This window comes from Oncorhynchus nerka, linkage group LG10 (genome assembly GCF_034236695.1).
Source record: "Oncorhynchus nerka isolate Pitt River linkage group LG10, Oner_Uvic_2.0, whole genome shotgun sequence".
NCBI lineage: Eukaryota > Metazoa > Chordata > Actinopteri > Salmoniformes > Salmonidae > Oncorhynchus > Oncorhynchus nerka.
Genome location: NC_088405.1, coordinates 58,759,078 through 58,903,256, shown reverse-complemented (window position 1 = coordinate 58,903,256; position 144,179 = coordinate 58,759,078). Strand labels below are relative to the sequence as shown.

Sequence of the window (144,179 nt, the reverse complement as noted above, 5' to 3'; positions counted from 1 at the left end):
GCAAAAGAGACTTGAAGAAGAAGGAAAGCTCAGCTGTGACTTTAAACCCATACTGGCAACATAGTATCATGGTGCTCTACAGTGTCACATTTACTTGCCTGTTCCTGGTAGTTTAATTGGCTGACATTTACATGGTAGCCGTTTACAAGATCCGAGTGGCCAAGCGGTCTGCAGAGGAGAATGGTTGGGATGGCGTGATGATTTAGCAGAGGATAACGGAGGGAGAAGAGCATGGTTATAGGCCTCCTGAGGAAACCTGTTCCTCCATCTATGTCAGTTCATCCTTTAATGGCCAATGAGTGTCTTTGAGGGGGACATGGGGTGGTGTTTCACTACTTAGCCTGCTGGAAGTGCAATGGAGCTTATTAAACCCGCTATTAGTCAATCATTTCAACGTAATGTGGTCTCGGAGCTCTGATCCAATAGAAATGCTGTTCTCACTTCCTACTTCCTTATTTCTGTCTTTCTCACTCAATCATAATTTATCTCAATCACACTCTTCACCTCATCAGACAGTTGGTCTAATATAACAGTGTTGTATTTTGAATGTTTGAATTGCCACTGCCACATATGGGTACTTTCTTTGTACTCTGTTGTATTCTACGTCGTAGATTCTTCCTGTTCATTTACTTCACTACCCAAGAGCACTTGTTACAGTATTTGGGTTGTAAATTGTGTCTGCTGACATTTGTGTCACATTTAAATGCCAACAGTACAGAACGTAATTTACTGAATATAGGGTCACTTGCTGGAGAAAATTAAATCAGCTTACTCATTGCTTTTGTCTCCAGGCCAGACTTCAGTTATTTCTCTGACAGGGGTAATATGTAATGAAGAGGTCTATTGATTCAAGAAAAACCAGGCTACCTCAGGTCACTATTCCTGGGTAAGCAGTTGGGGAAGTCAATATTATGTGATGTGTGAATGAATGTATATTGTATAGATGTCAGATTCAGTGTCTTTTTGTGTGATTAGTACTGTACAAAAAAATGTGAGTGTTTACTTCATAGAGCTAATTAATAGAGTTTTCAATGGATTGAGAAAACATCTGTATGAAACAGTATGGTATTTCAAATACTGTCTACAATTATAATCCACCTCACTTTATATAATTACAATGTAGTATACACTTCCTAAATGTTGTGAGTGTGTAATGGTGATATATACTGTGTGCGGTGGAGCCTAGAAGCCTCCTGTTCCCGACCCCTGCTTGTCCTTCACATAAAGCCAGGAGAGGGCCGTCGTCATCAGCCTGGCAGTTGGTGCTTTTATATCCCTTGAATTCACCAGGAAATATGGCCGCCGTCTGTGGCAAAGGCCACAGAGGAAGCAGCAGAATTATGGGCGCTTTTATATGACAGGCCAGAAAAGGGGGACGCATTTGTTTTTAGTGTTTTTGCTTTTCATGCCACACAACTGTCTGGAGAAACTGTACACCAGAAAAGGTCTATTGTTAGCTGTGTCCGTCAGGGCAGGTAGGCGCAAGCAATCCATCCTGTTGGATTGAATTCTATTCATCCACTGTCACTATTATTATTCAAGGCGAAAACCAAAGTCTAACATTACCACTTTCCCACATGAAATATTGTCTTTATGTGTCTCAGACTCACATGAACAGCCTTTGTGGGGAACCCCACCCAATGATTTACTGTGGTGGAGGTGCTGTCGTGGCCTACCCTGCACCGCTACCCATGAACCCCATTCCCCCATCCTCTGTCTGTGTGTGTAAGCACCATTAGCCTGACGACACCTCTCCTCGGTCAAGCACGGGCACTGTCATAAAGGTGCTTGAGTTTGGAATGAGCGTTTCCCAGTAATAGAGGTCCATAGGTCCACATCAACACCGTGGCACCTTCATCCATATGTGGCTTGGTGCAGCTTGTGCTGCAGCATGTTCTGTAGCTTCCTACCACTACGTAGGTGATCTTTGTTAGCGGCCCTGTTGTCGTCGAGCTCTACTGTCTATTCATTTTATTTTACTAACACCGTTTTCTACCGTGTCCTCCACCACGTCTTATTCCTCACTATGAGATGTCAATGCGGAGTAGATTATGGCTATTTAAATCAATTGGGTACAGGATAGTGTGACAGTTGTCCTTCTGCCACTCCTGACCTGCATAAGGAGCCATTCCCCTACAGTCTCATCATGATGGCTGTGATGTGAAGTGAGGCCAGCCATCAGCTGGAGAGTCAGTATTACAGCTACTTAGTGCTGAGTACCACTGCCTAGGCCTCCTATGTGTAATTGTTCTAATTGCAGTAAGTTAGAGAGCCGTCCCATCGCTGTGTCAATGAGACGCTCTTTACAGAAGGGCCCTTATTGTTAATTAGGCAGAATTGAATTCAATAGCCACTACACGTTTCCCATTGATACCGTATGTGTCCTTTAATCACAGGTGTTGTAAAGGAGGAAGCACCCCCCGCACACACACTAGGCTTCTCACATGTTGTTCTCTTGACCAAAAATGGAGACATCACTGTCACAGAGGTGCTGGGACTGAAATACATGTACCGGTAGCAGTAAAGTAGGTCATGCCTACAAAAAAATTGCATTTTTCGAGCAGCCCTTACTTTATTACAAAATTTATTAATCAAAACAATCATGTCAAATTGTGTTTTACAATGTCGACCAACAGGTAAATAGGTCCCGAAGCCCACTACAACTCCTAGTCATAAAAATGTATTTAACAATACAACAACAGTCAGCAAGAACAAACGTGTATCCAGATGAAATACAGGTAAGCCAGCAAACTGCCCGGAAATGACTTGGTGCTCCTAACCTGGAGTAAAATGGGATGCGAGCAGTTAGGTGTTGCTAAATGGAGAGGTGATTATGGCAGATTGCAGTGGCTAAAGCACAGCATAGTGCACAATTCTCTTCCGACTGCTCTCTCTCTCTCTCTCCATGCTACGCCGCAGAGCACAGAAAGCCTCTTCGGGCTGTAATGACAGTTTACAGAGCAATGAGGCACCACAAACATGTCATAATGTGCTCTAACAACCACAATTATGCCTCTTATTGATTCAGCCACATATTAAATGGGAGCAGCAACACGTATCGTGAGTGGTTAAAGTTGTTGAACGAAGGAAATCGTTGAATTGCCCTCTCTTCATTGGCACTGGATGTGTCCCTTATAGCATAATGTGTCTCCAATGTGGTGCAGGGTGAACAAAGAGGGGTGAAAAGTGCCACAACAAAAGCAACACAGACAGCTGGACAAAGGCAACCAACATAGAAGGAAAGAAGTGAGTTTTGTCAACAAATCCAAAGTGGGTAAATTATTTTCTTCCTCTTTTCATGGTTGAAGCGTTGGTTGTTTCTGAGAAACAGTCAGACCTTGCTGTCCTTTCCACCTCTCTCCTCAAGCAGAACCTTTGTGCTGTAGTACATTTGTAGGACAGAATTACCACTACATTTCACTGAGCGTAAACCATTACACTGCTACGGCAAACATTTAGTAGACAGAAATTCAGAGAGCATCATGGTGCTCTCAGCTACTCTCCGCACATTTGTAGGCATCATTTTGTCAGCTGTCTTGACTAATGATGAATGCTTTATGAATCAATGTGAATGCTCTGAGAGTACTAGCTATACAAATCATTGACATTCTGTTCGCGGCATCATTCTGATGTTGATAGAATTATTGTATGCACTTCCATTTGTTGGAACTCTATGTGGATCATTGACATTAACTTCATTGACTTATTGTGTATGCTTCCAGGTGTGCTCCTGTCACAGGTGTTAAGATTGGTTTATTGATTCATGGATTTTTGGAGATAAGTCATCGGTGCACCAGAGGATGAGGAATAATGTGTGTACAATATATATTGTCACACCTTAAACTACAGCTGTCTCCCTCAGTGAAGTAAGACCTGCTGCAGTGAGGGGGGTTAAAACTGCCCCAGTCTCCTTGTGCTTTAAAATGGTCCCTCTCAGGAGGAGTTGGTCACAGTGGAACAGCAGTCTGCTCCAGTACAGTAGCGTGGTGGAGTCACTGGAGGTAGACCTGTTTCTCATTCACAGCATGAAACCACTCGCTCTCTAATAATGGATAAACAAACAAGCGTGACGACTCTGATGTGTATCAGTTTATAATTTAATTACATTTTGATAGTTAGCACTGTGGGCGTTTGAATAACCGTGGGGGGTAGGTCTCTGTAGACCCCACGCTCTGCTGGATACTATGTTTAGCATACTGCACAAATAGCAATGGCTTTCCATGAAATAAATCATGTTTAATAATCGCACTGTGGCTGTTTCAAGCACCTGTACAGTGTTTTTGTGTTTGAGGTGGTTGTGTTTGAGGTGGTTGTGTTTGAGGTGGTTGTGTTTGAGGTGATTGTGTTTGAGGTTATTGTGTTTGAAGTGGTTGTGTTTGAGGTGGTTGTGTTTGAGGTGGTTGTGTTTGATGTGGTTGTGTTTGAGGTGGTTGTGTTTGATGTGGTTGTGTTTGAGGTGGTTGTGTTTGAGGTTATTGTGTTTAAGGTGGTTGTGTTTGAGGTGGTTGTGTTTAAGGTGGTTGTGTTTGAGGTTATTGTGTTTAAGGTGGTTGTGTTTGAGGTTATTGTGTTTGAGGTGGTTGTGTTTGAGGTGGTTGTGTTTGAAGTGGTTGTATAACAGTTCCAAATGACTTTTGTGTCTTGATTCTTCATTTGGCCAGAGGTGGTTTGTTACATATAAAGCATCCTACCACAAAATGATTTGTTTATCAAAAGTCAATATGATTACTCATTGACAATTGTGAAACAGAGAAACTGCGTAGCACAAATAGCAGTAGCCTTCCTTCCTGCCCTTTTTTGTATGCATTTTATGTCTGTGCTGTGTGTTGGGTGACCTTCGAGCTGTGAATAGGACTGCGGCTTGCTCCCTGTGCGCTCCCCAGTGTGAATGAACAATCCTCATGCGCTCTGGCAGACATGTTCCTGATAAACCACTGATCTCCCAGGGCACTTCAAATGAGCCTGACTTCATTTGCATGATACGATTTGGCACAATGTGTGTGAGCATGTTGGGGCTAGACAAGCTAGCTAGATCACTGTGGCATTAGATGGAAGCAAGTTACCATGGGGAGGGTGAGTGCAGACACCGAGGGATGCAGATAGTGTGGATTGGGTTCATGTTTCTTAGTCCTCTTATCTGAGAGAAGAAGATCGACATGCTGAAGGCTCAACCAGGGCGCCTTAAAGAGACAGAGTTCTGTCAGAGGTACAGTGCTGGGAGATGAACAGTAGATATGAGGGAATGCATGGTGTTAACATGAAACAAATCTCTCGTGGAAAGATTCTGTATGTAAACCGAGAGAATCTGTAGGGACTGAATGGGATGTAGGATAACAAGCAGCAGTAGTTCTGGTGTTTGTTCTTTTGTCACTGGTTATTTGGACAAATCACAATTTTGCAGGTGTTAGCATCTTTTGCATTTCGGAAGGGGAGGGATATTTGGCCCGTAACTTGCAAAGAGAGAGGGTGGAGCTCATTGTTCCGGTTCCGCTCCTCGTTTGAGTATTTCTTCATCTCTTCTCTTAACACGTATGGACCCAGAACTTCATCGAGCAGCTGACCAACTATGCGAGACATTGGTCCCGGGTTAACCGAGATTAACATGAAACTAGACTCTATAAAATATGTATGGTGATGATTTGTAGAAAAAGTGTATATTATGCATATACCTAAATGGCACATACAGTACCAGTCAATAGTTTGGACACACCTACTCATTCAAGGGTTTTTCTTTATTTTGACTATTTTCTACATTGTAGAATAATAGTGAAGATATCAAAACTATGAAAAAAAAACATATGGAGTAACCAAAAACCAAAAAACGCATAGGTAGTAACCAAAAATAGTGTTAAAAAATCTAAAAATGTGTTATATTTGAGATTCTTCAAAGTAGCCACCCTTTGCCTTGATGTCAGCTATGCACACACTTGGCATTCTCTCAACCAGCTTCATGAGGTAGCCACCTGGAATGCTTTTTAATTGACATGTGTGCCTTGTTAAAAGTTCATTTGTGGAATTTCTTTCCTTCTTAATGCATTTGAGCCAATCAGTTGTGTTGTGACAAGGTAGGAGTGATATACATAAGATAGTCAAAGTCCATATTATGGTAAATAAGCAAAGAGAAACGACAGTCTATCATTACTTTAAGACATGAAGGTCAGTCAAGCTGGAACATTTCAAGAACTTTTAAAGTTTCTTCAAGTCAAGTGGCAAAAACCATCAACCGTTATGATTAAACTGGCTCTCATGAGGACCGCCACAGAAAATGAAGACCCAGAGTTACCGCTGCTGTAGAGGATAAGTTCATTGGAGTTACCAGCCTCAGAAATGGCACCCCAAATAAATGCTTCAGAGTAACAGACACATCTCAACATCAACTATTCAGAGGAGAATCAGGTCTTCATGGTCGAATTGCATTAAAGAAACCACTACTAAAGGACACCAATAAGAAGAAGAGACTTGCTTGGGCCAAGAAACATGAGCAATAGACATTAGGCCATTGGAAATCTGTCCTTTGGTCTTTGTGAGATGCAGAGTAGGTGAACGGATGATCTCTGCATATGTGGTTCCCACCGTGACGCATGGAGGAGGTGTGATGGCGTGGGGCTGCTTTGCTGGTGACACTGTCTGTGATTTATTTAGAGGTCAAGGCACACTTAACCAGCATGGCTACCACTGCATTCTGCAGCGATACGCCATCCCTTCTGGTTTGCGCTTAGAGGGACTATCATTGGTTTTTCAACGGGACAATGACCCAACACACCTCCATGCTGTGTAAGGGCTATTTGAGCAATAAGGAGAGTGATGGAGTGCTGCATCAGATGACCTGGCCTCCACAATCAACCGACCTGGGATGAGTTGGACTGCAAAGTGAAGGAAAAGCAGTGTGTTCAGCATATGTGGGAACTCCTTCAAGACTGTTGGAAAAACCTTTCAGGTGAAGCTAGTTGAGAGAATGCCAAGAGTGTGCAAAGCTGTCATCAAGGCAAAGGGTGGCTACTTTGAAGAATCTCAAATATGACATATATTTAGATTTGTTTAACACCTCTTTGGTTACTACATGATTCCATAAGTGTTATTTCATCGTTTTGATGTCTCACTGTTATTCTATTATTCTTTCTATTGTAGAAAATAGTACAAATAAAGAAAAACCCTTAAATGAGTAACTGTGTCCAAACTTTTGACTGATACTGTACATGATTCAATACACACGTTTATGTACCACATAGAACCTGTACAGCATATAAAGTGATGAATTGATTGACCTACTACGGGTAGGTAATGTGTGGTTGGTTGCTTTCATGATGAAAGTGTAGGCTACTTTCGACTAGCCCACCACCTTACATCTCAGGTCTCTGTCAGAGCTCCCAGCAGGCAAGCCTGTACCACACTCTCCACCCTGTAATTTACAAGGGGACAAGAGGTGCTAATTTCTAGTTTACTGCTGGTGCTGCTGTTGAGACATGGCGAGGCGGACATTGGAGGAGCCAGCCCCAACAGTGATCCACATGGGGCTAACTGGCTGCCGGGGAGGGGGGGCGTTATGAGGGCAGCCAGGGAAGGGGGCAACACACACACACAGAGACACACACAGACACACACACACCGTCTGAGGGTTGAACTCAGGGCCAGATGGCCATCATCACTGAGGAGCAACAGTAGGGATGCACTTCCTGTCAAAGTGTAAACCATCATTAACACCCAGTCAGCACAGCAACACTGTGTGATGACAACAGCGTTTGGCAGTGTCTGCAACGTTGTATTAAACCACCCCTTCTCCTCTATGGAGAAATGGGTACTACTACTAACAGTAGAGGATGAATCATTGTGGGTCTGCCATAACTACAAGAAAGGGAATCGAAATGTAGATGTTTTAAATGACTTCATTAGATTCATATGGAGCATAACAATTTTAAGGTTCAGTTCATGCATCTGTTGTCTCCAAGCTGTACTGCAGGTGTGCATTGCCAGAGGCAAATTGGGTCTCCCACAATGAATCCCAATCATATACACTCACTGACTGTTAGACCATATGCTACAATCATAGACGTGACAATACAGAGGCTGATTGCTTACTCTATTTCACATCAAATGTATTTGTGTTGAAGAATACAATACAGCAAGGCCAATGTTTCCCAAATGGTGGGTAACCGTTACAGTCATGTATTTTCGCTCCTATCCTGATGGGCCAAAACAAAACTCAAAAGCTGTAAGTGGGTCCCAGTGCAGAAAAGTTTGTGAACCACTGCAGCAGGCTCATCGGTTCATCCACTGCCATACATCCCTCTCTCTTCTTCCGCACTCCCTCTCTCTCTCAGGCAGATGCCAAACTTCAGTGTGTGACACTCCCTGTATAGTGTTGGAGGAAGAGAGAAATCAGCTCTCAAATCATCTCCTCTCCACTGTACCTGGCAGTGCTTCCCCGTCCCATCCTAACGCGGTAGCACTTGGGCATGGTCAGGGCTGCTCTTCATTTTCACTCCCCCTAGGGAACAAAAAGAAAAGGAACACAAATGACCTTTAACAGTATTGTCTGGCTGCTCTGTAAATGTAGGTAATTATCACTTAGATAATGGGAGCCTCTTCCTTAACTCAGGGATTGGAGAGAAAAAAGTCCAATCTCCCAGCTTCATCTAAATGGAAATGGGATGAATTGCACTGTATTACTTGAACCACTGGGAGCAGCACAGTGCACCGAAACCATTGTGCTGTCTGTACTGGAGCAAGAGTGTGTCAGGGCTCTAATAGTTTGTAAATGGTAGTATTTAAAGCATTAACACAGTTCATTTTATGGACAGCCTCAGTCAGGTGCACATTGTGTTTCTCTGTAATAAATAATGTTGCTCTTGATCGGTGGAGAGAATAAAGAAGTCAAACATCCCTGTTTATTGTGAATAGATATTAGTTGGTATAAAAGAAATAGAGCCCACACACTCATAAGTTCCACCACGCACCATCACTAATAAACACAATGTTTGGATCAAGCAAGGATCTTCGTCAGGTCAACTGGGGAAATGACCTGACGAGATCCTTACAGGATGGAAACGTAGTGTGTTTTATACCGACTCTTTGGGGCTCTGCACCCCATTAAAGGATGTGCCTATTTGGTGCCTTGCTTCATTCTGCAGGACCAGTCAAGTTTCAGACCAACCCTCTGATAGAATATTGACCAAATGGATACTATGATGTCAGTCAACAGGCTAGTCACTAAGATCCCCAGCTCAGAAAGAGGAGCCGTTTAGTTTCCCTATTAATCCTTTGTGTCTAAACATTGATAGCCTGAAGGCATGTACATCATTCTCACCCTGGCGTGGCCCCACGAGCCAGGCTGTGTGTGTCTGGCTGGAGAGCAGAGAGTGCTGCCAAGCTGAGGAACAAAAGACTGCTGTACCTCAGGCCTGTCGCCAGGCAGCCAGCCCAGAGCCTGGGACTGGGAGACCCACTCTCCTTTCTCCAGAGACCTCCATGGAGAGGAGGGGGGTGACGGATGGACTCCCTCTGCCTCCTTTCTCTTTCCCCCAACTCCAGCCCCACCATGGGGGCAGGATTAACCCCCTAGCCCTACAATGGGGACACATGTCTCCCTAGCCTCTACCGGCCTATTCAGACCTGGTTACTCACAGTCTAATAAGGATTAAGCTTAATGAGCTGCAAGGAGTTAACAATGAATGAAGAAGTCCTTAAGCAGCCGCTAATTCTATTCTGCTCTGTGTCACTTTTCATCCCCTCCATTCAGCCCACTGTGTTTGAACACAAGGTGTAATCCTCTTGAATACAAAGGTGGGCAGATCAGATGAATTTAGACATCGCCACTACTGGTCTGTGGGCACATTATGTACCGCGAGGAGACCCCGACCTCGCCATCTGCTCCCCCTCTCTTCACCTGCCGCTGACATACCCCCCTTCTTCACCTCCACTCATTCTCTCTATTTCTCCATCTTTTACAAACTCCGTCACTCTCCTCCATTTAATCCTCTTTCTCCTTTTTCAGACCTTCCCTCGAGTTACTGTTTGAATCTATTCACAGAATATATGGGAAAGAACGTTTCAATCAATGAGATTCTGAGTTCCTCTGTGTGTGTCCTGGAGTTGAAACGAATGAAAGCTTTTTCTCATCTTTTAGGATTATGAGTGTAAGCAGCAGAGAGAGGACTGTAGTCTACTGTACTATGTTTAAATCATGATACTGCATTGCACTTGCACAAGCTCCAGTAACAACAAAAGCACTTTACTTTACTGGGATATACTTTATATCGGGGCCATAAACTAAAATGCCAGACGATCTTGATGTTAGTTGTTTTGTTTTTTTATGGAAAGCTAATGGTTCATCTGTCTTTCACTGTTTCTCTGCTGTATCAGGATGACCTTCTCCCCCATCATTTTCTACTTTGCTATTCACAGGTAACCTCTGAACTCGTACAACGGACAGTGATGCTTGTGCTTGTGGTGCAATGCCTCCTGCTTCTAACTCAGTATCTGTTTCTCCCAAAGATCTGGATGATGGCGTGTGCAAGACTAGACAGCCATCAGATAGCATCCAAGGCCGTACAGATATCATCTACCCATCTCACCTTCATCTCATCTCTCCTCCCTTCACATCTCTCTTTCACCTTTACTGTTCTTTTTTTCCCCCTTTATTTGCTTTTTTTTGTGCGACAGAATTTTAACAGACTCTTGTCAGGTTATTAAACTGTAATACGTTTTGTTGGATTATGTTCATAAAGTGCTGTGCCCTCCGAAGGCATAGTGAGTGACCGTGACTCCCTCACAGCAATGTACAGATCTTAGCATGTTTATCCAGCTTTTTAGGGAATGGAATCAGGACACCAGGACAATGGATAATGTTCCGCATTTGAAGTGTTTCCCTCTGTCTGCCAGAGCTATGGTACGTCTTCATGTAGAAATGAATTATCCAGTGAGTGGCAGCACTGTGTCCAAGGTGTTAAACAGCTAGCTGAAATGGGCTAGAGGGGAAAGATATTGTTGATTAAATCCACTGAAAGTCTTAAATTTACAATATTGCATTTCCCCTTTCAACCTATGGCCTACCCGGCGAGACAAATGGCAATTTATGGCACTTATTAAACTGAATATAGAAAGGTTATTAGAACAAGTCAGCTCACAGCTTTCCCTGAGACAATTCAATTACCTGACTAGCTAGAGGGAACCCGGCAAGAAAAATCTGACATTCTTCTTGAAAAACAAGTAATAACGTTTGCATGGTTTTAGGTGGAGACGACTGAGAAGTAGTGGAATGCGTACACATGGAAGAAGTAGGGAGTGCTGCCCTTTCAGATAGCAACTGTAAATGTCAAAATAAATCAATTTTATAGAAGCTACAGTACTATGTTGACTGTTTGGAATGTATTTATGTTTTACTGTGCTCACGTTCATAAAGTATTGTTTATATATATATTCAATAAATGCTTGGTATTGATTTATAATAGTTGGCAGATTTGTTTGTTTGAATTGCTACTGTCTATTATCAATCCTGTTGCCTAGTCACTTTACCCTTACCTATATGTACATCGCTATCTCAATTACCTCGTACCCCTGCACATCGACTCAATACTGGTACTTCCTGTATACTGTATACCCATGTTACTTGTACTCATTGCTGTTATTCGTTATTCGTGTGTATTTATTCCTCGTGTCACTGTTTATATTTTATCTTTAACTCTGCATTGTTGGAAAAGGACCCATAAGTTGCCATTTCATTGTTAGTCTAACATTTGATTTATATTTTGTATCAAGGCACAAGGTGAGACCCAGATGCAGAACCAGGAGGCAGATGGTTGGAGTCTTGCAATGTTTATTAATCAAAAGGGGTAGGCAAGAGAATGGTCATGGACAGGCAAAAAGGTCCAAACCAGATCAGAGTCCAGGAGGTACAGAGTGGCAGAGAGGCTTGTGGTCAAGGCAGGCAGAATGGTCAGGCAGGCGGGTGCAAAGTCCAGAAACGGGCAAGGGTCAAAACCGGGAGGACTAGAAAAAGGAGAACGCAAAAAGCAGGAGAACAGGAAAACTGCTGGTTGACTTGGAAACATACAAGACAAACTGGCACAGAGAGACAAGAAACACAGGGATAAATACACTGGGGAAAACAAGCGACACCTGGAGGGGGTGGAGACAATAACGAGGACAGGTGAAACTGATCAGGGTGTGACATTTTGTTATCGTCTGCATTACCAGAGAAGAAATTCTTATTCTTACAGTGTACTTTGGCTTCATGATGGCAATATTAAGATGCACGTCTTGCCTACTCTGGGTAGCAGTAGGGTTCACTCTGGGGGGGGGATGAGTGTTAGAGTGAGAGGCATTGTGGGATTGATGTGTGTTGTTTACCTGCCGGAGTTTTTGCTTTGTCCATCTTCATCTCCACACTGATAAATAGCTGTGGTCTGGGATGCACAAGCGTACTCCTCTAATGTGCTCCTAACTAAAGCAGCACAGACGAACGTTCAATGTAATAAAGGGAAGGACAAACCAAATGTTATGTTTTGATCTTTGACCTGTGACAATACTTTCAGTTGTTTGTGTCATGAGCTTTCCCCAAAGGCCTTGCCTCTTTGAGTTCAAACGCACACATTGTATAACCAACATTATCTCCATTGAACCTATACAGGGAAGGAAGGATACCTATCAATACAATCTCCAAATGATGTCAGGGATTGCTCAGGGAAGCTATAGAATGACAACAAACACAAACAAACCCACACATGCACGAACGCACACACATGTTCACACAATAGCCTTTTTCTAGACCAGGTGAATTGAGTTCTGAAACACTATTGATTTTTTCTTACCTTCATAAATAAAGGCTCAGACTACAAAGGGAGAAGCAGCAGATTTTTTTTTAGGGCAATAATGTGGCGAAACGCTTCCCAGTGTTGAAAAAGGATTGGAGAGGATATTACATCCAACGTGAGATCCAAGTAGAAGGACTGACACACTAAGATGCTGTGCCGGGTCACACCTCTCTCTCTCTGCAGCCTCTCTCTGTTATCTGCAGACAGAGGAGATGCCGGCCTGCATGGCCACTGTCAAGCCCAACTTTCTGTGGCTCCCAAACAAAGCCAGCTAGGCTCAAGGTGAGATGAGCTGAGGAGACTGATAAGGCCACTCCTATAGGCCTTTGTATAGTCCTCTCTTATTATTGTGCAATGCAGGAGAAAGAATCATGGCCAACATATGAATTCTCAACATGAATTCTCAAACATGGGTCTCTGCTCTAGTGCAAACCCAAATGTTGCTAAAGTTAACAAAGAAAAGACTAAATGAAAATGAATGAGGAGATGAGGGGAAGCTGACATGAGAGATAATTATACATTGAATTCAGAAAACATTAAGGACACAGGCTCTTTCCATGACATAGACTGACCAGATGAATCCATGTGATTATTGATATCACTTCAATCAGTGTAGATGAAGGGGAGGAGACAGGTTAAAGAAGGATTTTTAAGCCTTGAGACATTTGAGACATGGATTGTGTATGTGTTCCATTCAGACGGTGAACGGGGTATGGTAGTAGGTGCCAGACACACCAGTTTGTGTCAAGAACTGCAATGCTTCTGTGTTTTTCACGCTCAACAGTTTTCCGTGTGTATCAAGAATGGTCCACCACCAAAGAACATCCTGACAACTTGACACAACTGTGGGAAGCATTGGAGTCAACATGGGCCAGCATCCCTGTGGACACTTTGGACACCTTGTAGAGTACTATTTTATGGAATTTGGTGGAATTCTTGGTATTTTCTCTCCCTTTTTATACTGACTTTAGTTTCAGTGGAAAAAAGGATACCCCAACCAATGAGCATTCAATACCACAAACATAAGTTACCAAATCTACAAACATTTTGGCTTTTGAAAATAGGTATAATTGAGAAAAGAAGGAAGAGAGAGAGAGAGAGAGAGAGAGAGAGAGAGAGAGAGAGAGAGAGAGAGAGAGAGAGAGAGAGAGAGAGAGAGAGAGAGAGAGAGAGAGAGAGGGTTATAAAGTGTTTGAGGGCAAGGACGTGCACCAAGGTCAGAGGGATACACTGAGAGAGGAAGCGAGCACTAGGGAGACGAGCCCATTTCTCCTCACCATTGTTGTGCCTATCCTCTGGTGCATCCAACTTCATTTCCACTTCAATTTTATCAACCTTCTGCTGGCCTCTCAAGGAGATAGGATACACACTCTGACATGAATTAGCCCCAGATTGACTGATACTGCCCGGCCCAGGGGGATTCATGGCAAGAAGAGCCCCTGGCTTTTCTCCTCCTTTGCTCTCTTTTTTCCCCTCCCCTCCTCTTTTCACTCCTCTCCTTCTGTCTTGTTCCCCCCTGGCTCGTCCTTGTCACTCACCTGTCTGTGTGACATCACCCTTCCCTCTGGCGTGACGGACAGGCGCCGGCAGCATCTGACGGAGTAATTTGCCACGAATTTACAAAACACGTTGCATCAGAGAGATGTCAGCCGGGGTGGCGGGGAAGGCTGTAGCGCTGAGGAGGGAGCTGAGAGGTCCATTTCCATTCATCACCACCACTGACAGATGGTCCCACGACTCATTTTCCCTCTCCCTCCGTTTCTTTGACTCTCTCTGAATCACTGACTCTCCTGTTCTCAAGATCTCTCTTTCTTTCTTTCTTTGTCTCTTTCTCTCTTTCTCTCTTCCTCTCTCTCTCATGATGTGTTTTCAGACAGGAGGCACCACTAAACATTTTTCAGCCACTACTAGCTGCTCCTATCTTGCTGCTAGACCTGGAGAGTGGGCACACACCTTTGGGTCCTGAATGACATAATATGTATATAGAGGACTTGTCTTTTTACCTCCCTCCACGTCCTGTACAAACTTCGCCAATACTGTCATCATATCCACCCTGTGCACAAATCCTTGAATCAGAGCCAAATGCAGAGTTGAATCATGGCAGCGATTTGACATAATATCGTATTAATGAACACTCTAAATTCAAAGTCAGCTGCTCATTTCTCGCCCGGTCGCTGATTTAAAGGGGAAGAAAGTGACCTTCTTAAAAACATGCCCTGATGGATTTGGAGGGCCTGTGGCCCCAGGGCAAGCCACTTGTTTCATATTTTTTCAATCAATTTATTATATGATTCTGTGTTTTTGGGACAAGATGGTGGATTTACCTATTGGCTCGATGTGTTTCCTCCACTCTACCACTTTGGGGACAAAATAAAAAGGAAAGAAGAACATGTATCATTTGAAGTTGGTGAAACGTTTCCCTGGCCCACAGTGTCTGTGGACCTCATGTTGACCAGATCTGGTCCTAGGTCCAAGGCCACCAGGCGTGTTGATATAACCAGACAAACTAGACATTGGTATACCACTCGGCTAATAGAGTCTCATCATAGAGTCTGGTTGAAACACACCACTGGTTGCAACGAAGCATTGTGAAAACAGTACACATTAGACCCACATTACTGCAGAAATGTACTCCACCCGATTCATCATGTTTTAACGCTTTAGAGATGCTACTGTGACAAATACAAGCCATGTCATACCAATCGTGGATTATCTAGGCTTCAATCAACACGGGGAATTAAGAAAATAGTGAAAGAAAATGTCATGATGAAACAGTGTACTGAGTGTGGAGGCAAAGGTGTATCAAATTACAGGAGAGTAAACAACAAAATAGCAGAACAGATGCCTGTTAATCCTGGGACTGAAACACATTACTTAGAAACACCACTTTTGCTGTTGAAGGAGTAAACTGGAAAATAAAAGCCAGGTTTTACGTCTTATTCGTTCCCTACAGAGAGCCTCGTTACTGTCGATGTTTCTTTCATCTTATATCGAAGAAATGTGTAGATTATCGGTTGAATGGCAGCTTGGATCTGTTCCATGAATGCAGATTCAATTAAAAAGTATTGTGTTTATGTAGTCTTGTATTGATGTCAGAACCAAGGCCCTCTATGCTGTTTATGTTCATAGTTTATTCATCAATGTTGACGCCGTCTCTTCTATCTGCTCTGTCGATATTCATTTCCCATCCCCAATCATCTTTTCATGGCTTTGACAATTGCTTGTGGCGCGCCACAAGATTAACTTGGCCTGCATTTCACAGAACAAATCAGGAAATGGCGAGAATTCATCATCGGTCAAATGTTGAATTTGTCACCCCTGAAAACAATTTCATTAATTCATTAATTGGGTTGTTTGATACATTCAGTGTTTTATATTTTGTTGCATCTTCAGCGCAATAACAAATTATACACGCTTTGTGCACTTGATATGGGGCTCATTCTGGTCAAGCATTATTCTAAATGGCATTTTATTATTCATTTGTTATTATGATGACGGAGCATGTGGCCACTGCCTTGTTGAGGAAATGATAGACTGAATGCCACATGCATTTCAATTGCTACCGCTCTATCTGCTTGCTATCTCCCCCACCCTCCCCTCTGCCATGCGAACGCTGAAGCATCCATAGTGAAATCAGGGTTACATTTTGTCATCTCTCATACAACCTTGTTTGAGTAACTTTACTTATTCCCCACCAGTGTACAGTACAAATGGTACTGCTGCATGGCAGACATTCCACCACCACTTAATCAGTTCACCAATTACTGCTGTGAGGAATTATTTGCTAACTTATGGCTCTTGTGGCTGAGTTTAGGGGACTTTAATCAGGGATAAGGAATTAAGCTTTACAAAAACCCATTGTGATCTGTAGTGCATAACCTATTATTCCTCTGGATGCAATCAAGTGCTCCAACTTAATGTGTACAATATGACTCAGGCTAGTCTGGCACGGTCAATAAAACCATAGCTGTGTTCATCAAAGTCCTCACATTTATTTGTTAACATGCTATTGATTCTCTTCTTACATTGTAAATCACTGTACTATAACCACAACAGCACTAATAGCTACATGTTCTATTCATAGACTCATTTCTAGTTAAAATTCTAGTCTCTGTTTTTTTTTCTTTTTCTTTTTATAAACCTCAATTAATTAAGCACGTCACAGGTATTAAATTAGGAAAATTAGCAAGTCATGAAATTGCTTCGAGTCTCAGTATTATGTGAAGCCCGCAGGCAATTTCTTTAATTTGCAAAACTAAGGCGTCATTATAGTGCTTTACAATGCAGCCAATGGATTCTTCACTATTGTATTTTATTTCTACCTCCTGAAACACTTATGCACTGTGGCATTATATTCTTTCAGGGTAATTGAACTAGCGCCATGGCTCTGAAGCACTATGAAGATTTAGCAATTTACACTTATGTGCTTGTAAACATGAAGTGCTAAGAAAAGAGAGCCCTACCATTTAAGACCATGCACCATTCTTCAGCTCATAAAATTAACAGTGGTTCATTTATGAGTTGAAGCTTTATGGAAGTGGACAATATTGGCATAAGTAAGGGATAGACCGGCTTTTTGCCGTTGTATAATGTGATCCACCAAGAGAAGGCAGAGAGACTGAGAGGTCAAATGTATTTACTCCTCAAAGTCTCATCCACTCAACTAGTGACAGCAAGTGAGCATCCATGCGGTCCTGATTTGCCTCCTGTCTCTGTGTGTGAAAGAGCACAGCGATTCATGTACTCACCCAGGGTGAGAGAAATCAATAGCAGCCATAATACAGGAGGAGGTGTACAGCACAAGCACCTCATCTAAGGGCCCTCTCCCAAAGTCTCCTCTAACCCTGAAATGACCATATTCCATTATGTCCCTTCATCTCCATTGAGGGGATAAGACCCAAGCAGAATTGATTGTGTCTCCACAGATTGGAGATAGCCATTGATTTTCTCCCTTGCTCAAAAAAAAGGACACTTTGTTCAGCTGACAAAGATGTCTTTCTTTTCTACCCAGAAAGAGAAACAGGCATGAACATCCTGAGTAGAGAAGACATTGAATATTTTGTTTGATCAATCTGCACCTAGCAGCCAGGACAGGATTAGAGGGGGGAACACCACATCCGCATTCAGAGTAAAGGCCATCTTGTCGTCATGTTGTCAGGTCATCCGAGTTTACTCATTTCTGAGCATAGAGTGGACAGAGCCTATACAGAATCACCACTCACGTACCCCACCTGTACTCCCACACCATCCCAGCGGAACCCCTCTCCCCACCTGAACTGTGTTGCTGTGGGGCACCCTGGTCTCAGAGCCATACAAAGCATACTATACATATTTTTGTGAACCTCTAAAACATATGTACTAATGGTGTAGCTACTTTAGACAGAAACAAAAGTAGGGAGGCTGGTTGGGGAGGATGGGTGCGCGTATATCGCGACCATTTAACAATCCAAAGTTTTCCTGTTCGAGTTGCTTCGGGTTCAACTGTAGCATTTTAGCTAACCCTTCCCCTAACCCTTTTCCTAACCCTAACCTAATTTTACTAACCTTTTACGTCAATTCTCCTATCCTCCTCGTTAGTTCTCCTAACCACCAATATAAATTCTCCCCGTAAATTCTACGGCTTTCCATTCATAATGTAACCTAACGTAACATAATATATCATACGCAATGGTGCAAACAAATTTACGTACCAAATCCTACTAAATGCCCTGAGACCAGGTTGTGTGGGGATGGTCCCCTAGCTGCAGGCAGCTGAGTGGGGATGTCAGGTCAGACAGGCAGGGTCAGTGTTATCAGGCTCTATCTCCAGGGAGCAGCAGCAGTGCTGTATGGAGCAGGCCACGGAGAGACACAGGACTGGTTATCACAGGACCACTGATACTATCTGGGGTTGGCAAATCACTACCTCCTGCTTTCTCAGGAGCCCCCTGTGGGAACCAAGGGCCTGAGCTGATCAATGCTCTGCAACTAGCTTTATTGACATGACAAATGTTACATCTGCATTGACAGAGCTGTGTGGACAAACAGTGTGCAGAAAGACAGAAGAGCAGAGGGAGAAAAAAGGACTGTCAAAATACTAAAAGGAAGTCTGGCTTGCCATAGTGATACCTTATTATTTTGACCCTATGGTTAGACATCTGTGATCAATCCAACTCCCATCTTTACCTGATGAACCACACTTCATCATGGCCCTATAAACCAGCCAGATACTGTTAAGGACCTTGGAACCACATACATTTCAGTTATCAAATATGTGTCGTCATGTCTCACTTTCCAAAGGACTCTGATGACCTGGACTAATTTAATTAAGAGGACCATCTATATTTGATTAAGATTTTAATAATTGCCAGCCAGCACTACATAACGTTTGATAAGTACCATCCCATAAAAGATAATTTACTTTTAAAGTAATTATACTTTTCCCCTCCTTATATTTGATCTGCGATGGACTTCTACTACTCAAGCAATTTGTACAATATTTAATGTGAAGTTATTTAGTAATTTGGAGATTAACCTGCCACTCAAGCAGATGAATGGTCACTTAATTACGACACTAATCACTTCTAATATGTCAGTTCATGAATATATGAAGGAGTAGGGATGTCTATCTTGATACTTCTTCAAGAGTTGAATGGGAGTGGAAACTGGAGATTCTTCGATGCAGAGAGATTCACGGTGTTGCTTTAGATCTTTACACAACTGATATGTCAATGTAAAATAATCAGATTAAAAGGTTGGATTATTATGTTTTCTGTAGAAATACAGGTAGGACATATTTGTATCTTGAAAACAGAGAGAATTGCACTGTGTGCTCTTGTGTCCGATTTTGTGCTTGGCTCCATATCTCAGTGTTGTTGAAGGGGGGTGATCCATGCTGCACAGTACATACATGTGCCCTGCCCAGGCAGCCAGCCCCAGGCAACCCCAGGCAGGGTAGAGCTGCAAGGGGCTCAGGCCTGCCCTCTACTCCCACCCTGATGGGTGATGCATTGCCTGGGAGGTCTGCAGGCGTCTGCATGGGGGACGGGGGCAGGCAATAGGACTGCAGGAGGCTTGAATAGGGAGCAGAAAGGGCCCCAGAGCTGGATATGAGATGTGTTTTGTCATGAGCATCTGTCTTAGTCACAAGGCGTAGAACAACCCCAGAGCATCAGGGCAAGGCGAGGTGACGTTGACAGGGTCTCAGTGCTGTGATCAGCTGCTCTCCTGCTTAGCTCCATTAGCACTTACCAAACTCCCCCACTCTCTTCCCCGTTCTCTCTGTCTGTTTTTCTCTCTTTCTCTCTCAATTCAATTCAAAGGGACTTCATTGGCATGGCATATGTGTTTACATGAAATAAACAATATCAAAAATAAGAAGACACAAAACAAATCAACAACAGACTATTAGAATTTAAGAGTAAACATTGCACTCAAAAAAGTTTTAAAAAGATAAAGACATTTGAAGTGTTAAATCAGATATGTACAGTATTTTATCAATGTGCAAATAGTTGTAGTTCGAATAGTAGGGGAAGATAAACAAACAGATGAATGTTGGTGGTATTTACAGTGTTGTTTGTGCTCAACTGGTTGCCCTTTTCTCATGGCAACGGGCCACACATCTTGCTGCTGTGATTGCACACTGCGGTATTTCGCCTAACAGATAGGGGAGCTTATCAATGTTAGATTTGTTTTCAAATTCTTTGTGGGTCTGTGTGATCTGAGGGAAATATGTATCGCTAATGTGGTCATACAGGTTAGACTCTAACCGTTAGAGGTTAGAAAATGCAGTTCAGTTTCCACTTCATTTTGTGGGCAGTGTGCACATAGCCTGTCTTCTCTCGAGAGCCAGGTCTGCCTATGGCGGCCTCTCTCAATAGCAAGGCTATGCTCACTGAGTCTGTACATAGTCAAGGATTTTCTTCATTTTGGGTCAGTCACAGTGGTCAGGTATTCTGCCACTGTGTATTCTCTGTGTATGGCCAGATAGCATTCCAATTGGCTCTGTTTTTTGGTTGATTCTTTCCGGTGTGGCAGATACTCTTTTTGTTTTCTCATAATTTGGTTGGGTCTAATTGTGTTGCCGTCCTGGGGCTCTGTGGGGTCTGTTTGTGAACAGAGTCCAAGAACCAGCTGGCTGGTTCATCTCTCTGTAGGTGAGGGCTTTGTGGTGGAGAGCGTGGGCATCGCTTCCTTTTAGGTGGTTATAGAATTTAACAGCGCTTTTCTGGATTTTGATAACTGGGGGGTATAGTCCATATTCTGCTTCTGATTTTGCGTTGTACACTAAGTTTACTTTTGCAGAATTCTGCATGCAGAGTCTCAATTGAGTGTTTGTGCCATTTTGGGAATTTTTGGTTGGTGAGTGGACCCCAGACCTCACAACCATAGAGGGCAATGGGATCTATAACTGACTGAAGTATTTTTAGCCAGATCCTAATTGGGATGTCAAGTTTTATGTTCTTTTTGATGTTGTAGAAGGCCCTTATTGCCTTCCTTCTCTCTCTCTCTCTCTTTATCTATCTATTTATCTCTCTCTCAGCACCTGCACTCACCACGCTCTGCCTGTCACACACTGGCTCTCAGGGAGGGCGAAGAACCAACGATCAATGAATAATGCTCATCTGTCATGTTTGCTATGAGATTTTTCCTTGATATCCAGGAGTTATCCACAAAGACTCAAAGAAAAATCTGTTTTCATGTAGTGATACGGTATGCTGAAAGCAGAAGTATTATGTCTGTATTTTAATGAAGACCGAATTTATCCTTCATATCATCTTAGATGATAGTCTGCTAAATGGAGCAGGATACCTTGCATATCTACATGGTTGTGATGAAAGTGGACGTTGTCTATCGGGTTACTGTCCCTGTTCCGATAGTGTGACCAATTAACCCATTTCAGTAAAGGAGCATTTTGTAGGCCTCACACACGGCTATAGATAGCTGCGGGGCGTGCTGGAGAAAACAGATTAGCACATTAGCTTAGTGGGGGCTGAAGGAGGACCTCTGGCCTTGATGCCCCCAGGCTGTGCCGCCTCCAGGCTGAGGCTCTGCTGCCTGGGTATCAGAGAATCCGCCACTCACTGACATCAGTCTGCTCCATTATCCTCCGCTCTCTTCGCCTGTGGTAGAAGGGCTTTAGAGGCTTTAAAGAATCAACCGCTCCTCCTCCCTCTCTCTTTCCCTTTCTGTCTCCCTCTTCCTCTGCCGCTACATCCCCACCTCTCTGTTCATAACTGCGTGTTTTGTACCACAGATTGTTGCCTGCTAGCATACACAGGTTTTATTGTAATTTGTATTTCATTTTTTTACGAACGAACCATAGTCAAGTGTATAATATTTCCAGATATATTCAAAGTGAAATATCTACTTCCTCTCCGACTACACACAGAAAAGCTTTGGAACAGGTGAATGACTTCATTGACCTACACCTACATTCCCTAAACCCCATAGAATCTGCTGCCTAGTTCCCTTTCAGTCTGGGAGTGAGGGTTAACTTGAAGAGCTTCTCTCATTCTCTCCCTCTCCTCAAGCCCCTCTGGCCCTACATGCAGGCGCGAATGAGAACCTGCAAAATCTATACCGCGTCTTCAGAAGAAACAACCCTCTCCCTCCATGATGATATTGACCCTGTCAGTGAAGTTCTGGTTCAGTGGTCGGGTGCCTCACTGCTCGGCAGAGGTGTGGGACTGTGGGAGGAGAGATACGGCCCTGTCTGGAACCCAGGTGTGCTGAAGCAAGCTGTTAAATTTGGTCATTACTCCTGTAATAGTGCTTTTATGGTCAGCGCTGAGAGGTCGCTGGAGTCCCAGTGGCTCCAGGGAGAGCGGGGCTGGAGAGAGGGACCCAGGCATCACTTGTCAGACTGACGTGAGGAGGATATAAAAACAATGTCCAGCATAGTGTATAAGGCTGGTGATGGATTGCCGGACAGACATCCACACATCCAGCTGAAGGATTGAAGGATGAGAGATCACTGAGTATAATGAGTAAAAATGATCAACAGAAAGAGGAAAAAAAGGAGGTAGAAATGGGCTACTCCACTCATAGCACTTCTTTTCTATCTGGAACCTAAAAGGGTTCTTCGGCTGGCCGCATAGGACAGGGATCATCAACTAGATTCAGCCGCGGGCCGATTTTTATCCTGACCGGACGGGGGGTAGGAACATAATTACAAATAATTTGCAGACTGCAAATTTTTAAATGAAGCCCAAACAGATATAATATTTGATCATAATCATTTCAAACCTTGCTTACATTTGTATATGATCAAATGTGTCTCTATTATAAGTGGGAATACTTTGGAACAGATTTCTAATTAAAATAACTTTGTTTTTACTGTCTTATGTCCAAAAATGAAAAAATAAATTGTAAAAAAATGCAATCCACTTCAAATCAGCGTAGACGAAGGGGAGGAGATTTTAAAGCCTTGAGACAATTGAGACATGGATTGTGTATGTGTGTCATTCAGAGGGTGAATGGGCAAGACAAAAAAATTAAGTGCTTTTGAACAGGGTATGGTAGCAGATGCCAGGCACACCGATTTGTGTCAAGATCTGCAACACTGCTGTGTTTTTCACGCTCAACAGTTTTCCGTGTGTATCAAGAATGGTCCACCACCAAAGGACATCCAGTCAACTTGACACAACTGTGGGAAGCATTGGAGTCAACTTGGGCCAGTATCCCTGTGGAACACTTTCGGCACATTGTAGTCCATTCCCCGTCGAATGGAGGCTGTGCTAAGGGCAAAAGTTGGGAATTTTAGGAAGGTGTTCCTAGTGTTTTATAAATATATATTTTTTGGTGAGGTTGGACCCTGGTGCAGAGAAGAGACCAGGCGAGGAATCAGTGGTTAAGGATAAACATAAATACTTTACTGATAAATAGTAGCCACAGGATCACAGTACACTGGAGAAAAAAACCCACTAAGTCTCAAAAACTCACTCAGGAAACAAACAAGACTCACCGATGCCCCCAACAGGGAGCAGAAGGCCTTCCAATACCGTTCAACGAACTGGGGCCCACGATCTGAGACAATGTCCTGGGGAAGTCTGTGTAGTCGAAAGACATGGGTAATCATGTCTCCAAGGCATGGGTAAGCTGCCTTGGAGAACTGATCAACGACCACCAGGATAGAGGTAATGGAGATGGAGGTAACGCTTGGGATGGAGGTAACCCTGTGATAAAGTCTATGGACAGGTGGGACCAGGGCTGGGCTGGGGATGGGCAGAGGTTGGAGAGACCCAGCCGGTCGCTGTCGTGAGGAATTGCTTGGGCACAGGTGTAACAGGCAGCAACAAAGGATTTCACATCCTCAATCATGAATTTCCATCTCAGGAACTCTAGTGTCCGATTAACCCCTGGATGCCCAGTTAATTTAGAGGAGTGTCCCCATTGTAACACTCAAGAACGGGCTGATTGCGGAACATAAAGTCTGTTAGTGGGACCCTCGCCGGGGTCAGGTTCTTCGGTCTGGGCTTTTCGTACCATGGTCTCAATACTCCATATCATATGGACCACAATGCAGGAGCTGGAGATGATGGCCTCAGAGTCCCTCTACTCGTTAGAGACATTGTGTTGCCGGGACAGGGTGACTGCTTTCTGATTCTTGGATCCCGGACGATAGGCTAGTGTGAAATCGAAACGGTTAAAAAACAGAGCCCACCTAGACTGGCAAGCATTCAACCTCCTTGCTTCTTGAGTGGAGACCAAGTTATTATGATCCGTTCAGATCACAAAAGGATGAGGTGATCTCCACCCCTCAAGGGCCCACTTAACTGCTAAGAGCTCTCGATTGCCTATATCGTAGTTGCATTCTGCTGGCGAGAACCGCTTGTAGAGAAAGGCGCATGGGTGCAGTTTCTTATCCTCCTAGTTCCGCTGTGAAAGGACCGCCCCTGCTCCAGTGTCCGAGGCTTCCACCTCTACCACAAAGGCACGAGTAGGATCAGGATGAACGAGGATGGTCCGGAGGTGAAACATCCCTTGAGCTCCATGAATGCCCTATCAGCCTCGGGAGTCCAGCAAAAATGGGTCTAGGACTTGCGGGTTGGGACAGTGAGAGAGGCTGCCACCGCACCAAAGTTGCGTATAAAACGTCTGCAAAAATTGGCAAACCCGAGGAACAGCTGGACCTGCTTCAGTGAGGTGGGATGGGGCCAGTTGGATGCCGCCTCAACGGGGCCAGTTGGATGCCGCCTCAACCTTTACAGGGTCCATTTGGATGCCTGCGGTAGAGATAATGTGACCCAGGACGGAAACTTGAGATATGTGGAACTCACACTTCTCTATCTTGACATATAGTTGACTCTGCAGGAGACATCTCAGGACTTGGCGGACGTGCAGTATGTGTTCTGGAAGGGTTTTGGAGAAGATCAGAATGTTGTCGAGGTTAACAATGACGAACCAATTCAACCAATGCTTGAAAGACTGCCAGTGAGTTCGACAATCTGTAAGGCATGACTAAATGACTAAATGACCACTAGGGGGTGTTAAAGGCAGTTTTCCACTCAAATCCCTTTCTGATTCTCACCAGATTGTTAGCGTTGCAGAATTCCAGTTTGGTGAAAAATTGGGCCCCTTGGGCCAACTCCAAGGCGGCAGACCACAGGGGTAGGGGGAAATGGGGTTCAGCCCTCTGTAATCGATGCAAGGACGCAGGCTTCCATCCTTCTTAGCCATGAAGAAGAAGCAAATGAAACCTGCCTCCAGCAACTCCCGGATGTAATTGTACATGACTGCTGCTTCAGGGGTCGAGAGGGAGTACAGACGGCCCTGGGGAGGTGTGGAGCCAGGATAGGAGTTCTATGGCACAGTCGTATGGTTGATGGGAGGGAAGTGTGGTGGCCGTCATACCGCTTGGGGGCTGGGATCTTGGGTTCCCGGTGCAGGTTCCTTAGAGGAGCTACAGCTACACCTGTAGAACTGGGTGATGAAATTTGGGCATTGGCTCCTTGAAGTTGGACTGTGATTGGAGGGAATCGGTAAGTGCCCAGAGGGTCTCTGATATTTGGAAGAGTTGTTCCTTGCTGCCGCCCCAGCAGTGCACCTTGGTGGTTAACAACATTCTTGATCTGGGTGATCTCTGCTGGGTCTATGTTTGGGCAGAAGCTTGCTGTGACGTGGTTAGGTTGGACCCTGGTGCAGAGAAGAGACCTGGCGAGGAATCAGTGGTTAAGGATAAACATAAATGCTTTACTGTTAAAACCTTTTGTAACTAGGGGGCAGTATTTTCATTTTTGGATAAAAAACGTTCCCGTTTTAAACGGGATATTTTGTAACGACAAGATGCTCGACTATGCATATAATTGACAGCTTTGGATAGAAAACACTCTGACGTTTCCAAAACTGCAAAGATATTGTCTGTGAGTGCAACAGAACTGATGTTACAGGCGAAACCCAGATAAAAATCCAACCAGGAAGTGCCCCATATTTTGAAAGCCCCGCATGCCAATGACTCCTTAAATGGCTGTGAATGGGTTACGAATGAGCTTACACTTTCTACGTATTCCCCAAGGTGTCTACAGCATTGTGACGTCTTTTTACGCATTTATGTTGAAGAATAGCCGTAAGGGACCACATTGAGCAAGTGGTCACATGATGGCTCCCGCAGAAAATCTTGCATAAAGTACACAAGTAGCCATTTTTCCAATCGCTTCTTATGAGAAACCAATTGTCCCAGTAGATATTTTATCGAATAGATATGTGTAAAACACCTTGAGGATAGATTCTAAACAACGTTTGCCATGTTTCAATCGATATTATGGAGCTAATTTGGAAAAAAGTTTGGCGTTGTAGTGACTGCATTTTCCGGTCAATTTCTCAGCTAAACGTGAAGAACAAACGGAGCTATTTCGCCTACAAAAATAATATTTTTGGAAAAAAGGAACATTCGCTATCTAACTGGGAGTCTCTTGGGTGAAAACATTCAAAGTTCTTCAAAGGTAAATTATTTAATTTGATTGCTTTTCTTATTTTCGTGAAAATGTTGCCTGCTGGTAGCAGAGCCTAGCATAGCATTATGCCATGATAAACTTACACAAATGCCTGTCTAGCGTTCGCTGTAAAGCATATTTTGAAAATCTGAGATGACAGTGTGATTAACAAAAGGCTAAGCTGTGTCTCAATATATTTAATTTGTGATTTTCATGAATAGGAAAATTTTCTAGGGATATTTATGGCTGCTGCGTTTTGCTAATTGGTTTGAGGCTATGATTACGCTCCCGCATGCGGGGTGGGTAGTAATTAAACAGTAGCCGCAGTAGCATAATAAACACTAAGTCTCAAAAACTCACTCAGGAAACAAACACACACGGTAAACAATTCAAGTTTCTGCAAAGGAAACCAGAAAACACACCTCTTTTAACAGGAAAATCATAATGAGTATTAGGACACACCTGAGCGTCATAAATGTCTCTAGGACAGTCTATGCCGCCCTCTAGTGGCAGGTGGAATCATGACATCCACTAATGATGACCAACTTCTGGTAGCAGGCATTATAGAAAATTAACATCCCACTGGTTGAATCAACATCGTTTCCATGTCATTTCAATGAAATGATGTTGAACCAATGTGGAATAGATATTGAGTTGACAGGTCTCGTAAACAGGTCTCATAAACAATCTCTCAAGCACAAGCCTATGTGCTACTGAGCAGCCAGCTAATCTTTATATTTAAAATCTAGCCAACTTGGATCTATTTGCTTGCTAACAAGGTAGAACAGTTCAACTGTTAAGAATAAACCCTCCTGTCCGTTTCCAACTGTTTGAACAACACAGCTTGTTCACTTTGTTTAGGTGTTGAAATCAAGTGACCAACCTGGATAAGAAGATGTTTATTTCTCCGAATGAGAACGAGTTGCCAATTCCTTATATAAATGCATATTTTTATGATCATTGCACATTTATAAAACACAGACTAGACAACTAGCACATAACAGTATGTGGCTAAAATGCTGCTAGCGGTACGTGGTACCGGAATGCCGCACAAGACAGAAACTGAGCATAGATTTTCCACAATCATGTTTGTTGACACTCCCATTTAGTGGGGTCTGCTCTGTTCAACATTTTGGGAGTTCAGACATTAAAAAGGGTATCATTAGAAGGAGAATACACCGATTCAGTTGGACCAAACCTTAGCGAGTTGAAACAGCATAGAAGCAGATGATGATGAGACCAAAAATACATAAAGCTCATAAAATCGGAAGAAGAAAAAAACGTAATTCATGCGATACAGGCATTTGGAACATCACACTAAAACAAACATTTGAAATCAAATTAATTCAATACTTTGCAGAGCCCTACTTTGAAAAACCCTTTTCGGTTCCAGGTAGAAGCCTTTTGGTTCCAGGTAGAACCCTATTGAGTTCCATGTAGAACCCTTTCCCCAGAGGGTTCTACATGGAACCCAAAAGAGCTCTTCCTGGAACCAAATGGCATTCTCTTACTGGGTCAGCCGAAGAACCCGCTTGGAATCCTTTTTTCTGAGTGTAGGAAGGAGGATGGATGGTGGAAACGGATAAGACACATATACAGCGTTCTCAGACTTGTGTGTGCTTGTATTTGTGGTTGGAGCATCTGACTATGTGTGTGTTGTTTGTTCAAGTATGTCTGCATGCATCTATTTGTGTTTATGTGCATAAGTGTGTTTGCATACATATGTGTGAATGCATGTGTTGATTTGTATGTGTTGACAGGGCTGGAGGGAGGATCTGGGGGGAGGAGAGAGCAGTCCTAACGGCTTTTTGAATGAGATAAATGGCTTACAGATGGCCCACTCAATATATTCAAATGAGACATGCAAAACAGGGGCGGGGCGAGCCAAGGCTTGGACAGTCTCAGCTGTAGCCATGTCTCTCTGTGATCACAGACTCCTCACTCCCTACCAGCCTCGTGGCACTACACACCAATATGGCACATTACTGAGACAGATGATTACAGTAAACGAGTAGGTTTAAAGAACAGCAGTCATACAATCTCTCCTCAAGAGTGTTGTGTTATGCAGTTTTTTTTTTCCAACATCAAAACATTTCTTGGTAACGATTAAGTACCTTACTGTGCTTGTTTCTATTTAAAATTGTAAAAATAAAATAAAAAATAAAAAAAGCTTCTTAGCAAAGAAACATTTCTCAAGCAAGAATTTTGCTAGGACTGTCTGGGAGGGGTCTGAGTGGGGAATTAAAAATGAAAACTAGCTGTTATTGGCAGAGAGGTTTGGAACTCTTTCTTATTGGTCTATTAACTAATTTACCATCTGGTGATGTTCCCACCAAAACTTATTTTCAAACAGCTCTTACAATAAAGGGGCAATTTCATAATTTCACAATTTCACAGGATTATTCGAACCTCACAGTGTGGAAATATATACAGTTGAAGTTGGAAGTTTACATACACCTTAGACAAATACATTTAAACTCAGTTTTTCACAATTCCTGACATTTAAAAAAATTAATTCCCTGCCTTAGGTCAATTAGGATCACCACTTCATTTTAAGAATGTGAAATGTCAAAATAATAGTAGAGAGAATGATTTATGTCAGCTTTTGTTTCTTTCCTCACATTTCCAGTGGGTCAGAAGTATACATAGACTCAATTAGTATTTGGTAGCATTGCCTTTAAATTGTTTAACTTGGGTCAAACGTTTTGGGTAGCCTTCCACCAGCTTCCCACAATAAATTGGGTGAATGTTGGCTCATTCCTCCTGACAGAGCTGGTGTAACTGAGTCAGGTTTGTAAGCCTTCTTGCTCGCACACGCTTTTTCAGTTCCACCCACAATTTTTCTATGGGATTGAGGTCAGGGCTTTGTGATGGCCACTCCAATACCTTGACTTTGTTGTCCTTAAGACATTTAGCCACAACTTTGGAAGTATGCTTGGGGTCATTGTCCATTTGGAAGACCCATTTGCGACCAAGCTTTAACCTCCTGTCTGATGTCTTGAGATGTTGCGTCAATATATCCACATAATTTCCTCCCTCATGATGCCATCTATTTTGTGAAGTGTACCAATCCCTCCTGCAGCAAAGCACCCCCCCAACATGATGCTGCCACCCCCGTTCTTAACGGTCAGGATGATATTCTTCTGCTAGCAAGCCTCCCCCTTTTTCCTCCGAACATAACGATGGTCATTATGGCCAAACAATTCTATTTTTGTTTCATCAGACCAGGGGACATTTCTCCAAAAAGTACAATATATGTCCCCATGTGCAGTTGCAAACCATAGTCTGGCTTTTTTATGGCGGTTTTGGAGCAGTGGTTTCTTCCTTGCTGAGCGGCCTTTCAGGTTATGTCGATATAGGACTCGTTTTACTGTGGATATAGATACTTTTGTACCTGTTTCCTCCAGCATCTTCACAAGGTCCTTTGCTGTTGTTCTGGGATTGATTTGCACTTTTCACACCAAAGTACGTTCATCTCTAGGAGACAGAATGCATCTCCTTCCTGAGATGTATGACGGCTGCGTGGTCACATGGTGTTTATACTTGCATACTATTGTTTGTACAGATGAACATGGTACCTTCAGGCATTTGGAAATTGCTCCCAAGGATGAACCAGACTTGTGGAGTTCGGCAATTTTGTTTGCTGAGGTCTTGGCTGATATCTTTTGATTTTCCCATGATGTCAAGCAAAGAGGAACTGAGTTTGAAGGTATGCCTTGAAATATACCCACAGGTACACCTCCAATTGACTCAAATTATGTCAGTTAGCCTGTCAGAGGCTTCTAAAGCCATGACATAATTTTCGGGAATTTTCCAAGCTGTTTAAAGGCACAGTCAATTTAGTGTATGGAAACTTCTGACCCACTGGAATTGTGATACAGTGAATTATTAGTGAAATAATCTGTCTATAAACAATTGCTGGAATAATTACGTATCATGCACAAAGCAGATGTCCTAACTGACTTGCCAAAACTATAGTTTGTTAACAAGAAATTTGTGGAGTGGTTGAAAAACAAGTAAACATCCAACTTCAACTGTATGCATATAAAAGAAAACAGGAAATCCACGTTTTTGACTGCACTGGGACTTTAAATATAACTACACATTGTTGTTGGAGACTATGTATATTGGAGTTTGGAGTGTGTGTTTGTGTAAAAGCAGGACTTGGTGATCCTGTGACCAACGGTGAGTCTACGAGTCAGGGTGTGAGGTCAACATTCAGGGAGAGTGCAGCTCGTAAGAGGGCGATCAGTTGTTTGGGGAAGAAAGGAGTGAAGGGGGAGTGGAGGTGGGAACTCCAGCTGTTTTCACAGGGAAAGGGTAATGTCCATTGTTAATCCTAGCTGGGACACCCCTCTCCCCCACCCTGCCTGTCCTGGCCTTCCCTCCACCTGGCTCTCTAGCTACCCTGACTATGTGCATTGACCCTTTTTGTGCTATAACTATTTTTGACTCATCATGTACGCTGCTATTACTGTTTATCATCTCTCCTGTTGCCTAGTCACTTTACTCATACCTATATGTACGTATATACCCCAATGACTTTGTACCCCTGCACATGGACTCAGTACTGGTACCCTGTGTATACAGCCAAGTTAACGTTACTTAGTGTATTGCTTGTGTTATTATCTATTATCTATTATTTCTTTATTTTCTTTCTCTCTGCATTGTTGGGAAGGGCCCATAACTAAGCATTTCACTGTTGTTTACGAAGCATGTGACAAATACAATTTGGTTTTGATTTGATTTGATTTGATTATAGGAACTACAGGGAACACTGGCTGCTCGATAAACAACTCACACACATCTGGTACAAACAAGGATAGATGGTGTTTCTCCACAATTTACTCCAAGCTTACCTCAATCAAACTTTACTTCATTTGGTTTCACCTGTTAAAGTAAATTAAGAACAGTCTTCCTATAATGAAGCCGTTCAAAGCCTTTTCTCACTGATCATTGGTAGTTAATTAAGGGTTATTGCTCTGACATCTACATTCCAGAGGGTAGAACCATATCTAACCATCAGAATACACTTTACAAGCGTATGTTATACTTTCCCTCCTCTCTCTATCTAATACTTTACTTTGGTAATGATTTAGGAATGTTCCACTTGGTAACATATATACTCTGGGCTGCATAGTTTGTGGAAATCAATACTCCATTTTTTTAGATCTCTCTCTACAGACAGCTAGCGTCCTGAAGCCAAGATTTGTCAACACAGTATGTGGCTGATATTCAATCAATGATAGCTTGTATTTACCCGTGGCTCACCTTTCACATTGGGAGAGGGAAAAAACCCAATGCGATTATGCACATGAAGAATTAATCCGGAGATGAGCACAGGGTAATGTATGGTAATTATCCGACAGGATATTCTTACACAACGATTAGCATATCTTGAAGCCCAGACAGGGGCGGGGGGGGGTGGCAGTGAGGGAGGAATAAAAGGACAGTGGCTGCTGATAAGAGCCCGGCTTGTTTTTTATGTAGATGAAAAATGTGGATATGATGGCTAAAGGCGCTGTTTTGACACATACACACACACAGGCATGAACATGTGCACGCTTACAGATACACACGCACACATGCACGCGCACACACACAGAAGACACCCCATCAGGGATCATGGAGAAAGATGGGGAAAGGGAGGCACGTGAAAACCTGAACACAGCAGAAAACACAAACGTGCATTGTGGATAAGAATTCTGTAGGTAGACAGATGTTTCTAGTCATGCAGCTGCATGTGCAGTGAATATCCACGAACCATGGCTAAATATGATATATTTCCATTTCTATTCTATTATAATGTACTGGCAAAGAGCTGTGATAAATTGTGACCAATGCCGTGTTACTGCCTTTTAGTATATTCTCTCACTCCCCCCGTCTCTCCCCGTCTCTCTCTCTCTCTCTCTCACTCTCTCTCTCTCTCTCTCTCTCTCTCTCTCTCTCTCTCTCTCTCTCTCTCTCTCTCCCTCTCTCTTTCTCTCTCTCTCTATGTTTCTGTGTGTATCTCTCTCTCCTTCTCTCTCTCTGTTTCTCTGCCTCTCTCTTTCTCCTACATCTACACACACTTCATGGTTTATTTTGCCTGTATCTGCCTCCTCCCTGTCAATATCCACTATCACTTAATGCACGCTTGGCTGGTGTTTACAGCATTGTAGATACAATCACTATATTGACTGAGTACTACCGAATGCTGGAGGTGCAGAAGCAACACTGAAGGGTGGAGGTGGGGTGGCCCTTCATACGAAACTGAATTTTATACTATTACTTTATACTATTACTTTATACTATTACTTTATACTATTACTTTATAGCTGGGGTCAACTAGATTCAGCCTTAGGCCGTTTTTTTCTTGAGCGGATGGTCGGTGAGCCGGAACATAATTACATTTAATTTGTCGACTGCAAACTGACCGCAAGAAGATATAATATTTGATCATAATCATTTAAAACCTTGCTTACATTTGTATACGATCACGTGTCTCTCTATCATGCGTGAGCATACTTAGGAAAATATATCCTACATCTAAATCACTTGTAACTGATTTCCTGGTGTTTTTACAGTAAATTTCTTATATTCTTTTGCTCAGAAACTTGGGGGGCCAAATAAAACCACCCGTGGTCCAAATTCGGCCCTCATGCCGCCAGTTGGTGAACACTGCTTTATAGCAATGGATTTAAAGTTCATACATTTCCTAATACCAAAGATACAACCATTTATTTATGTAACCTTATCCGCTGCCCTATCTCACTATATCTATTCCCACCTAAAATGTTGAACTGTGGTGTTGAGAGGAAACAAAGGTATTGCTGGATACAGTTGGATAAGGATACATTTATTATATCTTCATTGATTTAGTATGATTCATGTTGTTCATTCTCATTCATTTTTTATTGAACTGGATGTCTCACAGTAAATCAGCATTTTCTTTTCTCCTCAGTGATATTCTCCTTCTCATAAAAGGAAAGTCTCCCTCCTTCGAATTCTCCATGGTCGGCTGGCAGCACATAAATCCATGGAGTGCATATGAATGTGTCTGCTGTCACACCTAACCTGAACACTGCCTCCAAACGCAGCCCTAGAGAACGGGACACAGGTTCACCAGAGCATCATTTTCCTCCTCCACCGTGCAGCGCTGTAATGACGGAAAGGAAAATGGCTTTCTAACTACCTCTTGCTTTTTTGTTCTCCGTGCCCTACGCCCTACGCACATGCATAAACAAAGTCCCCACGAGCCACTGTATCAATTCTAACTTTGGTATTGAGGTGTAATCGGGCATGTAGGACACCAGCTTGCTGAAGCGCGGGGGCCTTTGTGAGGCGCCCATCTGTTTGGTGCACGGGATCGGGCTGGGTCCCACTGAGAGGACTGGATGAAAGGGCGAGTGTAAGAGGGGCCAGCTGAAAACACAAGGGTGGGCGGCTGCCTCGGGACGCCAGTCTGTGGAGCTCCTTCCTCCCCGTGTGTCACGGTGCTCTCTTATTCTAATGGAGCATCCTGGACTACCCCTCACGCATACAACTCAGAGATCAGACACTGCTGCTAGACACACACAGGGAATCACACACAAGCCATGTGTGTGTGTGTGTGTGTGTGTGTGTGTGTGTGTGTGTGTGTGTGTGTGTGTGCGTGCGTGCGTGCGTGCGTGCGTGCGTGCGTGCGTGCGTGTGTGAATACGTGTATGCTTGTACTACAAGCCTAGACGTGTGCATGCATGTGTGCACACCAAGATTGTGTCTGTATTTTTCCCACATATTTTCCTTCTCCAGGCACAACAGTTTGGCTAATATTTTCCTATTGACTTGACAATGTACATATTACCCAAACTCAGTGACCCCTGAGAAGCACATTTCTGTGTGAGCACAGATCGATTGATACAGTGTTCTATCCTCTCTGTTGTCTGTAGTGAGAAGATGGAGTAGCATGGGTGCGGATGATAAGCTGAAGCAGGCCAGTCATATTACCCAGCAAGGAGCCGTGGTCACAGGCCTGATTACAGCTCCAACATGGATCACCCATGGTTACTGGCCCTCCTCATAAGCAGGACTCCGCTCTCTATGACATCATATAGTCCTTCACAACATACCCTCACACCAACAACCTAGAGGAACCTGATAACTTGGTAGAAACCACTAAGGTCACACATTACGTTAGCGTAAGGGAAGCTGCTAAGTGTTTGTGATTTTAATTTAATTGTCATACTCATCCCCCATCAGATCATTGAATGTAAATTATCATTTTATGTCATCTGTTAAAATAGCTATGTGTTTTGCTTGACGCTATGGTTATGGAGAGAAATCATAGTTGGTAGTGAGGCTATAGCCATAACTTCCAGCGGAATATTTTTTTCCATATCAGAACCCTAACTAAATCATGAATAAAAATCCAACAATATAAAAGATTGAAAACAATGATTGGATATGGAATTGGTGCAATTAGCAATGAACGCCTAAATATTAGCAACATTTTAAATGACCTAATGAAGATGATACTTTGAGTGATATTTTCCATGATATGTGTGTAACTGGTCTGAAAGGAGCATTAAACACGGACAGGTTGGGGATATGGGGCAGGTGATTGGCTTGTGTGAGAGTTGGCATGTGTTCTGGACAGGGACACACCACAGGTCTCTCTTACCCTCAAGTCTTTTCGGCCAGGCACCATATGCCCTCCAGCTTCATCAAGCCCCAATACACCCCTCCTCTCCCCCATTAACCCCTCCAAAAGCCCCACCCCAACCCACCTCCCATGCACCCCCGGTATCTGGCCATGGCTGCTTAAATGAGTACAAAGCATGGGGCAGGGCAGCTCAGCTGGCCTCCACGCCCCACTTGACATAGGTTTGACCTCTGCTGTGTGTTTCCTCCCTGTAGGCTGCACCTCCACCCCGACACAGGCTGTCTCTCTATCTCCTCTCCCCACACACGCTGTTCCCAGCCAGGGCTGCCATCCAGGGCCCGGGTGCATCCTCAGGTCATACGGGTCAATTATATTCAAATTGAAGAGAAATGATCTACAAATAAGAGAGTAATGCGAGGGAAGTTCCTCTTTTATGGTTTACAGACGCTGAGCCTCAATGTTGTCTGGGTTATTGTATATGGAACTGAAAGTCAATTCATATGTCTGACTGATATTGGCATATTTGCTGTGTATACGGATGAGATAGGATTATATCTCAAAACATGGTAGAATTCTAATTAGCTAAATGTATTGCTGTTTTATTGAGTGTCATCCTACTATAATGTTGTACAGATTTGGAATACTTCATCAACCTCTCTCTCTCGCTTGCGCTCTCTCACGCTCTCTTTCTCTTTCTCTCTCTCTCTCTCTCTCTTTCTCTCTCTCTCTCACACACACACACACACACACATACACACATACATACATACATACATACATACATACATACATACATACATACATACATACATACATACATACATACATACATACATACATACATACATACATACATACATACATACATACATACATACATACATACATACATACATACATACATACATACATACATACATACATACATACATACAGACGTACGTACGTACATACAGCACACACACACAGAGCGAAGCAGCATGGCCTCACAGACGTGGCCAGTGTGAGTGAAAGGCATATAACAGCTCCTATCCCTGAGGGGTTGATGACACTAAAGAGACCAAACAGAAGCTGCAGCGTGAGCGTGACAGAGTGGGGAGGAGAGGAGAGGAGGGGGAAAGGGGGCACATCAGCCCCTCTGACATTCTGCTCTTTACAACTTTACAAAATAGCCTTTTAATTTTCCTGACCGTCTGGGGTGTCTGAGTTGTGCCTGCATCAATCACCATCATCACTGGGCTTCAGGCACACTGTCCCCAGGGCCCTCTCACTGCAAGGCCCCCAGGCTTCCTCTCCTCCTGGGGGAGCCTCTCTCCTCCTCTCCCCTGTCCTCTACCTAACCCTCTCTCCTCCTCTCTCTCTCATCATCACTCACACAACCCCTGTCACACTGCCTGGGTCCTCCCTCATGTTATCATTCTCATCTAGCCTCTCTTTTCCCTAACATTAATATATTTATCAAATTGCTTTATGTTTTACCATTTTAAAAAATGCATGCATTTACCATCGAACAAGATAAAACATATCTTAGTTGAAATGTCAAATGACTTTGCCTGTCTTAAACAAATTATTGATATAAATGTAGCCTCATGGCTTAATGTAGACTAATATTGTACAGTATTGTATGAACTGACAATGCCTCATAGCCCAAACCCTCAGGTCTTGTTGGCCTGACATCTTGTGCCCTCCAGCTTCATCAAGCCAACAGTTGCTCAAGTCATCTTGAGGGTCAGCTAAGAAATCCCTCGTGATTGTTCAATGTATATTCCGTGGCAAAACTGTACCGGGATCTGTCTGATTGATTCACCAACATACTGAGCAGAGCTGTTTGATTAGAGACACTGAAGCCAGCTTCATTAACCTAATGTACTGTACTCTCCCTGGGTGGCTTTGGTATGTAAATGTTTATTTGTCTGCACCATTCCTTCTCCCTTTGTGGTAGTTCTGGTAGAGCCCTGAATGATGATGGTAGAATTGAAGACTATCAATGGTATGGACTAACAGGGTGTGTCTTGATGAATACACATCATTGAGCGAGACAAATCCATGATATGAATTGGCAGACGAGGGGAGAGGTGGTCGATACGGATTACAGCTAAGCCTCTTCTCTTTGTGGCTGTTGGCTGTGGTGTTGATGGGCTCTCCCAGAAGCCGTGTGGGGCTGGAGGTGGTTCATAGCTGGCAGGCTGGAGAAGACTTATACCTGAGAGCTCTACCTCTCCAATCCCTACCCTCCGCAGTCACACTGTACTGGCACACACAGACCAACCACTGCCAGCAGGGCAAGCACTTGGCAAGTACACAATAACAAGTCAACTGGATGAGAGGAACACATTTGGTAAATGATAGGAAAACACAGTAAAATCCCATGCATATATATTCACTTCTAGCTGTCCAGTTACATATACACCACCAGTCAAAAGTTGGACACACCTACTCATTCCAGGGTTTTTCTTTATTTTTTATTATTTTGTACATTGTAGAATAATAGTGAAGACATCAAAACTATGAAATAACACATATGGAATCATGTAAGCATCAGTTGTCAGAGCAGCTTACCGATCATTGCACCTGTACACAGCCCATCTGTAAATAGCCCACCCAACTACCTCATCCCCATATTGTTTTTGTTTTTTTTGCACTTTTGCACCACCATATCTCTACTTGCACATCATCATCTGCACATCTATCACTCCAGTGTTAATGCTAAATTGTAATTATTTTGCCACTATGGCCTATTTATTGCCTTACCTCCCTAATCTTACTACATTTGCACAAACTGTATTTAGATTTTTCTATTGTGTCATTGACTGTACGTTTGTTTATCCCATGTGTAACTCTGTGTTGTTTTTGTCTCACTGCTTTACTTTATCTTGGACAGGTCGCAGTTGTAAATGAGAACGTGTTCTCAACTGGCCTACCTGGTTAAATAAAGGTGGAATTAAAAATAAAATAAATAAAATAACATGCAGTAACCAAAAAAGTGTTAAACAAACGTTAAACAAGCCATTCTTTGCCTTGATGACAGCTTTGCACACTCTTGGCATTCTCTCAACCAGCTTCATGAGGTAGTCACCTGGAGTGCATTTCAATTAACAGGTGTGCCTTCTTAAAAGTTCACTTGTGGAATTTCTTGTGTTTGTGCCAATCAGTTGTGTTGTGATAAGATAGCGGTGGTATACAGAAGATAGCCCTATTTGGTAAAAGACCAAATCAATATTATATCAAGAACAGTTCAAATAAGCAAATAGAAACGACATTCCATCATTACCTTAAGACATGAAGTCAGTCAATACGGAACATTTCAAGGACTTTGAAAGTTTCTTCAAGTGCAGTGGCAAAATCCATCAAGCACTATGATGAAACTGGCTCTCATGAAGACCACCACAGGAAAGGAAGACCCAGGGTTACCTCTGCTGCAGAGGATAAGTTCATTAGAGTTACCAGCCTCAGAAATTGCAGCCCAAATAAATGCTTCACAGAGTTCAAATAACAGACACATCTCGACATCAACTGTTCAGAGGAGATTGCATGAATTAGGCCTTCGTGGTCAAATTGCTGCGAAGAAACCACTACTAAAAAACTGGGGAGGCAAGTAGCCTAGTGGTTAGAGCGGACTAGGAACTGAGAGGTTGCAAGATTGAATCCCTGAGCTGACAAGGTAAAGATCTGTCGTTCTTCCCCTGAACAAGGCAGTTAACCCATTGTTCCTAGGCCGTCATTGAGAATAATTTGTTCTTAGCTGACTTGCCTAGTTAAATAAATACATAAAAAAGAAGAAGAGACTTGCTTGGGCCAAGAAACACGAGCAACAGACATTAGACCGGTGGAAATCTGTTTGATGACTTTAGATTTTTGGTTCCTACCGCCATGTCTTTGTGAGACGCGGAGTAGGTGAACGGATGATTTCTGCATGTTTCGTTCCTACCGTGAAGCATGTAGGAGGAGGTGTGATGGTGTGGGGCTGCTTTGCTGGTGACACTGTCTGTAATTTATTTAGAATTCAAGGCCGCCTAACCAGCATGGCTACCACAGCATTCTGCAGTGATACGCCATCCCATCTGGTCTGCGCTTAGTGGGACTATGATTTGTTTTTCAACAGGACAATGACTGAACACACCTCCAGGCTGTGTAAAGGCTATTTGACCAATAAGGTGAGTGATGGAGTGCTGCATCAGATGACCTGGCGTCCTCAATTACCCAACTTCAACACAACAGCATTCCAGGTGAAGCTGGTTGAGAGAATGCCAAGAGTGTGCAAAGCTGTCATCAAGGCAAAGGGTGGCCTCTTTGAAGAATCTCAAATATCAAATATATTTTGATTTGTTTAACACTTTTTTGGTTACCACATGATTCCATATTTGTTATTTCATAGTTTTGATGTCTTCACTATAATCATATAATGTAGAAAATAGTAAAAAAATAAGAAAAACCCTTGAATGAGTAGGCGTGTCCAAACTTTTGACTGGTATTGTGCATACACAGTATATTGGGGTGTTCAAGGACTGTTGTGGTGTGCTTTGGTTTTTTCTGAGCACTCTATGTGCTGTGTGCTGCACTGAGGGGGCTAGTGCTGCCCCACTTCTTGCTGCCCTGAAAAATTGCTGAAGTGTGTCATTTCTCAATGGCCTTCGGGGCTGCTTGCTGAGAGGACAGGAGGTGCAGGTGTTGTGTGTGTCAGGATGCTTAAACCTTGCTTAACACTCTCAAGGTAGCCTTCTGGTGCCTCTTGTGTTATTTACCCTGCTTCCTCTCCAACTAAACATCACGCAAAGGTGTCAAAAGGTGAAACTATCACTGCAAAATATACATTACAGTACCAAGAATGTTGAGATAATTAAATGAAAAAAATATCAGATTATCTTACTTTTATGCGGTTCAATGATTTCAATGATTCAATTAATAGCATTCGTACTTTTTGTATTTTGAACCACTTTGAGTCTAAATTAGTCAGAACCGAGCCCTCTCACAACATACACTACATGCCCCCCCCCCCCTTTCCACTAGATGTTGTTGGAACATTCAGCCACAGGGGCATTAGTGAGGTCGGGCACTGATATTGGGCGATTAGGCCTGATTCGCAGTCGGGTTCCAATTCATCCCAAAGGTGTTCGATGGGGTTGAGGTCAGGGCTCTGTGCAGGACAGTAAAGTTCTTCCACACGGATCTTGACAAACCATTTCTGTATGGACCTCGCTTTGTTCACTGGGGTATTGTCATGCTGAAACAGGAAAGCGCCTTCACCAAACTGTTGCCACAAAGTTGGAAGCACAGAATGGTCTAGAATGTCATTGTATGCTGTAGCATTAAGATTTCCCTTTACAGGAACAAAGAGGCCTAGCCCGAACCATGAAAAACAAACCCAGTCCATTATTCCTCCTCCACCAAACTTTACAGTTGGCACTATGCTTTCGGCCAGGTAGTGTGCTCCTGGCATCCGCCAAACACAGATTTGTCCGTCGGAATGCCAGGGAACACATTTCCACTGCTCCAGAATCCAATGTTGGCGAGCTTCACACCACTCCAGCCGACGCTTGGCATTGCGCATGGTGATCTTAGGCTTGTGTACGGCTGCTTGACCATGGAAACCCATTTCATGAAGCTTCCGACAAAGTTCTTGTTCTGACGTTGCTTCCGGGGGCAGTTTAGAACTTGGTAGTGATTTTTTACCCGCTACGCACTTCAGCACTCAGCTGTCCCGCTCTGTGAGCTTGTGTGGCCTCCCACTTCACGGCTGAGCTGTTGTTTCTCCTAGATGTTTCCACTTCAGAATAACATCACTTACAGTTGACAGGAGCAGCCCTAGCAGGGCAGAAATTTGACGAACTGACTTGTTGGAAAGGTGGCATCCAATGATGGTGCCACGTTGAAAGTCACTGAGCTCTTCAGTAAGGCCATTCTACTACCAATACTACCAATGTTTGTCTATGGAGATTGCATGGCTACGTGCTCAATTTTAAACACCAGTAAGCAACGGGTGTAGCCGAATCCACTCATTTGAAGGGCTTTCCACATACTTTGTATATATAGTGGAGGATACTGTATGTACTGTATATATAGTGTAAATACTGTATGTACTGTATATAAAGTGTATGTACTGTATGTACTGTATATATAGTGTAGGATACTGTATGTACTGTATATATAGTGTAAGTACTGTATGTAATGTATATATAGTGTATGTAATGTATTTATACTGTATGTACTGTATATACAGTGAAGTGTATGTACTGTATGTACTGTATATATAGTGCATGTACTGTATTTACTGTATATATAGTGTATGTACTGTATGTACTGTATATATAGTGTAGGATACACTAATGAGCTGTCCAGAAAGAGGTGATGCGGATTTCAAATCCTGTCTCAGTAGAGCCTGACAGCTATCTCATGTTCATAGAACTAACTACCTCTATGAATACATGTTATACACGCAATACGATTGGCTTGTCTTAGTTTTATTAAGTGTTCCAAACCTTTATTTGTCACCTCTTTGGGACTAGCAGGGCAGCTGAGCCACAAGCCCATATCTGAGAGCCAGTTGCCATGGGATTCCTGCTACCACGACAATCACCATTAACAAAGGGCCACAACAAAGACAAAACCATCTGCTCTTTCACCCAGCCCTGTTTCTGCAACAAGTGTGAACATACAATCTCACTCTCTCTCTCCACCATCACTCTCCATCGTTTGAGGTGAGGCCCTTAGTTTTGCGGTGTTTACAGTGAAGCCATTATGAATTCCAGAACAGAGTGGTGGTTGATTAGCGGATCCAGCTCTGGCGAAGTGTGATTGACAATATAGGAGAGTCTCCGATTAATCAGCTGAGAGAGCAACATGAGTTATTGCGTTGTTTGTTAGATCAACAACAGCGGGTGAAGGGCTGTACATGTAGGTGAAGATCAACTTACTTCAGAGGGTTCGTGAGCCCTAGACGTGTTAATATGTTGCTGTTGTTTTATGCTGTTTATTTCCAGATTTTTTTCTATTTACTGTTTTTATCTATCACTTCCCCATATCGTAACCAGCATTGCTTAATCAGTGTTAATTGGCTTTAATTAGCATCTAGTAATTAATTTAGTTTTCTACAAATTATTTGTATGAATGATCCCACCGGGTTGTCTGTTCGTCTCGTTAGAGCCAATTAGCTGCAATTAACATGCACTAATGAGATGCTTTCTGACTCCAAAACAAACAGTGTGCACCCTGCCTGATTCCAGAGCTGTTCAGACCTCTTGTGTGTTGGAGTGGTGCTGGGGGCCAGTATACTGAGCCAGGCTTCCAATCAACACCCCGCTCTCTCCCACAGAGGGACAAACACAAACCCAGCTGGAGACTCCCAGCCCCACAGCACAGCAGCACCCAATACCACCAAGCAAATCATTTTCAATCCGCAAACTTTCCATTGACTTGTTGCAACAGATTTCTGTCATCGAGAGGTCTCTCATATTGGTGCACGTTGCATTTGAAATGTTAGAGAGTCAATCGGGATTGCTGATAGGTTCACACGGTGTATCCTGCCTTGTGGATTCTTTGTGTGGAGTTAGACAACACTACAGCAACCTCAGCAGAATGGATAATGGAATATTGGATTATTCATGGGAAAGGCCATTTGAATTGTGGCTAGCAAATACATTGTGGATAGCAAATACGTCCTTTACAAGACCAGATCACACAGTATCAAACACTCCCTCCCACCAGCATTGGTCATTACAGTAACATTGTCAGGGATAGACAGGAGTGTGACAGAGAACAGAGGTGAAAGGTAAGAACAGAGGTGAGGAGGAATTCTCAGTAACTCTGCTGGATATAGTAGAGAAATCCCCTTGTGAAATAGAATGATCAGAGTGGTATAAGTCAGGATAGAAGGCTTCGCTCAGTGTGGGGAAGATTCTGAGTATTACTAGTAACAGTAACCCACTGTGACACAGAGAGATTCTACAGGGTCAAAGGAGGGTAACATTAGGATTCTAGGGGGGATGAAGGGGGTGTAGGATTATTGGGCGTCTTTCAGTTCGGTGGAGAGGGGTGAATTCTGGAATTGAACATCTTGGTAGCCTAAATGTAAATCTTAGTATAAAGTTAAAATTCAGCCTGTTATTTTTGACAGTAGGTGTTCATCAACAGATCCTTTCTGGGAATAAGATCTTCATATGTTTATGAATAATATCACATTTGATATAAGAACTGCATGCATTGCATATTGTGTTTTGGTACTTGAAGCAGGTCTGACAGCCAGGTCTTTCCCATCAGCCGCCGCTCATTTCTCTCAAGAGCACAGGCCTTTTCTCTGCTTGCATCTCACATGCATCTATTCAAATATATCGTAACCAGGGGAACAGCAATGTGTTTGAAATGATGGGGCCCCAGTGTACTGTGGGGTTTGGGTGATTTGCAGGTTCTCACAGCCTCTGGGTATAGGATACAGAAGGTAGACTTCAGCACTCAGCCATCCATCAGCTACAGCCACAGCCATTTGAATAGACCCTGTGCGTGTGGAATTGATTGGTCCAAAAATAAGAGAAAATACAGTTTTATTATTAGTGCTGAGTTAACCTGAGACTGCAAGAATAATAGTTTTCCAGAGTCCCATAAATCATTTCAGCGTGAAAAACAATATTTACAATGTAAGACTATGGAATATTGGCTGCTGAATGTGTGAACAGAATTAGGCCTATTCTATTTATGTTTGAGTTTTTTTACTTATGGTGTGTGTGTGTGTGTGTGTGTGTGTGTGTGTGTGTGTGTGTGTGTGTGTGTGTGTGTATGTGTGTGTGTGTGTGTGTGTGTGTGTGTGTGTGTGTGTGTGTGTGTGTGTGTGTGCGCGCGCGCGTGCATGCGTATGTGTGAATTACACTATCAATTTACATCCTTGAGTTCAAAATGCATGGGCCTCGCACCGACCCTAAATCCTCACCAGACAATGCGCGCAGTGCAGGGACCACCGAGTTTTGCTTATGCATTAGCCATTCTTTTCATCTGCTTGACACATCCCCAACATAAAACCGCAAGGCGGTGGTGAACTATCTCTCTCCTGGCGAAAATAAAGCGTCGCCTCTCTCCTGATCTATGGGCTATAACATTAAGCCCGTCCACCGGTGGTGGCTCTATCTTCGACAAGGTCTGTACTTTCACACACACAAGGCTCTGAAGGAGAATGGAATAGGTGGTGATTCTCATGCGCGAGCCCCCCATAATCTACTCCACTCAATCAAGTTCTCTTGTGCCACTATTTTTGTTCTGAAGACTCAATGCAAATGCAAACATATATTTTTCCTCGCGGATTTAATTAATATTTTCATGCAAAAGATCGTTACTTACAGCTTGTTTTCATACCTGATTTTTTTTCAATCTTATGATAAACTGCGTACATTTTAGCGCAGACTACACTAAAGGTTGTAGGCTATTTGATCCAGTTATTTCATTATTATAGCCTACCATAGCCTACAAATGTATAAAGGCTGCTCACGTACACTAGCTTATACAAATAAATACAAAATATGAGTAGCTAGGCCTACAAGAATAGACCTGGATTTATATTTCAGTCTGAATGGGACGATATCACAACAATTCCAGTCGTCCACATGGTTGATTGTTTATACATTTCCCTGGGCAACAGATATCAGGAGCGCGCAGGGCTGTGGCCGGTGGGAGTCTGGGCATGAAAATCCGCTATCTCCCGGTTCCCAGCCCAGCAGACTGTCCCAAGTGCATTGCCCACTGCGCGATAATATCTTTCAGGGAGCGCCTATCGCTAGACATTATATTATAATCATTATTGATCCTTCTCTTTCACCAGAAATGTAGAATAAGCGCAGGGAAACATTAATCTATAAAGCTCGTGTTCAGACTTTCCAGAGCCCTTCCCTCCCCTCATCTGCAGAGGATGAAGTCATGATGATTTGTCATTTCTGTCACGGCGCCACAGTTTTATTCTCAGGCGGCAGGCCTATAGGCTACTCTTTCCTATGTTGCTTTAATGCAGTATTATAAAGAGACATTTTGGAAAACAATGCAGGCAAATAAAATGTACACAGAGTAGACCTAAATAGTGAATAAATAATAGCCCCAATTGACTATAATAATTAACAATGTGTTGTAGTCGATAGCAAGGTTATAACAATTATGTTATTCAACTCTAGTTAGACAAAATAAAGGCTACTCTACATGTTGAAGACATCAAAATACAGTCATCAACGATCATGCTCATTTCAGGAGGTTGAAATTGGTTTATTCTGTGAAAAACATTCAGATAGTGTTTGAATTTAAGAGCCATATAATGAAACATAAATGAAGACAATTCATTTTTAAAAAAAACTATTTGTGAGTTTTTAGTGTCATACAAACTAATTCTTAATGTGGGGTTTAATAGCCCACTTTAGTAATGATAAAATGTAATTATCATCCAAGTCTGACAACACAAAGTAGTCTACCTCTCGTTTCGCCTTGTCCTTTTGCCACTTTTGAGGTGGGTTGGTTTCCTTTCAAAGACAAGTGAGAAGTCTGTCACATATTTCGGGTGTTTATTCGTATGTTTCTAATTGAACAATCTAAATATCTCTGTGTCAGATATACATATCCGTTTTATTAATCGATCTGTGAACTTTAGTGCGTCCGCGTTATTCACTTTCTTTCCTCTCTAAAGGCGTGAAAACAAACTATATAGGCCTATCCATAATGATAGACTTCTAAGTGATATTTACAAATAATTTTAGGCGAAAACGAACTTCGTTTCCTCTGCCAAAATGACTTTAAGCTACAAGAAAAGCAGTTGTTTTCATGAAATACTACTGTACCTTATTAAATGTATCTTATCCGGAGACCCTAGCTGCGCTTCGACCTGGAATAGGCTATATGCTTGCTTTATCGAGGGAAAATTGCTTTTCTAAAATAATACGACCGTAATACGACCGTTTCAAAGATATGGGGCAATAGTCCTCTGTTCCCTATTAGTGGGTCCGTACAGCAGAGTTTAGAGGGCACAGTAATTGCCACTCCAATAGCAAGCTGCTGATAGGTGTTGTTTCAACATGACGTCAGGAGGCTCGGATAAAGGCTAGTTCTTGCGCTTTCAGAGGCACGCATATTACTGAAGCTTGGACTAAAGAGTGCATTATACTCGAAGAATCGAAGGAATATTACAGAATTTACAAGAAATTTAACAGATTTTATCATATTTGTTGTAGCTTTCTGCTTTGGCAGTAATCATTGGCTGTGTGGCAGTTATGTATTCGTGCGTAATTGTAGTGGCATGATGCCTGTTCAGATTCACTGAATCATATTAGCCTACGATCGCTCCTCTCGGCTCATCTTGATGGACAAGGGGTGGCCTTGCTGCTCTCAAGTTTGCATTCTTGCTTGTGAAATGTATTCACTTTGTTAAATGATTTGTTCGTTTTTGTTTTTATTGATACTATTTTGTATAGCCTATGGTTGTCCTGTGCATGCGAGAGGAATGCAATAATATTTGAGCTCACAGGATATGATGATGCTAACTCATTGTTAAGAGATTCGTCTGGATGAGCTGCATACTCTGGATTGTCGAAGGAGTGGATTAGAGCAGGTCATTTTCCAAATCAACAAAGCAACCAAGGAGACACATCGCTTTGATTTGGGACGAACAGGGAAGCCGTTCAAACTGGGAATTGCTGGAATTATCCAAACATGGTTCACTGTGCCGGCTGCGAAAGACCTATTCTGGACAGGTTTCTACTCAATGTTCTGGACAGACCATGGCACATTAAGTGCGTGCAGTGCTGTGACTGTAAATGCAATTTGACAGAAAAATGTTTTTCACGGGAAGGGAGACTGTACTGCAAAAACGACTTTTTTAGGTAAGCACACCTGGGCGCATGGCTTTCAATATTGTGAGGAATAGCTTTTGCCTCTAATTGGTATCAATTAAGCAGAACTATGCAAATGAACAACAGATGATGTAAAACACAAGTTTTAAATTACTAAATTCTATTGCAAGATTATGTTTTTGCTACATGGTTACATGCTTAGTGTCAATGTAGAGATAGTTTAATCTATCCTCATGAGCGACATACATTTAACCAACCAGAGACAGGATGCCCAGATTATGTGTGGTGATCCACCAAAAGCTGATACATTATAAGCATATATCACCATGTTCTGTGACGGATTCAAGGAAATCGTCCTTTGTTTACAAGGAAAGGCTGCCAGACAAGCGGGGATGAGAATTATGCCAGGATTCTTGACGGAAGTGTATCCCGCCTTAGTTCAATCAGTCGGCGCACACCCGTTTGTTTGTTGAGACTCTAGTGAAAATGTGATAAGTGGATTTGAATAATAAATCAGCTTGAAAAAACACACACTGCAATCACAGACCTCCAGTCCACACGCGTTTGTTAACTATTTGAATACACATATATTTACATAAATAGGCCACATTGCAAAATTGAACAATTAAGTGTGGCTTTGTTATTTTCAAGCATTAAATAGGATGTATTTCAATAATGGACAGGTTTTTTTTTTTTTATGAATGTTTGAATTATCTCCATTCAATAGCCTAATAATAAACGGTGTGACCTTTCTTGAATAATAGTTTTAGGTAATCATAGTTATACAACACGTAGGTCTAAATATAAGATATATATTTATTTATAACAATTTATTTAGCCTAAAAAACTAAATTAGGATATTATATTTACGGTGGTTGAATAACTGGTTATCTGTGTGAAATAGGCCCACGTACAATGAATATAGCGGCTGGCTTTCGTTACCTTGCAGGCAGGCCCAACATCAGTGTAGCTTGTCATTTCCAAATCAACGTTTAACATAAAGCATAAGACATTGATATGTCATTATAATCACTTGGAATCTCATCAAGAAGATTTGTAGCGTAAAAATACTGAAAATACAGGTATTTTGCGTCATGAAAAACGCACGTCATTTGTGTAAACATCTATAATTTAGCCAATAATGTGAATATTTTCTGTAGCTCTTTGCTGCTACTCTGTCTGCCCTGCAATGTCAAGTCGCTGATGGTATTTATTTGTTGCTTTCTTTCTTTTAGGAGATTCGGCACAAAGTGTGGAGGTTGCGCCCAGGGGATCTCGCCCAACGATTTGGTTCGAAGGGCAAAGAGCAAAGTGTTTCACCTGAACTGTTTCACGTGTATGATGTGTAACAAACAGCTATCCACCGGAGAGGAAATGTACATTCTAGATGAATTTAAATTTGTTTGTAAAGAGGATTATCTAAGCAACAGCAACGGAAAGGACACAACCCTCCTCTCAGGTATGGAACATAACATGACTTAAACCACATCACAATTAGGAAACTCAAACCGGTGTTTATATTTCTATATATTTCTGAAGCCTCTTGTAAATCATTATTTTCTCATTTTTCCTATTGCTTTATATTCCATTTATTTAAAAAAAAATGTAGTTCGAAAATAATTATGATAACAGTATCCTGATAGGCCTAAAAACAGTACAAATCTAAACAATGTTGTTGATGACAATGAAAAATATAAAACCTAAAATATTATTAGGTCTATAGGGATGATAATGTATTGTTTTCTTCATTAATGTTATCATCACCATCAATAATAATAGGACTAAAAGTAGTTGGCTAATATGCCTATTGCCTAATGCTAACAATAACAATATTAATAATAATAATATCCTAATAACGATACTGTATTCTTGACGCTTATTTAAGAGTATAAAGACATAGGAATACATTTCAAATCATTTCATTTCGTCTTTCTTTCATCTCACAGTCACGACTTGCAGTGACCCAAGTCTATCTCCAGATTCCCAAGACCCACAGGATGATAGTAAAGATTCGGAAATCGGACATTTATCCGATAAAGAGGTGGGCAGCAATGAAAACGACGAGCAGAACGTAGGGGGGAAACGACGTGGGCCGCGAACCACCATCAAAGCCAAGCAACTGGAGGTCCTCAAAGCTGCTTTCGCGGCCACGCCAAAACCCACCCGGCACATCCGAGAACAGCTGGCGCAGGAGACAGGGCTCAACATGAGAGTAATCCAGGTAAGAGTCTATTTCCCTTTAGTTTATAACACATGTCAAATCAGATAGATGTCTATTTTCAGTATTCGTATTCGTATATGAGAAAGTATTTTTAACAATGGCACCTTCGTCAATAATGGCAGTTGGCAAGATATGCAGACTGGTCACCACGAAAGTGGTGCAGATGCACACATTCTCCTGACGGTCTTAATGCTTTATGACATCTATCTATATGCATATCAATGCAAATGATTCTGTTTTCTGATTTTGAAATTAACCTATTCATTAGGTATCATCATGTTGCAATTGTTAGGCTAGTATATGTTGTGGTAATTGTGACTGAAAACCCTATAGGCCATTGGTTGACAACACATCTGTAAATCTATCCTATCAATTCACCTGTAGCCTGTAATTTGAGTTAAATCCCTGGTATTCACGAATCAGACGATAGATAAACTGAGGGTTAAAGGTCATTAAACAGTGACAGGTGAGCCAAGGACCCACATAGGTATACTAGATCTATATAGGCTAATCACGTCATGATTATTAAAATGGCATCTCACAACATGTCATCAGACCAGCTGCATACAATTTTGATGCAAAAAAAACAAATATTTGCCCTGCGTATAAACTTCATTTCAATCATCTCTTTTCGTGTTATTTGTGGTGTGCAGGTATGGTTCCAAAACCGGCGGTCTAAAGAGCGGCGCATGAAGCAGTTAAGCGTGCTGGGTGCAAGAAGGCACGCGTTCTTCCGCGGTCCAAGGAGAATGAGAACTCTGGTCGACCGACTCGAACCCGGGGAGCTGATCCCCAACGGTCATTTCTCATACTATGGTGGTAAGGTCTTGTATATTGACCATGGTCCACCCAAATAACTTTGTGTTTAAAGATGATCCGATTATAATTTGGACTATGAGAGCCATTCACAGGCATGTATGTTAATCCTTTACTTTATTTTAATTCCTAATATGATTCATTATTCAGAGGTGTTTTAATGCATTTTCTATCGATTTTTGGGCAATAGGTTTAGGCATACTGTGTGAATTAGGATACATTTAAAATTAACATACGTTTTTTTTCGATTATAGGCAATAGTTGTCATTGTTCTAAGGTATTATAATACTGTCATCCTGAAAGTCACTATTATGTCAAATGATATACTACAGGAAATGTATTAGTTTTACTTTTTTGTAATTCAAATTATATTCTCGTGGCGTTGTACCAGTATAATACATTTTGGTATAGTTTTATTTTCACCACACAAGCATTTCTCATAATTATTCGGGTGTATATTTTTGCAGATTATCAGAGTGAATACTATGGGCCTGGAGGAAATTTTGAGTACTACACCCAAGGCCCCCCATCGTCACAGGCCCAGACCCCAGGGGACCTAGGCTTCTCCTCTGGCCCTGCTGGCACCCCTTTAGGGGGCATGGACCATCACCTAGCTGGGCATCACCCATCCAGTGAGGTGCAGTGCTTCAATGACATCATATCTCACCATCCAGCGGACTCACCTAGCCCAGAGCCCAACGGACCTGGGTCAATGCACAGCATCTCCAGTGAGATGTGTGGCCCCAGCACACCCTTCACATCACTGTCCCTCAACGGCAGCGGATACAGCAACCAACTGTCACACCCCTCATCAGAGATGAGCGAAGGCACTGTCTGGTAGCCCACAGGACATCATGAAGCCAAGGTTAACTATTGACTTAGGAGGCAAATTAAGTCCTGAGCAAGTATCCTTGTTTAATTTATATTATTTATTTATTCATTTGTTAATGAAATGTATATGCATTTAATTTATTACCTGTCTCCAAGTTCCTGTACTGCTGTGTTGATGTGGCAGTTTTATTTAAAGATACACACAGTAACAGTCTAGACTCCAATGCAGTCATATAACGGTGAATACTGTATGAGCATTCAGCAGATCTTTTGTTTTCATACTGTCTCCATATCAGATCAAAATTATTTTTGACCAAAAGCTTTTACGATGGCTTTGGTAATTGTGCTTATTTCTCCATACATTTTTTGGTTTCTCTGTATATTTCTGTGTTTTGCCAAATCCTAGACAGTTTGCCTTCAAAAGGAAAACTTTAAAAAGTTGTATAACCCTTTATTTAACAGAAAATAACTTGTATTTTAAGATGAAGTCAACCTTCAAAAAAAAATCGATGGACAATGGTTTGAGGTGGACATAGAACAGTCAACTGTTTACGTATATATTTACAGTACTTCAGGGGTTTGAATATCAGCATTGTTTGAAACCTCTCGATTCAGATGGAGAACATCTTTCAAGCAACAAACCAAACTTTTGTATTTATTCTATTTATATTATGGTCGTGGTTCCTCACTGTGCTAGTTTGTATTATTGTGTTTACTTTGAAGAAATGTAAAAACACAAATAGACAGTTGCCAAATAAGGATAAAAGCACAATATTGTAAGTGCTTTGTATCATCAATTGCTGAACATACTACAAGAAATGTAGTAGCATTTTTTAACCGAATGAGTTACATTGTAGAACTTTCTTTCATGAGGATGTCTAACGTTGAAAGACTTCATGCAGATCACTGAATTGAACAACCATTGTGCAAAATGCTTTATTTTGTGTCATGAAAGTCCCAATGATTAAACATTGATGGTCAAATATGCCACCAGCAGCTGCTATATTCTTGAAATATCAACTCTCGTATGATGTATTTTATTGTTCTGATAAACCTAAGCTTATGTGATCTACAGTGCATATAAGACCATTCACTGTATAATAAAACATGTTGAAAAAACCGAGAGATTTGTATTTGATTTATTTATCCTTTATTCAACCAGAGAATTCCCATTAACATCTACATGTCTTTTTCAAGTGAGGCCTGGCCAAGTAAGCAGCATATGACACATGAGGGGGCATGAGACACACACATGAGACACAACATAAACCATTACAAAGAACGTACGTTAAAACAGTGCAAAGTGCATAACATAACTTAAAAGTGCATGTTTAAAAATGTGCAATCTGTGGTCAGCAGTCCCCCTTTCATCAATCAGAATAAAGTGATGTAGTTGTAAGTGTTTTTGCTAAGGGTTTCAGGGTGATGGGGCAGCAAAGCTAAACATGATATAAAATACAGTTCTTTGATCTCAGACGGTAATGTCAATGAATTGGTAGGGTGAGTAAAGGGCTTAAAGTCCTGTCATTTGATTTAAAAAAAAATCATCACTGTATGTCTAATAAATCACTGTGTGGGTTTATTTCATGAAAATAACTCCAAATGTAATTTTAATATCATTTATTTCCCTGAGCCTCCTTTGGCCATATAAATGCTCAGTCTGAATGTGTGGGCATTGGGAAACAAATGTGAAGATATTTACAGTGCATTCGGAAAGTATTCAGACCCCTTGACTTTTCCCACATTTTGTTACCTTACAGTCTTATTCTAAAATGGATTTAAAAAAATCTGCATCAATCTACACACAATAAATACCCCATAATGACAAATCAAAAAAGGTTTTGAGAAATGTTTGCAAATATAGAGAAAATAAAAAAATGAAATGTCACATTTACGTAAGTATTCAGACCCTTTACTCAGTACTTTGTTGAAGCACCTTTGGCACGATTACAGCCTTGAATCGTCTTGGGTAGGACGCTACAAGCTTGGCACACTTGTATTTGGGGAGTTTCTTCCATTCTTCTCTGCAGATCCTCACAAGCCCTGTCAGGTTGGATCGGGAGTGTCGCTGCACAGCTATTTTCCGGTCTCTCCAGAGATGTTCGATCGGGTTCAAGTCTGGGCTCTGGCTGGGCCACTCAAGGACATTCAGAGACTTGTCTCAAAGCCAATCCTGCATTGTCTTGGCTGTGTGCTTAGGGTCGTTGTCCCGTCTGAGGTCCTGAGCTCCCTGGAGCAGGTTTTCATCAAAGATCTCTCTGTACTTTGCTCCGTTCATCTTCCCTCGATCCTGACTTGTCTCCCAGTCCCTGCACTGAAAAACATCCCCACAGCATGATGCTGCCACCACCATGCTTCACCGTAGGGATGGTGCCAGGTTTCCTCCAGACTTGACAGTTGGCATTCAGGCCAAAGAGTTCAATCTTGGTTTCATCAGACCAGAGAATCTTGTTTCTTATGGTCTGAGAGTCCTGTAGGTGCCTTTTGGCAAACTCCAAGCAGACTGTCATTATGACTTTTACTAAGGAGTGTATTCTATCTGGCCACTCTATCATAAAGGCCTGATTGGTGGAGTGCTGCAGATGTTGTTGTCCTTCTGGAAGATTCTCCCATCTCCACAGAGGAACTCTGGAGCTCTGTCAGAGTGACCGTCGGGCTTGTGGTCAACCCCCTGACAAAGAACCTTCTCCCCGATTGCTCAGTTTGGCCGGGTGGCAAGCTCTATCAAGAGTCTTGGTGGTTCCAAACTTCTTTCATTTAAGAATGATGGAGGCCACTGTGTTCCTGGGGACCTTCAATGCTGCAGAACTTTTTTGGTACCCTTCCCCAGATCTGTTTACTCGACACAATCCTGTCTCAGAGCTCTACGGACAATTCCTTCGACCTCATGGCTTGGTTTTGCTCTGACATGCACTGTCAACTATGGGACCTTATATAGACTGGTGTGCGCTTTTCCAAATCATGTCCAATCAATTTAATTTACCACAGGTGGACTCCAATCAAGTTGTAGAAACATCTCGAGGATGATCAATGGAAACAGGATGCACCTGAGCTCAATTTCGAGTCTCATAGCAAAGGGTCTGAATACTTATTTAAATAAGGTATTTCTGTTTAAAAAAACAATTTTTAAAAATGTTCAATAATTTCTAAAAACATGTTTTCACTTTGTTGTTATGGGGGTATTGTGTGTAGATTGACAATGATTTTGTTTTATTTAATCCATTTTAGAATTAGGCTGTAACGTAACAGAATGTGGAAAAAGTCAAGGAGTCTGAATACGTTCCAAATGCACTGTACATGCACAGGCCTGATTGGCTGATAGGATGGTCTAGAGCCCACCCTCTTACCCAGATGAACAGTCATTGGTCTATTATAATCAGATAACACTGTGACCTCATGATGTGGGCCAAAAGTTCCATCCCATCTGAACAGCTCTTACACAAAAAGGGCATTATCTTAATTTTCTCAATTTCAGTGGGTAATTTCCACCTTATAGTGTGGAAATATCACAAAAAAAAACAGGAAATCACATTTTGACTGCACTGCCCCTTTAAGGATGGGTATCCTGCTAACTGATATAAGATATAGTGATGTGTAAGAGGTATTGGCCTTATTCGAGAGCATCAAAACTGTAATGTATCATGGGTAAATTGTGATTGACTGACTGATCTACAACTAATAATGAGTAGTTATTTATGATGCAAGGTTCTTTGTAGATAAGTCAGTCGGCAGCTGCCTGCACTGTTGGCTGCAATTTCGAACAAGCCCAATTGTTGGTTACACATGGTAAAGTGTGTCTAGTGTGTGCAGGTAAGAAAGGGAGAAAAGGGTGATACCTAGTCCGTTGTACAACTGAATGCCTTCAACTGAAATGTGTTTTCTGCATTTAACCCAACTGCTCTGAATCAGAGAGGTGCGTGGGGCTGCCTTAATCGACATCCACGTCTTCAACGTCCCGGGATTCATGTACAGAATATCACCATAGTCCAATAAAGTAAAAAATCTGGTTGCAACAATGTATTTTCTTTCTTGAAAAAAAAAAAAAACTATATTTTTTCCTCAACAAAAAGCCCAGTAGACTAGGTCAGACGTCAATTCAACTTCTATTCCATGTGGAAACAACGTTGATTCAACCAGTGGGACATAATCCACTCACTGATTAGACTACAGTACACAGAGAGCCAGATCGACATCTCCACTGCTACTCAGCTCTCCATCACCAGGTAAATTGACATCAGATCTTTTGAGAAGATAATAAGCGGCATCTGGGTTTGTGGAGATGCCTTGCATTACTGAAGTTGTAGGCTACTGTAAATTAAAAAACTGTGATATGTATTTTGTTTGTTTCTCAAATCCACCAAATGCAGTATTTACATTTTTTAATTTTTTAAAAATATATTACATTTGACCCCCTTTTCTCCACAATTTCGTGGTATCCAATTACTATCTTGTCTCATCGCTACAAGCCATGCGTCCGAAACACAACCCAACCAAGTTGCACTGCATCTTAACACAGCGCGCATCCAACCCGGAAGCCAGCCGCACCAATGTGTCGGAGGAAACACCGTGCACTTGGCGACCTTAGTTAGCGTGCACTGGTTTCGGACACAGGAGTCGCTGGTGCGCGATGAGACAAGGATATCCATACCGTGCCCTAGACCACTGCGCCAATATTTACATTTTTAACATGATAATTAGGTCCTACATGTATGAATTGACAGCAAATATTGTCAGTCACAACCCTGTGGCGGTGGAACTGTAATTATATAAGTAGGCCTAGGACATATAGAAAGTCGATTATATATTTACCATTTAGTAGATGTTATACTTTACCTACAGGGTTTACGGTGTTTAACTACAATTAAGTCGGATATTAGTAATCCACACTGCATTATCTTAATTATTTCAGTAATCCATATTGCGTAGGCTAAAAAACAACCTCTGCTTGATTGAAGTTGCGCTGTAGCAGTTCTATTATTATATTTCTATCTGGGAGTCGCGTCTTGATGACGTAGGCGTAACATGTGTGAGTTGTGAGTGAGTACATTGAACGATGGCTGGCCACATATCACAACAGCTGGAAGATTTATTAAATCCTTTGCCCAAGTTCACAGATCCAGAGGACGATCATGATGAAGGTAAATTGCACTGTTTAACAGGTACATTTAGCTTTTGATTTGAAGACAATGTTTCCGTTTTTATGTATAAAGTCATTACACACACGCCAGGTAAGCGCGTGGCAACAGCATGCAAAGCTAGACAGTTAGCAAGCAAGCTAGCACCCGGAAATCACCAATTTACCAAAAACCTCTCTGTAGCTTGTTCTGATGACCACCGTGTAAACTGGTAACCGTCAACATAGCCATGTGTTTGTTGAAGTTTCAAAGTGAGCATAATGAATGTAGGACGGGAGCCACTGCACTGCGCCATTCTAATAGCTGATCCTGCTAGCAACTACTGGCGCTGCTAGCTAGTTATATTGACTTTTTCACGACACGTTGGCGGTTACTAGCTATCTAATATTCTTATCGCTCTCTCTAAACCTTATATTCATTGCTAGCAATTATGCTTGAAATTGGGATTAGTATTCTCACCCTGGCTGCGGTTCAATATACACATGAACATGACATTATGGAAAGGTGTTTTATCCTGTCATAGTTATTCAACTTGACTTGTCTTTATTTTAAAGACGTCTGAGTTAGCCTATCTGTAACATTCTGGCTCTGATAAGTTGCCAGCCACTTTGTATATTGATCAGATAAGACTGAATGACCAAGAGACAAGTGCTCAATCTGACTGTTTTGATTCCTTCCAGAGACGAAAGCCAAGGTGGTGGATGCGTTTGATGAGGGTGACGATGAGGACGAAGCTGTGGTTACCTTGAGTGGGCTCCGGAAGAAAGCTATCACTCTGCTGGAAGAGACTGACAAACGGTACCTGGGCAAGGCAACATCTCGTAAAAACCTGCTGAAGGAGATCGAAGGGTCAGGTGAGTTGGAACATGATTGTGTCATTTATAATAATGTTAAACATATATGTAGGATAATCAATGCATATATGTAGGATAATCAATGCAGCTGACCATGGGTGAAAATAAATACAGAACCTGTCAAGAAAGTTGACATAGAGCTGTGGTTTGGGTACTTTGAAATGCATCCCTTTTTCCTTCAACCCATGGAATTAGCCCAACTGTCGATCTGACAAAGTTGGCATGGTAAAGGCAATAGGGTAGTAACATTCCTTTACCTAAAAGGTAAATGATTACCTTTTAGGATGGGGGAAGGTTGGGTGTATTTATTTATTGGCACTGCGTTTGAAAATGGTCATTTGTAGAATTCTGCCCTCTTGTGGTTCTGTAAGGGGCACTTTTACAATATGTAACTGACTACCATTCGGTTCAAAATGAACGATACTGAACAAAAATATAAACTCAACATGCAGCAATTAACGATTTTACTGAGTTACAGTTCATATAAGGAAATCAGTCGGTTGAAATAAATTCAATAGGCCCTAAAGGGTGCAGCCATGGGTAGGTCTGGGAGGACATAGGCCCACCCACTTGGGAGCCACGCCCACCCACTGGGGATCCAGTCCCAGCCAATCAGAATGAGTTTTTCCCCACAAAATTGCTTTATTACAGACAGAGATACTCCTCAGTTCGGGTGGCTTGTCTCAGACGATCCCGCAGGTGAAGAAGCCGGATGTGGAGGTCCTGGGCTGGCGCGCGGTTGTGAGGCCGGTTAGAAGTACAGCCAAATTCTCTAAAACAACACTGGTGGCAGCTTATGGTAGAGAAATTAACATAACATTCTCTGGCAACAGCTCTGGTGGACATTCCTGCAGTCAGCATGACAATTGTATGCTCCTCAACTTGAAACATCTGTGGTATTGTGTTGTGTGAAAAAACTGTACACGTTAGTGGCCTTTTATTGTCCCCAGTACAATGTGCACCTGTGCAATGATCATGCTGTTTAATCAGCTTCTTAATATGCCACACCTGTCAGGTGGATGGATTATCTTGGCAAAGGAGAAATCCTCACTAACAGGGATGTAAACAAATCTGTGCACAACATTTGAGAGATGCTTTTTGTGTGCGAATGTAACATTTTCGGGGATCTTTTATGTCAGCTCATGAAACATGGGACTAACTTGCGTTTTATATTTTTGTTCAGTATAGAAATAAATGTGCCTCATGCCACACTGGACTCTATAATGTTGTAATGTCTCCTAGATTAGTACCACAAGGCAAATTGCTGGCGAACAGGAGACCATAGCTTTAATGGATTGATGTTGGTTCCTTATTTACAATTGAATCAAGTCCAGTTCTATTCTATGCTCAGCTGTGCGTGGTCATATCATGTGTAGACGATTTATTACCGTATAATAGCTTAGGCCTACATCTACTAGTGGTCTGTTTTTTTTGGTTATTCATTGGAGGAATAGTTTTTAATCAAGCTAATCCCTGTTTATCCAAACAAAATGCCTTGATTAAGGCAGAGATTTGCAAGTCAAACATGGGGCCATGCAGCAATCAATTTAAACCTCGAAGACAACTGATTACAGCATTTAAGATGTTGTGTACACCGCATCCGTACTGTTATTCAGGTGCTGAGTGGAAGGCCATCTACAACCTTATCTGCCTGCATTAGTTATAATTGCTACATTTTTATGAACATCCATTTTTTTTCTTAATTTACATCAAATCTAAAATTGAATCCTGGTGTTGTCATTCAAAATTTAATGTGGCTTTTTAGGAGAGGATGATGATGAAAACGAAGAGGAGGAGGAGGGAGGAAGAAGATGACGATGCTGATCTGGAGGATGGAGAGGCTGGAGATGATGATGATGAAGAGATTGAGAGTGACATCGCTAAAATGAAAAGCTTGGTGTCTAAGCTGAAGGAGACTGACATCACACTTTCCTCACTAACAGACTTCCATAAGCTAACAGAGGGAATGGATGATCTTGGAGCGAGCGAAGATGATGATGAAGAAAGTGATGAGGATGGAGAGAGTGAAGAGGAGGAGAGAATGAAGCTGACGATGTGGAAGCTGTGATGACTTTCTCTAAAGAGAAAGTGGATGAAGAGGTGGAGAAAGGGAAAGCTGTGAAAGATCAACTTGGTATGTATTTGTGATATAGGCCAATGAGGGCTCCTCAGAGGAGGAAGGGGAGGACCATCCTCAGTGAATTTAATAAGAAATAGTAAAACATTAAAGTTTCATTTTTACATAAAACTAAAATATATTCACATGTCACCAAATAATTGATTAAAACACACTATGTTGCAATGAAGGTCTACAGTAGCCTCAGCAGCACTCTGTAGGGAGTACCATGGTGTAGCCGGAGGACAGCTAGCTTCAGTCCTCCTCTGGGTACATTGACGTCAATACAAAACCTAGGAGGCTCATGGTTCTCACCATGAGCTAGTTTTGCCTATTCATACACCTGGCTCAAACAGAGGGATGCTATGTTAGCTAGCTGGCTATGACTATCCCACACCACTGGAACTCTGACAAGTCAAGTTAAAATATACCTTTAAGCACATTTTATCACCTCCCTTTCTCAGTAGACAACCATGTCATTTATTTTATTAAATCTCCACAGCTCTTTGGGACCAGCTACTTGAGGGGCGAATTAAAATGCAGAAAGTTCTTCTGACAGCCAATAAGCTGCCACAACCACATACCTTCCCAGAGTTCAAGAAGAGGGGCGGAGCAGAGTTTGCTGGAGCGTTGAAGAATAGTGAGTGCGTTTGTTTCTGCTTGCATTTTAAACGTGACATTCAATTTTTTTTTTTTTTTTTTTACAGCTATCAACAATATGAAATGAATTTAACTTTATTGTTCTCCAGGGGAAAATTGAATAAAAAGAAAATGGCGAAGGACAATAACAGGCATTACAAACAAAGTTTACAACCCTGTAAATGATGTGGTGATAATACTGAATGTCTTGTCTAGGCATGTTATCTCCCAGACACAATGTAGAACATTTGTATCGCTTGCCTGCATATGCAATGATCATGAGTGCGTAAAATAAGTTACTTTAAATGCAATGGCATTTGAAACATGAATTTTTAATCCTAATGGACAAGCTTGGTGCTAGTGTTATGGTTGTAGTAATTAGTGGGTAGAAAATAATTTCAACTATTTGTCTAGTAATAGGCTAGGCTGTCGGTGAGAACATTTCTACAAGGAGATTGTCATAACAAAATAACATTTCCACTCTTTTGTTGTAAGAAATATCCTAATCCTTCTGGTTTCCACAGTGGAATCATATCTGAAAGCTAGTTTTCCTTTCTCTCATTATTGTTTAAACCTGACCGATTTGGCCTGATTCTTCTAATACTATTTTTTTTTGCTCAAGGCATGGTGGTAGTCCACCTCCCTCATGAAAATCACTCATACAATTTTATAATCAATGCCTACAGTAATAGGATTCCTCTGGCCACGGGCAATTAATAGAGTTTTTCTTTTCCCCCTCCTCCCCGCGCTGATCTCAAAGCTACGAGACACTGGCTTCTCCTCATTTACATATTTATTGCATTGGACTCAAATCTGGCGAGTGATTGATGTGGATCCTGCCTCCTGAATTTTTAGCGGCCCATTATTATGAAAGGGAGGGAGGGGGCTCCGGCGTGCCAGTGTACTTTTGATTAAAGTTGAAGAGGACAGAGTCATAAGTGTTCCCCACATCCTTTCTTTTCCTACGCCCTGTGATTTGGAGGGCAAATTCTCTCAAATTTGTTTTAGTGGATGTTGACAAGATGTGGACTAACAAATGCCTGGGCGGAACTGCTCCAAGGGATTTTAATCAGTCCTGCTTGGGGGCAATACTTTCTATAGATTTGCTGGACAAGTGAAGTTATGAGGCATATTTTCTATTGTTATGTGGCATAACTTCAGTGTATTTATATACATTTTTGGGGATAATATTGAGGAATTGACTTTCACAGTTGACTCGTGCTTCCCAAATTCATAAAGACCAATGTAAACTTTTACCTCAGACAACACTATGTTCACATGTCTGCTTCACTCTACCCTCTTGGTTCCTATATCGCTCTGTTAGTTTATAAGGTCCTGTCAGCATGTTCTCTCTATGATGTTCTAAGGTCACAAAGCCCTGAAGGCTCTCCAGAGGTCTCTACTGGAGCTACAGGACCAGCTGCTCCATCAGAACCCAGACACCAGGCCCATCTCCCTGGGCAACACCTGGGGAGCACACAGGTCAGCACTGCCTCTCCTCCACGTCCACAGACAGACCATGAAGTGCTCTGTTACATGAAACACTGTCCTGATTAACGTGAATAGGATGCAATATTTCTCTGAAATGCCCTTGAATTCAGCCTCCTTATGGCTTTAGAATTGATGGTTGAGTATTATTTTGTTCTGTATCTGTAATATAGTGAGGAGGAGATTCACAGTGATGAGGAGATTCACAGTGATGATGAAGAGGAAAGGAAGGAAGCAGTGGGTCCTCCCAAACGGAAGCTGGAGATGGCAGAGTACCCAGACTTCATGGCCAAGCGCTTCTCTGACTTCCAGCCATACCGCGATGCCACGCTGCAAAAATGGCACGACAAGACCCAGCTGACCATGGGAAAGAGCAGCAAGGTCCCCCCCACACACACACACTCATCTGCACCAACCAAGGACACACGTCCACATGCACCAGCTGCACAGAGCTTAGCTCTTATCACCTAACCAGTCTGCACTGCAGTGTGTGTGTGTTTTCCATCTGCATGCACTGTGCATAATAGCACCATCCGTCCCTAAGCACACTTCAGCACTCAAATTTCATAGCTCTCATAAACCAAGGGCTAACATGCCAATTAAAAACCAGACTTCATATTGTCATTTTTTCCCCCCTTCATTGTTCTGGTGTTTTCACTAGACATACTGCATTAGGAATAATCTAATGCCCTTTGTTTTTCTACATAGGGTAGTGATGTTGTAGCTGTGTTACGGTCTTGTTTCTGACTCTTCTTCTCTTCTCTCAGGGTTTTGGGGCATTTGACAGAAACATCCTGATCCAGGTGGAACAGGTGCTAATGGACAAGGACAGGCTGTTGAGACGCACCCAGACCAGACGCTCCGAGTACAGAGTCCTGGGCAAGCTAGAGGCCACTGCCCCTGTACCCGAGACCACCACTGCAGGGGGAGAGGTGAGACTGGAGGGGAGGAGGGAGGGTTATGTAGGATAGGTAACATTTGCCAGCAGCATACCACCCTGTATACATACCACTGCTGGCTTGCTTCTGGAGCTAAGCAGGGTTGGTCCTGGTCAGTCCCTGGATGGGAGACAGCATGCTGCTGGAAGTGGTGTTGCTGGGCCGGCAGGCAGCACTCTTTCCTCTGGTGTAAAAAAATATCCCAATGCCCCAGGGCAGCGTTTGGGGACATTGCCTTGTGTAGGGTGCCATCTTTCGGATGGGACGTTAAATGGGTGTCCTTACTCTCTGAGGTCATTAAAGATCCCATGGCACTTATCGTAAGAGTAGGGGTGTTAACCCTGGTGTCCTGGCTAAATTCCCAAGCTGTCCCTCATACCATCATGGTCACCGACTCATCCCCAGCTTACAATTGGCTCATTCACCCCCCCCTCCTCTCCCCTGTAACTATTCCCCAGGTCGTTGCGGTAAATGAGAACGTGTTCTCAGTCAACTTACCTGGTAAAATATATATTTTTTAAAACATGTTGTGAAGGCTGCCAGATAGTGTATGTAGTCAAGTGTCTGCTTGTATCTAGTATCCATACTAGCGAGAACACATCCCCCCCTTAGGTTAACTGTACAAGAAGCTCTATAGTTCAGGTTGCTACTCTGGTTGGTGGAGGCTGTCACCATGATATCCTCCTCAGTCAGATTCCTTCCAGCTAATTGTATTAAGCTGTTACAGCATTAACTGAGTGGGATACATTTATCTCTATATCTTAATTGAATCTAGCCAGCAACTGAACTATACTAACCTGAAATGTAGGCAGTGTCGCGGCCCAAAATGATTCAAAGCAAAGAGCATTTGCAGGTTGGTTAATACATTACGGGAGAGAGAGGGGTTGTTTCAGCAGTTTTAGATTAGGGCCCCGCGCGGCTCAGCCATCCCTCTCCTTCCTCCAGAGGTGCCACTTTATCTGGAGAGCAGCCTGTTTATCTGGGGTGTTACATCTGGAGTTTATGGCTTCACCTCCTGCACAACGCTACATGACAGAGAGCTTTCTCTCTCCCCCACCTCTCCCTGGCTCTCACCCTTCCTCCCTCTCTCTGTCTCTCATTCCTTTGCTGTCTCTTATCTCCCTCTGTTTCTCTCTTAGGGGACAGAGCAGGTGCTGAAAGCCAATACGCATCTGAAAGACCTGGACGAGGAGATCTTTGATGATGATGATTTCTATCACCAGGTAATTATCAGCCCTTCTGCATGAAACATTCTCCTACACTCAAGGACTGAAGCGTTCCTAAAACGTTTTATTTTCTTATTAAAGTGGACAGAGACTATTGCGCAGGAGATAGGCAGCATCAGAATTCGACCTGCTGTGATCTTGGTAAAGTGCGCCTCTACACATGGTGTTGTGAGTCTGGCTTGCCACGATACTCCAAGCTATAGGGTGGCACTACGTTGTGCGGGGTGAAGCACAGGGACTGCCCTTGTTATTGTAGTTTGTCCTTCAGAGGACACCGTCCCATCCGCTCAGTCTCCCCAGTCAGAAGGCTCCGGAAGTGCAGCTCGGAGCCGTTCCCAGTGGGACTCAGCCCTCCATTCTCCAGTCATGCTCCAGTCATGCTCCAGTAATACCTGCATTCTAATGTGGCTAACCTCTCACGGCAGGCCGGAGCTGGACTGATGTTTGCATTTACCTAAACTTTTTTAGTCAGCAACTTTGTGCATGCCATAAATCACCATTGTGTGTGTGTGTGTGTGTGCGTGTCTGTCTCTGTCTGTCTGTGTGATGCTGACTCCTGTATAAGGAGTCTCCACACGGCTCAGTACAACTGAGGCGTAGTCATTAACCATATCTGTGAACAGAGCAATCACTCACACTGGATTAGAGTCATTATGTAGCGCCAATGGAGCTTTAACAGTTACATTCACTAAGGAACTGCAAGATATGCAGATTCCTAACCTACGTCCTGACCAAGGATGAGGAAAAAATATGTATTAAAAACTGTGTGGTTCGAGCCCTGAATGTTGATTGGCTGACAGCCGTGGTAGATCAGACCACATACCACGGATATGACAAAACATTTATTTTTACTGCTCGAATTACATTGGTAACCAGTTTATAATAGCAATAAGGCACCTCGGAGGTTTGTGGTATATGGCCAAAATACCACGGCTAAGGGCTGTATCTAGGAGCTCCGTGTTGCGCACAAGAACAGCCCTTAGCCGTGGTATATTGGCCATATACAACAACGCCTCGTACCTTATTGCTTAAATATATAGTACCAGTCAAAAGTTTGGACACACCTATTCAGTCAAGGTTTTTCTTATTTATTTTTTGTATTTTCTACATTGTAGAATAATAGTGAAGACAACAACTGAAATAACACATAAGGAATCATGTAGTAACCAAAAACGTGTTAAACAAATCAAAATATATTTGAGATTCTTCAAATAGCCACACTTTGCCTTGATGACAGCTTTGCGCACTCTTGGCATGGAATGCTTTTCCAACCATCTTGAAGGAGTTCCCACATATGCTGAGCACTTGTTGGTTGCTTTTCCTTCACTCTGTGGTCCAACTCATCCCAAACCATCTCAATTGGCTTGAGGTCGGGTGATTGAGGAGGCCAGGTCATCTGATGCAGCACTTCATCACTCTCCTTATTGGTCAAATAGACCTTCCACAGCGGTCTGTTGGGTCATTGTCCTGTTGAAAAACAAATCATAGTCCCACTAAGCGCAAACCAGATGGGATGGCGTATTGCTGCAGAATGATGTGGTAGCTATGCTGGTTAAGTGTGCCTTGAATTCTAAATAAATCAGTGTCACCAGCAAAGCACCCCCACACCATCACACTACCTCCTCCGTGCTTCACGGTGGGAACCACACATGCAGATATCATCCTTTCACCTACTCTTCGTCTCACAAAGACACAGCGGTTAGAACCAAAAATCTGAAATTTGGACTCATCAGACCAAAGAACAGATTTCTGCCGGTCTAATGTCCATTGCTCGTGTTTCTTGGCCCAAGCAAGTCTCCTCTTCTTATTGGTTTCCTTTAGTAGTGATTTCTTTGCAGAAATTCGACCATAAAGGCCTGATTCATGCAGTCTCCTCTGAACAGTTGATGTTGAGATGTGTCTGTTACTTGAACTCTGTGAAGCATTTATTTGGGCTGCAATTTTTGAGGCTGATAACTCTAATGAACTTATCCTCTGCAGCAGAGGTAACTCTGGGTCTTCCTTTCCTGTGGTGATCCTCTTAAGAGCCAGTTTCACAGTGCTTGATGTTTTTTGCGACTGCACTTGATAAAAAGAAATCCAGATTGACTGACCATGCATTAAAGTAATGATGGACTTTCATTTATCTTTGCTTATTTGAGCTGTTCTTGCCATAATATGGACTTGGTCTTTTACCAAATTGGGCTATCTTCTGTATACCACCCCTACCTTGTCACAACACAACTGATTGGCTCAAACTTAAGAAATGCATTCCAGGTGAATACCTCTTGAAGGCGGTTGGGAGAATGCCAAGAGTGTGCAAAGCTGTCATCAAGGCAAAGTGGCTATTTGAAAAATATAAAATATATTTTGATTAGTTTTTCATAGTTTTGATGTCTTCACTATTATTCTACAATGTAGAAAATATTTAAAAAAATATTAAAAACCTTTGAATGAGTAGGTGTTCTAAAACTTGACGCGTGTATATATGTACACAGTTGAAGTCGGAAGTTTACATACACTTAGGTTGGAGTCATTTAAAACACGTTTTTTCAACCACTCCACAAATTTCTTAACAAACTGTAGTTTTGGCAAGTCGGTTAGGACGTCTACTTTGTGCAATGCACAAGTCATTTTTCCAACAATTTTTTACAGACAGATTATTTAACTTATAAATCACAATTACAGTGGATCAGAAGTTTACATACACTAAGTTGACTGTGCCTTTAGACAGCTTAGAAAATTCCAGAAAATTATGTCATGGCTTCAGAAGCTTCTGATCGGCTAATTGACATCATTTAAGTCAATTGGAAGTGTACCTGTGGATGTATTTCAAGGCCTACCTTCAAACTCAGTGCCTCTTTGCTTGACATCATGGGAAAATCCAAATAAATCAGCCAAGACTTCAGAAAAAAAAATCTGGTTCACCCTTTGGAGCAATTTCCAAACATCTGAAGGTAACACATTCATCTGTACAAACAATAGTACGCACGTTTTAAAACCATGGGACCACGCAGCCGTCATACCGCTCAGGAAGGAGCCGCCTTCTGTCTCCTAGAGATGAACTTACTTTGATGCGAAAAGTGCAAATCAATCCCAGAACGACAGCAAAGGACTCTGTGAAGATGCTGGAGGAAACGGGTACAAAAGTATCTCTATCCACAGTAAAACGATTCCTACAGTGGGGAGAACAAGTATTTGATACACTGCCGAGTTTGCAGGTTTTCCTACTTACAAAGCATGTAGAGGTCTGTAATTTTTATCATAGGTACACTTCAACCGTGAGAAACGGACTCCAGAAAATCACATTGTATGATTTTTAAGTAATTAATTTGCATTTTATTGCATGACATAAGTATTTGATACATCAGAAAAGCAGAACTTAATATTTGGTACAGAAACCTTTGTTTGCAGTTACAGAGATTATACGTTTCCTGTAGTTCTTGACCAGGTTTGCACACACTGCAGCAGGGATTTTGGCCCACTCCTCCATACAGACCTTCTCCAGATCCTTCAGGTTTCGGGGCTGTCGCTGGGCAATACGTATTTTCAGCTCCCTCCAATGATTTTCTATTGGGTTCAGGTCTGGAGACTGGCTAGGCCACTCCAGGACCTTGAGATGTTTCTTACGGAGCCACTCCTTAGTTACCCTGGCTGTGTGTTTCAGGTCGTTCTCATGCTGGAAGACCCAGCCACGACCCATCTTCAATGCTCTTACTGAGGGAAGGAGGTTGTTGGCCAAGATCTCGCGATACATCCCCTCAATACGGTGCAGTCGTCCTGTCCCCTTTGTAGAAAAGCATCCCCAAAGAATGATGTTTCCACCTCCATGCTTCACGGTTGGGATGGTGTGCTTGGAGTTGTACTCATCCTTCTTCTTCCTCCTAACACGGCGAGTGGAGTTTAGACCAAAAAGCTCTATTTTTGTCTCATCAGACCACATGACCTCCCATTCCTCCTCTGGATCATCCAGATGGTCATTGGCAAACTTCAGACGGGCCTGGACATGCGCTGGCTTGAGCAAGGGGACCTTGTGTGCACTGCAGGATTTTAATCCATGACGGCGTAGTGTGTTACTAATGGTTTTCTTTGAGACTGTGGTCCCAGCTCTCTTCAGGTCATTGACCAGGTCCTGCCGTGTAGTTCTGGGCTGATCCCTCACCTTCCTCGTGATCATTGATGCCCCATGAGGTGAGATCTTGCATGGAGCCGCAGACCGAGGGTGATTGATTGTCATCTTGACTGTCATCTTCTTCCATTTTCTAATAATTGCACCAACAGTTGTTGCCTTCTCACCAAGCTGCTTGCCTATTGTCCTGTAGGCCATCCCAGCCTTGTGCAGGTCTACAATCTTATCCCTGATGTCCTTACACAGCTCTCTGGTCTTGGTCATTGTGGAGAGATTGGAGTCTGTTTGATTGAGTGTGTGGACAGGTGTCTTTTATACAGGTAACGAGTTCAAACAGGTGCAGTTACAGGTAATGAGTGGAGAACAGGAGGGCTTCTTAAAGAAAAACCCCGTAATTCTTACTGGTTGGTAGGTGATCAAATACTTATGTCATGCAATAAAATGCAAATTAATTACTTAAAAATCATACAATGTGATTTTCTGGATATTTGTTTTAGATTCTGTCTCTCACAGTTGAAGTGTACCTATGATAAAAATTGCAGACCTCTACATGCTTTGTAAGTAGGAAAACCTGCAAAATCGGCAGTGTATTGAATACTTGTTCTCGACATAACCAGAAAGGCCGATCAGCAAGGAAGAAGCCACTGCTCCAAAAACGCCATAAAGCCAGACTATGGTTTGCAACTCCACATGGCGACAAATATTGTTCTTTTTGGAGAAATATCCTCTGGTCTGATGAAACAAAAATAGAACTGTTTGGTGATAATGACCATTGTTATGTTTGGAGGAAAAAGGGGGAGGCTTGCAAGCCGAAGAACACCATCCCAATGAGGAAGGACAATTTGTGGATATATTGAAGCAACATCTCAAGACATCAGTTAAAGCTTGGTTGCAAATGGGTCTTCCAAATAGACAATGACCCCAACCATACTTCCAAAGTTGTGGCAAAATGGCTTAAAGACAACAAAGTCAAGGTATTGGAGTGGCCATCACAGAGCCCTGACCTCAAACCCATAGAAAATTTGTGGGCAGAACTGAAAAAGCGTGTGCGAGCAGGGAGGCCTAAAAACCTGACTCAGTTACACCAGCTCTGTCAGGAGGAACGGGCCAAAATTCACCCAACTTATTGTGGGAAGCTTGTGGAAGGCTACCCAAAACGTTTGACCCAAGTTAAACAATTTAAAGGCAATGTTACCAAATACTAATTGAGTGTATGTAAACTTCTGACCCACTGGGAATGTGATGAAAGAAATAAAGGCTGAAATACATCATTCTCTCTACTATTATTCTGACATTTCACATTCTTAAAATAGTGGTGATCCTAACTGACCTAAGACGGGGAATTTTTACTAGGTTTAAATGTCAGGAATTGTGAAACTGAGTTTAAAGGTATTTGGCTCAGGTGTATGTAAATATATATTTTCACTGTGACTAGTGTGTACACTGAGTGTTCCCCTGTCTCAGGGCCTGGAGCTGGCCATACAGAAAAACCAAGCCCCGTACTAGCAGAGGAGAGCCAGGGGCTTAATTGGGGACATTAATGAAGATTATCTCTCTCCTGATGGGGGTCAGGGAGAGGGCTGCATGGTGGCTGATTTTAAACAAAATGGTCCAGTTAGTCATGACACGGCATTACTATCTCTGGGGGGGAACTCAAAGGAACATGGATGAGTAGTGGAACCACTGCCTGTACTGTGTGGATTGTGTGACTGTATGATGGATGAGCGCTGTTCTCTCCACCACAGCTCATTAAGATGTTGTACTGTGAGGTCCAGTGATGATGATGCTCTGGGGTTCTGGCATGTTGTTGCTCTGCTAACTGAGGCTGATGCTCAGCAGTGGTTCATTCTGGCAGAGACTGGGCGGTCTGGGCCCGGGTCCTGGGATTGGCTGCTGGGCTGACACTGATGAAGAGGTTCTGATTTAAGTGAAAGAATTTGCTGCTGGGACAGAGGGAGAGCTCTGTACTCTGGTGAATGAACAGGGGGGTAAAGATGTCTACACACACAAAACTAAATACTGTTTTGAAACGAGAAACTAAGTCTCCCCCTTTGCGCTCTTTCCCTCCCCTCCCCTTACTCTTCATCTCAGCTTCTGCGAGAGCTTATCGAACGTAAGACAAGTGCTGCAGACCCCAACGACCAGGTGGCTATGGGCAGGTGAGCGACGTGTGTGTGTGTGTACATGCATCTGTTTGTGTGGTGCTAGGATGTGGGGTTACCCCTCTAGGCTTTTTCTGATTGGGGCCCTCACCTCTCCTTCCAGACAATGGCTGGCCATTCAGAAGCTCCGCAGTAAGATCAAGAAGAAAGTGGACACCAAGGCCAGCAAGGGACGCAAAGTCAGGTGAGTGGAGGGAACGGAGAAATGGTGAAGAAATACAGGTTCACTAGATTTCCTTTTTTCCACATTCAAACTCTCTCAGAATAATTTAGTTTCATTGTTTCCCTGTACGTCTTGTTCCAATTTATGCCTGTTAGGAGTATTAGGTCTGTTTTTATCATCCACTGCAGAACAAGCTCTTTATTTCTCTGTCCAGGGAGGCTCCAATGACAGAATTTATGAAAATACATTTCACTTCCTCTGATGCTGGTTAAAATGCTATAGTTTATCTATAGTCCTTTCAGTTATTTCAATTATCTTTTTTATAGAAAATGTCCCCCTCTGTTAATGTAAATTACATTTCCATGTGGCCTGATTAAATATTTGAGGACTCAAATTGATCATTTGTATTTATACATATAAAACTATTTGCCGGTGGAAGAATTGCAATTACAGTGTTTGTTTTCTCCATTTATTCCAAGTGGAAAGGTCAGCCTTTTATTTGGGGCCTTTTGTACCCATGGTTTTTCTCTCTTGTTTATCTTCTACACACAGGCACACAGCACAAACAAATGGACTCAAACACTCACATTTATTAATGGACAAACCACCGTTACATAATTGAATGTGTGTGTGTGTGTGTGTGCTCTTTCTGATGGTGTTTGTGTATGTGTGCTTTCGTGTGTCTGTCTAGGTTCCACGTCCACAGTAAGCTGGTGAACTTCATGGCCCCCATCGACCACCTCTCCATGAATGATGGCGCACGGTGAGCACCTTGTTGTGGACGCGTCACAGGCGTAATGGCAGCGCACTTCACCGCTGGCATGCCAATATTGACCTGTTCTTCAACCCATCACCTCCTCCTTTATCTTGGGGCTGTTAGTCACAGATCTGTGTTCTGTTCTCCTGTCACAGCCATACATCTGTCCCCTGGACAGCTACCCTCTCATAAATCCCTGTGCCCTGCTTTGCTTGTCTGCTCTCACACCCGCATGGTTCCCCTGTACCTTCTGCCGCCTTCTGTCGTTGGCCAGTGAGAGTTGGTGGGATTTCTAAATGAACAGGGTCTTCAGTCGTAATGTGTAGGCTGCTGACTGTCCTATTGTACGTGAGTTTACAAAGGACATAGTCGCAGTTTCCACATGCTAGTGGGCCCATATTGATTCTCAGCGCACACCTGAGACGGAGGGGACAGTAAATGGCTAGGCGCGTCCTCTGCCTCTCTCCCTCTTATCTGTCCTCTTCCAGTCTATACTGCAGGTGAGACGACAGGCATTCTAAACATGGTAATGACTGCACAATGGGCTGCCCCAGCCCTGCCCGCGTGCACCTCCCACCTCATTTCCATAGCAATCAATGGCCTACAGTAATAATGGTGATGTATGGCCGTTGCATCAGGCTGGCCGTTGACCTTTCCCAGAGAGCCACACTGGCTGACCTTTGGAAATGAATGCCCTGGCACAGCCCCCCCCCCCCCCTATACCTCCCGTCCCCTCCTCCACCACTGCGCTGGCTTTACGGATGCAGCCTGCCATGCTCCACTGGCTCCATGAATGTTAATGTGGGGGGTGTGTGTATCATGCATACATGACATGCACATTTAAGTCCTCTAGAAGGTATTGAGACTTTCATCATGGCACATTTCTGCATCGGCATGTGACATATAGGATATGCCATTTTTAGGCAGGCTGCACCTTCAACACACCCCTGTTGTCTCTTGTCTTCTGTCCATTGCGCACACAGAGACGGTCAGTCCTATATCAGCCTGGGTTTTCTGCCCTCGTTATCCCAGTGCTCCTCAGTATTCCCCAGCCGATGTTTACCGAGCTCAGGCAGAATGAGAATGTATGCATTACGTGGTGATGATCAGAGTGTATTGTATTCCTTGACCCTGGTGGCGCATTTCAAATGGGGATTGGGGATTAAGTCCCTCCTGTGGCTGGATACAGGCTGGCTGCCCCTTGAGAGCAACACAAGGCCCCTCTTTAACTCAACACATTACACAGGAACTGGTTATGCTGTAGTGGACATTTTGTAGATTTTAATCGGTATGGTTGTCCACTGCAGTAAACGGAGCAGTGCAGTGTGGGAGCTTTGGCTGTTGTCCTATCCCATTGAAGATGACCCACAAGCAGTCTTAACATGACTGTCTGCACCCAGACTAGACCAGTGCAGGCTAACAGACTCCCTTGACTCTTTTTAATCATCTCAACACAATTAACTGAGACATGTGACATCACATACCGCCATCTAGTGTCTGTTTCATGACACACAGGCTTCACCTGCTGTAAATTTGCATGTATACGCTGAACATGTTTTATGGATGTAGAAAATAATTATGTGCAGATAGTCGGACACAAACTAAACCAGCCCCGTCTCAAAATTAGGCCGTATTTATCTGCCTGTCTGAGTAGAGCCACTTTGACTGGACCATTTGACTGATTGAAATGACTGAGCTGGTTAGGGGAGATGAGTCTCCAGGAAGGCAGTCCAGTCCAGAGATGGAGAGCAGCTGGGGCCTCTGATTCCATCCCTGCCTGGCTGTGTGTTTCTGCTCTTTGTCATCGGCAGGCCAGCCCCAGACAGAGTGACAGGCACTTGTGTTCACGCAGTAATCAGAAGGCCCTGGGCTCCATAAAGACCCCTCTTTGTCTCTCCTCTCATCTGGACTGTTACATATTACCCCCCTAATTGGAATCCTGCAACTGGGTCACTGGCATTGTCTCTCAAGTGCCGTCAAGTCGTTGAGACGCATGAATGTGGAATTATTCCTTCTCCCAATGAATCGAAACCTCTCCTCCCTTTCTTTTCTCTCACCCCTCTCCATCCCACAGATTTCCTCTTTAGTCGCATTCAACTGTTCAGTCTGTTGGTGACAGCCAGGTTTGATAATACTTTTACCATGATTATTCTTGACAAAAAAAGTCATGTTTAAACTTGGATTTTTCTTGTTGGTGTAGGACTGAGTTGTATCGCTCACTATTCGGGAAGAACTCGTTTGCTGAAAGTGCGGTGCGGGAGTGACATGCTCTGAGGGAGCAGGGGAGGTGGACAGCACAGAAGACAGAAAGAACCCAGGAGATAAACACAATACACCTCTTCTTCTGGTCCAGTCCTGCTCCTCTAAAAGCTTATGGACAGTCTCAAGTTTAGTTCAGACTGGACCTGACTGGTTTGGACTCGGCTTCAAAGGCTTGAAGAGACTGCTTTCTTTACACATTTTGATACTGTCAGGAAAAACTACATTTTTCTATTGTCCCCTTTTAAAATGTATCTTTCTGTGAATAAATACCAAGGTGATTTCTGACTTATTGGAGGGGAAATGAACAAATGCAGATTTTGCTGGTGATGAAATGTTTTATTGTAGTGTAGTTTAAACTTATGGGGGAAACACTTGCAGCCCTGCCAAACCTGCATAAAGCAATTCCTCTAACTTTCTCCAAACAATCCTGTTCTCTCTGCTCCAGTAGGAGTAGGAAGGGCCTGATGTTGCAGTTTGTCAGTGATTAGTGCTGGAATTAGCCAGCCTAGCGTGCCTCCACAAATGAGCAAAGCCCTCTGGGAGACCGGAGAGACCAGGCAAGGCACATTTCCAATTATACCACCGAATGACTCATTTTCTTATTGGGCCTCCCATAATTGTGATGGGTATTGGGTGTATGCAACTCAATTTGTCTTACATATTTGTTGGTAGGATGGTAATAGAGTTGACGGAGCCAAGGGGACGATATGAAAGTGAGACGGGGAAAAAAACAAAAGGGATGAGATGGATCCCTCACTATTTGTTTGATCTGTCTCATCTCTTTTAAGACTGTTGAAGTTTGGGGGAAAAAGTGCCACTGATCATCTGTGGATTGATGCCTGCATGAGAAAATGTCATTTCCAAGTAGTCCGAAAAATGTCTCCCTAAGAATACTTTTTTCTCGCTGAATTTGGCAGAATTACAGTGTTGTGATCCATTTAATGGTAAATAATTTAGTAATAATGCAATTTGACTCCGAAATGCCAACTCAATCTTGCTCTTGCCGCGTTTCATTCCGCTTGAAAAAGCAAAACAAATCTGTCAAACCAGGTAAGTTGTATTTTATTAAATTTGAACTGAGGTCATTCGGGTTCCCTACAGTAAACACAAACCTTTCATTCAGCCAATCACCTCATTAGTAACAGGACTACCAGCAATAGACAAATATAACTTAAGACTAGCACTGTGCATGAAGTCATCCTACATTGCCAATTCTTGTCTCTTTCATCTAGGCAAAATACAATTTTTACCTGACATTGAATCAAATATGTTAAATTTGAGGCTCTCCAGCAGCTAGGCCACCATCACTTTGCCATAAAGAAACTACAGTATCCAGGATCCATCACTGTTCCTCAATAAGCATAACCAAGTTTACACAATACTATCATTTTCTGTGTCACTAGTTACCACAGCCATAAAGTCACAATGGCTATATCGTAGCTTTTTGGTCTTTAAGGTTAGGCATGTGGTTAAAACTTGTAGAAATAGGCATGGTTTTAGCCATAATGACTTTTTGGCTGTGCTAACTAGTGACGACCCATTTTCTACTTGGAAAATACGTCTCAAAGTAAAGAACTACAATTTACAGAACATTTTAAAATCACACCTTTTGTAAGACTGAATGTATAATTCTAGTGTACACTACTCAGTTCTCTTTAACATGATTGCCATTTAATAAATTAGTCACCTAAAATGTTTTACATATTTTCTTACACAATAATTGTTAAAAAATATACCCCATGGGAGGGAAAAATGGAATTCTCAACCATTATGGCACCAATTACCATTAGTGTTTGCTTTTGTGTCAGTCTTTTAGTATACTATAGAACAGTAAGGTGCATTCAGAGGTGGTGACAGCTGCTATTCTACCCGCATCAGTGTGTGCCTGCCTGCCCAATGGCTCACCCCAGGGCCAGTGTGGGGTGGTTGGGTCTGAATAGGGCCCTCTTCTTGCCCTCCTGCTGGGCTCTTCTCTCCAGGCCCAGGGCAGAACGACACGCTATCCCCATCACAATGCCACGCTCCACCTCCTACCCTGGGTTTAATCAGTAATTAAGTGCGCCGTGCAAAGGTGTGCAAACCCTCCACCCTCGTGAACCCTCCCAGCAATCTGCTGCAATTTTATTGTCAAGATCGCCATCAAAACACTCAAACTCAATGCATGTTTTCCTGTCCAATAGGACAGAGGCTCATTATGATAGCAAATGAAGAGCTGCTTCCACCTTGGCCAATTGTGTGGTCCCCAAGCTTGTCGTCATTCATGCTAGTTATATAGTTTCTGGTCTTGGCTTTGTCTATCATTTTTGAACTTACATAGATATCACAACTAACACATTCTGTAAGACGTATAAATGCATTACCCTGGATATCAGACGTAATAAATAAATCCATTACCCTGTGTCTCAGCTCTCCCCCCACCCCCATCTGTAACAGCACAGCCTCCGTGGGCTGCCATGTTGGCTCCTCCAGCCTCAGCTTCTGGCACAGTTCCACTGCACCTGAGACAGCGGGGCCAGGCTGGGGAGAGGAGGCGCTCTAGGTGGCGGCCGGGGCGGCATCCATGGTGGACAGGATGCGGACCACTTCAGCACGCTGTGTAGGGGAGATGTGCTGCGTCATGTGCACAATGGAATCCATGGCAACCTCAGGGTTTGCTTGGACCAGGCTAAGGAGGAGAGAAGAGAACCTGAGTGAGATGAAGGAGATGTAACCATTTGTTTACCTGGCTGTACATGGAATAAATAGATTCTGTGGGAATCAGTGACATTGCACTTTCCTGACACCAGGAAATATCCCACTGCATAAACATGGTACTATACAAAGCTTTGAGTAGACTTCTACCGGCCATCTCAAGGCTGGTAGGTTTCCAGTGACATGCCAGGCTGGTCACTAGAAAAACACGTCGATTTCGGCCGTTTGAAAATATCTTGAGAACATTGATATGCCGTCATGGGTGCTCACCAAAAAAACAATGGCACAGCGTTGGGCTCAGAACACCGTGCCATGGCAGTTCTCCCTTTTCTAGCAAGCAGGGAGAGTACTTACTAAATGGAAACAGCGTTTTAAAGAAATCTATTAATGGGTCAAAAATCAACATTCGTCCAATTACGTCAAATCCCGAAGTGAAACTATGAGATCAGGTTGGATCAGCCTGTTAAACGAGCGGTCGGTCTCACCTGCGGATCTGCTTGAGGATGTGGTCCCTGCGGATGTACTTGATGTTCTCGTCGATGACAGACCTGGCCCCCTCCTCCTCCTTCAGCTGCTTCTCCAGCCACTCCACTACCTCCTCATTGCTGTCCCACAGATAAGCCTACACACACACACACAGAGAGAGAGAGAAGAGAGGAAGATTTAATCCAACTTCTCAGTGACATTCTTTTTTGGGGCTAAGTTTTATCCATATCAGTGGAAAAACCCACGTCTGAACTCATGTTTGTTTCAGGCAGTAGAGCACTACAATCACATTCTCATAACCTTGCTTGTCTGAATGAGTGGGGGGGGGGTGAAGCTACATTTTTCCTATCAGAAGTGAAAGTGTGAGAGCTACAAAGTAGGTCCCTGATGCCTTTTTGACTGGACCTGATTGAGAAATCCATATTCATGAGGGCAGCCAGTCTCTGATCCCAAACAAAGGCAGACGGGGCTTAGGCAGATTGGGGGGGCGGTAATGGCCTCACGCTGTTTTAAGAGCTCTCCTGCTTGTAGTCCGCAAGAACATTTAATGCCCTTATTAATCATTTTTAATCCGTTTGCTTTTAATTAAGAAACAGCGCGTGGCTCTCCTATCTGCACGTGCCAGGGCTCAGATTAATTGTAGCTTAAGATAGCCGGCCCTGATTGGGGTAATGTATTAGCTAACAAGACGGCCGCTTCTAAAGATATACTCTGTCTACCTCAGGAGCTGGGCCTTTTCTAGTCACCCCTGGAGGCAGCAGTCTAGGCTGAGGGACATATTTTCTATCACCTATAGTTATTTCTACCGAGCCATAACCGAGACACCACAACTTCTGGTTGGAAATTGACCGGATTATTATAATTTTTTTATGATTAAAACCAGACTGTAAAGGAAGGTATAGATGTATAATCTCATGAATCTGCAGCCTCTAGTTGACAGTGACGGTCAGTGTCTCTGTGCTTTGGAGGGCTTGTTTGAGGAAAGTGGAGGAGCAGGTAGTGGACAGTCACCTTGACGGTCCCCTCAGCCTCTACGAACCAGCGTCTCAGCATGGCCTGGATCTGTCCATTGGTCAGCTCGCTGTTGGCCACCTGGATCTTCCTCTTGACCGTGTCCTCCAGCAGCAGACGCCTCAGACGCCAGTAGAAGAAGTGACGTGATGTCCGCCACTCCAGGATATCCTGGGAAACCACACACACAGCTTCAGAGATGAGATATCTCACCAACAAGCAATACTGGCTGACTGATATTAGAAAATGTAAATATAATCTAATATTGTGTAATTATTGCCCCCCCCCAACAAAAAAAATATGACATTACTCAATTTACATAACTAAACAGATTTTGAACTGAAGAGAATATCTTTGTACGTCATGATATGAGAACTTCTGAGTGCAGGAGAGTCTCCCGAGAAGTAATCTGTCCTTGGTATTCTACTGAGCACCTATGTGGCTGTCAATCAGATTCTTGTGCGGTTGCATTTGCAGGCACCTATCACTGATAATTGTGCTGTTTCATTTGCAGGCATCTTGAGAGCAACTGAGATTGTCATCTATTATAGAGATACTTCAGTATACAGAAATGCCCTAGCAGCCTTCCTCTCATGAACCCATTGTGCGTACGTGTGTGTGTGATGGAGAGAGCTTGGAATCCTGCCTGGGGCTGTTCTGTGCTTGCTGAGGTGATGGGCCGGGTCATCAGCAGGTAATTATAAAGACACGTCTCACAGCCTGAGAGAGATTGGAACACTCTTTTCCCTAGGCATCTACTGAACACTATATTCCCTCGGCATGTCATCGACTGCACCAGTCTACTGCATTGTAGGTAACACAGGCTTGGTTACTCACATACCGCATAGATACAGTTCTGTGTATTGGAATGGGACATCATAAAAAAACACTTTTTAATGTAATATTTCTTCACATATAGCTATGTGACCTTCATTTCAATACTGTTCTGATGCAATCACCATCACACTGCCCTATCCCATCTGGACAAGAGGAATAGCTATGTAAGAATGCTGTTCATTGACTACAGCTTAGTCTTCAACACCATATTACCTCCAAGCTCATCACTAAGCTCGAGGCCCTGGGTCTGAACCCCACCCTGTACAACTGGGTCCTGGACTTCCTGACGGGCCGTCCCCAGGTGGTAAAGGTAGGCATCAACACCTCCACTTCGCTGATCCTCAACACTGGGGTCCCACAAGGGTGCGTGCTCGGCCCCCTCCTGTTCTCCATGTACACCCATGACTGCATGGCCGAGCACGCCTCCAACTCAATCAGAAAGTTTGCAGACGACACAACAGTGGTAGGTCTGATTACCAACAATGACCAGACAGCCTACAGGGAGGAGGTGAGGGCCCTGGCGGAGTGGTGCCAGGGAAATAACCTCTCCCTCAACGTCACCAAAATGAAGGAGCTGACTTGGACTTCAGGAAACAGCAGAGGAAGCACGCCCCCAAACAAGTCGACGAGGCCTTATATTTCTATATTTCTTAATTCCATTATTTTACTTTTAGATGTGTGTTTTGTTAGATATTACAGCACTGTTGGAGCTAGGAACACAAGCACTTCGCTACACCTGCAATAACATTGGCTAAATGTGTCATTTCATTTCATTCGTGTTCTGATCACGTTCAACGTGACCGTGTCGTCTCACCGTAATGACGCCCTTCTCCTGCATGCGTCCCGGGGTGTCGTGGAGGTCGGCGAACTGCACGGCCACCTGGTGGTAGATGGGTAACAGGAACTCCTCCCGCTCCTTCAGTTTGGTCTCCAGCTCCTTCCTCTCTGGCAGGCCCAGCTCTGGGGTACCTGGAGAAGGAGACATGGCCAGGAGGGTTACAACACAAACCAAAGATTATTCAGTGAGGTCTGATGCAAGCTAGCTGCATACCGAGAACATTCCAAGGAAATTGTGTCAATGTGACAGCGTGAGCATTTGGGATGGGCTCCACTTCCTTTTATCACTGTATCTGTTCTGTATGACAGCGGGATCGTTTGGGGAAGCGGCTACTCAAAACAAATCCAATTTGATTAGTAACATGCTTCGAATTCAACATTTGTAGACCTTACAGTGAAATATTTACTGACGAGCCCTTAACCAACAATGCAGTTTAAAAAAAGAAAAGAAAGGATAATAAGAGATAAAAGTAAGAAATAATTCAAGAGCAGCAGTGAGTCAATGTACTGGGGCACCGGTTAGTTGAGGTATTATGTACATGTAGGTAGAGTTATTAAAGTGACTATGCATAGATGACAACAGGGAGTAGCAGTGGGGCAATGCAAATAGTCTGGGTAGCCATTTAACTAGATGTTCAGGTGTCTTATGGCTTGGGGTTAGAAGCTGTTTAGAAGCCTCTTGGACCTAGACTTGGCGCTCCGGTACCGCTTGCAGTGCGGTAGCTCAGAGAGAACAGTCTATGACTCGGGTGGCTGGACTGTTCTGCTACCCCAAGGCAAGCGGTACCATTAGCATGAGAATTATGTTGGTTCTATGTGAAATTGTTCAGGAGGTAGGTGAGATACATTCCCTCCCATTTGCTCAGCATGGGTTCTTTATGACTGTACAGCGCAGGCTCAGCTCAGCTCTCAGTATCACTGTCTGATGTGGTTCAGTGTTCTCCAGAATCCCTGGCTGCTGTGCTGCCTGTCTTCAGAGATTGATTTCTGTCAGAGCCAATCGGTCAGCCTCCCCACCACAGCCCCTAGAGGCCCGGTGCTGGCCCATAGCTCTATGGCTCCATGGTGCCCCTGTGAGCCCAGAGGAAAATCAATAGGCTGGGTTAGGAAGGAGGACAGGGCGGGGAGGGAGACAGCAGGCCCTGCTGATTGATCTAGCCCTGCTGTGATTGACACATCTCCCCAGGGGACAGAGCAGGGACGATACGATCACCCTCAGATAAAGAACAAGAGTGACAGGGAATTACAGCACACGCACGCACACGTGCCCCGCTAGATATTATCATTCCTCCCTCACAGAGAGGGATACAGAGGGAGAGAAGGAGAAAGAGCAAAGCAAATGGGATAGTGGAGAGCATAGAGAGAGAACTGCATAAAGAGATTGACAGAGGGAATGTGAGAAAGTATGAATAAAGCTCTAGGACTCGGACCCAGTCTCTCTGCCAGGCCCATGTAGACCGGGTCCACCCTCCTCATGGTCTTCACCAGGTCCTTCTTCCTGAACTTGATCTCCACCGTCCCCTCTGGCTCCAACACTCCACCACTGTGGAGCAGAGAAGAGACGGATTCATCAAGATGACCGAGGCTCTACATAGCATCACGATGTCACTGATCTGAGCCTACATCAAACCGTGCATTGGTCGAGTGTCTAAACAGTGACTTCGGTCTTTGGCATGCTGCCAAGAGGGGTTATGGTTAGTGGATGGAAGTCAAACTCACCGACTGTCCTTGTCAGCATACATCTCCATGTGGCGGGGGTTGATGGTGGGGTCTATGACCACCCAGGACCCCCCTCTCAGCTCTGCCTGGGGAGGGATGTATACCAGAACAGGCTGGCGGTACTCTCTCAGCCCATCCACGATGTAGGCTCCAAACTTCAGCACCTGGTCATACATGTCTGACAGAGGCACAGGAGAGGAATTTGATATGAGACTGAAAAAACACACACACACTGGTATAACTGACAGATATATAAACATATATTCTATGGTACCTTTCATGCCTCCAGAGAAGCCCCTCCAGTTGGCGAACACCATGAGAGGGAGGCCCTCGCGGTTCAGGTCCTTGATGGCCTGTGCCGTCTTAAACGCAGAGTCAGGGAACCACACCTGGCCTGCCTGCTGGATGATCTGAGAGCAGGACACAAAGGGTTACTAGTGATCATGCGTTTCTGTGGGTCTTTATGTGAGTATACCTGTATTTGGGACACAGGCCAGTGTATATTAGGAGGAACTTACCTTGGCGTCAGAGTCCAGGTTTGCTGGATCGGCTGGGATTGACAGCTCCACTGATCTGGTTTCCACAGCAACCACTCCAGTAGGTATGCCACCAAGCCTTTGAGAGAGCAGAGGGTCACATCAGGACACACAACTATGCACCCCCGAGGGCTGATTGGTCAATGTGTGGGGTTAAGATGGGTGAGCTAGCTATGTGAAAGGGGGATACCTAGAAAGTTGTACAACAATGCATTCAACTGAAATGTGTCTTCTGCATTTCACCCAAAACTCTCAAGTCAGATATCAGGCAGGAGGGGGTTTCAGTACTGGAACATGTAGATGGACTTGCATGACAGTGGGATGATCAGATAGACCATTTAACATATTTCCTGCACGGCTCACACAACATCCTGTTCTAGAACTACATACACTCTAAACAAATGATGTTGTGACCAAATGACCCTTGTGAAATAGACTTGGTAATGGTCTGGAGCCTCATTTATAAACATTGCACATGTACAAATATACCCCAAAACATGCGTGCGCCAGCTTTCCCGCAAAAGTTGCCATTTTATAAAAACAAAACTTGGCGTGAGAATATCCTTTCCTCCACGCAAACTTTATACCATGCGTACGTACATTTTCTAGTGGTTGAAGTATTGTATTTCAAGCAGGCAGGCAAGTATTTTGACATAGGAATCTATTCCTATTTATTTTCAGAACCAACGCAGAATAAATTCCTCCCCTTTTCTGGCCGTGATGGGTTCAAATCTTGAAGTAGCCATACAACAAACTACCATATGCATCTCTCATCTAAATTGGGCCTAGTAGCCAAGTTAACAGATAACCTGAAATACATAGCCTTTGCTGGATGCCATTCCATGCTACTACTGTTGGTAACCTACTGTACATTTTACGAGTAGCCTAGACAATGTTTCAGAATTCATGGGCAGTCCAGCAAATTAGGTTGGGGGGGGTCAATGGAAAACACTGTTGAATTCAAACGTTCTGCTGACAGATCCACAACATTTGGACGTAGTTTTTTTCATTTCAGAAGCTGTCACAGTCCATCAAATACAGCATAAGTTACTGCCAAAGGGGCCTCTCGAGTGGCGCAGTCTAAGGCACTGCATCCCTACAGACCTGGGTTCCATCTCAGGCTGTGTCATAACCGTAACCGGGAGTCCCGTAGGGCGGCACACAATTGGCCCAGCGTCGCCCGTGTTAGGGGAGGGTTTGGCCGGGGGAGCTTTACTTGGCTCATCACGCTCTAGTGACTCCTTGTGGCAGGCCGGGCGCCTGCAGGCTGACTTCGGTTGTCAGTTGAACAGAGTTCCCTCCGACACATTGGTGCAGCTTCCGGCTTAAGCAGGCGGGTGTTAAGGAGCGCGGTTTGGCGGGCCATGTTTTGAAGGACACGTGACTTCGCCTCTCCCGAGCAAATAAAGGGTGTTATTGTCACCATAAAAGGTGCATGGCGGAGTTACAACACCCGTTCACACACGCGGTTTTATGATCTGATTTATGATGGGAAACACACGTATGTACGGCGTGCAAATATTCAGTGTGACATTTACACACCGGTTATACATGAGGCCCGTGGTATGTTTATCAAAGGACTATAGTGTGTCTATATCGCTTCCAAACAGTGGAGTGATGTGGTTCCTTACCTGGCTCTGCCCACCACCACACTTTGAGCCCACGGCTGCATGATCTCTGAGAACGAGCCATGGTCAAAGAACCCACTCTGCCACGGGCCCTTTGGAGCTGCACAGAGAAAGAGAGAGAGGAGATGGAAAGCTTAAATTATTTATTATTACAAAGTAAACATTTGTAAATAAGAAATAAAACATTCCGTTACTTGGCAGAAAAATGTTTTTTTTCCCCTCCAGATTCTACTCCTGTCATATCCATGAAAGCAAAAACAGTGTTTAATTTTTTATTTTTTTTAAACAGAAATCTCTAATCTTGTCAGGTCCCATGACGGATGAGGCTGTAAAGAGCCGAACTCAGCTCTCCTGCTCTTGGCAGAGTGAGCGAGACAGGGCTAGTCTAAGAGGTTACCATTCAATTAAGCCTCCCCACTCATCACAACTAAAGACCGGTCTCCCCCCCACACCGCACGCCCTGCCGGCCCCAATCTCTCCCCCTGCCCAAAGTTGTAATTACACTGATATGGAATCTGCTCAGGCCTGACCCTGCATGTATAACATGAGCCATCCATTCCCCTGCTATCTCTCTCTTCATCCACACAGCTAGAATGCTGCCCAGGGTTCACCGTGTCTCTCTCAGTGTCTGGAGAGCCTATAACCCTCTCTAACAAACAGGAATTAGTTTAACCCCTGACCTCTGGGAGATCTGCCTGAAATGATCATAGCGCAAATCGCAAGGCCAACCTTTAAAATGACACTCAGACTAAATTGAAGTGTGAAGAGCTGCTGTTTCAACACCTGTTGATGCAGCACCAGTGCGACTGGAGGAGGGGATGAATGGGACTACAAGTGAGTGATTATTATGACGATAGGAGAGATGTATGAAGATCCTTTATTGCACAGCGATTGAGGTGATGAGTGTGGCACAGAGTCTGCCTTACGCACAATGTGGCGAGGGAAGAGGCAGTTGCTTCTGGTTTGTGTAGTGCTGTAAATGTTCATGTCTGAGAGGAAGGAAGGAGGGTACTCACTCTGGCTGGGGCGTCCTGCCAGCATCCAGCGGGGGTCATAGGGGGCCTTTGTGGGCATAAACTCCACCAGCCGGTCTATGGGGTCCTTGGCATTGATGATGGGCACGGGACTAGATCGGTCCTGGAGGGGAAGGCGGTGTAAACATCAACTATGAATTTAACCCAGCTTCACTGAAAAGCGGACAGCGTAAAAAGGTACATGTGCATTAGACGAGCCTAAATGGATGGACAATGGGTTAAAAGCTGATACGAGCGGATGGTTACCTTGGGCATGTAAGAGAGCCAGTGTAGCAGCATGTGGACTCCCTCAAAGTCATCACACACAGTGCTGTGGGTCACACCGTTGTTGTGCATGATCTGAATCCCACCCAGCTGGTTGTTGGAGGTGTACACCTCTCTACCCAGCACCTACGGGAAAGAAGATGGGGGTGATGTCACATTCTGTTGCCCATTCGTGATTTCTTCATAGTCAAACCAAACCATGTTAGCCAATTTCCCTACAAACTGAGAGACCACCAACAATATTTACACATTAGGCATGGGTAGGTAATGGCTATTTTATGTTGTGACACCCATTCTTCTCCCTACAGGGACGAGCTAAACCCGCTGAGGCTGGGGATTGAGGGTGGTGTCCCTCGGGCTGTGGATCAATAGGATCTCCCACACAGACACAGACCTATCCCCCAGGTGACAGGGACCCTGCTGCTCCTCACCGCACCTTGGCCTCGTCAATACTGTCGATCGGTGGCCAGGGATCACTATCACGGCGTTCACTGGGCGCCACGGGCACCTGGCGTTCTCCCAGGCGGCCGCGTTATTGGTAACCTCCAGAGTGAATTAATACCGGAGATTTGTCCTCGCTGACACTCTATCCACCCACACTATCGACAGGAGCCATGACAAAGAGCTGCCCGCCTGCACTGCACACTGCCTCACAGCCTGTTTATGAGCACCCACACACATAGAAAGACAAGCGTGCGCACACACACGCCCTCTCTCTCTCTCTCACACACACACTCTCTCTCTCTCTCTCTCACACACACACACAGGCTCTCTCTCTCACACACGCTCTCTCTCTCTCACACACGCTCTCTCTCTCACACACGCTCTCTCTCTCTCTCACACACACGCTCTCTCTCTCTCTCACACACGCTCTCTCTCGCTCTCACACACGCTCTCTCTCTCTCTCACACACGCTCTCTCTCTCTCTCACACGCTCTCTCTCTCTCTCACACACGCTCTCTCTCTCACACACGCTCTCTCTCTCTCTCTCACACGCTCTCTCTCTCTCTCTCTCTCACACACGCTCTCTCTCTCTCACACACGCTCTCTCTCTCTCTCTCACACACACGCTCTCTCTCTCTCTCTCACACACGCTCTCTCTCACACACGCTCTCTCACGCTCACACACGCTCTCTCTCACGCTCACACACGCTCTCTCTCACTCTCACACACGCTCTCTCACACGCTCTCTCACACACACGCTCTCTCTCACACACACACGCTCTCTCACACACGCTCTCTCACACACGCTCTCTCTCTCACACACGCTCTCTCACACACGCTCTCTCACACACGCTCTCTCACGCTCTCACACACGCTCTCTCTCACTCTCTCTCACACACGCTCTCTTCACACACGCTCTCTCTCTCACACACGCTCTCTCTCTCTCTCACACACGCTCTCTCTCTCTCTCACACACGCTCTCTCTCTCTCTCACACACGCTCTCTCTCTCTCTCTCACACGCTCTCTCTCTCTCTCACACACGCTCTCTCTCTCTCACACACACACACGCTCTCTCTCTCACACACACACACGCTCTCTCTCTCTCTCTCTCTCTCACACACACACACGCTCTCTCTCACACACGCTCTCTCTCTCACACACACACACACGCTCTCTCTCTCACACACACACACACACACACGCTCTCTCACACACACACACGCTCTCTCACACACTCTCACACACACACTCTCTCACACACACACTCTCTCACACACACACACACACAGCACGTGTACGAGACTGCCTGTATGAGTGTGTGTATATTGGTTTATTGTGCATCTCTGCCGGTGTGAGAGGCTAATGAAGGATGGCATGGAGGCCACTGAACTCATTTTGGCGTCCAAACTGCTCCTGTGACCTGCCGGACCCATTAACCTCCCCTCTCCTGCCACACACACACACACACACACACACACACACACACACACAAGGGCGGGCGACCACGCAGGGGACACAGCTCAGTAAAACACAGAGAGGCGCTCGTTGCTCACTCTCAGCTCTCACCTCTTCGGCCATCATTTACTTTCTTTATTACCATTAATGGTTATGTCCCTGGCTACAAATCCTGGGCGCTCTCCTAAAGCTGTCAGGGCAGCCCGCGGCCCCGGCAAGCATTGCAGTCACCTTGACAGGCAGACGCAGGGCCTGTGTGCCACCGGGCTGGGCCTGGGTTCATTAAGATTCCACAGCAGAGGGAGAGGGAGGGTGGAGGGACATAGACCCACTGAGATATTTGTACCAGTAGTCACTATCCAGCCACCATACAAACAGGAGAAAGATGTCCATCACTGAATGAAATTAGTATATCAAGATGTGTGTATGTCCTCTTCATACGGCTTTGGTGAACCAGGGAGTCTATGGGGATATAATGTGTGTTTTCTGTTGTTGCCATGGCTACTGCTGAATGGATGGACCATCATTGTGAATGATCACATTCAACTGTGACACATCCATTTGATAAATGTTACAGAAAGCTTAAAAATAGGAAACTATAGACTTACTGTCAACGTGGAAAACTGGGAATCATCGACTTGAGATGTTATAGTAAACACAATTATAGTAAAAACTATAGATTACTGTGAAATAGATACATCTGTTAGTTTTCTATTTTTCTATAAAAAAAAACACGATACATTTTCCACATTTACTGTAACACAGACTAACACACACAATCTGACGCTTCTCTAGCAACCAGCACCAGAAAACGAGCGTGCACACACACATACACGCGCGCTTTCAGCAAAACCTGCAAATGGAAACGTGCATGTAGTTGTGTTTTGTCATGAGCAGATTTGTCATGTATATTTGGAATGGAGTCATGTTAATGCAGAGACAGGGAGGAGAGATGGAGGAGAGAAGAGAGAGGGGAGAGAGAAGAGAGGGGGAGAGAAGAGAGGGGGAGAAGAAGGGGAGAAGAAGAGAGAGAGGGGAGAGAAGGAGGGAGGGAGGAGAGAGAGACGGAGGGAGAGGAGAGAGAGGAGGAGAGACAGGGGAGAGACAGAGGAGGAGAGACGGAGGAAGAGAGGAGGAGAGAGAGGAGGAGAGAGACGGAGGAAGAGACAGAGGAGGAGAGACAGAGGAGGAGAGAGGAGGAGAGACAGAGGAGGAGAGACAGAGGAGGAGAGACGGAGGAAGAGACAGAGGAGGAGAGACAGAGGAGGAGAGACGGAGGAAGAGACAGAGGAGGAGAGACAGAGGAGGAGAGACGGAGGAAGAGACAGAGGAAGAGACAGAGGAGGAGAGACAGAGGAGGAGAGACAGAGGAGGAGAGACAGAGGAGGAGAGACAGAGGAGGAGAGAGGGAGGAGAGAGGAGGAGAGAGGGAGAGGAGGAGAGACGGAGGGAGAGAGGGAGAGGAGGAGAGACGGAGGGAGAGAGGGAGAGGAGGAGACGGAGGGAGAGGAGGAGAGGAGGGAGAGGAGGAGGGAGGAGGGAGGGAGGAGACGGAGGGAGAGGAGGGAGAGACGGAGGGAGAGGAGGGAGAGACGGAGGGAGGGAGGGGAGGAGGGAGAGGAGGGAGAGGAGGAGAGACGGAGGGAGAGGAGGAGAGACGGAGGGAGAGACGGAGGGAGAGGGAGGGAGAGGAGGAGAGACGGAGGGAGAGACGGAGGGAGAGGAGGAGAGACAGAGGGAGAGAGGAGAGAGAGAGAGAGGAGAGAGAGGGAGAGAGGAGACAGAGGGAGAGAGGAGAGACAGAGGAGAGACAGAGGGAGAGAGGAGAGACAGAGGGAGAGATGAGAGACAGAGGGAGAGATGAGAGACAGAGGGAGAGAGGAGAGACAGAGGGAGAGAGGGAGGGAGGAAGCGGTGGGTAGTCAGTGCCCGTGGAGCACAGAGAGAAAGAGAGAGAGAGAGAGAGAGAAAAAAATCTGCCTCAGCAAAACTTTTCATTCTGATTGGAGACAAATGATATGGGTGTCCTTCTCCCCAGCAGCAGCCTCAGGCGTCACACTGCCATTTCTATGCAAATAACAACTTGACGCTTCTCTTTCTATTATCCCACCAGGAGCTGCAGCAGTATGACTGGGGAGATGAGAGGAGGGGGGGAGGCGAGGGGAGTGGAGGGCCTGATCACTGAGCCGGAAAAATGTATACAGCGTGAGAGAAATAGAGGATCAGAAAACACCATTATAATTTCTATTCTTCGATTCAGACGGGACACCGTCTTTCCGCCTCCTAGTTAAGAGGGAGCTGTCCGTTTTATTGTTCACTCTTAAGGGATATATCCTATCTATTCAATGGCCATCTCTACAGTACAACACAAATATATACACACACACCACTTTGTCCTCTTCCTCAAATTAACTGCAAAATAAATGGCATGACCAACTATTACATAGTAACAGTGAAAATCCAGATGAAAAAGCAGAAGCGTTAATTGCATGAACTCAGGAACAATCTAGTCGGGTCACAGACGACGGAGCATAGTGCAAAAACACATTAACACGTCTCCTCCTCTCTTCAAAAAGAAAACAGGACAATTAAAAGAGTATTAAAAGACACTCACTGTATCTGTTTTCTAGATGGCTAATAATGTGTAGTCTTGTTGTTAGTGACGGCAGTGAGTGTTGCAGCGGACCTCTTATGGGAAAAGACAAAAGCTCAGAGGCCACATTGGAACGCTGCATCCTAGCAGAATACCTCTCAGTATTTCCGTGAGACTTTCGTGTGCCATGAGGTACAGCCAGGAAAGGGGGAGTGATGCTGGCTCTTACCTTGTTGAGAGCTCCAGCACCAGTGAGAATGATGTGGGAGTTCTCCACCTGAATAGTTCTCTGACCCAGCCTGACCAGGTAGGCTCCGATGCCGATGGCTCTGCACGTCACCTGGAGAGAGAAGAGCACACAGCCTGCTTAGGTAACCCAGAGTCAAGGGCATGTCAGTGATCCGGGTAAAAACCCATTCTTACATCTGCCATCCTCCGCCTCGTAAGAGTAGCACTTAAGTAGTAACACGACAGACTGTAAGTAGTCGTGTGTTTAGGCGTGCATGTGTGTGTCGGTCCATCCAGTGTGTCGGTGCGTACCAGGTTCATGGTGATGACCTCGTCGTAGGCCAGAGAGGACTCTCCTGCGATCATCCCGGAGCCCTTCAGGTTCTCCACCCCCAGACCGTCATCTTTCCCGATGATGTCAGTGATCTTGTACCTGAACAAGGAAAGGCTCTGTCAGACACATAACACCTCATCACTTCATCCCCCTTCTCCCATTGTCCGAGGGGCTTTTCATGTGTATTCATGCACAGCCCATTGATTCTCTCACAGGTTGTAGTTCCCCGTTTTCTCTGCTGGCCAGTGAGCTGGATGTATTATCTGTATTGAATAGGGTGACAGTGATTAATAATATGGCTGATGGGTAATGTCTGGACTCACCTGGACTCTCCCTTGTCCTCTATGTGTTCACAGTAAACAGAATTCAGGGCAGACACTTTCTTGTAGTCCTGAGGGGTCAAGTACAAGTACTTGAAGCCCTATGGAGAGAAACAAAAGACTGAATTAGCAGTCTGCGAGGGACATGCATACACTACATTGCCAAAAGTCTAGGAGCAACAACTGCTCAGCCGTGAAGTGGTAGGCCACACAAGCTCACAGAACAGGACCGCCGAGGGCTGTTTTTCATGGTTCGGGCTAGGCCCCTTAGTTCCAGTGAAGGGAAATCTTAACGCTACAGCATACAACTTTGTGGCAACAGTTTGGGGAAAGGCCCTTTCCTGTTACAGCATGACAATGCCCCCGTGCACAAAGTGAGGTCCGTACAGAAATGGTTTGTCGAGATCGGTGTTGAAGAACTTGACTGGCCTGCACAGAGCACTGACCTCAACCTCATCGAACACCTTTGGGATGAATTGGAACACCGACTGCGAGCCAGGCCTAATCGCCAAACATCAATGACCAACCTCACTAATACTCGTGGCTGAATGGAAGCAAGTCCCCGCAGCAATGTTCCAACATCTAGTGGTGTCCACACACTTTTGGTTATGTAGTGTACATGGGCAGAGACATCTGCTAACAGAGTCCTACAACACTAATAATCTCCAATTTCTTAAACAGAACATCTACACCCCACTGCCCTATTCTGCCAGCTGACCTTGTAGGGGTCTGCCATGTCCTGCCAGGCCACATGGAACATGTGTCTGATCTCCTCTGCCAGGCCGATGCGGGCACCGCTGTTGGCAGAGATGTAGATACGAGGGATGCCACTCTCCCTGGACATCTCCGAGGCCTGCAGGAACAGCAGGTCCTCCTGCGGCCCAAACGAACCAATCTTATGTGTGATGTCATTACTGATCACAATGATCTCACGCCCTGCCGGGTACTCTGGGGTCCTGAGCGTCATCCGCCAGGCCACCATGCCAATCTAGAGGGACACACACAGGTAAACATATTCATTCATGTCGTGGGGACGAGACAGAAACTCAGCAAACAAAAGCAGGGGCATTACTCTTCTTTGCATTTACATATGTATAGAGACAATTCCTGGCAAACAGCTACTGAACAATCCTGTCAAAGAAACACAGAGACACCTACAGATCAGAAGTGGAACTGCAAGTTTAATGGAGTTACTCCTCACCTCGTTCCCTCCCGGTAGACGGTTCATCTGCACCAGCTGTCCCTGTGGGTCCAGGACCAGCTCTGTGAAGGTGAGCAGCTCGGAGGGCAGAGGGCATTTGGGCAGGTGGGCGAAGGTTTGAGTGGACTGCCACAGCTTCTTTAGAGCCTGGAGGAAAGAGGAACCACAGAGAGGAGTCAAGAGTCTGCTGCTCACTCTCAGTATAACATGCTTACTGTAGAATAGAGGGCTGCAGGGCCCCGACAGAGATCATTGCGGCGCCGCCGTTATTTTTCACGCTGCGGTTGGGAGCGGCCGGTCAGACAGGTAACTTTGGGATGAAAATATTTTTGTCGTCTCTCAGATGATTTGGAAACGGTCCTCTTTCTGCTTTGTACGCATTAGCCTACCTACTGTATTAACAAGTACATCTTTGTGACATTTCTCACACACGCTCAGAATTTGCTGCTCTTCAAAACTAGTTGGGCGTGCAAGTCTCAAAGAAGTACAGTAGGCTGCCTACAGTGGAACGTGGCAGTGATCTTTCCAAGGAAATTCAACATGATTTAGACTTAGTTCCCTAGTAACGTGTGAATAAATATTGAAAATGGAAAGAAGTGGAGAGAAGCTCGACCAACGTGAGTCGAGGTGCAATCAAAACGCGTGATCATCGGTGAAAAGGTGCAACACGAGCGCCGCGCACGCAGGTCCTTCTCCTAAAAGGAAGGCTACATGCTATATGCAAAACATAGCTCAAGACAAAGTGCAAGTTTGAACTCTCATCATTGTTGCTGCTTCCAGTTCAGTAGCCATACGTGATCAGGTACGCGTGTGCTCTCAACGAGACAAAGTAGGCTATAGCCTATGCATGACGGGGGAGCACGGGCAGTTATCTTCCCAAGGAAATGTACTTCCTAAATATAATTTGGCTATAGTTTACTACATTGCCTAGTAATAAATATTGATCACCCATATTTGTCGCCGTCTGAAAAGGTAGGCCATAAAAATAGCTCAAGAGAAAGTGCAAGTCTCTCCAACTCTGCTCTCTTCAAACTACATCTAGCATGTTGTCTGACACAGCCCAGTAATACAACGTAAGGACCATGTGAGAATCTCTGGTAATTGAATCAATTTCTTAAGTTATTTTTGCGCGGGGATAACATATAAGTCCTGCGCATAACATGCAGGATTGACGTCAAATCCATCTAGATTCAGGGGAGACATTTGTATTTATAAATTGGGAATGTCCCCTTGTTTATTTTATTTTGTGAGACCTTCGTTTCATGCATTTCATTTATTATTTTTTTAAATGGGAAAAGTTACAATTAACTTCCTGGATGGACATGCAGTTGACCTCAAACGTGGTCGTATGTTTTTTTTATGTACACCAGCAACTGCAACCACTGAGCTGTTGTGTCGAGGTCCGTACCTGTCTGACCATCTCAGGGAAGTCGTAGACATAAGTAGTGCCCAGGGACTGCGCCTGAAAGCGTTTGGACTGCAGCAGGTCCTTGGTCACGTAGGGGGTGTTGATGAGCATGCCATGCAGAGGTCCCTGCTTGTCCCCATACGCCTGGAACATGATCTGAAGGAGAGGGGACATGAGAGTCACTCGACACGCACAGACACTAGCCGCCACACATATCTACACAGAGAACACAGTACGCGATATGTGATGTAACGAAGACCGATATCCGCCATGGAGCCTGTTCCAAGAAACAGGAAGCGGTGACAACGCTGACCAAAGCTGTGGATGCAGTTCTATCTGCAATAGGAGAACATGAAGTCGTGTTCTTTACCATCCCTATCAGTTGTTCCGTCTGATTAGGTCCTTTGACCAGACCTGGCAACCTGAGTGGTGTCCTCACATTAGAGAGATATGGACTCCTCAGAATGAGAACACTGTTTCTCTTGTGCTTCACACAATAAAGTCCTTTTAGAATAAAAAAAAAAAGGACTTCATCTCACACATCTGGCTACGGAGACACGTCAAGGGGTCCATGAGAACAAGGTAGTAAGAATGGGCCTGGCCACGCCTGTGCTAAGTGTTGATGAATACGGTTGAGGACAATGCAACGGATCCTCACTCAACTCAGCGCCATCGGCCAGCTCCAAAATAGAACTCTTCTCTCATATTCAACATCATACAGTGAATATGGCAACCTGCCCAGAAAAACTAATGGTGAAGCGTTACAGTTCATTCTTTCTCCACCGTAGTAGTTGGGGCATTATTTTATACCCATCCTAGCTGCCTGCATATGCTTTCTGCCAATGACTGTTTGATGGAATGGAACTTTTACCCTGGTACAGCAATGGAATGGGATAATATATAGATGGATGCAACCTACCTGTTCTCCTACATAAAAATACCATGATCACTGCTAGTCTTGTCCAACAGGCTAGAGGCTGGGCAGACAACTTACAGAACCCTCAGCTCCACTTTACGCAGTAGACTGACTGATCCACAGATGGCATGTCATTTATTTCTTAACTAAACTTCCAAATATTTGAGCATGAACCAGGAGTTGCCCATTAAGGAGCATTCTGGGAGCTGAGGGTTCAGTGTGAGGCTGTTTCCCCTGCCTGTGATTGCTTGGGAGTGTGGGCCGTGGGGGATGAAAGACGTGCGAGTGCCCCACCTGTCGGTCTTTAGGCCCCAACTGTCCCGTACGGGAGTCGGTGACCTCCTTGTACAGGCTGATGTCCAGGTAGTAGCCTGACTCGTTGGTGAGGAACAGGCGGATGGGGATCTGTTTGCCCGTGGGCGTCAGCCGGATGTTGATCTTCAGCTCAGCCTGGAGCACCCGGAGCTTCCACAGCCTACTGCCGTAACGCATCACCATGGAGCGCACCGACTCCTCGATCTGAGCATGTGCACACAGAGGTTACGAATGAAGCATATAAAAAACACACACACACGCAGCACCAAAACGCATCACTACATGTACAGTGAACGAACATGGATAAAGACAATGTACACGTGAACAGTGTATGTACATGTCTTGGGTGTGCTGCCACTGACCTTGGAGGGGTCCATGATGACGGTGGGGACAAAGTTGAGGAAGATGTGGTTGCAGTCGGTGCGTACGGTGGTGTTGTTGAAGGCCACCTCCAGCTCGTCCATGGCCTCCAGCAGCAGACGCTCTGCCTCGTTGTGGAGGTACTCAAAAGACGCCTCCTGGAGATAAGACACAGGACGGGAGCAGAGGTCAGAGAGGGGCACGTTTTCACGTACACACAAACTGAACAGGTGTATGTGTATCACTATCGCCCTCACCTTGGTGACCAGGTCTGAGTGACGGATGATGGCCCGGACAAAGAAGCGGTAGTCGGTGACCTCTGTTCCCACCTCCACGCGGGCAGCGCCCAGGTACAGGTGCATCTTGTGGTTGGCACAGGGGATGGCGGTCAGGGCAAAGTTACGCATGCGGTTCAGCTCCAGCTGGAAGGCCAGCGCCGGCTCCAAGTGACGGTAGATCCTGTCCTCCTCAAACTAGACACACAGGGGGACAATCAGTTATACAGAGCAAGATACTGTCACACCAACCAATTGAGGGTTCAAGGAATGAGAATGCATTTTCCTCAAGGCCTACCATCATCCAATTGGCTGTTTCAGGAGCATTGGGTTTGTATGAGACTAGAGGGTGCCCGCCAGCCATACACTGCATTAAGTAAATGAAATCAAAAGCAATCGCAGGCTGCTAATGGGTGTCATTTCTCTTAAATGGGGGACATAATTAAATAGTTAATTACGGTAATGGGTTTTGGTGGTGCCATTGTAGTGAGACTATCAGGGGCCTAGGCAGGGGAAGAGCCATCATTGATCATAACGGAGTGACTTTCAGTGCCAACTAAGGGGTGAGCAAGGAAAGAGGAAAGGTACTTTTTCTGCAACCATCTTATTCAAATTGCCTCACCTCTATTGTTGCCATGATGTGAAACTGACACTTGCTTAGCTCTTCCGCTGTAACTCTAGTCTACACATTGAGAAGCATGGTCACTCGGGCTCATCTTCCATCCAAGTTATATATTCAGTCTGTGTGTTAGCACTTCAAATATGAATTCCCTTATCTTTTTGAGATGGATTGAGCCTGTTCATTGACCACTACCACTGAGCAGACCATTAGCTGTTGTTTTATGGTCACTCATAAAGTCAATGTTCAGATTGACACACAGAAGACACTCACCTTGTCTCTGGACCGGAAGGTGAAGAACTTGGGGAACTCTCTCTGTGTGAGAGACGGACAGGTGAGGAGAGGAGAGGAGAGGAGAGAGGAGGAGAGAGGAGAGGACAGTTACACAAACAGATCCACATGCTGTGAAGAACACACGTTGTCAACCTACCAGGTCTCCTGGTTAATACAGACAGAGAGAGTTAGGGCTTTGAGTCCAGGATTTCAAGAATCCCCGCTCTGCTGCAACTAAGTTACAGAACCAGCTAGACTGAAAATAGACCTGACCTCTAGAGCATAGAATGAATGACCTTCTAACCTCACTAAGTGGCTCCCTTTCCTCCTACAGTTCTACATTTTCCCCCTTAATGAGCTGTGAGGAGCGCTGTGTGAACTGCTGTGACAGTGAGGAGGAACACTATATGGCATCGGCCTGTGATCAGGAAGAGCCTGTTTAACATTCAACAGCCCTGATCTCTTCCCATTTGTGCTGGTGTCTGAGGGTGGAATTACAAGTGTATTCTCCCAAACTGCCTTTTCCCATAATGACAGACAGCAACAGGAAACAGGGGAGCAGCGACAGCTAATCTAATGAATAAAACATTCTCTTTTCACAGGGAGTGATTTGTATTTCTGAACGCTCCAGCTAGAAGCCTGATTGTCAGGTTTGGCTTTGAGGATCGCACCCCACTTGGCCAAACAATACCGGACTAATTGCAAACACACTCATCAACTCAATCGGTATATAATAACAGGACAGTTGTGTATTAGTCTGGGGCACTAATGCCCACTTACAAGCCTGTATATAGGACTGATTTGGTGTTAGTATAACAGCGAATACAGGATTTATCGTGTGTGAATACACTGGTCTGTGTGGTCTGAAGAGGATGGGCTATTCAGAGGGACTGAGTCTCTACTGTATGAGACACAAACCCACATATGGAGGAGGGCCTCACCAATGGCAGTGATTAGCCCTCATCAGAGCCTGTTCTTCTCTTGTCAAAAGGGCAGCATTCAAAGGGCTGACGCAGGGAGAGAGAAGGGAACCTGGCATTTACCCAAATGTCTTTAGTCTCAAATGCCGTCATTATCTGCCTGAATCCAACGAAAAGCTACTTGGTGTGGTCCAGGGAAAGAGTTGACAATACAGGAAGACAAACTGTACTGTTCCACAGTTATCATCCACATCGTCCCACTACTCACATGAAACCTCTGGTCCACCTCACAGTTGACTGCCTTCCTGAAATCCTGTCAGCACAAACCCCACAGCAAAGGCAAGACATGGATACAGAGGGACAGAAGGAGACAGAGAGAGAAGAGACAGAGGAGCAAGCAAAACAGCCAAATTTGAGATACAAATGACGGTCAAATTACAGGCCATTCCAAATGAATCGCGCGACTCTCTCGTTCCGTCTGGATGTCTGTAGAGTCAACGTGAATCATTGTGATTAAGATAAGATCGGTGACAGTGATTGGAAGAGTAGGTTAGAGAACAGAGGGCAGAGTAGGGAAGTGGGAGTCCTAGTGCTCACCTTCTGAGCTACCAGGAAGGTCAGCCTGCGGATGCCATGTTCAAACAGCAGGGATTTCTGGGGGAAGACGACACAGGAAGAGAAAGTGTGAGCGACTGAGGTGTCCAGGCGTACTTCCTGAAAGGCTCATCCTAAACATCTGACCTTTGTCTGGGTGAACTCCCGGAACATGGCGGCCAGGCCGTCGTCATCGATGTCACTGTCAGTCTTGATGGCCACGTTGAGGATGTGAATGGGCTCGTCTTGGATACTCTGGGTCACAAGACGCATGCAGGCAAAACATAAGTCATATCATTCAGAGAGAAAGTATCTATTGCGACTATACGAAGAACAGGAAGGTCATGCTACGTTGATGCCATGCATTGAACAAAGGGCTCTCTCAGTCACAATACTCTGTTGTGTTACAATACACATCAGAATCAGTACTAGCAGACAGTACTGACCTTGGTGTCCTCCTCTCCATAGAGCACTGGGTTCCCTCCCTCTGGGAAGGTGGGGCTGGGAGGAGGAGAGTCACAGAAGCAGCTCATCACGTCTTTAATGTTCCTGGTGGAGAGGAAAGGATCACGGTTAGACACCACACACACACTTAAGGTAATATCTCAGTATTACAGCTCCAATTCAATAACACCATTTCCCAATGTGGGAAAATAATCAAAGTCATAATGTAATGATTTTGAAAGGGTCAGAGAGCCCAGCCCTCACCTGGTGAACTCCTGGAAGGAGCGGAAAGAGACCATGGCTCCCATGCGCTGGCAGGGTGGGGTGAAAGAGGTGTCCAGGAGGACATCACTCACACTGCCCACGTGGACCATGCCGTAGTGGTTCAGGTTGGACGAGAACGACATCCTGGGGCAACAACAGACAGCCATTAGACCGGGGTCCTGCAGCACACACATTCACTCACTAGCCCAGAGCTGGGCCAGAGCAGGGAGCAGGGCAGAGCCCATCATAGGAGAGTTCACCTTAAAAGAGCCCCCTCACCAACCAGTTCTATCCCAAAGCAGTATTTATTATACATGTGATCAGCTGCTGGGACAGAAGGAACATTCGGACTCCTCATTCACTTCCATACTAACTCTAATATAGCATTGTTCTCACAGAGAACAGTCAACCAGGATCCCAAAAAATAAATAAAGACGCATCTTCTAGATCTGGATGTACTACTCACGGAGTGCCCAGCAGCAGTATTTAAATGCTAAGGAGGTAGATTACGTGAAAGAAGAGCAGATATCTGCATAATGTTAGTGAACATGGAAGCATTGTACAGTTTCCCCTGGCCAAATTCATAGTAGAAAGACCCATGGTTCCACCAGGTGTTTTTAGTATTCAGAGGTCCTCCTCTCCCATCCACACAGAGGCCAAGTCCTCTTTTAGAGAGGCCCAGAAGTTAGCCCATCGAGTTAGCCCACAGAATGCTATATAGCCTAGAGTCTCTATGGGGCCCAACCTGTCCACAGAGTCATCCGTATCTGGAGGTTTATTCTCCTCCGTTTTAGCATCATCCTTTGTTTTATCATCCTGTGCTTTAGGGTCCTGTTTGTTACTGTCCACAGACACAGGCTTAATGTCCCGAGTGCGAAGACGGGGCAGGGGCTGGGAAGACAGTCTCCTGAGAGGACAGGACAGCAGCAAGCAGCACATTCAGAGCACAGCTAGCACAAGGCAAAACAGGACACCTCACACAGAAATATTTGAGAACATTGTCACAGAATATTCTAGTAACGTACTACATCTTTTGACTCCCCAATTCCAGAGAAGCGTAATATAGAGACACAGTAAGTATACCGGGCATTCTGAAAGTATTCAGACCCCTTCCCCTATTCCACATTTTGTTAAGTTGTAGCCTTATTCTAAAATGGATTACATTAAAAATGTTCAATCTACACACAATACTCCATAACGACAAAGTTTTTTAAATTTTTAAAACAGAAATACATTATTTATGTAAGCATACAGACCCTTTGCTATAAGACTCGAAATTGAGCTCAGGTGCATCCTGTTTCCATTGATCATCCTTGATATGTTTCTACAACTTGATTGGAGTCCACCTGTGGTAAATTCAATTGATTGGACATGATTTGGAAAGGCACACACCTCTCTATCAAATCAAATTTTATCGTCACATACACATGGTTAGCAGATGTTATTGCGAGTGTAGAGAAATGCTTGCAAATGTCACACAGTTGACAGTGCATGTCAGAGCAAAAACCAAGCCAGGAGGTCAAAGGAATTGTCCGTAGAGCTCCGAGACAGGATTGTGTCGAGGCACAGATCCGGGGAAGGGTACCAAAACATGCTTGCAGCATTGAAGGTCCCCAAGAACACAGTGGCCTCCATTATTCTTAAATGAAAGAAGTTTAGTACGACCAAGTGTAACAGTATAGCTTCCGTCCGTCCCCTCGCCCCGACCCGGGCTAGAACCAGGGACCCTCTGCACACATCAACAACAGCCACCCACAAAGCATCGTTACCCATCGCGCCACAAAAGCTGCGGCCCTTGCAGAGCAAGGAAGGGGAACAACTACTTCAAGGTCTCAGAGTAAAGTCACCGATTAAAACACTATTAGCGCGCACCACCGCTAACTAGCTAGCCATTTCACATCGGAAAGGTGACCAAGAACCCAATGGTCACTCCGACAGAGCTCCAGAGTTCCTCTGTGGAGATGGGAGAACCTTCCAGAAGGACAACCATCTCTGCAGCACTCCACCAATCAGGCCTTTATGGTAGAGTGGCCAGACGGAAGCCACTCCTCAATAAAAGTCACATGACAGCCCCGCTTGGAGTTTGCAAAAAGGCACCTAAAAGACTCACAGGTGGCAGCATCATGCTGTGATTATGTTTTTCAGCGGCAGGGACGGGGAGACTAGTCAGGATCGAGGGAAAGATGAACCTGATCCAGAGTGCTCAGGAGCTTAGATGGGGGCGAAGGTTCACCTTCCAACAGGACAATGACCCTAAGCACACAGCCAAGACAAAGCAGGAGTAACTTTGGGACAAGTCTCTGAGTGGCCCAGCCAGAGCACGGACTTGAACCCAATCTAACATCTCTGGAGAGACCTGAAAATACCTGTGCAGCGATGCTCCCCATCCAACCTGACAGAGCTTGAGAGGATCTGCAGAGAAGAATGGGATAAACTCCCCAAATACAGGTGTGCCAAGCTTGTAGCTTCATACCCCAAAATACTAGAGGCTGTAATCACTGCGAAAGGTGCTTCAACAAAGTACTGAGTAAAGGGTCTGAATACTTATGTAAATGTTATTTTCCCTAAAAAAAACAGTTTTTGCTTTGCCATTATGGGGTATTGTGTCTAGATTGATGAGGGAAAAACAACAATTTAATCCATTTTTTGAATAAAGCTGTGACATAACAAAAATGTAGAAAAAATAAAGTAGTCTGAACACTTTCCGAATGCACTCTACACACCTAGAAATATACAGACAGACACTCAGTCTTCCCAGTACGCTGCATTATGCCGTGCTGTAGCCATTCATTTAATACATCACCCATAACCAGGTTCAGCTCCAATGTTAAACATCTGATTCATTTATGGAATAACTAGTAACACTTAACAAGCATCATAGTCCAATGCCCAACGTTACCTTGTCTTGCCACAACATACGCTTTAAACAAAATGCAGCTGGCATTACGGCTTTCAGTTACATTTCCAATAGATGATCGGTTGACTACGCCGCCTTCTAGTCTACAGCTTCTACAGGTCTACATAATGGCTGCAATAAGAAGAAAGGGTACTGTACCTGTTTAGAGTTGGGATGTTACCTCTGCAATCAGACAACACTGACTGGTTAGTTACGCAGACATCAGGAGGAGGAAGCACTCAGAAGAGTGTGAATCATTAAAAAAAAGCTTGAGACTACACATTATGGATTCCACTTTCTGCTGCCTCCTGTGGTACATTTTTGTTTGTTCTCGACAACCTAATTAATCAAAATGTCTCGTGAAGTCGGGCTTCTTGTTGCCTTCTCAAGGGCTTCATGAACTAACAAGTGGCAGTACAAAGGGCCCGGAAGAGCGTCAGAGCACGGCCCTTTTCTAACAAGACGTCCGTGGTGACACCTTTAGGCACTGTCATACATCACATGCACTGTCTCAAACCCCCACATTACACTCTATATTGACAGCTCCTCGAAAAATTCCACAATAGTTCTATGCCTTCCTCGAGGCCTATTCTTTGGTATTGGTTCAGTCCTGAGGTGGGGGGGGCGGGGGGGGGGACATTCTGTGTTCCAATGAGGAAGCCAATCAAGCCTGGTTAATGCAAATGGGTTAAACATTTTAAGGTGGATAAACCGGTCGCATGCAACACTCGGATCACAGCAGTCAATGGTTTAACTTTGCAAATCAAGGGTTTTTGTTGGACATACACTTCAAAGTGAAAAAGCAAAGTCTCAGCACCACTTGGTTACTGTTGACTTGCCCATGTGCAGTACAAGTCCAGAGTTTCTCTCTGCTTGTGTGTTACTGAAATAGATGTGACAGATCTTCAGACAGTTGAAAACAATCTTGCAGTCATCCAGAGGACAGACCAGAGAGAGATCAACAAAAGTGGGACTTTGCCGACAGGAGACTAGCTAGTTTCCACTCACACATTCTTGGTAAACCAGGGAAAGTATTTGTACTCTCACAGAATACCTGCTTTTGCAAACAAGGAGTATTTTTCAGGGGCTGAACAGTGGTGGGGGTATAATATAACCATGTTACCGTGGATGAGAACTGGACCCTTCAGGAGATAATGAAAGACAGTACTGTCCTTATACAGAACCTTACACACTCTTGTCTCTGTTAGCTCTCATCTCTCTTATAGGACCACCCCCTTCCCCTAATAAGACACCTGACTATAGATCAAGCCTCCCTACTCAGTCCTGCTATTAAGCATTCTCAGCTTAGAATAACAACTGGCCCTAGACCAGTATATATAGGAGCAACACCACATCTCCACCACAGTACCATGCAGCAGAGCGTGTGTGTACCTGTTGGGGTGGGAGGTAGGCAGCATGAACTGGAATTCTACGATGCAGGTGTTGTCCTTTAGCTGTCTGTGCTGGACGCTGTTGAGCTCGTAGGCGATGTAGGCTCTACGTACGTACACCTGGGAGGGGGAACACAGGAGAGTTCTAACAGGGCAGAGATCTGCGGACAGTAGAGGAGTGTTCCCTTAACCATGAAATGTCACTCTTTGTACAGTGTCAAAAGCTGTTCAATTGCCTGGGCAACCAGCTATTGTGACTTTGAACGCAAAAAAACAGTCTCCTTCCTCTCACCTCCAGGGCAGCCATCCTGACCACCTGGTTACTGTGGTAGAAGAAGTTAGGCAGCACATCAAAGATGGACGTCTCGGACAGGATCAGTTTCTGCAAAAGGAGAGAGGATTCAGAATCATGAAAGTCCAGAGAAATATCATTGTGACCTCATTCCACTGTCAAATAGCCATCACTAGCCGGCCACCACCCGGTTACTCAACCCTGCACCTTAGAGGCTGCTGCCCTATATACTTAGACATGGAATCACTGGCCTCTTTAATAATGGAACACTAGTCATTTTAATAATGTTTACATACTGCTTTACTAATTTCATATGTATATACTGTATTCTACTCTTAATTTTTGTTTTGTTTTCCCCTATTTCGTGGTATCCAAATAGTAGTTACAGTCTTGTCCCATCGCTGCAACTCCCGTACAGACTCGGGAGAGGCGAAGGTTGAGAGCCGTGCGTCCTCCGAAACACAACCCAACCAAGGCGCACTGCTTCTTGACACACTGCTCGCTTAACCCGGAAGCCAGCCGCACCAATGTGTCGCAGGAATCATCGTACACCTGACGACCGTGTCAGCGTGCAATGTGCCCGGCACGCCACAGGAGAGGCTAGAGCGCGAAGGGACAGGAACATCCCTGCAGGCCAAACTATCCCCTAACCCGGATGACCCTGGGCCAATTGTGCGCCGCCCCATGGGTCTCCTGTGCTCGCGGCCGGCTGCAACAGAGCCTGGACTCGAACCCAGAATCTCTAGTGGCACAGATAGCACTGCGACGCTGTGCCTTAGACCACTGAGCCTCCCGGGATGCCCCTTTATTCTTTTCTACTGTATTTTAGTCAACGCCACTCCAACATTGCTCGTCCTAATATTTATTTATTTCTTAATTCCATTCTTTTACATTTCCTTTGTGTGTATTGTTGGAGCTAGGAACACAAGCATTTCGCTACACCGCAATAACATCTGCTAAATATGTGTATGTGGCTAATAAAATTTGGTTTGAAACGTTTTCTACTTCTTTGAGTGTCTGAATGGCCTCCAACAATGGCAGTAAAAAGTCAACAACGGACATGGTCCCTACCTGCAGGTTCTCGATGCAGAACTGGTGCCCGTACATGTCGATGGCAGAGAGGAAGATGGACTCCACCTGGTTGTGACGGAGCTCGTAGGAGGGGAGGTGGGAGGCAATCAGTACCTGAGGAGGAGACGGAGGGGAGTGAGAAGATGACAACACTAACCCTGACCAATCAAAAACAAGAGAACATTTAGAGAGACAGGAAGCGATGCGCTACGGACCTGGCGGGCACGCAGTGCCACCTTGGCGTTGGTGGTCTTGCTGAGCTGGGTGAGCTCTGTCAGAATGGCCATCAGCTCGTCAGTCAGGGTGGGGTCACGGCCACACAGCTGGTCCTACACACAGGGAGAACACAGTCAACTCTGTCTAACACACATGACAAATGTATTTCTAAAGAGGGAAGGACTTACAATGAGCATGGTGACCAGGAGGTTCTTCTTGGTGACCTGGGCGTGTGAGAAGATGTAGTTTAACACGTTGGCCATGTCGCCCTTGTTCTCCTCACGCAGTGTGAACACACACTTGTCGTAGTGTCCTGGAATCACACACACACACACAACAGTGGTAGGCTTGATTACCAACAACGACGAGACGGCCTACAGGGAGGAGGTGAGGGCCCTCGGAGTGTGGTGTCAGGAAAATAACCTCACACTCAACGTCAACAAAACTAAGGAGATGATTGTGGACTTCAGGAAACAGCAGAGGGAACACCCCCCTATCCACATCGATGGAACAGTAGTGGAGAGGGTAGCAAGTTTTAAGTTCCTCGGCGTACACATCACAGACAAACTGAATTGGTCCACCCACACAGACAGCATCGTGAAGAAGGCGCAGCAGCGCCTCTTCAACCTCAGGAGGCTGAAGAAATTCGGCTTGTCACCAAAAGCACTCACAAACTTCTACAGATGCACAATCGAGAGCATCCTGTCAGGCTGTATCACCGCCTGGTACGGCAACTGCTCCGCCCACAACCGTAAGGCTCTCCAGAGGGTAGTGAGGTCTGCACAACGCATCACCGGGGGCAAACTACCTGCCCTCCAGGACACCTACACCACCCGATGTTACAGGAAGGCCATAAAGATCATCAAGGACAACAACCACCCGAGCCACTGCCTGTTCACCCCGCTATCATCCAGAAGGCGAGGTCAGTACAGGTGCATTAAAGCTGGGACCGAGAGACTGAAAAACAGCTTCTATCTCAAGGCCATCAGACTGTTAAACAGCCACCACTAACATTGAGTGGCTGCTGCCAACACACTGACTCAACTCCAGCCACTTTAATAATGGGAATTGATGGGAAATTATGTAAAATATATCACTAGCCACTTTAAACAATGCTACCTAATATAATGTTTACATACCCTACATTATTCATCTCATATGTATATACTGTACTCTATATCATCTACTGCATCTTTATGTAATACATGTATCACTAGCCACTTTAACTATGCCACTTTGTTTACATACTCATCTCATATGTATATACTGTACTCGATACCATCTACTGTATCTTGCCTATGCCGCTCTGTACCATCACTCATTCATATATCTTTATGTACATATTCTTCATCCCCTTACACTTGTGTGTATAAGACAGTAGTTTTGGAATTGTTAGTTAGATTACTTGTTGGTTATTACTGCATTGTCGGAACTAGAAGCACCAGCATTTCGCTACACTCGCATTAACATCTGCTAACCATGTGTATGTGACAAATAAAATTTGATTTGATTTGACACGATTCAGAGGAGAAATCAAATCAACCGGAGCTCAAAGGAAGGTGCAAATTAAAGGTTTGTTGTGTAACAGTACCCTCATGTGGACAAATAGAGCAAGTGCAGTCCTGAGAGAAGACCATTGAATCCTATTCATAAATCAAAGACAGGCAGGACTAATTATCAAAGGCTAATCCTTTCCACTTCCCCTATACCAACCCAGGAAAACCCATTGCTTTACATAGCCTGTTAATGTTAGGAGTAGAGTCCAATGTTCCTCACCATTCTGGAACTGGACCTCTACTTTGAGGTACTGCCTAAGCAGGTCCATCACCACGGCCTTCATGTGACCACGGATGCCACTGCGGTACCTGGGCAGAGAGACGAAATGGCATGGTCAGTGACAGACCATATCAGTATGAATACAGTACGTGTCTTTAGAATCATGTTTGTGTGTGTATGGGTTGCTAGGTACAGTTGAAGTCGGAAGTTTACCTTAGCCAAATACATTTAAACTCAGTTTAATTCCTGACATTTAATCCTAGTAAAAATTCCCTGTCTTTGGGTAGTTAGGATCACCACTTTATTTTAAGAATGTGAAATATCAAAATAATAGTAGAGAGAATTATTTATTTCAGCTTTTACTTCTTTCATCACAATCCCAGTGGGTAAGAAGTTGACATACACTCAATTAATATTGGTAGCATTGCCTTTAAATTGATTAACTTGGGTCAAACATTTTGGGTAGCCTTCCACAAACTTCCCACAATAAGTCGGGTGAATTTTGGCCCATTACTCCTGACAGAGATGGTGTAAATGAGTCAGGTTTGTAGGCCTCCTAGCTCACACCAGCTTTTTTAGTTCTGCCCACAAATGTTCTATAGGATTGAGGTCAGGGCTTTATGATGGCCACTCCAATACCTTGACTTTGTTGTCCTTAAGCCATTTTGCCACAACTTTTGAAGTATGCTTGGGGTCATTGTTCATTTGGAAGACCCATTTGACCAAGCTTTAACTTCCTGACTGATGTCTTGAGATGTTGCTTAAATATATATCTACATACTTTTCCTCCCTCATGATGCCATCTATTTTGTGAAGTGCACCAGTCCCTCCTGCAGCAAAGCACCCCCATAATATGTGGCTGCCACCCCCGTGCTTCACGGTTGGGATGGTGTTCTTCAACTGGCAAGCCTTCGCTTTTTCCTCCAATCATAACGATGGTCATTATGGTCAAATAGTTATATTTTTGTTTAATCAGGCCAGAGGACATTTCTCCAAAAAGTATGATCTTTGTCCCCATGTGCAGTTGCAAACCGTAGTCTGGCTTTTTGATGGCGGTTTTGGAGCAGTGGCTTCTTCCTTGCTGAGCGGCCGTTCAGGTTATGTCGATATAGAACTCATTTTACTGTGGATATAGATACATTTCCGTACCTGTTTCCTCCAACATCTTCACAAGATCCTTTGCTGTTGTTCTGGGATTGATTTGCACTTTCGCACCAAAGTACGTTCATCTCTAGGAGACTTCCTGAGCGGTATGACGGCTGCGTGGTCCCATGGTGTTTATATACTTGCGTACTATTGTTTGTACAGATGAATGTGGTACCTTCAGGCGTTTGGAAATTGCTCCCAAGGATGAACCAGACTTGTAGAGGTCTACAATTTATTTTTCTGAGGTCTTGGCTGATTTCTTTTGATTGTCCCATGGATGTCAAGCAAAGAGGCACTGAGTTTGAAGGTAGGTTTTGAAATGCATCCACAGGTACACCTCCAATTGACTCAAATTATGTCAAATAGCCTATCAGAAGCTTCTAAAGCCATGATATCATTTTCTTGAATTTTCCAAGCTGTTTAAAGGCACAGTCAACTTAGTGTATGTAAACTTCTGACCCACTGGATTTGTGATACAGTGAATTATAAGTGAAATCATCTGTCTATAAACAATTGTTGGAAAAATTACTTGTGTCATGCACAAAGTAGATGTCCTAACCAACATGCCAAAACTATAGTTTGTTAACAAGAAATCTGTGGAGTGGTTGAAAAACGAGTTTTAATGACTCCAACCTAAGTGTATGTAAACATCCGACTTCAACTGTATCATCAGGTCATTTAACATTTAAGTCATTTAGCAGACGCTCTTATCCAGAGCGACTTACAAATTGGTGCATTCACCTTATGACATCCAGTGGAACAGTAGTGCATCTAAATCTTTTAAGGGGGGGGGATTACTTTATCCTATCCTAGGTATTCCTTAAAGAGGTGGGGTTTCAGGTGTCTCCGGAAGGTGGTGATTGACTCCGCTGTCCTGGCGTCGTGAGGGAGTTTGTTCCACCATTGGGGGGTCAGAGCAGCGAACAGTTTTGACTGGGCTGAGCGGGAACTGTACTTCCTCAGTGGTAGGGAGGCGAGCAGGCCAGAGGTGGATGAACGCAGTGCCCTTGTTTGGGTGTAGGGCCTGATCAGAGCCTGGAGGTACTGAGGTGCCGTTCCCCTCACAGCTCCGTAGGCAAGCACCATGTTCTTGTAGCGGATGCGAGCTTCAACTGGAAGCCAGTGGAGGGAGCGGAGGAGCGGGGTGACGTGAGAGAACTTGGGAAGGTTGAACACCAGACGGGCTGCGGCGTTCTGGATGAGTTGTAGGGGTTTAATGGCACAGGCAGGGAGCCCAGCCAACAGCGAGTTGCAGTAATCCAGACGGGAGATGACAAGTGCCTGGATTAGGACCTGCGCCGCTTCCTGTGTGAGGCAGGGTCGTACTCTGCGGATGTTGTAGAGCATGAACCTACAGGAACGGGCCACCGCCTTGATGTTAGTTGAGAACGACAGGGTGTTGTCCAGGATCACGCCAAGGTTCTTAGCGCTCTGGGAGGAGGACACAATGGAGTTGTCAACCGTGATGGCGAGATCATGGAACGGGCAGTCCTTCCCCGGGAGGAAGAGCAGCTCCGTCTTGCCGAGGTTCAGCTTGAGGTGGTGATCCGTCATCCACACTGATATGTCTGCCAGACATGCAGAGATGCGATTCACCACCTGGTCATCAGAAGGGGGAAAAGCCCTGAAGCTGAGAGAGAGACTCACCTCTGCACCAGCTGTACGATGCTCTGAGTGTTCATGAAGAACACCTCTCTTTCTGACTTCCTGTTCAGAGTGGCAGCATGACTGTCCAGGATGTTGGCAATCTGGAAGAACAGGCTAAATCAGTCAGGTGTATTCCTAATGAACTCTGTATATCAACTCCCCAGAACCATAAATAATACAATAACCAACCTGAATAATACAGTGTGTGTGTGTGTGTGTGTACCTGCTGGCTGGGGAACTGGCAGAGCACAGAGGTTATGTTGCTGGCGTACTGGGCCATCTCCTTCTTGATGCACTTCTCCACAGCGAGGGGGATCCGGCCTGACACACTGGTCATAATGTCCTGCAGCTCCAACAGAGGCAGAGAGGGGTCCCGGAGAGTCTTCATCAGCGTCTCCACCCATTCCTTCAGCTGGGGAAAGACACATTCACAATTTTACCAACTGATATTGATTAACGTACCAACACAGAATACTGCCATCTTTTGTTTGTAGATTGTTGTATGTGCTGTAATGGACCACTTGCCTTCCCACTGAAAAAGAGTTCAGGCAGGCAGAAGCCATTCATGACGTGCACAAGGTGGTCCAGGGTGCTATGGAAGACCCTGTGGAGCTTCTCTCCTCTCAACGCCACCGCCTGGATGACGGGCAGCGCCCCGTGGTACAACTCCGCCTGAGACACACACGTTACAACATACTGTTAGTCTCGCATCAAAACGTACTGTATTAGCTATTCACGTTTCCATTGCAAAATACAAGGATCTCTAAATTCCCCAGTGTCAGGCACACCGTCCCTTACTGACCTGTTGGACCCTGCTAGGATCATCTAACTGCAGCTTGGCGATGATGCAGCCGGGCTCCAGCACGGCACCGGGCCTCTTCACATAGTGGATACAGCCGGACTCCAGCGCCGTCAGAGTCATCACCATCTTCATCACCTGACACAGTTACACACACAGTTGACATGGCCGCTCGCTCCACTAACAGAGTGTGACCACGGCCACAACTATATCACCACACACACACCTCTATCTCAGCGTAACACTGGCCAGAGAACACGTGCCCCCCGTCCTCCACGGTGTACTGGATGAGTTTCCCTGCTGAGAGCGAGCGAAGCAGGGACGGGTCGTTCTCCTTCTCAAACACACACGTCTTGTTCCCAATGGTGATGCGGTACCTGGCGGGGGACAGAATCTCTTTTAGTCCATTGCCCAAATCAACCCCAAGCTAACCTCTCAACATTCCTTTAAATGAAGAATGTATGTATTCTGTCTGTCCATCGTTCCTTCCTTCCATCCATCCTACCGGTCCACCTCCTCCTTCATGTAGGTGGTGTAGCTGCTGCCGTCGTAGGAGAGCAACAGGCCCCCGTCGCTGAGGCGATGGACGTCCACCTCGGCCGAGGTGCTGTTCATGATGACCACGTAGGAGTTGGGGGACTGACGTGTCACCTTCAGACAATACTTAGTACCCTCATAGATCAATTCCACATCAACTGTGTTGAGAAGAGTGTGCGCGGGCAGCACCTGGCCTCTGTAGAGGGGGAGAGAGGAGAAGAGAGGAGAGTGAGACGGTGTGTGTGTGTGTGTGTGTGTGTGTGTTCTTAAAATCTTTAAAATAGTGTTGACCTTTCTAGAGAGTGCAGGAAGTTGGAGACACTGTTCCTCAGGTTGACGTCAGCCACGTGGAGAGCCCCGCTCACTATGCCCAGCATGGTGTCAGGACGCTCTGCCTGCATCTTCTCTGAGATGAGCCTGTCCAGCCAGCCTGTGTCGATGGTGTTGTGCTGGAAGCTCTCAGTCTCCAGCAGCTTGATGAGGTACTCCACTGTGGTCCTGAAGTCTCCTCTGATCGACAACTCCTTCAGGGCCACCACCATGTTACTGAACACACACAGGAGAGGTGTTACCACACATCATTGGGTCTCACTGACAACACACACAAAACACAATGAACTTCACATGATTTTTACTCACGAGATGGCTTCCTCTCGGTTCTCTCCCCAGGAGAAGCAGTGGCCAAACTGGGAGTCTGCAAACTCATGCAGGCCTCCGGCCGCGGCCACACTGAAGTATCCCCACACATTCTTGTTACTGCGGAAGTTCAGCTCCTGCACCGTGCCCGAGCTCGGCTTGAAACCCTCATCAGGGTTCTCACTGGTGATGCGGGCAGCGATGACATGTCCCCGTGGGGAGGGGGCCGTGGACAGACCCTCAAAGTCAATCATAGAGTCTCCCCAGGGCTGGACACCATACATCAATCTGATGTCCTTGATACGGTGCAGGGGAATCCCCATGGAAATCTGAGGAAGAAGAAACAGTTCCGGTCTGTAGTAGAAGGAAGTTCCTGTTAAACGAATGGGTCTTTGAAATAATTATAAAATTCACTAATGTACTTCTGATCCAATGTTTATCCTATAATTGAAGTCAAGAATGTGCTTAAAGTTTGAATCTTCACTAACACCCTTTCATTTCCTGGCAATACTGAATAATAATACATGTGTTAAGGGTGGGATTAAAAACAAACAAAGATAACTATTGTAAAATATACTGTGCCTGTAAAATGTATATAGTATGTATAAACTGGAAGAAGATGCCGTAGTGTTGTTGGCCATTAGTTTAGTCCAATTATTGGGCAGTAGGGCAAGAGGAAAATATATATTTTTTAAAAGATGGATAGCTAGGCACACACACACAAACAAAAATAAATGTCCCTTTTTCAGGACCCTGTCTTTCAAAAATAATTCATAAAAATCCAATCCAATCCAATTAACACAGATCTTCATTGTAAAGGGTTTAAACACTGTTTCCCATGCTTGTTCAATGAACCATAAACAATTCATGAACATGCACCTGTCATTAAGACACAGCTAACAGCTTACAGACGGTAGGCAATTAAGGTCACAGTTATGAAAACTTAAGACACTGAAGAGGCTTTTCTACGGACTCTGAAAAACAACAAAAGAAAGATGCCCAGGGTCCCTGCTCATCGGTGTGAATGTACCTTAGGCATGCTGCAAGTAGGCATGAGGACTGTAGATGTGGCCAGAGCAATAAATTGCAATGTCCGTACTGTGAGATGCCCAAGACAGCGCTACAGAGAGACTGATCATCGTCTCAGTGGCAGACCACGTGTAACAACACCTGCACAGGATTGGTACATCCGAACATCACATCTGCGGGACAGGTACAGGATGGCAACAACTGCCAGAGTTACACCAGAAACGCACAATCCCTCCATCAGTGCTCCGCAACAGGCTTGTAGGCCTGTTGTCTGGTGAGGATCTGCCTTACATCTCCGGCAACAACATCGCCTATGGGCACAAACCCACCATCGCTGGACCAGACAGGACTGGCAAAAAGTGCTCTTCACCGACGAGTTGCGGTTGTGTCTCACCAGGGGTGAAGGTCAGATTCGCATTTAACGTCAAAGGAATGAGCATTACACCAGAGGCCTGTACTCTGGAGTGGGATCGATTTGGAGGTGGAGGGTCCGTCATGGTCTGGGGCGGTGTGTCACAGCATCATCGAACTGAGCTGGTTGTCATTGCAGGCAATCTCAATGCTGTGCGTTACAGGGAAGACATCCTCCTCCCTCAAGTGGTACCCTTCCTGCAGGCTCATCCTGACATGACCCTCCAGCATGACAATGCCACCAGCCATACTGCTCATTCTGTGCGTGATTTCCTGCAAGACAGGATTGTCAGTGTTCTGTCCAGCGAAGAGCCCGGATCTCAATCCCATTGAGCACGTCTGGGACCTGTTGGATCGGAGGGTGAGGGCTATGGCCATTCCCCTGAGAAATGTCCAGAAACTTGCAGGTGCCTTAGTGGAAGAGTGGGGTAACATCTCACAGCAAGAACTGACACATCTGATGCAGTCCATGAGGAGGAGATGCACTGCAGTACTTAATGCAGCTGGTGGCCACACAGGATACTGACTGTCACTTTTGATTTCGGCCCCCCTTTGTTCAGGGACACATTATTCCATTTCTGTTAGTCACATGTCTGTGGAACTTGTTAAATATGTCTCAGTTGTTGAATCTTGTTATTATTTTCTACATTGTAGAATAATAGTGAACACATCAAAACCATGAAATAACACATATGGAATCATGTAGTAACCAAAAAAAAAAAAAAAGTGTTAAACAAATCAAAATATATTTTATATTTGAGATTCTTCAAATAGCCACCCTTTTGATGACAGCTTTGCGCACACTTGGTAATGTATATTTACCCAAAAATATATGGGGATGGGAAATGATGCAGACAATTACATTGATGGAAGCTACAATCTGCAATATTAAAGCTGATCCACCCGCTAAAAATCTAAGAATAAAAATGGCTGCTAGGGTTTTAATTGGCTGACTACAGAAAAACATTGGGTCTTGAATGATATTTCTCTCTCACTTAGAACCCGGTTATTAACTCTCTCTCTTCTTCCTGGCCAGGGCCCAGTTTCCCGACAGCGATGGAACTTAGGCTTAAGAGTGTTTTAATGATGCATCATCGTTCCTAAGGCAGAAGTTGTGACATGCTTTCCCCAGAACACCACGAAGAGAGAACGTTTGCTAAGTGTGTCGTTAAACCCTGTGTCGATACTGACGATGAATCAGCTCCTATAGAGATATTACCACCGATGGCTACAAATAGTCGGAGGCGGCTTATTATGTTTACCCAGTAATAATACCCTAAACCACAGATGTTGTTACACATCATTAAATAGATTGAGGCAAAAAATAATAAACTGAAAGCAGCACAATATAACTCAATTGATTGGACATGAAATTGATTTCAATATGATTTAAATACACTGAGTGTACAAAACATTAAGAACACCTTCCTGATATTGAGTTGCACCACCATTTCTCCCCACTCAGAACAGCCACAATTCGTTGACGCATGGGAACTCTACAAGGTGTTGAAAGCGTTTCACAGGGATGCTGGCCCATGTTGACTCCAATGCTTCCCACAGTTGTGTCACGTTGGCTGGATGTCCCTTTGGGGCGAGGACAATTCTTGATACACACAGGAAACTGTTGAGAGTGAAAAACCCAGCAGTGTTGCCGTTCTTGACACAAACCGGTGCGCCTGGCACCTACTACCATACACCATTCAAAGACACTTCAACCTTTTGTCTTGCCCATTCAGGCTCTGAATGGCACACATACACAATCCATGTCTCAATTGTCTCAAGGCTTAAAAATCATTCTTTAACCTGTCTCCTCCCCTTCATCTACACTGATTGAAGTGGATTTAACAAGTGACATCAATAAGGGATCATAGACTTCACCTGTCGGTCAGTCTGTCATGGAAAGAGCAGGTGTTCTTAATGTTTTAGTGTACATAGGCCCATATAGCCTATACTTTCATTTGAAGCACCTTTTCATCTTTCGTTTGTTTGTAACAACAGCAAAGACAGTGGCATTTATCGTGGAGCAACTTTGTATTTGTAGTCATCTTTGTTCTGAAGTTATCAGCGGTTACAGATGTTTTTCTGTCTATGTTCAGCGGAGATCTTTGTACAAAATGACGCAAAAAAAAAAATGATTACAAAACTATCAACGCACTTAGCTTTTCTACGAGTGGTCTGAGGCAGTTTGTAAACTTTAGTGATGATGGTTTTGGGAAAGAGCTCAGATTTAACAACGCTCCTACGAAGGTTCTAACAAACTTAGCCTTTAAAAGGTCCAATGCAGCCATTTTTATCTCAATATCAAATCATTTCTGGGTGACAATTAAGTACCTTACTGTGATTGTTTTCAATTAAAATGGTAAAAAAGAAGAACAAATAGCTTCTTAGCAAAGAGCAATTTCTCAAGAATGAATTTAGCTAGCTGTTATTGGCAGTGAGGTTTGGAACTCTTTCTTAGGGCTCTATTAACTAATCAACCACCTGGTGTTATCACCAGGCAGGCCAAAACTCCATCCTACTAAAAATGGCTCAAATTTCAAAACAGCTCCTACACAATTTAATTGTATTTATTTATTTAACCAGGCAAGTCAGTTAAGAACAAATTCTTTTTTACAATGACAGCCCACCCCGGCCAAACCCTAACCCGGATGATGCAGGGCCAATTGTGCGCCGCCCTATGGGACACCCAATCACGGCCAGTTGTGATACAGCCTGGAATCGAACCAGGGTCTGTAGTGACACCTCTAGCATTGAGATGCAGTGCCTTAAACCGCTGCACCACTCGGGAGCCCAAAAAAAGCGCATTATCATAATTTTCACAATTTCACAGTATTATTCAAACCTCAGTGTGGAAATATATATAAAAACACAGGAAATCACATTTTTGACTGCACTGGGCCTTTAAGATGCTTTTGAGAAACCTTTATCTATCTCACTGAGAGGAATCACAGCTTGTTGTATCCCACTGTTGTCCGTCTGCCCCTTCCTGCCCAGTGAGATTAGACAGTGTCAACGTGGGGATAGGTGGACAGACAGGGTATATCCCTCCCCTACAGCACAGACAGACGACTGCCATCTTCAGCAGCAGCTCTGTTGGTCTGTCCTTCAGCTTGAACACCCACCACTGACCTACATACTGCTGAGTGGACACGTGACCCACCACTGACCAACATACTGCTGAGTGGACACGTGACCCACCACCACGACTGATGCTGGAGGTGTCTGGAACAGCCCCAGAGGGGTGGTGAGGAGGAGGAGGGAAGGGTTGATTTTTCATGTTTCTGTACATTAGCTCACGCCAACCTAACCAGTTACCATGGAGACAGAGGCCCGGGATGAAACTAACTGTCTAGAGCAGTGAGGTGTACCTACACAACAGTGACGTACGACACAGACTGAATAGCTGGACACACACTGTTGCTGAAACTGACCTGCAGCTGTGCAGCAGGCAGGTTGACGTCGGCCACCATCTCAGTGCAGGGGTGCTCCACCTGCAGACGAGGGTTGAGTTCTAGGAAGTAAAAGCTGCCATCTTGGCTGTAGAGATACTCCACTGTGCCAGCACTGACGTAGCCCACCATCTTAGCCAGCTTCACCGCACACTGAGGAGTGAGGAACAGACACACAGTCACAACCCGGCAACTTAACCACAGAGCAACGAGTCCATCTGGCCACAGTCCCTCTCAAATTTCAACACATTGACATGGCTCCTCTCAATGGTAATGTCTCCATCCAATAGCACAAATTGTGCCATACCCTCTCCATGTCCTCAAACACGTCTGAGGTGGAGATGGTGGCGGGCGCCTCCTCTATGATCTTCTGGTGTCGCCGCTGTACGGAGCAGTCCCTGCCGAACAGGGAGATGGCGTTGCCGTACTGGTCGGCCAGGAGCTGGACCTCCAGGTGACGAGCGTGTTTGGCCAGCTGCATCACGAAGATGGGTGAGCCCGGAACCTCTGTCTGGACCTGGGGAGCCAAGGAGAAGGGAGCACGATGGGTTATTCAGAACCAAACTCATACTGAACATGTCTTTCAGCCCATCATAACCATATAGTGATACTGGAATTAGACTGGACCTCACCTGTCTGAAGAGGTTGGGGAAGTCATCAGCACAGTTGACTTTGCGGATGCCCTTTCCTCCACCTCCCTCGGAGGCCTTCACCATCACGGGGTAGCCCACCACCTCCGCAGCCTTCAGTCCTGCCTCCACATCATGGATGCAGCCCAGCTCATACAGATCAGGGGGAACGTTGATGATCCTCTTCTTCTGGTCACTCTCTGACCACTCTACTGTTAGCCCTGAGACACACACACACACACACACACACACACACACACCATGGGATCAGTCTCAGACAACACACTTTCTTCAAAGCCATCCAGTGAATTCAACGGTACAGACATACCTGCTCCACTCCAGGGCAGGGTTGGGATGCCAGCTGTCTGAGCCACGATGGATGAAGCGATCTTGTCCCCTAGTGCCCACATGGCCTGGCTAGGAGGACCTGGAAGTAGGCACAGAACACATCATCTTACAGGACAGAAAGGCTAAAAGCAGTATCCGTTGCTCTGTGTGTGGCTGGAAGACTCAGTGGAGAGGAGATGGTAGGAAACACAGTCTTACCCATGAAGGCAATGCCATTCTTCATGAGCAGCTCTGGCAGTTTGGGATTCTCTGAGGCGTGACCCCACCCAGCCCATACAGCCTGGAGAAATCATTACAAACACAACCAGTTCAAATAAAGGTTATACAAGAGAGATCAATCACTATTTAGAAGAAAGTCTACTCTAGGCCTAAATAAATGGATGTTTAGGAGTACCTGCACAGGTATACGCTTGGCAATGTCCAGAATGAGCTCCACGTTGGCATAGTTGTTGTTATTGGTCCCTCCTGGCACCGGCACATAGTGGTCGGCCATCTTTATGTACTCTGTAGAAGATAGTGGGGTGAAAACCGTTTAGCTCTGCGCTGCCCATAAAATAGCATGTAAAACAGTCCAACATTTCATCTCATCTTTCGTCTCTAAATATTAGCTTGCTATCGTCACATCTAAAACATCACCACCAGTGTCAAACCATTTACACATGATAGCATTTGGAGAAAGCCATTATTATCAGACAAAGCCCTTTCTGCTGAACTAGGTCAGAGTTGCCCGTTCAGTGCAGTGCAGGTTTAAACCAACAGACATCCTGCTCTGGTCCACTCTTGGAAGCCTAAGTGGGTTTGCTTGTTTAAACACATCAGACTGGCTGGAGCTTTGTCCTGTTTCTCTCTGGGTCACTAAGCAGAGTTAGAGAGGCTGGGTAGAGAATAGAGAGACAACGGTTACTCCGCTGCTACTAGTTGTGATGATACCGTAATGTAAAGCTCACCTGCGTTGGCCTTCAGGTCCTCAGGGGTTACCATGACGACAAAGCGGATGGCGCGCTCGTTGCGAAACATCTCGTAAGCCCAGCGGCGGATGGAGCGCATGCATTTGACCGCTGCGATGCCGTTGTTGGCAATGAGGACCTGAGATGGGAAGAGATGTGAGCAGGGGACTAGCCTCTGAAATTACTGCATGTCAAATGTGGTAAAACCAGGCCCTAGAAGCTAAAGAAGCCCTGGCCTTACCTTCTCGATGACCTTATTCCCACCAAAGCGGGTAACAAACTCAGCGGGGGAGGCCACGGTGAAATCTCTCTGCAGGTCGATGCGACGCCGGTCTCGGCCCTGCTTGACCAGGTGCAGCCCAGACATGCTCGGTCTGTGTGAACAACTGAAATGACTTCAGCATGAAGAGAACACCGTAGTGTAAGGTTGGTGGGGGGCGGTTCACGATCCCCCAGCATGAAGAGAACACCGTAGTGTAAGGTTGGTGGGGGGGCGGTTCACGATCCCCCAGCATTTGTCACCAACATATTATTTTACATTCGTCCATAATAACTTCTATTATAAGAAGACGTGAAAGTTCATGCTACAGTCAACATACACAACAAGCATAAGGTTAACGGCCCAAACTACACTTGACACGTAGCGTAAGCAGAGCGCACACGTTGCTCAAGACTAGAGGTCGACCGATTAATCGGAATGGCCAATTAATTAGGGCTGATTTCAAGTTTCCATAACAATCTGTATTTTTGGGCGTTGATTTCCGATTCTTTAAATATATACCTTTATTTTAGACTTAGGGATGCCACCCGTTAGATAAAATACCGAACGGTTAATCGGTACCGGCTTTTTGGTCCTCCAATAATCGGCATCGGCGTTGAAAAATCATAGTCGGTTGACCTCTACTCAAGACCAGCGCTGGTGAAACAGTCACTGTGATCCATTAGAGATGGTACACCAGCCGTGCCATCAGCAAGTGCGTGGAGCGCTGTGGCAGCGTCTTTTTACACCAAGTCTGATTCAAGCGTAAGCCTTCCTCGGCCAGGAAAAACACCAAACGAGATCTTTGTCGACCTTGTCTTTTGACCCTTCACACTCCTGGGAATTGGCCTAAATGGATAGGACTACATTTAAATGTTTCTTACAGAGGAAATATAAAAACCACAGTAGCAATTGAAAGGGAACAGTTGAGATAATTGTATACATTTTTTATTTAACCTTTATTTAACTAGGCAAGTCAGTTGAGAACAAATTCTTATTTACAATGGACTGCCTACCCCGTCCAAACCCTAACCCGGGCGGCGCTGGGCCAATTGTGCGCCGCCCTATGGGACTCCCAATCACAGCCGGTTGTGATACAGCCTGGATAATGGCAAAATGATTAGACCAAAGTTGAGTACACAACAGTTCTCCTGACAAGACTGAATCCAAATATTACACTGTTGATTTTACATGTACACTACTTGTTGCTGCATTCGTTGATAAAGAAATCTGAAAATACTCTGGCTAGGTTTAGTAACACAAGACAAGCCAATACCTGGAAAATGTTGGGTAGGTGCAACCTAACACAAAAAAAATTACAAAGCTGCGATGATAAGAGAGCTACTGTGATTAGATTAGACTGATTAGACTGCCAGGGCAGAACATTTTCCTCCTCAAAACACAACTGCTTACTAAAACTGGTGCTCTAATGGTCACATCAAGGGAGAGAACCATCATGGATCAATGTAAACAGTCTACTCTACCTACAGTAAAAAAAAAAAAAATACTTGAAATCAATGTCCTTGTCTCTAACTGAGTAGGTATATCTGCCCTGAAGAGAAGATGAAATGTTCTCTCATTTTTCTGAACTGTACACATTTAGACCTTCCACGAGTAAAAAAAGTAACAGCACACCATCACCAACCAGTCGCAGGATGAGCTCGTTCCTGACATGTTATTAACAGGCTAGGACAACCTGCAAGTGTTTCCTCAGGGGAAAAAAAAAAATAGGGCACCTAAACTAAGTTCCACCCTCAGAGAGAGCCAGTGGGGGGATGGATCCAGTCACCCAGAAGGGTGTGTCAGGGACAGAGCCCCTTAGTGTGTGTTCGGCCGGCTGCTGTGGCCTGACACTGCACTGTTGCATCAAGATGGCATGCTACAGAGACACAGACAGAAGCCTCTGAATGAAGCCCCAGAGAATGAAGCTCCCAGAGAACGGCACTTCCCATCACCTGAGCTCCCCCTTGTCCTATGGGAGAGAGCTGTGGGCTCTGCCTCTGCCAGTAATTCCGGTTTCATCATCAACCCTCACACTCCCCATCACATACTCAAGCACACAGGACAGGTCAGCTGTAGAGAGCTGTGAAACTAATCACTTAAAACGTGAGGTGCTAAAAGAGGATCAAGAAAAACCTTCCCCTCTATCTCTGCCAGGAAGGCACATCGTAACAGCCTGCAACCTCAGACAATCCCATATAGACTGGAGGTAAATACCTGAGCATGATGTTTGGTTATACTCAACTATTGGAATGTGATTCAGATATCAAGTTTTTTCTATCATGCCACTGAATGATCGCCCCATAAGCGAATATAAGAGTGTGTACTGTACACAGCTATTTTCCAATCATGGCTTTGGAAAGTGTGTGTGGAAAGACGTAGCTGACAGGTGAACAGCAGCGTGAGTGGAATTGGGAGGCAGATATTTACTTCTTCGTCAGTGTCCTGGCCCACCACAACACTAAAGCCCTACTGCAGTAGGCCTGACTCTCACGTCAGTCTGTTACAACTATTCAATTCCAACAACAGCCCAGACCTGTGGCACGCATATAGTTGAACCAAAACTCACTAGAATAGTCTACACACGAAACACAGAGTTCGCAAACAAGAAAGACTGAGAAACAAATCTGAACACCATTCTAAATGAATAGCCTGAGCCTACTGCATGTGTACAAATGTTGACATATTCTTCTGGCCAGCACCATATCTGCCAGTTATTCATACAAATCAAGTCTTATGTATCGCCACACATCTGCATTCACAATGTCCATTCTCTAGAGCCTCGTCCCAGTGGCTGTAAAAAGAGCCACCAAATACAAAGGAGAGCTGGTGAGGACAGGCTCCAGGGAGAACTCAGGGCTCAGAGCTGAGGTTGTTGGCAATGGGACAGCAGCAGGGAGGGCAGTCCATCCAGAACACACAGCTCCTCTATAGCACGCAGGAATGGTGTGAAGCTGGCCTGGCCACGTTTTTCACACACACCACCCACAGCAGAGAAGCGAGGGAGGCCCGCCAGGGGGAGATCACTGAACCCAGTGTTCTCCTGCTTCTGCCATTCCAGAATACTCCCCTCCAGACTCGTCTGATATATGTATTGGAGGTTTCTCCATCCCATACAACTGGAGCCAGATTGATTAGTCAATAAAAACTGTGCAGTACCATTTTGTATAATGCATTGAGATACTGGTAACCTCAGTATAGATGCTATGATTAAACACCTCTCTGTGGATGCCATGCCTGGATACACAACACAAACAGAAGCTCAGGGAACACAAACCAGAGAGAAAAGCCCAGGTTCTGACCTCATGTGGGGGCCGTCGATGTGTTCGAAGCCCATCTCATAGGTGCTGTTCTCTGAGCTGAGGCTAGAAGTGGGGGATATGGAGCGCTCCTTCTCCTCTAGTCCCAGTGTCAGGTCTGGCTTTCCCAGGATCTCATCCTCAGAGTTCTCCTCCGACACAGAGCCGATGATGAAGTTGGAGTGCAGCGCAGCAAGGTTCGGGGCAGCAGCCTTATTGGCAGGCGCGTCCTGCTGTGCCATAGCTGGACCGTCACCACGTTGGCAGGCTGCGAACACTGTGGAGGGAAAGGAGTGGATGAGGAGAGTCAAAACCACAAGTATTTATAAAGCTGGAGATAGAGCCGAGTCCTCAAGTAAGTCAGGGCCACAGCGTGATGACACCAGGCCATCCTGGCATTGGCTGCTGTTTGTCAGATTGCATCAGTGAGAGGAGTTGCACAAAAATGATGTTGACCCTGCATTCATATTGCAAGACATTGCAAAATAATGGTACAGAGGGCATTACCTCCCCATCCTCCTTAAATAAAATGCTTACTGTGACTGTAATATATATTTGTTTATTTATACATTCACACACATACAGTTACAACAAACTCCAATCCAAAACCACTGGTTTGAAAGGCATGGTCTGCATCGATGTTTGCTAGTCTTTGCGAGGGTATAATTTTCTTAAACCACAACTGTGCACGAGCAGAGAAACCAGAACAAGACAGACACACCTTGCCAGCATTAGTTTTAGCTGCTTGCTGGACCTGAAAAACAAGCCCAACAATGCAGACATAACGTAAGAGAACAGCACTGAACATAGACGTACTCCACATGATAATGATAGGCTCTAATGATAATGATAGGAAACAAATGTCGCCCCGCACCCTGGTCCAAAACTGCTTTATCTTATGGATGGGAATCCAATGTCGAATATGTCGAACAGGCAAGTTAAATCAAATCATACTAGTAGTGTTGTGTCGCGTTATGGCTAACCATAATCATATAAATCAAAAAACACTAGTTAGTCTCAATACAACCCTAGTCGATGTAAATAAGCAGGGAGGTTTCACAAGTAGTTTCTGGCTATCTAGGTAGTTAGCTAGAAAGACAGACCGGTATCTTGTTAACGTTGGCTAAGTTATTACAACAGCATGCGAGGTGTCGGGCAGCTAGCTAGCAAGATACCGGTCTGCTAACGTTACTGTAACATACAGTCAGTGTGGCTAATTAGCTCATCACCTAGCTATGCTAGCAAGCTAACGGTTAAGACTCAGTACTCACCGTGAGAAATAAACCGACAAGCAATCCTGAGTCGTCGATCCCAAAGGATTGGTGGTGACTTATTTAATTCACGTTGGTTTCAGACATGTCTTTCCAACCGGTGATGACAAAAAACACATTATGATGAGCTAATGTGACTACAAGAGGCGCATTTGACAGTAGGGAGTGGTATGATGCGAAGATGGGTTACGTTTGGCCATTCACCTCTGACCTTGGCTGTGTTGCAGTAGCGGGCCAATCGGATTGTCCGAAAAATATCCAAGGCGGGCAGAAAGAGCCAAAACTGGAATTGACTGGGAGGAGGTGTGCCCAATAAGAAAACATTTCTACCATCCCACGTGTTTGGTCCAGTATGGCCTGATCTGTACAAACATATCCTCCCTGGCAGGCTGGCAGAGTCATTTCTGATCATACAGTAGTTTCCAGACTTTTCTGATTGAACAAAAAGAAAAGAAAAAACACAGGGTATGATGTGTAACGTACCAGGAACCATACCAAGTACAAGACATTGCATAATACACATCATTTAGCAGTGGCGTAAAGTACTGAAGTAAAACATACTTTAAACTACTACTTAAGTCGTTTTTTTGGGTTATCTGTACTTTACTTTACGATATATATTTTGAACAACTTTTACTTTTACTTCAGAACAACAGGCAATATGTGTTTCTTTTCCCTTTAAAAGAACAAATCAAGCTCTAATGTAGGGTGGACTATTTTTGTTAAATAGACTCTCATTATCTCAATAGTTGTCCCCCAATGATTAAAAACTGTTGTTGTTGCACCTAATGAGCAGCTATAGATTCCCATTGAAATAAAATGAGGGAGTTGGGACGTGGTACAGGAGATTTCCCTTTTGCAACTGGATCCCCACCCACACCTGACTGTCCTACTCATTATACAGAAGCTGAACTGTACTTTGGACCATCACCTGGCTGATGCACCACAGTTTGGCTGGTCAAAGGCCCCTGTGTCCCCAGTAAACGTGTAGCCCTGACCCTTAACGACTTACCCAGAGCTGCCAGAGATGTGGTAAGATCAGATCTAACGCCAATTGGGCGAATTACAGACAGTGTGCAATACCTTGTCTGTCTGCTTCATCAGTAACTTTTTCCTGTTCCCCATCATGTTACTGAGTGAAACCGTTAAAGCAGTCTGTATGTCTGCCTGACATGATTGTTATAATTTGGATTATAAATAGGCCTTCTTGTTGTTATTTGGGGCTATTTATCTCAACGCAGACTCACAATGGAGACGGAATAGGTTGAAATGAGTCCATGTTTAAAACAGGTCCTTCAAGTATAACCTGATGGGTTTTGGGGAGGCAGCAGGACTGACACTTTCTACGAATCAGTTGTTCCTCACTCAACCCCCTAGAGTCTAAGCCCTGTCTAAGCTGGGGGAGGGTGTTCTACTAAACTAGGACAACTATTGTTTTCACTATATATTCTACCTCTTGGTGATGTCATTCGGAAACACAATGTCAACTTTCACTGCTATACGGACGACACACAGCTATACATTTCGATGAAACATGGTGAAGCCCCAAAATTGCCTACACTGGAAGCCTGTGTTTCAGACATAAGGAAGTGTATGGCGGCAAATGTTTTACTTTTAAAACAGAGATGCTTGTTCTAGGTCCCAAGAAACAAAGAGATCCGCTGTTGCATCTGACAATTCAACTTGATGGTTGTACAATTGTTTCAAATAAAACTTTGAAGGACTTTGGCGTTACACTGGACATTGTTCTCTCTTTTGACTAACATATCAATAATATTTAAAGGACAGCTTTTTTCCATCTTTGTAGCATAATCCATGCTTTTGTCACGTCTAATTAGACAACTGCAATGTTCTACTTTCTGGCTACCAATATTAAGCACAAAAGAAACTTCAATTTGTGCTAAACACAGCTTTCTAGAATCTTGACTAGAACCCCATAATTTGATGATTTTACCACCAAGCTAGCCTCTCTACACTGGCTTCCTGTTAAGGCTAGCGCTGATTTCAAGGTTTTACTGCTAACCTACAAAGCATTACATGGGCTTGCTACTACCTATCTCTCAGATTTGGTCCTACCGTACATACCTACACATACGCTATGGTCACAAGACACAGACCTCCTTACTGTACCTAGAATTTCTAAGCAAACAGCTGGAAGCAGGGCTTTCTCCTATAGAGCTCCATTTTTATGGAATGATCTGCCTATCCATGTGAAAGACTCAGACGTGGTCTCAATCTTTAAATCTATACTGAAGATACATCTCTTCAGTAGGTCCTATGATTGAGTGTAGTCTGGGCCAGGGGTGTGAAGGTGAACAGAAAGGCACTGGAGCGACGAACCGCCCTTGCTGTCGCTGCCTAGCCGGCTCCCCTCTCTCCACTGGGATTCTCTGCCTCTTACCCTATTACGGGGCTGAGTCACTGGCTTACTAGTGCTCTTCCATGCCGTCCCTAGGAGGGGTGCGTTACTTGAGTGGGTTGAGTCACAGACGTGATCTTCCTGTCCGGTTTTGCGCCCCCTCTGGCTTGTGCAGTGGAGGAGATCTTTGTGGGCTATACTCAGCCTTGTCTCAGGGTAGTAAGTTGGTGGTCTGTTGATATCCCTCTAGTGGTGTGGGGACTGTGCTTTGGCACAGTGGGTGGGGTTATATCCTGCCTGGTTGGCCCTGTCAGGGGGTATCAGCAGAAGGGGCCACAGTGTCCCCCGACCCACCCGTCTCAGCCTCCAGTATCTATGATGAAATAGTCTATGCCGGGGGGCTAGGGTCAGTCTGTTATATCTGGTGTAATTCTCCTGTCTTATCTGGTGTCCTGTGTGAATTTAAGTGTGCTCCCTTTAATTCTCTCGCTCTACCTCTCTCACTCCCATCCCGAGGACATGAGCCCTAGGACCATGGCTCAGGACTACCTGGACTGATGACTCCTGGCTGTTCCCAGTCCACCTGGCCGTGCTGCTGCTGCACTTTCAACTGTTCTGCATGCAGCTATGGAACCCTGACCTGTTTGACTCTCTCTCTCTCTCTCTCTCTCTCTCTCTCTCTCTCTCTCTCTCTCTACCACACCTGCTGTCTCGACCTCTGTATGCTCAGCTATGAAAAGCTGAGGTAGTGACCTTTTGACCCTCTAAAACCACTGTGATTTTTACTTGACACTGCTGGTCAGCTATGAACGTTTGAACATCTTTAAGAACAATCTGGCCTTAATGGCCATGTACTCTTGTAATCTCCACCCGGCACAGCCAGAGGAGGACTGGCCACCCTTCAGAGCCTGGTACCTCTCTAGGTTTCTTCCTAGGTTCCTGCCTTTCTAGGGAGTTTTTCCTAGCCACCGTGCTTCTACATCTGCATTGCTTGCTGTTTGGAGTTTTAGGTTGGGTTTCTGTATAGCACTTTGTGACATCTGCTGATGTAAAAAGTGCTTCATAAATACATTTGATTGATTGTGAGGCCTGTGGGCGTCCTAGAGCAAAACAACCGACATGTACACTACCGTTCAAAAGTTTGGGGTCATTTTATGTCCGTTAAAATAACATACAATTTATCAGAAATACAGTGTAGTCATTGTTAATGTTGTAAATTACTATTGTAGCAGGAAACAGCTATTTTTTTTATGGAATATCTACATAGGTGTACAGAGGCCCATACGTTTATAATTTTAAAAGGCCAATTGATCATTAGAAAACATTTTGCTATTATGTTCGCACAGCTGAAAACTGTTGTCCTGATTAAAGAAGCAATACAACTGGCCTCGAGCATCAGCAGTTGTGGATTCGATTACAGGCTCAAAATGGACAGAAACAAAGAACTTTCTTCTGAAACTCGTCAGTCTATTCTTGTTCTGAGAAATGAAGGCTATTCCATGCGAGAAATTGCCAAGAAACTGAAGATTTCGAACAACACTGTGTCCTACTCCCTTCACAGAACAGCGCAAACTGACTCTAACCAGAATAGAAAGAGGAGTGGGAGGACACAGTGCACAACTACAAGGCCAGCATCCCGGAGTCGCCTCTTCTCTGTTGACATTGAGACTGGTGTTTTGCGGGTACTATTTAATGAAGCGGCCAGTTAAGGACTTGTAAGGCATCTGTTTCTCAAACTAGACACTCTAATGTATTTGTCCTCTTGCTCAGTTGTGCACCAGGCCTCCTACTCCTCTTTCTATTCTGGTTAGAGCCAGTTTCCACTGTTCTGTGAAGGGAGTAGTCATGATCTATGTGGTGTAATAACTCTGTAATAAGCAATGGACAACTTCTCTCTCTCTCTCTCTCATAATTTATTGGAAAACATAGAAATAGCAATGGCACCTGCATTCAAGACAAAGCAAGCAACAAACTAACACGCTGTTTTGAGGCAATTAAACCCTGCCACCCAGTTGGTATTTACTAACACTGCAAGTGTCTCCATATTTGGCTTTACCTGTGTTTGTATGCTCTGTTTTCCAATGTCCAACAGAGTGCAGCAGAATCCAACCAGGACTTGCCCAGCAGCAATGTCCAGTCTTTCTTTTGGATATGTACAAAACCACATGCACAGAACCAGGGAAATGGCTTGGAAATAATCAAATCCGAATGTAAAATTACCTGGGGAGAGTGTGCTTTACCTTGTGAGTAAAAAGTTCTGGAGATAAAACGTTTTTTTAAAGCTTTGTTGCAATTGATAATGACAGTATGATTTTTTTCTGGCCGTGAAGTAATGTATCACATAGCCATGTTCTACAACACTCAAAAAGATGTCGACAAATTTCCAAAGTAATTCTTTTCCCCAGCTACCAAGGTTTCATGTTGATTGAAATACATAGATCACATTTATTTTCACAAGGGTTTAAAAGCTTGTTAAAAATTCTGTAATAAAAATAGCCAGAAGATGAGTGGAGGCCTATCATTGCTCTCCGTCCCTCTATGCCAGCTATTGCAAGGAGTCATTGAAAATCAAATGCATTTGTTTCTAACACCCTGGGTATCAGGAGTCCTGCAGTGAAAATAAACTGTGTTCATTTGCTCACCCATCACACAGAGGAACATATTGCTTATAACCAGTTCAATGGGCTCAGGTTGACTTCAGTTACACGTTCCTGGAGTCTGGCAGACTGTTACAATAGGCACCATCGAGGAGGAAAGTCACTCCCTCCATCGCTGATTGACATCTTTGAACGCAAATCAAATCACATTGTATTTGTCACGTGGTTCGTAGACAACAGGTGTAGACTAACAGTGAAAGGTTTACTTATGGGTCCATTTCCAACAATGCAGAGTTAAAGAGAAGATGCCAAATAAAAATAGAATTAGTAACACGAGGAAAAATTGCACAGTGAAAAACAAATATAAATAACAAGTAAAAAATAACATGTCTATACTGTGTATATATATATATATATATATATATATAGACACAGTATATACTGTATACTGAACAAAAATATAAACACAACATGCAACAATTTCAAATATTTTACTGAATTACAGTTCATATAAGGAAATCAGTCAGTTGAAATAAATTCACCTAGCCCTAATCTATGAATTTCACATGACGGCAGGTGCACAGCAATGAGTGGGCCTGGGAGGGCATAGGCCCACACACTTGGGAGCCAGTCCCAGCCAATCAGAATGAGTTTTTCCCCACAAAAGTGCTTTATTACAGACAGAGATACTCCTCAGTTTCATCAGCTGTCCGGGTGGCTTATCTCAGACGATCCTGCAGGTGAAGAAGCCGGATGTGGAGGTCCTGGGCTGGTGTGATTAAACGTAGTCTGAGGTTGTGAGGCCGGTTGAACGTACTGCCAAATTCTCTAAAACGACGTTGGAGGCGGCTTACGGTAAAGAAATTAACATTCAATTCTCTGGAAACAGTTCTGGGGGACATTCCTGCAGTCAGCATGCAAATTACATGTTGATATGATATCTGCAGCATTGTGTTGTGTGACAAAACTGCATATTTTAGAGTGGCTTTGAAGAAGAGGAATCGGACCAAAGCGCAGCATGGTAAGTGTTCATTACTTTTTTATTTAAACTGAACACAAAACAACAAAACGCTGCGCTTTGGTCCGATTCTGCTAAGCAGAAAACAACTACCTACAAAAACCATGTGGGGAAAAGCTACCTAAGTATGGTTCCCAATCAGAGACAACGATAGACAGCTGTCCCTGATTGAGAAACATACCCGGCCAAAACAAAGAAATACAACAACATAGAAAAAAGAACATAGAATGCCCACATAGAAATCACACCCTGACCAAACCAAAATAGAGTCATAAAAAGCTCTCTAAGGTCAGGGCGTGACAGGCTTTTTATTGTCCCCAGAAGAAAGTGCACCTGTGTATTGATCATGCTGTTTAATCAGCTTATTGATGTGCCACACCTGTCAGGTGGATGGATTATCTTGGCAAACGAGAAATGCTCATAAACAGGGATGTAAACAAATTTGTGCACAACATTTTTGAGAAATACGCTTTTTGTGCGTATGGACATTTTGGGGATATTTTATTTCACCTCATGAAACATGGAACTTTACATGTTGTGTTTATATGTTTGTTCAGCGTATTAAAATGCCCAGCTTCACAGAGATCCTGAGAGCACTCGTGATAAATATTGAATGGAGTTCATCTGCTGGTTAGTGCGTGACGCCTGGGATAAAGTCAGATGCTTTGTGAAAGGGGCTCTCTAGAGCCCAGTGGGGTCTGGTGGAGAGGAGACCAGGGGAACCAGAGAAGAGCTGCTGGGGCCACTGTGAGTCTGTGCCAGCTTAGTTGAGCCAGAGGTCCCCTGGAACGGCTGGAAGTGTGAGATTTCACACTGCTCAAACAGCGTAGCCGCTCTCAGGTGTCTGAACAGCCGTGCTGGAGAGAGAGAGAGAGAGATCTCAGTCTCACACAGGCCAGGCCACTGTCTCCTTTCTCTCCCCACAGCCCAGAAGCTGCTGGGTATCAGGCTACCTCTGCCGAGTGAAAAGACTGATAACCTGTTAACCAAGGTCTGTCTGTAAAGGACACTGGCAAATACCTTATCTCAGCCACCTTAACCACCGTAGCCTTCTCAGCCACCTTAGGATGGAAGGGGTCACTCTGATGGAGTATTGTTACCTGCATTCCAGAGGTAAATCCTGGTCTGCTGCGGTGACTGTGTGAGTGAAGTTGAGACTGTGGCAGGCATCTCTAAGGTGAAGGGTTGGGGTGGGGTGGAGTGGAGTGGGGGGAAGTGTAACAGATACTCTTGTGTCAGCTGTTTCCTGCATTTCAGCTGACAAGAAACCCCATTCACCACTTTCCCCCTCTTCGGCACTGTGATGAATAAGTAATTATTCTATCACGGAGGACGGCACTTGGAACAGACTATTTCATGTGGCAGCCATAGGTAAAGTGATCCACCTGTCATGGTGCAACTGGAGTCGAGAGTGTACCAATTCCAGCAGGGCTGTAACCCTACCTGCCACCGAGCGCTCTGTTTATTTGGCACATCAGCGGAGCCTTTCTCTCCCTGACTGACAGCTCGAAAAGGGGTCACATTCACCTCCACTCTATCGCGCATTGTAATATTTAATGGCAAACAAGCCTGAGAAGGACGGCAGGTAACCAGAGCCTGCGCTTTCCACCGCAATGGGGGGGCTAAGGAGGCAGCTTGATCCCTGGTATTGTGGTGCAACACACGCCATAGGATTACTAGTTGTTTATGAGGGATATAGCCTTACTGATCACAGTTTGAAAAGAGAAAGGTTGAAAACGGAGAGGGCTGAATAGAGTTGTTATTTGAGGATGTTGCTGAACGTGGCCTCTCCTTGATGTAGCTCAGTAGTTGTGTTGCTTTTGTGTCGGAAATGGCGGGTTCATCACTTTGATGTAAAAAGAGGTTGACTTGAAAGATAGACAGTCAGGGAGCACATAAAACTTAAAAAGCAATGGATAGAGGTCAATATAAAAGAATAAGCTCAGATCTCTGATAATTACACCACCTTCTAAGCTGTTGAGTATAGTGCTGTGAATTGCTTTCAACACCTCTCTGAAGAAGACTCCTGATCCACAGAGCTGGGGGTCTTTGATACACTGATGAATTGAATGTGTGTAGTGAGTGATATTGAGTGCCTGTGTACAGTATGTGCTTGGTGTTTCAACAGCAATGAATTCTGGGATGTGGAACAGCAGCAGAGAAGGACAGCTTCGGGAACCAATTTAGAAATTGCCGTACACTTTACACAGAGATCAAGGGCTAAGGCTACCTGGTGCAATCACATCCACCTCTCACTCAGATAGCGGTCCCTCACCCTGTGGCCACAGGATAGCCCTTCTCCCAAGATAAAATAAAACACAAATATACTATTTCTCAAAGAATTCCTCTTGGTTTGGATCTTTCCTTTCTAAAATTACAGTTGCCTTGCTAATCCACTAGATGGCTACAGAGGACATTGTTTCACACTGGTCAGCTGCCATGTACAACCATGTTGCCCTACCAATGTTGTCCTACTACTGTTATGTTATGCATCCTATAATTCTTAATTGTGCAGATGGATGCAGTGACAATAGGCAGCTAGCATGTATAATAAATTATGAACCACTCCTAAACCTCAGTTTACAATTCACATTGTACCTTCCCTTGCATCAGTTAACAAGCTGTGTGTTTAGCCATAGGAGCCCATTTGTCAAGTTCTGACCTTAGTTCTTTTGTTATGTCTATGTTTTAGTATGGTCAGGGCGTGAGTTGGGTGGGTTGTCTATGTTTGTTTTTCTATGATTTGCTATTTCTTTGTTTGGCCCGGTATGGTTCTCAATCAGAGGCAGCTGTCAATCGTTGTCCCTGATTGAGAACCATATTTAGGGAGCCTGTTTTCTATTGTGTTTCGTGGGTGATTATTTTCTGTTTTCTGCTGTGTGTCTGCACCAGCCAGAACTGTTTTCGGTCGTTTCTCTTTGTTATTTTGTTATTTCTAATTCTAATAAATATGGACACATACCACGCTGCACCTTCTTCCACTAACGACGACCGTTACACCATTGATACATGCTTTGTTGTCCACTTTGTTCTGTTTTGCTATTGAGATGAATAATTCATTGTCTTTCATGTTGTCTCTCAGCACAAATTTTACTACAGTAATCCTTTTGAAGCCATCACACATTTCCAGATCAATTCATAGACAGTCCTTATTACTATATGTTATAACAGCTAATCATTTTTATGTCTGAAGCTTAGTTCACTCGTCTGTTGTTCATAGATGTGTGGATGCACACAGCAGTGCCCCCTCCAATAGTTTACTCAGCAGGCAACATGGCAGATCTTTTAGTCAACATTGCAGAACTCCACACTGCCCTTTCCCGCCTAGACAAAAGGAACACCTACATGAGAATGCTGTTTGTTAACTACAGCTTAGCGTTCAACACCATCGTTCTCTCAAAGCTCATCACTAAGCTAAGGACCCTGGGACTAAACACCTCCCTCTGCAACTGGATCCTGGACTTTCTGACGGGCCACCCCCAGGTGGTAAGGGTAAGCAACAACACATCTGCGACACTGATCCTCAACATAGTGGTTCCTCAGGGGTGCGTGCTTAGTCCCCTCCTGTACTTCCTGTTCATCCACAACTGCATAGTCACACACGACTCCAACACCATCATTAAGTTTGCAGACGACACAAAGGGGGTAGGCCTGATCATCGACAGCCTACAGGGAGGAGGTCAGAGACAACAACCTCACCCTCAACATGAGCAAGATAAAATAACTGATTGTGGATGACACCCCCAGTTACACAGATAGGGCTGAAGTGGAGCAGGACGAGACCTTCAAATTCCTTGGAGTCCACATCAACTAACAAACTATCATGGTCCACACACACCAAGACAGTCGTGAGGAAGGCACGACAATGCCTATTCCGCCTATGGAGACTGAAAAGATTTGGCATGGGTCCTCAGATCCTCAAAAAGTTCTAAAGCTGCATAATCGAGAGCATCCTGACTGGTTGCATCACCATTTGGTGTGGCAACTGTTCGGCATCCAACCGCAAGGTGCTACAGAGGGTAGTGTGTACGGCCCAGTCCATCTCTGGGGCCAAGCTTCCTGCCGTCCAGTACTTCTATACCAGGCGGTGTCAGAGAAAGGCCCTAAGAATTGGCAAAGAGTTCAGCCACCCTAGTCATAGACTGTTCTCTCTGCTACCGAACGTCACGCTGTACACAAGGCTCCTGAACACCTTCTACCCCCAAGCCCTTAGACTGCAAAACAGTTCATCAAATGGCTACCCGGACTATTTGCATTGAACCCTTTATTTACGCTGCTGCTACTCGCTGTTTATTATCTATGCATAGTCACTTTACCCCTACCTACATGTACATATTACCTCAATTACCTCGACTAACCTGTACCACCGCACATTGACTTGTTACCGGTACGCCCTGCATATAACCTCGTATAACCTTTATTTCTTACTTTAGTTTATTACATTTTTTTATTGATTTTTTTAGCAAATATTTTCTTACTTACTTTAAAAAAATTGTGCATTGTTGGTTTAGCTTGTAAGTAAGCACTTCACGGTAAGGTCTACAGCTGTTGTATTCGGCGCATAAAATCTGATTGGATTTGATGTTTCTTGATCATGTTGTTGTCCATAGTTTATTACCAATGTAACATCATGCCACAACTCCATTGTCCCAACATGGTAGATGTAGTTGGGCTCCACTGTCCTTGGTGGGATCATGTCTGTGATGTCCAGAATGTGAATAATTTCACATCTCCATGTGTGTCCTGGTGCATGTTGCCTCTGTAGAGCTTCTTCTCCATGTTTCATTTATGTGACCATGATGCTGCTGGCACCCTCCCTTATTCAAGGAAAAAAACAGCACTGCAACTTACGAGAGGAAGCTGGTGGGAGGCGCTATAGGAGGACGGGCTCATTGTAATGGCTGCAATGGAGTCAATGGAACGGTATCAAACACATCAAGCACATGGAAAGCACATGTTTGACTCCGTTCCATTCATTCTATGCCAGCTATTACAATGAGCCCGTCCTCCTATAGCTTCTCCCACCAGCCTCCACTGCGTACAACAGTCAGCGAGCTAAAGGAAAGGTAACGTCATAACCAGACAACACATTGCAAGGTATATAAGAAAGATACTTGATCAAATCAACTATTTGAGCAGTTTTGTTTGGAAAAGCCAGCACCTTTCTTGTTGAATTGCACCCCATTGAAATGCATTGAAAATACAATAATCTCTAGTTTACATTTACATTTACATTTAAGTCATTTAGCAGACGCTCTTATCCAGAGCGACTTACAACAGTAGGCTGTGTTAATGTTATGTAGTGTTGTGACAGCAGTGTAGTCATGCATGCATTTGATATGGTTTTCCTGGTACATATTTGCCAAGCCCTGTCTTTAAGCTGTATGTCTCTCTCTGGTCTGTATACTGTACATGTAATAAAAATACACTAGGTAGCTTAATGTGTTGGACCGTTTATCTCCTGTATTATATTGCTGAGATATTTTCACAGGTCTTCACTAAGTGTATTTCTCTGCCATCTGTGTTGTTGTAGGATTACGCGCTAAAGTTTAGACGAGCTGAAGTGACTGTAGCTATTATGATGAAAGTAAATTAATTTTGTCATGAATTTTTCAACACAGCGCTTTATGGAATTAGAGTGCACTTGTAGGACAAATGCTCTTCTGGGGAACCCTGGCAAATGTTGACAAACAGGGTTTTTTGTTGCTTCGACATTACAGCACGCAAAGAATAATGTTGAATTATTAAGTCATATCCTTGTTTTCCTTTACAGACCTGAGGAAGTGTGGCCTTGCTTGATTACACAATCCAGCTCAGGGGTGAAGAGTTCTCTTATTTGTCTCTTTAATACCTTTTACTGCAGTGGGCTAAATCAGGGTCACACAGAGTGTTTCTTCTTCTTCAACAAATCTACTTTGAAACAAAAGTATACACCTCACACACGTTGTTATGGGCTTAAAAAAAAGAAGACACACCCGTACCATGTCAGATATAGTTATCTATTATTACACTTTATATACGTCACAGAAGACTGAAATATAACAAAGCCGTTTGAGATAGAAACCATTTTTTTTCTTCAAAAAAAATAATGTTTATCAATTATGAAATTATGAAAAATATGAATTACATTCCACTCTTGAGTCCACTAGAGGGCGCTTTGGTCATTTGACTGCAGGAAATTATTAATGCGCCTCAGTGAGTATTCTACACACAGCAGAGTGTGAGCTGACACCATTCTCTCTCCGATCCCTACTCATCCTGCTCCATTCCCCAGCAGCCTGGGCCCACAGCGGTAGAGGGGACGTGGGGTTTAGAGAAAGAGATAGAGAGAGGGGGTGGGGGCTGAGCTCTACTTGGGCTGCTGCTGCTGTCCATCCTGAATACCAAAACCTCCTCTTCCCTTCCGAACACCATTCAGAACACTCTCTCACTGAGCCCTGCAGTGAGAAGTTTTTTGCTGACTGCAAGAACTTGTAGTTGACCTCTCCGCCACATTTCCAAGCCAGTGGAGATGCTCTTTCAGTGTGAAGCCACGCTCAGCCAGGGAGAAAATCCACCCAGCGGGGACATGAGTGGAGGAGAGGGCTTTTAGATCAATGCTCCTCTCTGGAGACCGCCTGACCGCCTGCACCAGTTACAATCAGCACATGGAGCGAAGGCAGGCAGCCACACTGATTTTATTACTGCACAGGGGGAAACAAAAATACAACAGCTCCTCTGCCAAGACGGGAAAGAAAGAGCAAAGAAAGAGGGGATGAGGGGGGATTTTTCTGTGTTAGTCTGGTGATAAATAATAGGAGTTCTTGTAGGACGAAAAGACAGCTGAATTGTGTGTTGAATTCACAGTGCCATGAAATGGTACCACTGTGGCTCTTTTCAACAGGGCGCTATTGAAATGAAGGGAATGGTGAACTAAAAACCCCTCAGCCTTTTGGCATGAACCTGGACTTTAATATAAGACCATTTCTGTTGTATATTGATTGTGCCATTTTCTTTCTATGTATTCTGGACCTATTTGGTGATTTATGATGAGAGGACAGGTCACAATCAGACTGTTAAAAAGAGATAAATGAGCATTTCCTTGTATTTGCTATATCCTATTTGATATATCCTATTTGCTATATATGCACATATAATTTACAGGGATGTCTGACAGGTTTGTTAGGCTGAACTAAGAACCTGTGGGGATAATATGAGATAATGATGAGAGGCTGTTAACTTTGGAACGTTTCCTTTTCATCATCAGACTGATCGTGGCGTCGTTTGATTGATGACCTATACGCAGGCACGAAGGTATAGGAGAGGTTCTGGACGCCATGGATGGGCTGGAAGGGCCCTGTGGCCTCTGGCTATCTCCAGGTCACCCTGTCCGTATCCATGCCCATCGCTGGAGGAGACGACGTGAGTCTCATGGATGATAAACTCATGTTCAAAACAGTTGACGTGTCGTTTTTGAACAGAATTGCAAAAGGAGTTTTCATGATGAATATAGAAATAATGTTGGGAAGGATATAGTTCCAATGGTTAAGGGCGCTGTACTGCAGCACCAGCTGTGCCACCAGAGACCTGGGCTCTGTCGTAACCGGCTGCGACCGGGAGGTCCGTTGGGCGACGCACAATTGGCTTAGCGTCGTCCGGGTTAGAGAGGGCTTGGCCGGTAGGGATATCCTTGTCTCATCGCGCACCAGCGACTCCTGTGGTGGGCCGGGCGCAGTGCACGCTAACCAAGGTTGCCAGGTGTATGGTGTTTCCTCCGACACATTGGTGCGGCTGGCTTCCACGAAATTGGGGAGATAAAGGGGTAAAATTGAAAAATTACAAATATCTTAACAAAGCCATGGTACATGCAAAACTCCTTCGGCCTTTCCTGTTATATAATTGTTCGTATGTAATTTCAAATCAGGTTGTAATATACAAATGTTTAAACCAAATTATCCATCACCAAATGTTGTTGGGAGACTTTTCTATTTATTTTCTGTTAAACATTTTTTTAAAGCAAGCTTATAATGTCTTCCACTATGCTTCAAATATTAGAAATGTGCTTGTATGAATGTTAAGGTGAACATTGGAACAGTCAAGAGCATTTTCACGGCAACCATGATTCTAGGGCAGGGATGTCAAACTAATGTTGCCGCCCGTGGGCCGCATTAGATCTTTACCAATGTCCGGAGGGCCACACAATTGATTATATTTCCTTGCTGCCCAAAAAATTCTCTACATTGCTTTTTGAGTTGAGTTTTCTATCTTCCCTGACTGTCTCTCTTTTCGTTTTGATGACTTTTAGCAAGCTGGACAGAGTGAAGAGACTATAGATGTAAGTCCAATATCATTTCTATACAATTTTGATTTGGTTTTTAGTCATTTCAATGTCGATTGAGTTTGTTTTTCACCGAAAAATAATACAATTATATATTTTTTTACTCAAACCACCCGCAGCCCGGATTGAATGGGCTCCCGAGGGCCATATGTTTGACACCCCTGTTCTAGGGCATTGTGATAAACAAGGACCACTGGAATGTGATTGATTTGCATTCTAGAATGTGGGATTCCCTTCGCTTCCATTTGATTTATGGCCATGTTCACAATAACTATAATAATCAAAAGTTAGAAAATAGATTGGGAAATAATGTTGGGAAGGTTATAGTTCCAAATACTTCCATTTAATTTATGACTAAATGTTATTGTAATCATCATCTCTTTTTTTCTTAAACAAATGTTTGCATTAAAATGTAACCTCCAACTGGAACATTACATTCATTCATGATTCCCTGGCTGCCGGTGCAGATAATCATACTGTCTGTCACCGCCTCAGAACTTCCAGCATCAGGCAGTAATATCTGTTTGCATAGACTAAAGGAGGTGCTAGCAGAGCCATTTCTGAAACTAAAGCAGATTGACAATTCACAAATAGAATATCAAATAAAGTGTACTTTGTTTTTACAGATACAGATACGTAAAATGCAACCAGGCTTTTGAATACATAAGAACAAAAACTTATCTGCATCTGTTGTGTTTAGTGAAGCATAATAAACGTTTTTGCATATACTTCGGCAAGGAGCAAACTGACCTTTTAAAATGATTTTGGGCATAATTTGCTTCTTTTTTTTTTGCCTACCTGTCAGAGAATGTCAAGGGCTCTCCTGACTGCCTCTGTCACCGTGAAGACAAGGCCAGATGATTGACACTTCCTAGACGTTCACCTTGACAACCAGAGTTGTGCAGAGTGACAGGCTTTGATTTTCCTCCCTTCCACTCGGATGGACATGGGGAAGTGGTCTCAGGCTGCATTATATCAGAATTTTGTAGCTTGTTCCTGATCCCTCTGAGTATCCAGCACCAAGGATGAGAGGGTGGGATGGAGGAAGAGAGGGTGTGGGGGGGAAGGGGGTTGGAAGTAGGCATGCGTCCCTGGCCGTTGTCACCCCCTCCCCATGGCCCAAATGCCACAAGCTGTTATTGACAGTTTTCTGTACCCTGTGCTAACAGTCTCCAGACAAATTATTCTTCCCCATTCACAAGAATGGTGCCAAGTCCAGCCAGGGGTCATGGTGTTGAGGTCCTATGTTATGATTTGACAAGACATACCACAGTGCACAAGCGCTCAATAGGGATTATGTCACCGGCTTTTACACACCACATCCATATGAGTGAGTCCATATTCCTCAAGCACATGACCATTTTCTTATCACAAGCAAAGTGAGAGTTGTACTTTTGATGACCTAGTTGTCCTTCCAGGGTGAGTGACAGGTCAGTGACACGAACAGTGCCTGGCCTGCTGTGTGTCACAGGGACATGGTACTGCAGCTGCGGCACAAACACACAGAGGTCACAGCTCTATATAGGCTACACATTCAGAAGAAACATACATCTGATCAAAGCAAATGCTAAAGGCATAGAATGTAAAAAGAGTCTACCTGTTTGTAATAGTCTCTCTAATACGTTTTAAATGGTTTTACTTTCAGACACACATGTTTAGATGCATAGTTGGTGTACCAGACTCAGATGAGCCTTAGTATATCAAAGCCTCAGCTGTTGCAGCCTCTCAGCCCAGCCAGACACCCAGATAGAGCATACTGAAATCTCTGAGAGACACAAGATGGCCGCCGATGGCCCAGGGCAGACTGACCCACACACAGTCTAACGCTCGGCCACCAAACATGCCTCACGGCTAATTGTATGTTTTCATGGATGAACAGGTAAGATTAACAAAAAAGACAGAGAGAAAAAAACAGCACATTTGTCTAATGACATTTAAGCTATTCCCTTCCAGCTTGTGGCTTTGTTATTTTTGGGGATCTTTGGCTGGTAGCGAAGATTGACTTTTTACATATGCAACCTGTCAGGTTGGATTGGGTGCTGGATTGCGATTGGATCTAAATGACAACAAACCCTTGAGCTACTGGCCTTCTCTTTTGACAACTGTCCCCCCCATCCTCCCCGCTCAACGCCCTGTCCCTGCTGGTGTCACAGAGACGGATGAGATCTCATCAGGAAACTAGTGGCCTTTTATGACATGTTTTCTCTTGAACTGAGTGACTGGCACCTCTGCTCCTGGCAATAACCTCAATAGGATTCATTCTCTCCTGTTCAGGATGGAAGTGTGTCATGGTGAATTTGGGGCTTTCTCCTGCTGTACATGTTGTTGTTGTTGTTGTTTTTTTTTTGGGGGGGGGGTGACTTGTAAGGAAGATGACATAGATCTAGTGGTCTGTGTGTTAATGATGCCATGTACCATATGACAGCTGTCAGTGTGTGTTAGGCTGACTGGCCTCTCAGAGTGTGTGTTAGAGCTGGGTCTCCACAATGAGAGCTACGTGACCCACCAACATGGTGTACCTGCCATGGCCTGGAGCCTAGAGGAGGCCTTCATTGGCTCCTTGTGTACCTGTTCAAAGGGTAATTCATCTCCTTGTCCCTCACAGCCTGTCAGGTGGGATATTTGTGAACTTATCACCTGTCAATTTACAAACCAGTGTGCCAAAACTCAAATGAAGGGCAGTGGCTGAAAAGTGGCAGATGTTCACGTTTCTTTCTGTCAAGAGACTGCTTGTGCATATGGAGTAAACTCAGGTGAGAGAGAGGAAAGCCTTGGATACAGCTCTGACGGGGATCTCGCTCTCTGGAGGCTTTGTTCAACCACATAACAATACATTGAAAGGTCAGAACCTTAGGAATGGAGAATCTACAGGCATCAGGGCACTTGTGGCAATGCTTTTCTGAAAGACCGGGATAGCCCAACATATTAGCATGAAGGCCGAGGACAACAAGCAAATGGGATTTTTTGAATTATGGTGTCAAACTTGGAATAAAATCTGTTCTCCCTTTCTTGTACTTGTCCCGCTGGCCTTAGTGGAAATGTCACATGGTGGAAAGTGACAGGTTCTTTAGGAGATGTGTTGAGCAAGCAGAGACAGACAAAGGAACAGTTTTTAAACATTTATTTTTAAGACATGGTTTTCTCCATAAAATGTTAAATTCAGCACATCAATCCATATTATTTTTTTTATCCATACTTAGTTTCACTTCTCAGTTCTTCTATTCATTACTTTGAAAACCATGCTAATTTAAAAAAAATAACAATCACAGAGCCAGGGGCATAGGAGCGACTGACATTGTTTTGATACAGAGGTCTGCAGGCATGCCACCGGATAAAAAATAAAAAATTCTCATGATTTGAGAAAAGGATACAGACAAATCTTAACTTAGGCTTGTGAATTTGCCTATTTCTAAGTGGGGCCTAGCAGTACTCATACTGTACAATCAGTCTTAGGGCCTTGGCCAGTCACACTGTACTGAATATTAGTGTGACTCTTAATGTGGATATATGCAATAAAACAACATTGCTGTAGCTACTGTATGATTTATTTAACTCATTAAAAATAAACTGAAGTATCACATTTACATAAGTATTCAGACCCTTAACTCAGTACTTTGTTGAAGCACCTTTTCCAGCGATTACAGCCTTGAGTCTTCTTGGGTATGAAGCTGCAACCTTGGCACACCTGTATTCAAGGAGTTTCTCCCATTCTTCTCTGCAGATCCTCTCAAGCTCTGTCAGGTTGGATGGGGAGCGTCGCTGCACAGCTGTTTTTTCAGGTCTGTCCAGAGATGTTAGATTGTTTTCAAGTCCGGGCTCTGGCTGGGCCACTCAAGGGCATTCAGAGATTTGTCCCGAAGACACTCCTGTGTTGTCTTGGCTGTGTGCTTAGGGTCATTGTACTGTTGGAAGGTGAACCTTCGCCCCAGTTTGCGGTCTTGAGCGCTTGGGAGCCGGTTTTCATCAAGGATCTCTGCATTTTTCTCTGTTCATCTTTCCCTCAATCCTGACTGGTCTCCAGTCCCTGCCTCTGCCTCCCCACAGAATGATGCTGCCTCCACCATGCTTCATTGTAGGAATGGTGCCAGGTTGGCATTCAGGCCAAAGAGTTCACTATTGGTTTCATCAGACCAGATAATCTTGTTTATCATGGTCTGAGAGTGTTTAGGTGCCCTTTGGCAAACTCCAAGTAGGCTGTCATGTGCCTTTTACTGAGGAGTGGCTTCCGTCTGGCCACTCTACCATAAAGGCCTGATTGGTGGAGCGCTGCCGAGATGGTTATCCTTCTGGAAAGTTCTCCCATCTCCACAGAGGAACTCTGGAGCTCTGTCAGAGTGACCTTCGGGTTCTTGGTCACCTCCCTGACCAAGGCCCTTCTCCCCCGATTGCTCAGTTTGGCCAGACGGCCAGCTCGAGGAGTGTTGATTGTTTAAAATATCTTCCATTGAAGAATGATGGAGGCCACTGCATTATTGGGGACCTTCAATGCTGCAAAAATAAATTTGGTACCCTTCCCCAGATCTGTGCCTCAACACAATCTTTTCTCAGAGCTCTACGGACAGTTCTTTCAACCTCATGGCTTGGGTTTCGCTCTGACATGCATTGTCAACTGTGGGACCTTATATAGACAAGTGTGTGCCTTTCCAAATCATGTCCAATCAATTAAATTTACCACAGGTGGACTCCAATCAAGTTGTAGAAACATCAAGGACGATCAATGGAAACAGGATATACCTGAGCTCCATTTCAAGTCTCATAGCAAAGTGTCTGTATACTTACGTAAATAAGGTATGTTTTTTAAATTTTTATATATTTGGCAAAATGTATAAAAAACGGTTTTCGCATTGTCATTATGGTGTGTGTGTAGATAGACTTATTCAAAAATGTATAAAAAACAATCAAACGCAACAAAATGTGGAAAAGGTCAAGGGGTGTGAATATGTTCTGAATGCATTGTAATTTAAGATGCTGTCATTTAATCAGAAATCATATGATAATTCAGATTATTCACACTATGACATCTCATCAGTCTATGAACTCTGGGCTTGGAGAGGCAGTTCTGACTATCTTACCTGTTGTTTTGTGGCCTCTCTCGCTCCCAGCCTGTCGGTCTGTTCACGGCTGTCCCTTTCCTACCATGATCATGACAGCACCGAAGTCTGAACACATGGAACACACCTGCATGATTCATAATCACTGTGATGAAGTTAGACATCTAATCTAATTTGCTAGTTTGCCAGGGGTGGTGTGTGGGCAGATGCACAGAACCGTATAGTTCTTGCCCTCTTGTTGACTGATGGCACACCCATTGCTAACCCTATGATGAAGACTAAGACGGTGACTAAGTATTCTTGGCTTCAACCCATAAAAGCTTATTTTACTCTATTGTTTGTAAACAATGTAATTGTAAACAAACGCTGTATAGCCTCAAACCATGGTTAACCCTCCTGTTGTGTTAGTTTCATGTTAATTCATTCTGTGTTCCCAGTCCAAATTGACCGGCCCATTAGAGCTGATTATGAATCCATAATAATACATATATTATCACCTAATGTTGTGTTAGATCTTTTTATCAACTTAAGTTCTTGTGAACATTACAAGTTTTGAACTTCTTTTTGCTATTTATGGCCTGTAGGCCTCATTAACCTGAGCTCATACAACTTGATTTTGAGTATACCAGAGCTGCGAGAACAGCATTTTCACTGTCATTTTCCTGGCCTCTCTCCTCCTCACCAGTGTCATGATCAAAGATATGATCAAAAGCCTCACTTACAGTATATCGTTTGGTCATTGTGCTGCCATAGAATGAATTGTGAGCAAGGCCTCATAAAAACTTTATGTACCAGAGCTGGGAGAAGAATTCTATATATTATTGAAACAATGTTGGGATTTTTTGTGAGAATGCCAACAGGCGTGGTTCCCGTGGGGGAAAGATTCTATTGGGGAAGGGTTCCCGTGGGGGTTGCCATGGAAGCCAAGAAGGTGATTGAGGTGTGTGTGTGCTCAAACACACATGTATGTCACACCCTGATCTGTTTCACCTGTGATCGTCCCACCCCCTCCAGGTCTCACTTATTTTCCCTGGTGAATTTATCCCTGTGTTTCCTGTCTCTCTGTGCCAGTTCGTCTTGTATGTTCAAGTCAACCAGCGTGTTTTTCCTGTTCTCCTGATTTTTCTATTCTCTTTTTCTAGTCCTCTTGGTTTTGACCCTTGCCTGTTTCTGGACTCTGTACCCACCTGCCTGACCATTCTGTCTGCCTTGACTTCAAGCCTGCCTGCCACGCTGTACCTCCTGGACTCTGAACTGGTTTTGACCTTTGGCCTGTCCATGACCATTCTCTTGCTACCCTTTTGGATTATAATAAATATCAAAGACTCAAACCATCTGCATCTGGGTCTCGCCTTGTGCCCTTATAGCATGTGGGGGTCTAGGAGAGGAAGTGTGTCCATCTGATGAATGGGCATGTGCCTGAACTCAATTTGATACACTAATTGTAGTCTCACCCATTCCTTTCTAATGACAGGTCATTTTTGACCAGGAACACCACAGGTGTACGTACAAAAGTTAAATAAAACACCCAAAATGTAATGAAAATCATGAAAATGTATTTTGTGCGTTCAGATGCCCTGTGTGGACAAAGTCATAGAACCTTATGACAATCAGATTAAATTAATTACATTTTTCGGAGAGAACTTGTAAAAGGGTGCAATTCGACCGGAACACAACAGGAGGGTTAAAACTATACTTTTGATCTCATAGATGGTCAGTCCTTGTATGCATAGCTCTGTCTATGAATTTTAGAGTAGTTACATTTCTGAAGCCCCATCCCACCGTGGTTTACCAAATCAGTTTACCAAGCATGCTTTGCTGTTTGAACTGCAGATTGCCTCAACTTACTTGGTTGTGGCCAACAACAATTACTTTACCTGGTGCAGTGAGTAATGATGGTGCTGCACAGTCCTTTTCCTCTCACTCACACAGTGTCATGTCGAGGAAAGCAACAATGAAGCATGCATGAGAGCACCAGCTGTTCCGGACGACTGCGTGATTGCGTTCTCTGTAGCCAATGTGAGCAAGATCTTTAAACAGGTCAACATTCACAAAGCCGCTGGGCCAGACCGATTACCAGGACGCGTACTCAAAACATACGCGGACCAACTAGCAAGTGTCTTCACTAACATTTACAACCTTTCCCTGATGATTCTAATACCTACATGTTTCAAACAATCCACCATAGTTTCTGTGTCCAAGAAAGTGAAGGTAACTTGCCTAAATGATTACCGCCCCGTAGCACTCACATCGGTCACCATGAAGTACTTTGGAAGGCTGGTCATGGCTCACGTCAACAGTATCATGCCAGAAACTCTAGACCCATTCCAATTAGCATACCGCCCCAACAGATTATGCAATCTCTATTGCACTCCACACTGCCCCTTCCCACCTGGACAAAAGGAACACCTGTGAGAGAATGATGTTCATTGACTACAGCTCAGCATTCAACACCATAGTGCCCACAAAGCTCATCACTAAGCTAAGGACCCTGGGACTAAACACCTCCTTCTGCAACTGGATCCTGGACTTCCTGACGGGCCACCCCCAGGTGGTAAGGGGAGGCAACAACACATCTGCCACACTGATCCTCAACACTGGGGCCCCTCAGTGGTGCGTGCTAAGTCCCCTCCTGTATTCCCTGTTCACCCACAACTGTGTGGCCAAGCACTACTGCAACACCATTATTAAGTTTGCTGATGACACAACAGTGTTAGGCCTGATCACCGACAATGATGAGACAGCCTATAGGGAGGAGGTCAGAGACCTGACATTGTGGTGCCAGGACAACAACCTATCCCTCAATGTGAGCAAGACTAAGGAGCTGATTGTGGACTTTAGGAAAAGGAGGGCCGAACAGGCCCCCATTAACATCGACGGGGCTGAAGTGGAGCAAGTCAAGCGTTTCAAGTTCCTTGGTGTTCAAATCACCAACGAACTATCATTGTCCAAACACACCAAGACAGTTGTGAAGAGGGCACGGCCAAACCTTTACCCCTCAGGAGAATGAAAAGATTTAAAATGTTAATAATAAAATGTTATTTGACTGTGTGGGGGGGATAATTCTACTTTCTTCTAACATTGGGGGAGGGGATATGTCCCCCCCAGCTCCTACACCCTTACACAGAACAAACATACACACCAAAACAGAGGGGCACAGCAGGCAGATGTCCATTTCCTCTCAAACAAACTCCATTTTCTATGTGCTCTCACCACACCACAGCTGCACAATGGTTCCACCATTCCTCCGGACTGCAGCACTCCCTGTGTGTGGCCGCCTCTCCTCTTGGACTTAACGAGGAGTTTGACTTGAATTTTTTTGAATCCTAATTGAATGTTGTATGTGTATGTAAATATTGATCACATCCCTTGTGTATGATCATATATTTTGATACATTGAATGTTAACATTGTGAACCTATGTTATAAAAAATGTACCTCCTGTTTCCGGAAGTCACCGAGTACTACACACACACACAAAAAGAAATGTCCACCCACTGTCAACTGCATTTATTTTCAGCAAGCTTAACATGTGTAAATCTGTATGAACAGAACAAGATTCAACAACTGACAAACTGAACAAGGTCCACAGACATGTGACTAACAGACATTGAATAATGTGTCCCTGAACAAAGGGGATTGCCTGCAATGACAAGCTCAGTCCGATGATGCTGTGACACACTGCCCCAGACTATGACGGACCCTCCACCTCCAAATTGATCCCGCTCCCGACTACAGGTCTCAGTGTAATGCTCATTCCTTCGACGATAAAAACGAATCCGACCATCACCACTGGTGAGACAAAACCGCGACTCGTTAGTGAAGACCACTTTTTGCCAGTCCCGTCTGGTTCAGCGATGGTGGGTTTGTCTCCATAGGCGATGTTGTTGCCGGTGATGTCTGGTGAGGACCTGCCT

At 44.4% G+C, this 144,179-nt stretch overlaps 2 protein-coding genes and 1 pseudogene across 10 annotated transcripts; 2 read left to right on the top strand and 1 right to left on the bottom strand.

Annotated features, from left to right (window-relative positions):
• The first annotated feature begins 46,516 nt into the window (after positions 1-46,516).
• On the top strand, positions 46,517-52,081 carry LOC115136433 (LIM/homeobox protein Lhx1-like). Its single transcript, XM_029672012.2, has 5 exons — positions 46,517-47,179; positions 48,385-48,608; positions 49,096-49,370; positions 50,024-50,189; positions 50,654-52,081. The coding sequence occupies exons 1-5, from the start codon at positions 47,010-47,012 to the stop codon at positions 51,025-51,027; spliced, it is 1,209 nt and encodes a 402-aa protein (XP_029527872.1). The 5' UTR covers positions 46,517-47,009; the 3' UTR covers positions 51,028-52,081.
• A 3,956-nt stretch (positions 52,082-56,037) lies between these two features.
• LOC115135713 (protein AATF-like) lies at positions 56,038-73,150 on the top strand (annotated as a pseudogene).
• Positions 73,151-73,911: 761 nt separating this feature from the next.
• On the bottom strand, positions 73,912-121,070 carry LOC115135711 (acetyl-CoA carboxylase). 9 transcript variants are annotated; one of them, XM_029670701.2, is made up of 52 exons: positions 120,922-121,070; positions 119,654-119,927; positions 116,334-116,487; positions 116,093-116,231; positions 115,540-115,649; positions 115,344-115,425; positions 115,126-115,224; positions 114,801-115,018; positions 114,476-114,685; positions 114,151-114,321; positions 109,283-109,608; positions 108,935-109,189; positions 108,612-108,839; positions 108,333-108,483; positions 108,110-108,244; positions 107,833-107,979; positions 107,531-107,719; positions 107,308-107,408; positions 104,515-104,603; positions 102,927-103,051; positions 102,738-102,851; positions 102,523-102,636; positions 101,452-101,541; positions 101,161-101,279; positions 99,928-99,951; positions 97,618-97,779; positions 96,873-97,016; positions 96,611-96,713; positions 96,312-96,419; positions 96,168-96,224; positions 95,839-95,883; positions 94,651-94,692; positions 93,741-93,956; positions 93,486-93,641; positions 93,103-93,327; positions 91,893-92,048; positions 90,485-90,631; positions 90,002-90,271; positions 89,287-89,384; positions 88,942-89,062; positions 88,631-88,741; positions 83,891-84,034; positions 83,627-83,747; positions 82,614-82,710; positions 80,965-81,061; positions 80,721-80,856; positions 80,447-80,624; positions 80,158-80,270; positions 78,705-78,859; positions 77,054-77,224; positions 76,042-76,178; positions 73,912-75,530 (listed from the first exon to the last, which is right to left on the bottom strand). In XM_029670701.2, exons 2-52 carry the CDS (start codon positions 119,890-119,892, stop codon positions 75,401-75,403), a joined length of 7,269 nt encoding a protein of 2,422 aa, XP_029526561.2. In that variant the 5' UTR covers positions 119,893-119,927; positions 120,922-121,070; the 3' UTR covers positions 73,912-75,400. The 9 variants fall into 9 exon arrangements, with proteins under 9 accessions (XP_029526561.2, XP_029526562.2, XP_029526563.2 ...); XM_029670702.2 differs by having other exon boundaries at positions 116,334-116,478; XM_029670703.2 differs by having other exon boundaries at positions 116,334-116,466.
• Between the last annotated feature and the right edge of the window lie 23,109 nt (positions 121,071-144,179).

Coding starts and splice junctions, on each gene's coding strand:
- LOC115136433 (XM_029672012.2), top strand. CDS start 47,010: ATGGTTCACTGTGCCGGCTGCGAAAGACCTATTCTGGACAGGTTTCTA. Junction 49,371..50,023: donor TCAACATGAGAGTAATCCAG/GTAAGAGTCTAT, acceptor TGTGGTGTGCAG/GTATGGTTCCAAAACCGGCG. Junction 50,190..50,653: donor TCATTTCTCATACTATGGTG/GTAAGGTCTTGT, acceptor ATATTTTTGCAG/ATTATCAGAGTGAATACTAT.
- LOC115135711 (XM_029670701.2), bottom strand. CDS start 119,892: ATGGCACAGCAGGACGCGCCTGCCAATAAGGCTGCTGCCCCGAACCTT. Junction 104,604..107,307: donor ATCGTACAGCTGGTGCAGAG/GTGAGTCTCTCT, acceptor CTCTCTGCCCAG/GTACCGCAGTGGCATCCGTG. Junction 81,062..82,613: donor GTGGTGGTGGGCAGAGCCAG/GTAAGGAACCAC, acceptor GCTCTCTCAAAG/GCTTGGTGGCATACCTACTG.